Raw genomic sequence first — 140,142 nt, forward strand, 5'->3', positions numbered from 1 at the left:
TTTTAAAAAGATTTTATTTATTCATGAGATACACAGAGAGGCAGAGACAGGCAGAGGGAGAAGCAGGCTCTCAGGGGCGGGGGGCGGCTGATGTGGGACTCTATCCTGGGACTCTGGGATCATGCCCTGAGCTGAAGGCAGACACTCAACTGCTGAGCTACTCAGGCATCCCTGAGACAAATGATTCTTGACAGAGTCCATACTTTTTTTTTGAGAAAGAGAGAGAGCTCACATCGTGGGGGGAGGAGCAGAGGGAGACAGAGAATGCTGATCATGGAGCCGGAAGAGGGGCGTAATCCTACGACACTAAGATAATGACCTGAGCTGAAATCAAGAGTTGGATGCTCAACCGACTGAACCACCCATGTGTGCCCGGAGTTTGGTTTTAAGTAGCATTTTCAAAAGTAACAAATCTTCACAGCTTTTGCTTTTCCCTGCTTTCTTGATGATAATTTGGCAGAAGAAATAAAACCCTCACTTTTATATTTAATTTACATCATTCACGTACTAATGATAGTTTTAGAATTATAGACATTTTTGCTTTATGATTTTTGTGGTTTAATAGGGAAGGTGGCCCTTGCTCACCCCATCAATAATTTTCTGATATTTAAATACTCCCACACCGGCCGCATCCAGGCTGGTGATAATGTAGAGGAGAGAAAGAAGGGAGAGACCAGGAGAAAAGAAATGAAAGGAGAGATTCCAGTGAACTGAACCAGATTTGCCATAAAGCTAACAAAGTTTACCTTCAGTTGGGTTCCCTGGAAATAGAGTATGAGATAACAACTTCCAAGCAGACATTTTCCTGGGGAGGAGTCTAGGGAGATAGACCTATAAGGGAGTGTGCAGAGTAAGATTGGGAAGAGGGAGAAGCTAACTCACAACACACTTGAAAACAAGGTCTCAATTTATCCTGCAGGGAACTCTGGAGATGGGAAGGCCCCTTGGAATTATTCTAAACTGACATAAGGAGTTCGGGTCTTTCTATTTCCATATTAGTTAGTTATTGGTTATAGGTTCACCCCCTGGAACTGGAGCATAAACATACACGAGGCAGTTCCCAGTGGGTGAGGAAATTCCTATGGAAGGACGTGACTGTGCACTCTCAACAGCTTGGCTCTGATCACCACAGTGTCCACTACTGTCCACCCTTTGCATTACTCCGATTTGTTTGCTCCATGTACTCAGTTTGTTGCACGTGGGAATAGCTTTTCCAAGGTTGTGGCTGATCTGGTCTTCTGGAGGAACTTAAAAAAGGAAGGTTTAGTGTGATGATCTACATGTCCACTTCTGCAGCTGGTCACAAGAAAGTTACTGATACTCATTATTCCCTCTTGTGCCACACATCATGCCTTCATCCTCAACTGGTACTTCCACTGCCTTGGGCGGATGACCCAGATCCTTACCCCAGAGTGGTATGGGGCCTTTGCTACCATGACCTGCTCAGTCTGTTGCTCTTGTCTGCCTATTCATTTTTCCCCATTAAAATTGGTCAACAGAGGGACGCCTGGGTGGCTCAGCAGTTAAGCGTCTGCCTTTGGCTTAGGGCATGATCCTGAGGGTTCCGGGATCGAGTTCCACGTCGGGCTCCCTGCATGGAGCCTGCTTCTCCCTCTGCCTGTGTCTCTGCCTCTATGTCTCTCATGAATAAATAAATAAATAATATTTTAAAAAATTGGTCAACAGAGTGACTAAAGATGCCCCAATGGATCACCTGAGTGCTAAACATATACTTCTCATCTCCATTGTGCGGCCAGGTCATTCTCCTCCACCAAGGTGTTGATCCCTTCCCTTGTTCATTGATCTCTTGGCAGAAGAGCAGTAACTGGGTGAGAGTCAGAGCTTAAGGTTCAGTGGGATTTTTGCTGTGTTCCAGGTGGAAAGGACTCCTCACTGGGAACAAGGACCTCTTAACTTACAGAGCCTAAATTTTTCTAGTTAGGAATCACCATTTTCCAAGGTGGGTCAGTGGAAATGATGGTAAGCAGTGCTATCTTGTCATTCACTCCTTGGTTCCCAGACTCATTTTTCCACCCACTGGGGACCCAACACCATTTGGCGATGGTTGATTTAACACATACACTGCAAATTCTGCAATGGCTGTACTTCCTTTGTTATAAAGTCCTTTGATACATGGTGCTGATATGCAGGATCCTGTGCTGGTGCATCTGAGTTCAGAAATTCCTCAGATGGTAGTTCTTGTTGAGGCCTTGAGGTAAAAAAAGGCAAACTCTTGGCTGGGCTTTCCCAGTCCAGATGAATCACTGTGCACTCCAGGGTGGAAGAGATCCAATGTAGTCAGCTTGCCGCCAAGTGGTAGGTTGGTGTTCTTAGCAAGTGGTGCTTCTGGCTAGCAGGCTAGACATTTGGTAGTGGCGTTATCCAGATCAGTTTTGATGAACAGGAGCTCATGCTTTTGAGCCCCGACCATGGCTTTCATCCTGCCACAATGACTGTTCCATTCATATGCTTGTGGTACCAAAGCTGGGGAGGCTGATGACAGAGACTGCTGATGTCAATTGGCCAAGTCATTATTTCTCCTTGGTTGATTAGTGTCACTTCTGTAGTAGATGCTCTCTGGTGGCATTTACATTATACTATGTGTCCACTCCCATATGTCTATCCATATCTTTCTATCCTAAATGTCCTCATCTGGGATCACCTCATCTTTTTCAGGCCAATTTCAAGCTGCTGACCAAGTATCAGGGCCATTTGTTAGTGCTTGCAAGACTGTGTATAATCACCTTGGGCTACTTCTCCACATAGTGGATGAGAAGCTTTGCCCTCCAGAGCTCTTCCTATTGATAAGATTTCCTGTCACCTCCGCCTTTCAGGGTCACTCTTGAATGGGCTGTAGTGGAACAAAAGTATTTTCTTCTTAGCCCCACATACTGAGCCAACCCATTAATGGACCAAGCTTAGCCTCTTTCATCATTATCAGCCAGTCATAAAGGACCCTCTGCCATGCAGCCATATGTGTGAATAGAGGAATAGGCAGCGATGCACCAGTGACAGATGACCTGGAAACTTGGCCTGCTAGTTCGTGAAGCAGACTTATAATCTGGCCCCTGCCTGTCCCTGATCTTAGATGTACTGTTTCTGTCTTATAACAAATGGCTGCTTGGATCACCCGGCCTTATGATTTGGTGGGTCAGACAGCTCATAATTGGTCACTTGATGTCTCGAGGCCCTGCACTTCCTGTCCACTGTGACCCAGCAGCATGCCGGGCACTGCTTCATGAATGGGGTGTACTTTGTTGTAGATGCCCTGACCTTGCTCCAGAACCCTAATGGACTCCCATTGTGATTCTCTGATTGAAGTTTGTGTAAATGCCACAAGAGGTCTTTTCTTACCACAGATACCTTAAGTTCCATAGGGTCTATTGGGTCAAATACTTCAAGTGACAGAGGGGCTCACACCATAGCCTGGACCTGCTACAGAGGGCTTTTCTGTTCTGCACTCCACTCAGAGCTGACACTGTTCCGTGTTTGTGGCTTGGAGCATTATTCCCATATGCTATCTGCTGAGCCCAAACATACCTAACCAGCTTTGTGCCTTTTTCTTAGCAGAAGTGTGAGTTGCAGTGGTTTATTTTGAAGGGGGTGTCCTGACATATCTCAGGCACTGGACCCCTCAACACTAGGAGGTACTTGAAACTTTGAAGGGTTTCTCCTCCATCCTTGGGAGGATATCTTCCAATGTACTTGCCACTTCTTCCTCTTACAATCTGATTAGCATGTTGCTGTCGAAGAGTGAGCCAACATGACGTTCTGTGTCCAGATGGCCCAGGTCCTTGCAGTTAATGTTATGGCAGAGGGTAGGACGGCTAACATCTCCCTAGGGCCAGATTAAATGTGCATCTTGGCCACCCTGAGTAAATGCGACCCGCCTCTGATCCTCCTTCCCGTAAGGGACAGAGGGATTGTGTTTGCCAGGGTAATCACTACATATCACATAGTGAGGCTGTGTTAATTCTCTCTGGCAAAGATATCCTGTCCAGCACAGCAGCTGCAATTTGGGCTACTATTTGATTAAATTTGTACATCCACTGTCATCCACCACGATCCAGGTAGTTTTTGAAGGGGTCAGGCACGTGAATGAAATGAGAGTATGATGGGAACCACCACTCTAGTATTTTTCATGTCTTTGAGGATGGCATAGATCTCTGCCATGCCCTTGGGGATGTGATGATTTTTTTAAAAAACTATGATGACTGTGGTGGGAAGGGGCCAGTTTCAGAGGCTTTTATTTGGCCTTTCCCCATTATAATAGCTCTGGGAAGGACACCTGGATCAGGACTCCATTTATCATCTGCCTCCATATGCCCCCTTAACTCTAATGGAAGGGCTAGAATGGCACTCTGGGTCCCCAGCATCAATATTAATTCAGATACTGTGTTCAACAGTTATCAAAAGGTCTGAGTTTTCACCTTTAACCAGTGACTGTTAACCAAGGTAATTGCCATTAGCAATGGTTTCCAGTAAATGTTTAACAACTGGCTCTCTGAGAAGAAAAGCTCTAATTTGTAGATTTTCCAAATTCTATCATGTAAATACTATTGGCTGATATCAAGCTGCCAACATGGCATCCCCTGCACAGAGTTTGGAAGAGCTGTCCAGCAGGACATCATTATATAGTATTTCTACATAGAAATAAAAGGCAAAGTATTTTACTTTCCTAGGGTTGTCATAACAAAGTCCCACAAACTGTGTGACTTAAAATAGGAGAAATGTGTTGTCTCACAGTTCTAAAGGTTGGAGGTCCAAAATCAAGGTATCAGCAAGGCCATGCAGGTTTCCATCGGAAAACCTGTAGAGGACAATCCTTCCTCATCTTTTCCAGCTGCCGGAGTTTGCCAGCAATCCTTGGCATTCCTCGTGTGCACCACTGTGATCTCCCGTGGCCATATTCCCCCTTTGTGTCTCTTCTTCCTCTTTTTATAAGCTTACTGGTCATATTGGATTCGGGCCAAACTTAATGACCTCATCTTAACTAATAACGTCTGCAATGATCCTAGTTCCAAATAAGGGCACATCCTCAGGACCAGGGGGTTAGGTTTTCCATATGTCTTTTTGAGGGATGCAATTCAACTCATAATATAAATTACCTCAAGAGCATAGATAAAATGTGATAAACAAGAAGTGATCTATGAGTATTTATTACTTTCTTCAGTCAGGTTTATTTATTTATTTATTTATTTATTTATTTATTTATTTATTTATTGTTTTTTTTGAGAGAGTGAAGGAGAGAAAGCATGAGTAGGGGGGAGGGGCAGAGGGAGAAGGAGAAGCAGGCTTCCCGCTGAGCAGGGAGCCTGAAGTGGGGCTTGATCCCAGGACCCCAGGATCACAACCTGAGTCAAAGGCAGACACTGAACCAACTGAGCCACCTAGGTACCCCTATGTTGGTAAGATTTTAAATTGTGAGTTCATATAATTTCATATTTTTAATGGCTTTGCTTAACAACAGACTTAAAAAATTTCTGAAGATTTAAAAATTGGCTCTGGTGAGTTGGTAGAAACCATACCACAGGTTGTGAGTCCCCTTGGGGAAGGACTGGAGAGATCACTAAGGGACACACTTGCCGTGGCATTGCAAGCTCATTATTCATGGCGGGGGGTGGCGGCTAGCCTCCTCTGCAGTTGGGATCTGAAGATGGATTTGGGTCTGGAAACTGGGTCAGGGATCATGATTTTTTATTAGGGCATCTGCCCTCAGCCTCTGGATCAACCTGGATCATCAATCCTAAAATGTTCTGATTGTATAAATTAAGAAGTACTCATACTGGCTGCCATATATCTTGCCTCGTAGAGCTTTGTGTTCTACCAAAACTCTCCGGTGCTCATTGTGGTTTGGGCTCACTGGCTGCCGAACCAACCTGGTGGCTCATTGCAATAATGGTATCCACCATCGTTATCAGGGGGCCCAGGTTCTGAAGGCCTCCCCAGCCATCAGACCTGGACCCTGGTCTGGCTTTCTGGGTGATACCAATACACCTTCTCACTGTGGAAAGCAGTGTCATTTGGGCACCACTCCCACTGATCACATCATCAGGTGGGTTTCCAGTCTCATGTAATATATCCACTCCTGTATGGCCTTGGAGCCTTTTGATACTAGTCTCCTGTCATTTCTATAAACATACTGCATGCCTTCACGTTTTTCAGGCATACTAACCCCACTTCCCAGATTCCTTGCTGCGATGTTAAATCCATTATCATGGGAAAATATTCGGATACTGATAAACAACTACATTGTCTTGTAAGCATTTGTCTCATTAGAAGTCTCTGCTTGATCTTCAAGCTTCTCTGCGCATCTGCTCAGATATCCCCATTCTAGGTCTTCAGGTCCCACAGTGGCACAGGTGACTCCTGGGGCTGGGTAGTCAACTTTCCCTGAATCTCCACAACTCTTAGGAACATCTCCTGAGTCTGCCTTCCATTTCATCTGCTACCAAGGCAGAATCTGGCTTTCAAATCCTGCCTTGAGTTGGTGATTCATCATCTGAGCCTGTCATTATGGCTCAGGATACTTCCTCTTTCACCAGTACCTCATCCTTGTCATCACATGTAAAAATTTTAACTATTGCACTGCTAAGCGTGGTAGGGGTCTGCACACCCCATCTGCAACTAGGAATGGGTCCTCATTGCCAGCCAACCAGCAAGTGTCCCCATTCCAAAAGCCCATTGCTGAGTCTGCTTGGTGAGACCACTTTTGATACAAGTGGCCGTAGATTAGATTTTCTGGAACACTCTTGGATGGAATTGCACTCTGGAGGCTTACTGGAGACGGCTCCTTGGGGGGTGCACCTGAAAGAATATAAGGAAAGTGGGACTGTGGGGGGCAAGGTGCCCTGCAGTGTGGTTCTACAGAGATGTTAGCCTGTCCTACAGAGAGGTCTGCAGCTGAAATGGCCCTTCAGAGTTGTCCCAAATTGCAGCTGGGATCCAGGCTTTGGTATCTCTATGTCGTTGACCATTGGCCATGGCCAGTACCTTAGGAGGGGGACTAATTTTGAGACAAGGCAGTTCCTTGCAGCTGACAGGAGCCAGGAGCCACCAGCAGCTGCATTCCTAGCAGCGAGGGCCTGAATGTGCAAGTTCTGAAGAAGGGATCTGGGTGGAGCATCACTGTATCCACAACACAGCCTAAGATTCAGGGCCTCACCTTTGCATGGCCCTTCCCAGTCTGGGGTGGGGCCTTCTCCACTGGTTCACATGGTCACATGTTTTTGTAAAATAAACGAAATAAAATATTTTCCCAATTGCTTTCCTTTTTTTTTTTTATTGAGATAAAATTGACATTATGTTAATTTCAAGTATACAACTTAATGATTTGTTATCTGTATATATAATGAAACAATCACCTCAATTCCTCATCATTCATACTTATAACTTTCTGGGATGGAGTCCTGCATTGGGCTCCCTGCAGGGAGCCTGCTTCTCCCTCTGCCTTTGTCTCTGCCTCTTTCTCTGTGTGTCTCATGAATAAATAAAATCTTTTTTAAAAATCTACTCTAAAAAAAAAACCCTACTCTCTCAGTAATTTGCAAATATTCAATATTTCAATATCGTATTATTAGCTATAGTTACTGTCTATCACATCCTCAATAGTTATTTATTTTATAACTGGAAATTTGTACCTTTGATCACCTTCACCCACCTTCACCACTCCCATCTCCCTGCCTGCTTCTGGCAACTGTCAATCTGTTTTCTGTGTCTATGAGTTGTTTAGTTTTTGTGGTTTTTTTTTTCTTAAGCTTCTACTTATAAGTGGGATCATACGGTGTTTGTCTTTCTTGGGCTTATTTCACTAACTATAATGCCCTCAAGGTCCATCCATGTTATCACAAATGGCAAGATTCCCTACATTTTTATGGCTGAATAATATTCCATTGTTATATAGATACCATATCTTCTGTATCCATTCATCCATTGATGGATGCTTAGGTTGTTTCCATGTCTTGGCTATTGAATAATGCTGCAATGAACCCAAGGGTGCATGTATCTTTTGAGATAGTGTTTTCTTTTTCTTTGGATAAATACGCAAAAGTGCAATTGCTGCATCATATAGTAGTTCTATTTTTAATTTTTTGAGGAACCCTCAAAAAACCACTGTTTTCCATAGTGGCTACATTCATTCATTTTTTTCAAAAGGAGCCCCTAAACGGTGTGAGCTTGAAGCCCCACTAACCCTGGCTCTGCCTCTGTGAGTAAGAACAACTCCAAGCAGTCAATTCATGCTGAAAAGAGCTTGCATAACAAAAAGACTCTCAACCAGTGGATGAAAAAAAAAGACCCCACAGAAGTATAATGCTCTTTGACCTTACAACCCCAAGGGGAGTGGTCCAGTTGGCAGGATGCCTCTACTCAGTCTTCCAGGGGCCCATTTTTTCCACTCTATCATCCCCAAGGGCAGGCATTCTTACCCATTTTCACGCATTGGACCTCATGACAGACTTGCAAAGCTTCTCAAAATAAAAGAAAATACAGAGGACAAAGAAATCCAATTTTTATTGTAATGCAGTTATCAAAATATTTTTTAAAACTGTGATGTAGTAATTTATGTGTTTCTTCACTAAGGCTTTAAATAAAAAGTCACTTGTGGCAGCTTTAATAGCTACTTTAACTTAAAAGTAGAGATAAGCATAAATAATATTGCAAGATGGCCTTGGAAAATAACGTAATAAGAAAATATCTTGGGATCCCTGGGTGGCTCAGCGGTTGAGCACCTGCCTTTGGCCCAGGGCGTGATCCTGGAGTCCTGGGATCGAGTCTCCCTGCATGGAGACTGCTTCTCCCTCCTCTGCCTGTGTCTCTGCCTCTCTCTCTCTGTCTCTCACGAATAAGTAAAAAAAATCTTTAAGAAAAAAAAGAATATCTTAGTTACAAGTTCTGCCAACACTATTGTGATTTGTTGCCTATTGTAACAGACGTAGCCTCCAAAGATGTTCCCTGGAACCTGGTCCCTGGAACTTGTGACTACTTTCCCTTACATGGTAAAAGAGACTTAGCAGATGTGATAGTTGAGTGTCTTGAGATGGGGAAGTGAGAAGCCTGAGTGGCTCAACAGTTGAGCGGCTGCCTTCGGCTCAGGGGGTAATCCTGGGGTCCTGGGATCAAGTCCCACATTGGGCTCCCTGCATGGAGCCTGCTTCTCGCTCTGCCTGTGTTTCTGCCTCTCTCTGTGTGTGTCTCTCATGAATAAATAAATAAAATCTTAAAAAAAAAAAAAAGACATGAAGAGATTATTCTGGGCTGTCCGGGTAGACCCAATGCAATTACAAGGGTCCTTATAAGAGGAAGGCAAGAGGGTCAGAGTTAGTAGCAGGAGGTGTGATGCCAAAAGCAGCAGATTGTAATGCTGTGAGGAGGGTAATATGAGTCAAGCAACCCAGGTGACCCCTCAAAACTGAAAAAGCAAGGAAATGATTCTCCTTTGAAGTCTCTAGAAGGAATGAGCCCTGCCAAAAACCTTGGTTTTAGACTCCTGACCTCTAAATCTGTAGGAGTAAAAATTCATGGAGTGTTTTTGTTTTGTTCCTTTGGTTGGATAATTTTTAGAAATTTTATTTGTGAAGACTACACAGAAGATTTACCATCTTTGCCATTTGTAAGTGTACAGGTTAGTAACATTAAGTATATTCGCATTGTTGTGCAACCTGTCTCCAGAACTTTATCATCTTGCAAAACTGAGACCTAATACCCATGAAACAATAATTTCTCCTTCCCCCTCTTACAGCCCCTGGCAACCACCACTCTACTTTTTGTCTTTGAGTTTACCAACTCCAGATACCGTATATAACTAGAATTCTACAGTATGTTTATTTTTGTGACTGGTTTATTTCACTTAGCATGACGTCCTCAAAGTTCATCCATGTCGCAGCTCATCATGTATCAGAATTTCCTTCCTTTTTAAAAGCTGAATAATAGGGGCACTTGGGTGGCTCAGTTGTTGAGTATCTGCCTTTTTCTCAGGTCATGATCCCAGGGTTTTGGGATCGAGCCCCGCATTGGGCTCTCTGCTTCTCTCTCTCCCTCTGCCTGCTGTTCCCGCTGCTTATGCTCTCTCTCTGTCAAACAGATCAATAAAATCTAAAAAAAAAAAAAAAAAAGGCTGAATAATAGGGGCGCCAAGATGGTTCAATAGGCAAGTTCCAGACTCTTGGTTTCAGTTCAGCTCACGATCTCAAGGTCATGGAATGGAGCCCTGCATTGAGCCCCACCACAATGGGCTTTTAACTCCACACTCAGCAAAGAGTCTGCTGGAGATTCTCTCTTTCCCTCTCCCTCTGCCCCTCCTGCCCCCTCGAAATAAATAAAATAAAATCTTTTTTAAAAAAAAGCCCGGGGCATCTGAGTGGCTCAATCCATTAAGCATCTGCCTTGGGCTCAGGTTGAGAACCTGGGGTCCTGGGATCCAGCCCCAAATCGGGCTCCCTACTCAGTAGGCAGCCTGTTTCTCCCTCTCCTCCCCGCTAGTGCTCTCTTTTGCTATCTCTGTCACAATCTCTGTCTCTCTCTCTCTCAAATACATAAATAAAATCTTAAAAAGAATGTATAGACTATATTTTGTTTGTCCAGTCATCAGGCAATAGAAAATTTGGTTTAAGTTACTAAGTTTGTGGTGATTTGTTACAGCAAAGAAAGTAATGTAGGAATGGAATGTCAAATTTCAGATAGAGGTCAGTGAAAATAAAGATGATTTTTCCTGCCCTTCCAAGTTCACAGGCCCACCCTGAATTCATATGTCAGGTTAGAACCTGCCTGAATGTTGTCCTCATCTGTGCAGCAGCAGGATCTGGCTCTCAGACATGTCCAGGTTCTAGGATGTGGAAAGGGGAAAGAGAGGAGGACCACCTTCACATGTTTGAAGGCTTAGACCTGGGGAAGATGTAGTCACGTGGCCACATCTGGCACAGAGGTTCACTTTGCATTGGCTGTTCCCACTACCTAGGATGGGCTGCTCCATCCCTCTCTCACTCCTTTAGGTTTTCAATTAGATGTCACCTTCTCCAACTGTCTTGCAGCATACAACCCCTTCTCTGCATCCCTGGCTCCACTTCCAGTTTAATCTTTCTCCAAAGGACTTGTTAGTAGCTGATTTCATATACATTTATTTTTTTAAGATTTTATCTATTTATTCATGAGAGAGACAGAGAGAGAGGCAGAGACATAGGTAGAGGGAGAAACAGGCTCCCTGCTAGGACTCCCATGTGGGACTTGATCCAGGGACTCCAGGATCACACCCTGAGCCAAAGGCAGATGCTCAACCACTGAGCCACCCAGGAATCCCTTCATATAGATTTATGATTTTGTTATTATCTGACCCTCACACTGGAAAGCCAACACCATGAAGGGTAGGGAGGTTTGTGTTTTGTTCCCAACTGGATCCTCCATGCCTAGGACCATGCTGTCCTGTGGTAACTAGTCAATGAATACGTTCTTGAATCAATGATTGGCTGATTGACTGAACCAGGAAATAAAGGAATCAGTTCCTTTATTCGATAATTAGTTGGGTCCTTTGAAGAATTTAACGGCACCTAAAATCCTCATTCCTATCTCATAGTGGTGTCAGGTGGCTCTTCTATCGCAGCCTTACTGACTCTTCCCTCTACAGTGGCTCCCTGAGTCATGCTCACGCTGTAAGCAGCCCCCATCTAGAAGCCTCCGGTCCCTTCATGGAGATACTTTCTGGGTATCCCCTCATTGTCTGGTGTCCACAATTGGGCAGCCTACAGAGATGAGCCCCCTCGTGCCATCCGGGCACCTCTAACCCCTCCCTGTGGGGCTGACACCACCCCAGCCCTGAGGATTGTCTAACTCCGGAAGTCACTTTCCCTTGTCAGTTTCCCTTTCGCAGGCTCACTTGGCTCACCTGGCTCACCTGGCTCACCTGGCCCCGCCCTGCTGCCCGGCTTCCCCAGCCTGGGGCTTTCCCTGACTCCCAGGACAACCTTGGGTTGTGTTCTGCTACGTCAGCCCAGACAGCCTGTCTGTCCAGGCTAAACGTTGCAACAAGGAGCTGAGGCAAGAATTCTCTCCCAGGTGGAGGTGGAAATGAAGAAATACTGTAATCGGGGACAGAGCTGAGAGGAGACTGAGGGTCAATAGGGTAGAGATTTATTTTTTCCCCAATAAATGAACTTATCACTTTAAAATGTAAGGAAATAATTTGAGTGATAAGACAGTCTAATACATCCTGAATTCATATCTCCAGCTCTGGTTTCAAGAACAAGGACAAATTAGCTTTGTTCTTGTGCACAGAAAACAGCTCAAGTTCAGATCCACACTGGACCACCTAATAAGCCAGTAGCAACAAAAACTGATTCTAAAAGTTCTCTTAAAAAAAAAAAAAAAGAGTTCCCTTGCCATCTTCTGAATAATGATCAATAGAAAGAGATCATTTCTCTTGGGGTTTTCCACCAACCCCTTAGAGGTCCTCTAAGAAAACCCCTTTTCTTAGAGGATTTTCCACCTCTAAGAAAAGCTAGTCTCCACCACGGAGAAGGCAGCTCCACTGGCTGCTCTCCATGGTTCTGAACACCACCGTCTGCCAGAGCAGGGTGGTTTCTTTCTCCCCTTGGATCTTAGTGGACGCCAGTTAATTTTTTCAGTATTTATAGATAATGGTTGTTGGTTTAAAAATTTTTTGAAAGATTTCATTTATTTACTTGATAGAGAAAGAGAGAGTGAGAGAGAGTGGGGGTGAGTGGACAGAGGGAGAGGGACAAGCAGACTCCCTGGCAAACAGGGAGTCCAACTCGGAGCCTGATCCCGGGACCCTAAGATCATGACCTGAGCCAAAATCAGACACTTAACTGACTGAGCCACTCAGGTGTCCCTAGTTCTTGTCATTGTTTTTAAATGAAATACTGTCACATTATAGGTGGTTGTAGAATTAAAAAACCCCATCAGATTGTGTATTAAATGCAAATACGTTTATCAGGATTTTTTTTCTTAAATAATAGAAAATCCTAACTCAACTTAAAAGAATTAAAAATGTGTTATTTCATATAACCAGAAGTCTGAGGGTAAAACAGACCAGGAAGAAGTTGGCTAATTCAGGAGCTCACAGTAATGTTATCAATAATTCAGATTCTTCCTATCTCTCAGCCTTGCCATCATTAGCATTTCAGCCTCACCCTTAAGTTCTATCTCCTCATAGTCACAAGGGGGCTACCACAGTTCCAGACATTACATCCCTTTGGCAATGTCCAGAAGAAGAAAAGGGACAGCATCCTACCACTCCATAGATTCAGTTCTTGTCCGGACCACCAGTGTCCTCCATATTGCTAAACCCAATGGTTGATTCTTAGTTCAATCTTTCATCATCATATATGAGCAGTCATTGACATAGGCGATCACTCTCTGCTCTTTGAAACACATTCTTCACTGGTTCCCACTTGTCTGGTTGTCTTCCTACCTCTCTGGTGGCTCCTTCTCAGTCTTTGTTGATGATTATTCTCCTCCTCTCCTACTTATAAACATTGGAATATACCAAGATCACCCTGGCCTTTATCTCTCATCTACCCATGACACATATATCTATCTTCATGTCTTTAGAGCCTAACTCGCCTCTACAGTCATGGCTCCTGGGGCACATTGAATTATTGCTGCAGGGCAGCCCCGGTGGCACAGCGGTTTAGCACCGCCTGCAGCCTGGGGTGTGGTCCTGGAGACCCAGGATCGAGTCCCATATCGGGCTTCCTGCGTGGAGCCTGCTTCTCCCTCTGCCTGTGTCTCTGCCTCTCTCTTCACTCTCTCTGAATTAATAAATAAATAAATAAATCTTAAAAAAAAAAGAATTATTGGTGCAAAGTCTTCCACCTCCCTGCATCCATACCCTTGACACAGCGTCACTGAAGGCAGAATTTACTTCTCTGCCTCCTGACTTTGGACCCAGCCATGTGAATTGTTAAGCTAATAATGTATATCTAGAAGTGGTGATGTGTCAGCTCTCAGGATAAGCCTTAAGAAGCCTCGTGGGTTTCTACTTGCCCTCCCGAGATTTGGCAATGACAATGAGAAGAGGTCCCCTGGCTTGCTGCTATCCCTCAGCCTAGCCTCAGACCTGAGCCAGCCAGACCCACAGCTAGAAACAGAACCACCTAGCTGAACCTGCCCTGAATCTGCCAACCCCAGAGATCAGCAGAGCCACCTCCAGCTGGTCTGCAGATGCTGGGCTAGGTGAGTGGTTTTGTGTTTTTGAGGTTTTTGTGGTTGCTTATTACACAAAACTGACTGATACAACTCCCAAAATTTGATCTTCAGACCTCACCCCTGAACTCCAGGCTTGTACATCAAAGTGGCTACTGAACAACTTTATCTGGATGTTCGTGGACTTCTCAAACTTATCACACCCAAAATGTAACTCCTACTCTTCTCACTGTAAACCTGTTATTTCTATCATCTTTTTCAACCTAGTAAATGGCAACTCGTTTTTCCAGACCCCCAGGTGAAAGGCACTGGACTCATCCTTGGCTCCTTTTTTTTTTTAAGATTTTATATTTTTATTCATGAGAGAGAGAGAAAGGCAGAAACATAGGCAGAGGGAGAAGCAGCCTCCCAGTGGGAAGCCCAACTGCGGGACTCGATCCCAGAACCCCGTGGTCACGACCTAAGCCAAAGGCAGATGTTCAACGCAGGTGCCCCCATGGCTCTTTTCTTTTCTGTCATTTACCACTAGTTAGTAAATTCAGTTGACTCTAATTTTAAGTATATGCTGAATCTTACTATTTCTTACTCCCTCAACTGTTCCTACCCTGGTCTTGTCCACCCTCTCCTACTTGGACCATGGCAGCAGCCTCCTCCCTGGGCTCCCCAATCCTGCTCCCAAACCCCTAGTCTGTTCCCCATACACATCCAGAGGGACCCTGAGAACACCTGAGTCAGGTCAGGACCCTGCCCCGCTCTCTCCTGGCTCCATCTCACTCAGAGTAAAAGACAAAGTCCTTATGTAAGGCCCCACATGACCCGGCCCCATGACATCTCTGACCCCATCTCTTTCCCTCTCTTCCTACCTCTCCCCATTCTGGCCAAACAAACTCCTCACCATTTCTCAAACATTCTTTTGCTCTGGTAGTTCCTTCTACCTGGAACACTCTCTTCCCAGCATCACCATAGTTGCCTTCTTCCCCTCCTCAAGTTTTTGCTCAAATGCTTCTTCCTAAGGTTTTCCTGGCCACTCATTCAAAATTGTTCCTACCCGTTCCATGTTCTCTGCTTGATTCACTTTTCTCCATAGTATGTACACCATGTGGCATTCAGTCATTTATTTTATTTTGCTTATGGCTTGTCTCCCCAAATGGAATGTAATCTTTCTAAGGGCAATGTTTTTTGTCTATTTAGTGAAGACAATTACCCTCCCTCCTTCCCACCAATGTCAGTCATATGGCATATCATTTCTGGGCCAGGGTATGCTTCATCTGCTTTTTCCTATGACCAGAGATTGGCAATGATCCAGGTATTGTTTGAGTAAGGACAATGACAAGTGAGCCCCAAACTGACTTGTGATGGGCACACACGTATGAGAAAGAAATTGTGAGAAAGAAATAAACCTTTGCAGATGTCAGCCCCTTGAGGGCTTGAGAGCTACTTGTTACTGCAGCAAAACACAGCCTATCTTAACTGACAGGTTCATTGTCACCAATCCACTGGGAGGCTAAAAAGAGTAAATGAGCACATGTGTATAAGGCCTTTGACAGAGAATCTAGCACATAGTAAGGGCTCAAAAAGTGGGGGGTATTATTGGTGCCACTTTTATTATTGCTACTGTCATTATTTTTAACTAGTAGAACTTTTGGGTGTAATGACGCTAGTTAATCTAATCCATCCCTTGCCTTCTGGAAGTCCGTTCCCCCTGCTTCCCATAGTCACTTAAAGAAAGACATATAACCGGCATATGACATTATATTAGTTTCAAGTATACAACATAATTATTCAATATTGGTGTGTATTGTGAAATGATCACCAAATAAGTCTAGTTAGCATCCATCACCATACATGACTACAAATTTTTTTCTTGTGATGAGAATTTTTAAGATCTACATTTTAACAATTTTCATTTTTTAAAAAAAGATTTTATTTATTTATTCATGAGAGACACAGAGAGGCAGAGACATAGGCAGAGGGAGAAGCAGGCTCCCTGTGGGGAGCCTGATGTGAGACTCGATCCCCAGACCCTGGGATCATGCCCTGAGCTAAAGGCAGACACTCAACCCCTGAGCTACCCAGGCATCCCTATTTTGGAAATTTTCAAATATGTAATACAGATTATTGCAGTCATTATGCTGTAATTATAATCTCATGACATTTATTCTATAACTAGAAGTTAGTACCTTTTGATCCTTTTCACCCATTTTGCTCACATTCTACTCCTGCCCCTGGCAATCACCATTCTGTTCTCTATTTCTATGAATTTGGTTTTGTTTGTTTGTTGTTTTTATCCTCTACACATAAGCGAGATCATACACTATTTGTCTTGTTCTTAGTTCACTTAGCATGATGCTCTCAAGGCAAACGGCAAGATTTCCCTTTTTTATGGGCAAATAACATTCCATTGTGTATAGATACCACATTTCCTTATTCATTCATCCATTGATGGACACTTAGGGAGCTTCCATGTCTTGGCTATTGTAAATAGTGCTGCCATGAACAAGGGGATGCAGATCTCTTTTTGAATTAGTGTTTTGTTTGCTTCAGATAAATACCCAGAAGTGGAAGTGCTGGATCTATAATCACTTTGATTCCCTGGAAGACCTTAGCCAACGCCCAATTTCTCAGGGGATCTCCTGCTCCAGTTACATTTCCCAGGGAACATGAGAAGTTTAGGGCAAGGTCACTATATTCATTTCCTATGGCTGGTGTAACTAATTACCACAAACTTAGTGGCTTGCCACAACATGATGTACTCTCCTATAGTTCTTAAGGCCAGAAGGTGAAAATGAGATTTCAAAGACTAAAATCAAGTTGTCTATAGGGCTGATTCCTCAGGGAGGATCCAGGGAAGAATTCATTTCCTTGCTTCTTTAAACTTCTGGTGGCTGTCTTCATTCCTGGGCTTATGGCCCCTTCTTCATTTTCAAAGCACATTGCCCCAATCTGTGCTTCGGTCATCACATCTTCTCCATAGTCAAGTCTCCCTTGGCCTCCCTCGTACAAGGACATGTGTTTCCAGTTAGGGTTCACCAAGATAATCCAGGATAATCTTCCCTACCTGAAGATCCTTAAGGCGATCACATCTGCTAGGTCCCTTCTGCCAAAAAAGGTCACATTCACAACTTCCAGGATTAGTACCTGAATATCTTTGGATGCCATTGATCAGTTTACCCCAGCCAGCCTTCTCTCTGCCATATCCAGGTTGTGGATAGTCAGGACTCGATTTTTTCTTCTCTTGGAGATCTGTACCTTATCTGACTCTGCCATCCCTTGAGCTGCCTCTTACCCAAGCTTTGTGACAATGTCTCCATATCTGTTCTTTCTTTGGTAACAGGAAATATGATTTGTCATCAGGCAAATGACTAATCTGAGTTGGGACTCAGCTTCTTATGTCATTATGTGCCCACTTGCAGGTAAGTTCTGACAGCAAGATATAGACAGTAGTATTATGTGGTACTTCTGGGTGAGGCATTCCTTCTTTCTTCCTCCCTACCCACCATTCTCTGCCTGTTGTCTGGGATGTGGATGTGAAGGATGGAGCTCAAGCAATCATCTTGGACCATGAAGAGAAAGCCACGTATTGATAATGGAGCAACGATATAGAAGGTTGGGCCCTGACGATCTGACAATGGAATCTCAGACAACTTGGGTGGGTGCCTTTCTTCATACAGGAGAAAATACTCCTCATTTATAATAAACCTCAAGGCTAATCTGTGCTAGGTAGAATAATTGTCCCCCAAAGATGTCCATGTCCTGATCTTCAGTCCCCATGAATGTTATGTTATTACATGGCAAGAGAGGTTAAGGCTGCAGATGGAACTAAAGCTGCTAATCAAGGCGCCTGGGTGGCTCAGTTGGTTAAGTGTTTAACTCTTGATTTCGGCTCAGGTCATGATCTCAGGGTCATGGATCAAGACCCATGTCGGGCTCTGCTATAGGCATGGAGCCTGCTTAAGATTCTCTCTCTCTCCCTCTGTCCTCTACTCCTGCTCTGCATGTGTTCTCTCTCTCCCTATCTCAAAAAAAAAAAAAAAAAGCTGTTAACCAACTGACCTTAAAATAAGGAAATTATCCTGGGTTATTGGAGTGAGTCTGATGTAATCACGAAGATCCTTCAAAGTGAGAGAGGGGGCAAGAAGAAGGAATCCGAATCAGAGGAAGATTTGAGGATGCTATGTTGCTGGCTTTGAAGAAGGAAGGGGCCAGGAGTCAAAGAATGCAAATAGCCTCTAGAAACTAGAAAAATACAAGGAGAAGGATTGTCCTCTACAGCCTCCAGAAGGAAGGCAGCCACACTGACACCTTTTTTGGATTTTGGATTCCTGACCTCCAGACTTGTCAGATAACACCTGTGTTTATAAACCACTAAGTTTATAATCATTGGGTATGGCAGCAATAGAGAACCAATGCATAATTGATTCAGGCTTCTTCCCCTGAATCTTTCTCTGTCTATAAGGCCTCTGATTAATAATAATAATCAAAACCAACACCAACACTTACAGTTAACATACTGAGCACTTTCCAAGTGCCTGACACAATCTCAGCATGCTACACTCATTATCTTATGTAAGCCAAAAAACACTCCTACAAAGGAAGTGGAAAGCCTTAAGTACAAACGTGGGAAAAGAAAAAAGGCTGAAAATAAGCAAGCTAAAACATCTCCCTCAAATGCTAGGACAAGACTGGCACACACACAAAAAAAAAATTCAAAGAAAGTAGAATGAAAGAAAGAAAAGAATCCAAAATGCACAATAAAAACTAACACTATTTATTATTATTAACAAAGTAAGAGCAAATTAAAAGAAAAAAATCCCAAATATGCAATAGGGAGGAATCTGCACAGGGAAACATTGGTTATTGTTGGTAATTCGAAAAGACTAATAAAACGGTTGCAATTATATCTTAAAGCTGATCAAAGGAAGGGGCAGCTGGGTGGCTCAGTGGTTGAGCATCTGCCTTTGGCTCAGGTGGTGATCCCGTGACCCCAGGATCTGAGATTGGGTCTCGCTTTGGGTTCCCCACAGGGAGCCTGCTTCTCCCTCTGCCTATGTCTCTGCCTCTCTCTGTGTCTCTCATGAATAAACCTTTAAAAATCTATTTTTAAAAAAATTTTTTAAAGCTTTTATTTATTTATTCATGACAGCAGAAAGAGAGAGTGAGAGAGAGGCACAGACACAGGCAGAGGGAGAAGCAGGCTCCATGCAGGGAGCCTGATGCAGGACTCGATCCGGAGTTTCCAGGATCACGCCCCGGGGCCGAAGGTGGCGCCAAACCACTGGGCCACCTGGGATGCCCAACCTTTAAAAATCTTAAAAACAACAACAACAAACAAACCAAAAAAAAAAAAAACAAAAAAACAAAAAAAAAAACCCTGATGTCGGGGGTGTAGAATGTACCAATGACAACAGAAGCAATAAAAAGGGAAGCGTAGCCATAATTAATTTTTGTGTATCATCCCCACTTCACAGGCGGGGACGCTGACGCTTAAAGACGTTGTTCAACGTGCCCAAGCGCCCTGGCACCTCAGCGGCACAGTCGGGGTTTGAACTTGGGCTCCAGGAATCTCCGCGCTCTGGCGCCACCTCGCGAGGGCTCCCGCCTCCCCACCGCCCGGCTGTTCCAGTCCGGGGAGCTTCAGACTTCGCTTCCCCCACAGGCTTCCCTCTGAAATCTCACTGGGGTTTTTTTCTTTCAATCTCAGCGGCTCCCCGGCGTCTCCCTGGCCTTGCCCACCCTCCGAATTCCTGCCACCCCCTCCGGGGAGCTCGCAGGAAATGCAGAACCCAGATCCTTCCCCCAGACCTGTTGCACCTGCATCTGTACCTTAACAAGGCCCTCCCCGCCCCTAAGTGATTTGCGGGCAGTGAGGGGGCAGTAGCTGTGGCCCAGACCCCTAGGGGCCCACGGGACCCGGGGAGGTCCTGGAAACGAGGCACCTCACCTGGGGCAGGTGTATCTGAGATACCGGTCTTCAGCCGCTCCCAAGGTCAGATGATGACTGGTGCTTTGTCTGTGTCAGAGAAGAGTCAAGCTCATTTGGGGCATTTGGGTTCCAGGCACTGACAGACGAGGCTCCACCTGCCCCCCCAAGACATGTCCCTTTTTCTATTGCTAATAGAATTTTTTTTAATCAGGAAAATGGGGGCACCTGGGTGGCTCACCGCCTGCCTTTGGCTCAGGGCCTGATCCCCAGGTCCTGAGATCGAGTCCCTGTCCCGTGTCAGGCTCCCTGCATGGAGCCTGCTTCTCCTTCTGCCCATGTCTCTGTCTCTCTCTGTATGTCTCTCATGAATAAATAAATAAAATCTTTTTAAAAAATAAAAAAAAAATCAGGAAAATGACATGAAACACATTTTACAGGAACCGAGCAAATTGAGGTGCCAATACAGAAAATTCTAGATGCAATAAACAATCAGAGACATAGGAAACCTCAGAAGGCCAAAGCCTTGACCCAGTGGTTCTCAAACTCCAGTAGGCATTGAATCCCCAGGAGGGCATTTAAAACTCAGATAGGAGCAGCCGGGGTGGCTCATTGGTTTAGCGCCGCCTTCAGCCCAGGGCGTGATCCTGGAGACCCAGGATCGAGTCCCACGTCGGGCTCCCTGCATGGAGCCTGCTTCTCCCTCTGCCTGTGTCTCTGGCTCTCTCATGGACAAATAAATACAATCTTAAAAAAAAAAAAAAAACTCAGATAGTTAAGCCCCACTCCTAGAGTCTGATTCACACAACTTGGGTGAGGCTGAGAATTTGCATTTCTTACAAGTCCCTGGGGATGTCGATGCCATTGATCCAGAGACCACACTTCTAGGATCACTATTTGCAAACCACACAGTCGTGGCTGCTTTGGTGGGGGGGCATGTTCTCCCTTCAGGATTATATAGAAAGAATCGCATTCAGGCCGCGTCCATGCGGAAGTGTAGTGAGTTCCCATGATCCAGTGTGAACTTAAGTACTGAGCTGTTTTCCTGTATTTATGTGACAGCATTTTCATTTAAACCATGTGCCACCTAGAGTGTTGTTTATCTGCGAGTACTACCCTGATTGAGACGAATACTTTCTTTTTCTGCTAGTGGCAATTTCATGTGCAGACCGATCTCCTTTTTTATGGTCTTGTGAAAAAAAATGTGGAATTAAGCTTGTGCAATCTGAAAAGAACGCTTTTGCTTTATTATACGAATCAAAATATATCAGGGGATATTAAAGAAACCCTGCTACTCTTCCCACTGTATTCCCAGAGGCCTTGGCAATGCCTGTTTTAACTCTTTTCACATTGTGTTCGAGTTATTGATTTGTCGTCTGACTTTCTCAAGGGCTCATGGGTTCCTCAAGGGCAGGACATTCTTCCATTTTTTGAAGAAAAAAAATGCAAAAAAAAATAAAAGGAGATGTTTATTTTTCTACTATTTGCCCACTTTGTGTTAATCAACAGTAAGGAAATTGCTTCTGGACGAAGATGCCTTGTGGGTGCTCACTCTAGCGTGACAGATTTGTGTTTGGGGTTTCGTGCTTTTGAGATTTCATGGGGTGTAGGTAGGAGGGCTGGGGGCCTGTTGGTGACTGTGAGTGTGTTTCCGTCGGGGGTGGGGGGCGCACTGTCTGGGACCGTGTTTCTTTTGGACTGTGTACCTCAGCATGTGTCTACACTCAGTACATGCTGTTCTCGAGGACTCACGAGTGAGACTCTGTGACCATGAGTGGGTGACCGTGTCACAGGGTGTCCCTACCCCCCTGCCTATGTATGTGTCCCTGGATTGGGGATGCTGTGCACTCACCCTGGGTCCCTGTAGGTTCTCTCTGATGCTGGCTGTGTGCTGTGGCCCCCCGGGGTCCTGTGCTCCTGTCCCCGGGTCTTCTCCCTACCAAGGTCTCCTTGCTGTCCCGTGTTTCCACAGTGTCTGACGCATGGCGCATTTCAGCCGCACTACACTCACCTGTCTCCATCCCTGCATCCAGGGCCACACAGAGCTGGGAAGGTGGGGACTCTGTGTGCCTGAGGTCAAGGAGGCCGGCTGGGAAGTTAGCGGCTGGAGATTAGATTTCATGGGCTCACCAGAGGAAAGGAGGGAGAAGGATCCAGGTCTGGTCTGGGACAGGGCCAGGCCAGGATCCAGGGTCTAAGAATCATAGAACAGTCCTAACAGCTCATGTTCACGAGCATCTTCCATGAGCCAGGCACTGTACTTGGTGATTTTTGTATTTATATTGATACTGTTTATTAAGTATTTAATTTTATAAATAACAATGATGTAGATTATTTCTAATGTTTATGAATAATAGTTTATTATGTCACTTATAGATCTCTTTTTAAAAAAGATTTTATTTATTTGAGAGAGAGAGAGAGAGTGGGGGGGGAGGGGCAGGGGGAGAGGAGAGAGAGATCTTCAAGCAGACTCCCTGCTGAGTAGGGAGCCCGATGCAGGGGCTCGATCCCAGGACCGCCGATATCATGATCTGAGCCGAAGTCACACACTTAACCAACTGAGTCACCCAGGCGCCCCAGTTCTAGATTTCCTTATATAATACTTTTCTATTGTGATTTTCTGTTATTCCCATTAAAGGCAGGAGGAGACTGAAGCTCAGAGAAGTGAGTTCACTTGCCCAAGGTCACTCAACAAGGTGACAGAGTCAGAATTTGAACCTACTTCCAAGTGTTTCCAGCCTTTGGCCCTTCACTACTGCATTACCCTGGCCACGGTGGGAGGCAGCATCTGGGGGAGGCGGAGGGGACAGGGTTCGCTGAGTGGTTGAGGTAACAGCAGATTGTTGCTGATCTTGTGTTGTGCTGCTTTACGTTTATTGAGCTCTTTTATTGTGTGCCAGGCACCATGCTAAGGGCTGTCACAACAACAGTGACGGCAAATGCTCACATGGCCCCGGGCAAGGGCCCTACGATGAGTGCTGTCATGTGGATTAATTCATTTGCCCCTTATACCAGCATCCCAGGGTGGAATCAGGTGTGGACAGTTCAAGGAGGCCATGCCTTCCTTTACCACCCTCTCCCCCTCCCCCATACTTTCTATTATCCCTTGTAATCTTTTTTTTTTTTAGTAATTCTTTTTTTTAAAGATTTTATTTATTTATGATAGACATAGAGAGAGAGAGAGAGAGAGAGAGAGAGAGAGGCAGAGACACAGGAAGTGGGAGACGCAGGCTCCAACCAGGGAGCCCGATGTGGGACTTGATCCCGGGACTCCAGGATCATGCCCTGGGCCAAAGGCAGGTGTTAAACCACTGCGCCACCCAAGGATCTCCCCCTTGTAATCTTCATAACAACCCTATACCACAGGAAGAAATATCACCCATTTTACAGATGGGGAAGCTGAGGCCTGGAATAGGCTTTACCCACAGAGCCACAGACTTTTTTTTTTTTAAGATTTTATTTATTTATTCATGAGAGGCAGAGAGAGAGAGAGAGAGAGAGAGAGAGAGAAGCAGGCTCCATGCAGGGAGCCCGATCCTGGGTCTCCACGATCACGCCCTGGGCCAAAGGTGGGCGCCAAACCGCTGGGCCACCGGGGCTGCCCCGGAGCCACAGACTTGAACCACTGTTGGATCCATTCACCAACTCTTGACCCTGTGCTCAACTGGCAGGAGGCCAGGAACTCCAGAGTCTCCAACGGGCCTTGGCCAGGCTCCCGGATGCCCAGATCCCCGTCCCAGGGTGGCTTCTCTACCCTGCCTGGGCTGCTTCTCGATTTTTCCTTTGGCTTGTGTCATTTCCACTTGCTGACTGATAACTGCTTATTGAATGTTACAAGAATTGTCTATTTTTCCCCAGATTAGGTTTTTGTTTAGTCTGTGTTTGTTGCTGTACAAAAGGTTGACATTTTATACAGTTCTATGGGTCCTCTGTTTATTTTATAAATTCAAGATTTCCAATCTTTGTTAAGAAAATCCCCTGAAGGGACTCCTCAGGGGACACTCAGCAGTTGAGCCTCTGCCTTTGGCTCAGGGCGTGATCCCAGGGTTCCGGGATCGAGTCCCACATCAGGCTCCCTGTGAGGCACCTGCTTCTCCCTCTACCTGTGTCTCTGCCTCTCTCTCTGTGTCTCTCATGAATAAATAAATAAAATCTTTAAAAAAAGAAAGAAAGAAGAAAGAAAGAAAGAAGAAAGAAAGAAAGAAAGAGAAAGAAAGAAAGAAAGAAAGAAAGAAAGAAAGAAAGAAGAAAGAAAGGAAGGAAATCCCCTGGCTCCCGGAAAGTGGGAGTAGGGCACCGCAGCCTCTTCTTTCTTCCTTCACCCCCCACTTACAAGGCTTGTTTTCTTGGGGGCTGTGAGTGTGTGTGTGGGGGGGGTTGTTTGATATCTTCTTGTCAATTTGTAAGCACTCTTTATATATTATAGCTATTAGCTCTATGCTGTCTTAGGTGTTGCAACTCTTCCCCCCAATTTCCCCCCCACTGCCTTGCAGTGGTTTTTAAGTGTTGTGCAATTTCATAGTAAGTATGTCTATTTCACAGATTCTGGGTTTCCAACCCTGGTTGGGAAGTTCTCCTGCTCCCGCAGGGAGTGAGATCTCTATCTCCTCCCCTCCTCTCCCTTCCCTTCCAGGGCCTCTCTCTCCTTATCTCCAGCTTCTCCTTTCCCAAGGTCCAAAGTCCCTCCTGAGAAGGGGACTTGCCCAGCCTGGAGACCCAGCACCCCCCCTCCCCAACACACACACACACACACACACACCTGCATTGGCCTCTCTTTATTTGGAAAGTGGGTTGTTCCAATCCTCAAAGGTTTTTAAGGGCTCTTCCTGCGGGTACCTATTAACCCTATGCTGCCCTCTGGATTACAAGAGACTCGTCCTCCAGTCCTGTTAATTGAGGTGTGTGTGTAGTTTTATTATTTATTTATTTATTTATTTATTTATTTATTTATTCATTTATTTAATAATGTTGTTTGCCACGGGAAATCTTAAGCTGCCGAGTCGTCCCGTCCAGGCTGTGTTCATCGGGTGACCTAGGTCAGGAAGGTCTCCCCGCTCCGAGGTGGGGGTGGGGCCGGGGGTGGGGGAGGGCGTCCTTATCTCGCAGCTTCTCCCTTCCCACGGGTCGGGCGCATAAAAGCGCTTGGGGACGCGGCCCTGCAGTGTCGCCATGTCGCCGCTGTGCCCCGTGCTGCTGGCCCTGGCCCTGGCGGCCGTCCCCGGCGTCCGGGCGGCCTGCCCCGCGCCCGCGGACCTCAAGAGGCCGGACGGGACGCGCACGTGCGCCAAGCTCTACGACAAGAGCGACCCCTACTACGAGAACTGCTGCGGCGGCGCCGAGCTGTCGCTGGAGCCCGACACCGACCTGCCCTTCCTGCCCTCCAACTGGGCCAACGTCGCCTCGTCGCTCGTGGTGGCCCCGCGCTGCGAGATCACCGTGTGGTCCGTGCGCGGCAAGGCGGGCAAGACGCGCAAGTTCTCCACCGGCGCCTACCCGCGCCTCGAGGAGTTCCGCAAGGGCATCTTCGGCGACTGGTCCAACACCATCGCGTCCCTCTACTGCAGGTGCCCCCCCCCCCGGCCCCGCCTCCGCCCGCGGCCCCTCGGCCCCGACCCCCGCTGGGAGTCCCTGGATCCCCCTTCCCCTCCCCGCACCCCCCACCCAAGCTCAGGCCAGTCGGATCTCTCTTGGACGCCACTTGGGGATTCCCAGACTCAGAAGCTGGTCACCCCCCTAGCCTCCATTCTGGGAGCACCTGCCTCGCGCCTTCCTGAATCCTGCACCTGCCCACCCACAGGCCCTGCGTCCTAGGCCTAGCTTACAGATGGGGAGCCATCTAACCCCTCACCCCGGAACCCTCCCACCCCCCCACCAACCAAAGCCAGTGGTCCCACCCCCAGATCATGAGATCCTGGAGTTCTCAGATGCAACTTTAGGACTCCCAGATTCGAACCTGACCCACCCCAACAACCCCAGACCCGGTTCTAGGAACACCCTATCTACTCTCATGCTCCCCACCCACCTAGACCCTCTAGATCAGACTCAGCCCCGAAACCATTCCCAAAGCCCCTGTTAAGGTTCTGGAGCCCCCTCCTCACCACCCCCAATCCAACTCTGGGGGCCCTGAGCCCACTGCGGACTCGCCTCTGGAAGCTCACAGACCCTGGGACTAGATCTGGTCCTAGCGCTCTCCAAGACCATGCTGTCTGTCCCTCTCCCCCACAAGAGCTCCAAGAGCCCCTGGGATGCCCAGCTCCCGAACTCGGAGCCCAGCCCCAGCCCCCTGCCCCATCTCAGGCTTTTAGAAGCACCCCATCCCACCTCTGAGCCCCAGGTGCCCCCCTGGTGATAATTTTTTATTTTGTTGCAGATGTTACTGATGTGTTAGAGACACTTCATCTCCAACCCCCAGAGAGTGCAGAGCCCCTCACCTGACCTTGTCACTAGGGTCTGCTGAAGACCCCAAGTCCCAGGAGGAAAGAACTTCCTGCCTGCTCCCCACCCTGCCTTTCCCACAATATAGCCCTTGTGAATGTATCCCTGTCTGCCATCTACTTGTGCTTGGGACCCAGGTCCACACCGGACAGGGGTGGGATGGGGGAGAGAGCAGGGTGGTCAGGCCTGCATCAGCTCATACCTGGGATAATGCTGTAGGTGGGGACCTTCTCATAGGTCCTGCCATGGATTTAGGTGCACGCGAAGACACGCATCCATAGGACACGTGTGACATGTATAGATACCATCAGCTGGTTGTTAAACATTAAAATGCTTCCTGCATTTTTTGGTAGGTTGCCTTTCCCCAAATGCGCCCCCCCCCCCAGCTGTTCTGGCTTGCCAGGGACCTCCAGACTCCCTCGGGATTCATGCATGCAACAGTGAGAGGCCTTTAAGGACCCTACCCCAAGCTAAGACCAGGGTCTCTTGCTTGATCTGGCTAGAGCCCGGGACTAGGGGTTGTTAAAGACTTTCAATTCCTCTTTCATCAACACATGAAAGAAAATTTTTAGCTCAAATCTACAATCTGATGGCCATTGATGGATACCTTCATGGCTCTGGGGACTCCGGAGGAATGAGGGAGGAGAAATGAAGGTCTTATGGAGGGGAGAGGTTGGGGGTCAGCTCTAGGGAGGGTGAAACTTTGGGGTTGGAGAGGGAAGGGGCACGTGAGGAGCATCTGAGAGGACAAGATACCAAGATATGAGAGGAGAGGTAAGTGGAGATGCCAAGAAGCTGTAAACTGGGATAGGTGAAAAGATCAGAGGTCGAGGGAGGTGCAAAAGGCACAGGGGTTGTGAGGTCCTGGAGGATAAAAATTCCAGGAGGTACGAGTGGGCTATGAACTTGGTGTCATTCTGAGAAGCAAAGACCAGGGAAATACTCAGCATCCTTGTGGACGTGAATTTATTCATCCATCAACAAAGACTTCTGGAGCACCCACTCTCTGTGAGGCACTAACTCCGCTGCCCTCAGCCCGCATGGAGCTCAGACAGTGCAGAAGAAATGCCAAAGAGTCCGAGACATTCCAGGGTCCGTGAAGATGCCAAGTGGGAAGTCAAGGGCTAGGCAGGAGTCAGGGGCCTAGGAGGTGGTCAGCGACCAAAGAGGAGCTGGGAAGTCACGGAGGTGTTCAGGGAACAGGTGGTGCGGTGCATGGTGGGGGGAGGGGGGAAGCAAGCGCTACGACAACAGGACAGAGCTCAAGGGTCAAGGACGTGCTAAGGGCTAGGGACTTCTAAAGGTCAGGGAGGTGAAAGAGATGCTGAGAGGTCAGAAGGGATGAGGGAACAAGGAGATACTAAGGGGTCGGGGAGGTGCAAGGGGGCAGGGAGGTGCTAAGGGATCAGGGAGGTGCTAAGGGATCAGGAAAGTGTCAAGGCAGTGGATAAGTGAGACAAGGGGACAGAACAGGCGGGGAGTCAGCCGGTCACTCCCTGAACTGCACGGACACGGAGGAGTCGGTCACCCTTGTCCGCCGCAGCCCACCGGGCTCCCTCCGGTTCTTGGTCTTGTGCAGGAAGTGGACGAAGCGCACCCCGGGACCATACTGGCGGAAGACGTGGGACACCTGCACGGGGCGGCGCCAGGGTTAGGGAGAAGTCCTATCAGGGACCTGTGAAGCCTCTCTCCTACCTCCAACCTCTCTGAGGTCTTGGGACATGAACACATGGCCCGGGTCAGCAGTCAGGACAGAGCCTCACCTGGAGCCAGCGGCCGGGGGGGCCTCTCCCAGAGGTCCGGGGGGCCACGTGGTGCTGCGCGATGACCGTGCGGCGGTCCGCTGCCAGCAGCCAGACGTGCAGCTCATAGACACATGTGTCCAGCCGGCTGTCCTCGTACCTGGCGGTGGGGCCCGGGCCTTCAGCTGCCACTGCGGCTCCAGTGTCCCAACCTCAACCCCTGGCCCTGGACGCCACACAACACACTCTTGCTGGCTCCCACTGTGAGTCCTCCCGGCTGGGTCGTACTGGCAACACAGCACTGACCGGGGACAGCCCCGCACAGTGTCTTCGTGGGAGACAGAGTCTGGTGCGGGAGGCAGACCGGTCACCAGACAGTGACCATCCAGGAATGCTAAGGGCTGGGATGGGGGGAGTGCAGGGCACTGGAGCATAATGCATCTGACTCAGCTTGGGGGTGGTCAGGGAAGGCTTCCTGGTGGAGCCATGGGTAGCAGAATCCTAAAGCCTAAGGAGGAATTTGCGTCGAGGACAGAGGGTGAGAAGCATCTAAGGAAGAAGGAACGGTGTGCCGCCTGGCCCATCTCTGGAAGTCTCAGAGGGAAGGGGCTAGGACAGTAGGCAGGGTTGGATCCTGGGATGGCATGAGGGTCCTGGTGACAGGCTCACCCAGAGGAGGACAGGTGAGGCTGGGGCTCTGGGGAGCCCTGGGTGTCACCCGGCGGGGCGCGCCTACCAGTCCATGACCGTGATGTCTGGCTGTTCGTCATCAAGGAGCTCCTCCCACAGGCCCTCGGCCAGAAGGTCCACACACTGCTGCTTCACGGTCCAGCTGGAGAGAGGGCACGGGGAGCTGAGGTCTGGGACCTGCTGGGATCCTTGCGAGCCGGAAACCTTGATCACCGTGCCCCTGTGGAGACCTCATGGGGCGCCCGTGTACGGGCTCTGAGCACTGTCTCCCCACCCATCCTGCATGGGCTGGTGGGTGGGCAGGTGCAGGATAGCCTCAGCTTCTTCCGTTTCCCTCTGAGGGCCAGACTTGCTGAACCCCACGACGCAGAAGAGAAACAGATGCTCAGGAAGGGACGTCACTTGCCCAAGGTCAAGCAGCAAGGAAGTAGCAGAGCTGGGCTCCCAGGCCAGGCTGTGTGACCCCGAGCCCCCGAGTTACCCCGTCCCATGCAACGGGCTCGGTTTAGTGGAGGTAGGTGGTGGCCTGGGCGACTCCCCTTCCCAGGAAAAGAGGTAGAGTGACGGTCATAGCTGTAATTTATTGAGCACCTACCATACGCAAGCTGGACCCAGCCAGACCCTGTGCTGTGTTTTACGAGCATTCTCTTTTATGACAAACCCTGTGTGCAGAGCAGGAAACTGAGGCCCAGAGGGGCACACAAGCAGTTTCTCTAGGCCCTGCAGTGAGAGGCTGGAGCTAGGGAAACAAACGCAGGCCCCCCGGGGGCCCTGGCCACTCACCTGAGGTTCTGCTGGAGCTTCTCAGTCCCAATGTACCACCCGCGGAAGTTGCCTGGCAGGTGGAGGAGCGAAGGGTTAGAACATGCCCATTCCGCAGGACCACTCCCGCCCCTCGGGCCCAGCCGCCAAGCTCTTACCCAGAGTCCTCCAGGGGCTGCTGGGTGGGACCAGTAGGGGGTGCTGGCTCATAAATGTTGATGCCTGGAAAGCACAGGTGAGTGGAGCCTCCGCAGGGCCTCCAGCCCTCCAGCCTGACACCCCCCCCCCCCAGGGCTGTGCTGGGAAGGGCAGGAATCAGTGCCAGGCCAGACCTGCCTGGCAGGGATGTGTGAGTCAGGGTCCTGGGAGAGCCCTGAGAATGTCCTGGAGGGGAAGGCGATGATGTGGTGAAGAAGGAGGGAAGGAGGAGGAGGGCATCCTGGTGAGACAGAAACAGAGGGAAAGAAGAGGCACCTAGAGAAAGAGCCAGAAGGGAGGCAAAGATGAGGACACCTAAGACAAACAACCAGAGCAGGGACATGTCATAGAGAGAGTTCGGGCAAGTGACGCAGATACAGAGAGACCCACCCCAACAACCCCAGACCCGGTTCTAGGAACACCCTATCTACTCTCATGCTCCCCACCCACCTAGACCCTCTAGATCAGACTCAGCCCCGAAACCATTCCCAAAGCCCCTGTTAAGGTTCTGGAGCCCCCTCCTCGCCACCCCCAATCCAACTCTGGGGGCCCTGAGCCCACTGCGGACTCGCCTCTGGAAGCTCACAGACCCTGGGACTAGATCTGGTCCTAGCGCTCTCCAAGACCATGCTGTCTGTCCCTCTCCCCCACAAGAGCTCCAAGAGCCCCTGGGATGCCCAGCTCCCGAACTCGGAGCCCAGCCCCAGCCCCCTGCCCCATCTCAGGCTTTTAGAAGCACCCCATCCCACCTCTGAGCCCCAGGTGCCCCCCTGGTGATAATTTTTTATTTTGTTGCAGATGTTACTGATGTGTTAGAGACACTTCATCTCCAGCCCCCAGAGAGTGCAGAGCCCCTCACCTGACCTTGTCACTAGGGTCTGCTGAAGACCCCAAGTCCCAGGAGGAAAGAACTTCCTGCCTGCTCCCCACCCTGCCTTTCCCACAATATAGCCCTTGTGAATGTATCCCTGTCTGCCATCTACTTGTGCTTGGGACCCAGGTCCACACCGGACAGGGGTGGGATGGGGGAGAGAGCAGGGTGGTCAGGCCTGCATCAGCTCATACCTGGGATAATGCTGTAGGTGGGGACCTTCTCATAGGTCCTGCCATGGATTTAGGTGCACGCGAAGACACGCATCCATAGGACACGTGTGACATGTATAGATACCATCGGCTGGTTGTTAAACATTAAAATGCTTCCTGCATTTTTTGGTAGGTTGCCTTTCCCCAAATGCGCCCCCCACCCCAGCTGTTCTGGCTTGCCAGGGACCTCCAGACTCCCTCGGGATTCATGCATGCAACAGTGAGAGGCCTTTAAGGACCCTACCCCAAGCTAAGACCAGGGTCTCTTGCTTGATCTGGCTAGAGCCCGGGACTAGGGGTTGTTAAAGACTTTCAATTCCTCTCTCATCAACACATGAAAGAAAATTTTTAGCTCAAATCTACAATCTGATGGCCATTGATGGATACCTTCATGGCTCTGGGGACTCCGGAGGAATGAGGGAGGAGAAATGAAGGTCTTATGGAGGGGAGAGGTTGGGGGTCAGCTCTAGGGAGGGTGAAACTTTGGGGTTGGAGAGGGAAGGGGCACGTGAGGAGCATCTGAGAGGACAAGATACCAAGATATGAGAGGAGAGGTAAGTGGAGATGCCAAGAAGCTGTAAACTGGGATAGGTGAAAAGATCAGAGGTCGAGGGAGGTGCAAAAGGCACAGGGGTTGTGAGGTCCTGGAGGATAAAAATTCCAGGAGGTACGAGTGGGCTATGAACTTGGTGTCATTCTGAGAAGCAAAGACCAGGGAAATACTCAGCATCCTTGTGGATGTGAATTTATTCATCCATCAACAAAGACTTCTGGAGCACCCACTCTCTGTGAGGCACTAACTCCGCTGCCCTCAGCCCGCATGGAGCTCAGACAGTGCAGAAGAAATGCCAAAGAGTCCGAGACATTCCAGAGTCCATGAAGATGCCAAGTGGGAAGTCAAGGGCCAGGCAGGAGTCAGGGGCCTAGGAGGTGGTCAGCGACCAAAGAGGAGCTGGGAAGTCACGGAGGTGTTCAGGGAACAGGTGGTGCGGTGCATGGTGGGGGGAGGGGGGAAGCAAGCGCTACGACAGGACAGAGCTCAAGGGTCAAGGACGTGCTAAGGGCTAGGGACTTCTAAAGGTCAGGGAGGTGAAAGAGATGATGAGAGGTCAGAAGGGATGAGGGAACTAGGAGATACTAAGGGGTCGGGGAGGTGCAAAGGGGCAGGGAGGTGCTAAGGGATCAGGGAGGTGCTAAGGGATCAGGAAAGTGTCAAGGCAGTGGATAAGTGAGACAAGGGGACAGAACAGGCGGGGAGTCAGCCGGTCACTCCCTGAACTGCACGGACACGGAGGAGTCGGTCACCCTTGTCCGCCGCAGCCCACCGGGCTCCCTCCGGTTCTTGGTCTTGTGCAGGAAGTGGACGAAGCGCACCCCGGGGCCATACTGGCGGAAGACGTGGGACACCTGCACGGGGCGGCGCCAGGGTTAGGGAGAAGTCCTATCAGGGACCTGTGAAGCCTCTCTCCTACCTCCAACCTCTCTGAGGTCTTGGGACATGAACACATGGCCCGGGTCAGCAGCCAGGACAGAGCCTCACCTGGAGCCAGCGGCCGGGGGGGCCTCTCCCAGAGGTCCGGGGGGCCACGTGGTGCTGCGCGATGATGGTGCGGCGGTCCGCTGCCAGCAGCCAGACGTGCAGCTCATAGACACATGTGTCCAGCCGGCTGTCCTCGTACCTGGCGGTGGGGCCCGGGCCTTCAGCTGCCACTGCGGCTCCAGTGTCCCAACCTCAACCCCTGGCCCTGGACGCCACACAACACACACTTGCTGGCTCCCACTGTGAGTCCTCCCGGCTGGGTCCTACTGGCAACACAGCACCAACCGGGGACAGCCCCGCACAGTGTCCTCGTGGGAGACAGAGTCTGGTGCGGGAGGCAGACCGGTCACCAGACAGTGACCATCCAGGAATGCTAAGGGCTGGGATGGGGGAGTGCAGGGCACTGGAGCATAATGCATCTGACTCAGCTTGGGGGTGGTCAGGGAAGGCTTCCTGGTGGAGCCATGGGTAGCAGAATCCTAAAGCCTAAGGAGGAATTTGCGTCGAGGACAGAGGGTGACAAGCATCTAAGGAAGAAGGAACGGTGTGCCGCCTGGCCCATCTCTGGAAGTCTCAGAGGGAAGGGGCTAGGACAGTAGGCAGGGTTGGATCCTGGGATGGCATGAGGGTCCTGGTGACAGGCTCACCCAGGGGAGGACAGGTGAGGCTGGGGCTCTGGGGAGCCCTGGGTGTCACCCGGCGGGGCGCGCCTACCAGTCCATGACCGTGATGTCTGGCTGTTCGTCATCAAGGAGCTCCTCCCACAGGCCCTCGGCCAGAAGGTCCACACACTGCTGCTTCACGGTCCAGCTGGAGAGAGGGCACGGGGAGCTGAGGTCTGGGACCTGCTGGGATCCTTGCGAGCCGGAAACCTTGATCACCGTGCCCCTGTGGAGACCTCATGGGGCGCCCGTGTACGGGCTCTGAGCACTGTCTCCCCACCCATCCTGCATGGGCTGGTGGGTGGGCAGGTGCAGGATAGCCTCAGCTTCTTCCGTTTCCCTCTGAGGGCCAGACTTGCTGAACCCCACGACGCAGAAGAGAAACAGACGCTCAGGAAGGGACGTCACTTGCCCAAGGTCAAGCAGCAAGGAAGTAGCAGAGCTGGGCTCCCAGGCCAGGCTGTGTGACCCCGAGCCCCCGAGTTACCCCGTCCCATGCAACGGGCTCGGTTTAGTGGAGGTAGGTGGTGGCCTGGGCGACTCCCCTTCCCAGGAAAAGAGGTAGAGTGACGGTCACAGCTGTAATTTATTGAGCACCTACCATACGCAAGCTGGACCCAGCCAGACCCTGTGCTGTGTTTTACGAGCATTCTCTTTTATGACAAACCCTGTGTGCAGAGCAGGAAACTGAGGCCCAGAGGGGCACACAAGCAGTTTCTCTAGGCCCTGCAGTGAGAGGCTGGAGCTAGGGAAACAAACGCAGGCCCCCCGGGGGCCCTGGCCACTCACCTGAGGTTCTGCTGGAGCTTCTCAGTCCCAATGTACCACCCGCGGAAGTTGCCTGGCAGGTGGAGGAGCGAAGGGTTAGAACATGCCCATTCCGCAGGACCACTCCCGCCCCTCGGGCCCAGCCGCCAAGCTCTTACCCAGAGTCTCCAGGGGCTGCTGGGTGGGACCAGTAGGGGGTGCTGGCTCATAAATGTTGATGCCTGGAATGCACAGGTGAGTGGAGCCTCCGCAGGCCTCCAGCCCTCCAGCCTGACACCCCCCCCCCCCAGGGCTGTGCTGGAAGGGCAGGAATCAGTGCCAGGCCAGACCTGCCTGGCAGGGATGTGTGAGTCAGGGTCCTGGGAGAGCCCTGAGAATGTCCTGGGGGGAAGGCGATGATGTGGTGAAGAAGGAGGGAAGGAGGAGGAGGGCATCCTGGTGAGACAGAAACAGAGGGAAAGAAGAGGCACCTAGAGAAAGAGCCAGAAGTTCAGGCAGAGGGAGGCAGGGAGAGAGAGGGAGAGACACAGGGTAAGACAGAGACACCGGGAGAGACAGGGACATGTGACATAGAGAGAGGGCGATGCGGGGTGGCAAGAGAGACGCAGGATGACAGAAGAGACAGGGAAGGATGTAGAGACACAGAGAAAGAGACCAGGGCACAGACGGGAGGGAACAGAGGGAAAGATGAGGAGACTGATGGTCCAAGTGAACCGCAGGCGGCAGAGGTCGGAGACTCAGGATGACGTGCCCCCCCCCGTGCCCCCCCCCCGCGCCCTCCCGCACCTTCGCGTGCCCTCCGGCACCTTCCTGCACCTTCCCGCACCCCTGCGCCCTCCCTCACCTTCCCACACCTTCCCGCACCACCCCCGCGCCCTCTCGCACCCCCCCCCCCCCCGCACCCTCCCGCACCTTCGGGGTTGGGCGAGCGCAGCAGGTTGCGGTAGAGCGGCCGCCGCAGGAAGAGCAGCTGCCAGGTGAGGCGCGGGGGCAGCTCCAGGCTCCCGCCCGGCGGCCGCCACTCCTCCAGCAGCACCTGCCGGGCGTAGGCCTCCGACGGCCGCTCGGGCTCGGGGGTCCCGGGGGTCCCGGGGGGCTCGGGGGCCGCGGGGGACGGCGGCGACGGCGGCGGCGGCGGCGACGGCGGCTCCCCGGGGGCCGGGGGCTCGTCGGCCTCCATCCCGCCGCCGGACGCGAGTGGGTCGCGCTCCTCCTCCATCCGCGGGCTCCCGCGACTGTCGCGGCTCCTCCGCGGGCTCGGGGTTAACTGGAGGCGGGGGGCGGGGCGCGGGGCGCGGGCGTGGTCGGGGAGGGCTCTGGCCCGGTGCGCACCCGGGGCTCCAGCTCCCAGCTGCCTGCGCCCTCAGACCAGGAGGCTGGTGGGGGGGTGTCTCCTCCAGGACCCAGGAGTCCGGGCCCCGCCCCTCTTCGGTTTCCCAAGCCTCCTGCCTCAGTTTCTCCGGGGCGAGCTGAGGGCCCAGGCATGGGGGGGAGTAGGTGACTAAGGAGCTAATGCCAGCGCTCCGGGCCCTCGCATGAGCCCCCCCCTGCATTAAGACCCAGCGTGGGGCAGCCCGGGGGCTCAGCAGTTTAGTGTCGCTTCAGTCCAGGGCCTGATCCTGGAGACCCGGATGAGTCCCACCTCAGCTCCCTGCATGGAGCCTGCTTCTCCCTCCGCCCGTGTCTCTGACTCTCTCTCTCTCTCTCTCTCTGGGTCTCTCATGAATAAATAAAATAAAATTAAAAAAAAAAAGACCCACTGTGGCAGGATTAAGAGGTTAATTAAGGAAGACCCCCTCTTGCCCTCAACTCCACTCTCATCCAGGGGGTGGGAGGTGGGGGGAGGCCCTGCCTCTGCCTGCCCTCCCCTGGGACACATGCTGGGGACCCCAACATTTCCTGCTCTGGAAACCCAGTGGAGGCAGAGAAACACTCAGAGGCCCAGGAGTGAAGGCACAGAGATGGGGGGCCCCAAGGAGGCCCTGGGACAGCAGCAGAGAGGGGAGCAGTAAACCCTCCCCACCCCACCCCCACCTTGGGTTTTGGGGGGTGTCTGCACCCCTTCCCCAGGGCAGGAGCAGGGGGCGTGGCTGCCAACACCCCCTCACACACACACAGAAGTCCTGGGGATTTGGGAGTGAGGGATGGGGCGACGGTGGGGGCAAGAGGTCGGGGTGCGGAGGAAGTGGGGTGATGAGGAACCTGTAGGGCCAGATGCCCATGGCCACATCCTGCCCGGGGCCACAGCCCACACCCGGCCCAGGCAGGCGCAGGCGCGGAGCTCCGGTGAGTGTGCAGCCTCCAAGTGAGTGTGCTCTGGGCACTGGGGGCTGTTCCAGGTGCTTCCCAGTTCAGACCCTCCTCCAGCAACAGAGAAGGGCCGGGGGGCCCCACTCTTACCTACGCTTTGTGGACAAAGGAAAGGTAGTAGCAAACCTGCGTGGAGCTGCGGCCTGCCCGCTGCGCCCCGTGCCCCACCTGCCCGCACCAAGCCCTGCAGAGTGCTGGGGTGCGGTTGCTCTTCCCATTTCACAGATGAGGAAAGAGAGGCCCTCCTGGCCGGCCTGCTTCCGGGCTGCCCTACATAACCTCCTATGCTTCTGGGGCGCTTCCTGGCCCAGATTCCTGCGGGACGCCACAGGCACATGCGCGGCCACTCAGGGCTGAGCTCACGCCCGCCTGATGCTGCTCGGTAATTGAGGCCTGCGTGTGTGCCAGGCCGGGCTCTGCGTTCCTGAGGTGGAGTAATCAGCCCAACCTCCATATCCTCCCTAGGAAATTGATACTATTGCTTTAGCCGTTTTGCAGATGAGGAAACAGGCCCAGAGAGGTCTGGTGACTCACCCAAGGTTGCACAGCTCGGACGCTGATGGTGGGGTACACCAGAGTCTCAGGCGAGACACCCAGGCACAGAGATTCAAATGTCCCCACACCCCAGGGGGAAACACTGGCCCCCACAGAAGCACACAAGAGACAATGGTCACATTTATTGAGTGTCTTTATTTATTTATTTTTTTTTTAAAGATTTTATTTATTTATTCCTGGGAGACACAGAGAGAGAGGCAGAGACGCAGGCAGAGGGAGAAGCAGGCTCCACGCAGGGAGCCCGATGCCGGACTCGAACCCAGGAATCTGGGATCACGCCCTGAGCCAAAGGCAGGTGCTCAATCACTGAGCCACCCAGGGATCCTGAGTGTCTGTCCAGAACCTCACAACAACCCCGGGAGGGGGAACTAGGAATAGTTCCTTCATTCACAGATCAGGAAACTGAGGCAAGAGGTACAGTGACTTCTCTTGGGAAAGGTGAGAATTAGCCAGGGCCCTGGAGGTGAGGGGTCAGGGGGTCAGGGAGGACCCATGGGTGGGGGTGCCCCTGATGCACCAGGAAGGCCCCAGGAGATTTCCAGACACTCCTCAGAGCTCACTCAGCATGACTGGAGACACTCCCCCCTCCGCCACCGCAAGCACACAGACACACCCCCACCCCTGGCCACCAGCCCACCTGTCTTCACTGTAGCAGGAGCAGCATGAGGAGGGGCGAGGGAGGAGGAGGAAGGGGCAGAGCCAGAGCAGGAGTGTCTGGCGAGGGGAGTCGGTTGTCCCCAGGTCAGAATCCAGGGCAGGGAGTGGCCTGGAGCCAGAAACCTCAAAGGAAGAGAGGCAAGGAGTGTGTAGAATGGGGTCCGCACCCCTCCTCTGTCTGCCCTGCTCCAGTTTCCACATTTCATTTGCATTATCCCTCTCCTGGGGTCCTCGCCCTTTTCTTTTCTTTTTTTTTTTTAAAGATTTTATTTATTTATTCATGAGAGACAGAGAGACAGGCAGAGACACAGGCAGAGGGAGACGCAGGCTCCATGCAGGGAGCCCGATGCAGGACTCGATCCCGGGACTCCAGGATCACGCCCTGAGCCGAAGGCAGGCGCTAAACTGCCGAGCCACCCAGGGATCCCCTCCTCACCCTTTTCTTAAAATCTTTTTTTTTTTTTTTAATTTTTATTTATTTATGATAGTCACACAGAGAGAGAGAGAGAGGCAGAGACACAGGCAGAGGGAGAAGCAGGCTCCATGCACCGGGAGCCTGACGTGGGATTCGATCCTGGGTCTCCAGGATCGCGCCCTGGGCCAAAGACAAGCGCCAAACCGCTGCGCCACCCAGGGATCCCTCCTCACCCTTTTCTAATCACACACACATACACACACACCCCCTCATGGATGCAGTCACAAGGGTCTTATAAGAGCCCAAACCCAAGCAGTCACTGTCCCAGTTAAACCCACCATGGCTCCCCAGTGTCCTCAGGAGAATAATCTCAGCTCTTTGGCTGCCATTTGAGGCCTGGATCTCTGGCCCCTGCCTCCATGACCTGTTCTCTCCCATCTCAGGGATTTTCCTCCCAAGGTTCTCTCTACCTGGAATAACTACCCTCTCACCCAGCCCACCCCCTACCGCAGACTCAGTGGTCTCAAGCTTTACAGCCTGTCACACTCACCCGGGGAGCTCACTCAAATGTGTCTTCCCAGGTCCCACTGCTAGGAGTCGGCCTCAGTCCCTCTGGCCCCAGAATCGAAAACTGAAGAAAATTGAAGAAGCATCTCTCCTCTCCAGGCTGTGCTATGAGAAACTTAGATCTGAGGAATCCAGAGCACCCCCACCCCCACCCCCACCCCGGGGCCCTGCAAAGCCAAGCAGATCTCACACATCCCCTCTGTCCACCTTCTGGTGGTAAAGATCCTAGTGTGGGGACCTGTTTTCTAAACAGGCTGAGGCCAGGGTGACCAACCTAGCCCCCCTCCCCAAAACTACCTCTCATGTGTCACCAAACATTCAAGAGCATGAGCGATCGTGGGACCACTTTAGAAACAATTTGAAGTTTTTTAAAAAGATTTTATTTATTTATAGATTTTATTTTATTTTTTATTTTTTTTTATTTTTTAATTTTTAAAAAAATTTATGATACAGAGAGAGAGGCAGAGACATAGGCAGAGGGAGAAGCAGGCTCCATGCACCGGGAGCCTGACGTGGGACTCTATCCGAGTCTCCAGGATCACGCCCCGGGCCAAAGGCAGGCGCCAAACCGCTGCGCCACCCAGGGATCCCAGATTTTATTTTATTTATTCATGAGAGACACACAGAGAGAGGCAGAGACACAGGCAGAGGGAGAAGCAGGCTCCCTGTGGGGAGCCCGATACAGGACTCGATCCCGGGACCCCAGGATCACGCTCTGGGCCAAAGGCAGATGCTCAACCGCTGAGCCACCCAGGTGCTCCCAATTTGACAATTTGTTATAAAACCAGGTACCCGGGGCACCTGGCTGGCTCAGTCGGAGGAACACGTGACTCTTGATTTCTGGGGTGGAGAGATCAAGCCCCACGTTGCATGTAGAGAGCGCTACAAAAAAACCCCAAACCAAACAAAAACCACCCTGCAACGCAGCCATCCCACCCCTCCCAGGATTTAACCATGAGAAACGAGAGCACGTGTGCACACAGGGGCCGCACTACTTCCTCATGGCAGCGCCAACCCGAGACCACCGAGGGCCCGTGGGCAGGGTGATGAAGCCGTGTGCGGCTGAGCCGTGGACTCCTCTCGGTAAGAAAAGGGAATGAAGTGGGGCGCCTGGGTGCTCAGCGGTTGAGCGTCTGTCTTTGGCCCAGGTTGTGATCCTGGGGTTCCGGGATCGAGTCCTGCATGGAGCTCCCTGCATGGAGCCTGCTTCTCCCTCTGCCTGTGTCTCTGCCTCTCTCTGTGTGTCTCTCATGAATAAATAAATAAAATCTTTTAGAAAAAAGAATGAAGTATGCAAGCCTGCAAGCGCGTGCATGAAGCCAAACACTGCCATGCGGTGACAAAAGCCAAGCAAAAAAGTGCACACGCTGTGTGCTTCCCTGTAGGGAAAATGCTGGAAAAGACAGCGATTGTCTGGAATCCAAGAAAGGAGGTCAGGGGTTCCCTGGCCTGGAGTTGGGGGCGGGGGTAGTGACAACTGCAAAGAGGCCTGGGGTGGGCTTTCTGGGGAGATGAGGAAGTTCTTTCTTTCTTTCTTTCTTTCTTTCTTTCTTTCAGATTTTATTTATTTGAGAGAGAGAGCGAGAGAGCATGAACCGGGGGAGCAGCAGAGGCAGAGGGAGAAGCAGACTCTCTGCCGAGCAGGGAACCCGACGCCGGGCTCGAAGCCAGGACCCTGGGATCATGACCTGAGCCCAAGGCAAACGCTCAACCCCTGTGCCACCCAGGCGTTCCTAAAGTGGGTGTGTTTTCTCGTATGTAAGTTATACCTCGATAAGCAAAACAAAAAGAACACAGCAACTCTGTGTCCACACTAATAAGAAAATACCTACAAGCCTATTAAGTGAAAAGAGCAAGATGTCCCACAGCCGGCCTCACAGGCTGCTACTCACGTGCAGAAAAAAGAGCGAGAAAGGAAGCGGGGATCCTAGCTTCCCTCGGCCCTTCTACCTCTTATCCATTAAACAAATACTTAAGTAATAAGTGATAATATTTCTTTTTTTTTTTTTTTTTAATTTTTTTTTAAATTTATGATAGTCACAGAGAGAGAGAGAGAGAGGCAGAGACACAGGCAGAGGGAGAAGCAGGCTCCATGCACCGGGAGCCCGATGTGGGATTCGATCCCGGGTCTCCAGGATCGCGCCCTGGGCCAAAGGCAGGCGCCAAACCGCTGCGCCACCCAGGGATCCCTAATATTTCTTTTTTTAAAAAAGATGTTATTTATTCATGAGAGACACAGAGAGAGAGGCAGAGACGGGCAGAGGGAGAAGCAGGCTCCATGCAGGGAGCCCGATGCGGGACTCGATCCCAGGGCCCCAGGATCAGGCCCCAGGCTGAAAGCAGGTGCTAAACCTCTGAGCCACCACCGGAGCGACCAAGAAACAATATTTCTTAAGTAATACTATTACTTATATCCCCAAGCCCTGTGCCCTGGGGGTGTGATGCTGAAAGAACAGATTCGCATCCCCACGGGGCTTCTGGCCTTGTGGCGGGGAGGGATGGACTCCGACAAGTCAAGGGATGACCTGCTAATTGACAAACAGCATCTGGTGGTTTGGAGGTGAAACGCAGGCCGTGAAGACAGGGTAAGGGAGCCCGGGGCCTGTTTTAACTAGGGTAGTCAGGGAAGGCTTCTCGGGGGAGGTGATGTTTGAGTGGCGACCTGAAGCAGGGGAAAGACTTGAGCAGATCCAGGCAGCAGGAACAGCAAGTGCAAAGGCCCTGGGGTGGGACTGAGCTTAGCGTGTTTGGGGAACAGCGGGGAGGCCAGAGCAAGCAGAGAGATTGTAGGGGAGATGAGATCAGTGAGACAACGGGGCAGCCTGTGGGTTTATCTTGCAGGGATGTGGGTGCGGTACATCCTAAGTGGAGCCTCAGGGAAGCTGGGGAGGAAGGAGGAAACTGATCTCTGGCTGGGGTGGGGTGGGGGGGTGCCGGGACCGGAGAGGAGGGCACACAGGGCCAGGGTCAGGGAGTGGGTGGCAGAGGACACATTCAGGATCTCCTCTTGACTGGCCCCGGACAGTGTGGACAGTGGCCCCATAGTGCGAGAGGCTAGGCACGTTCCACGGGGCCGGGGGTGGGGGGGGAGGGTGTCAGGCGCAGGATGACCAAAGGGACGGAGGGTGCCACGCGGTGACTGGATGTACATGGCGAGAGTTCAGAGAGGAGTCAAGGCCCAGACACAGACCTGGGAGGCATCGCCGTGTCGCCCAGTGAAGAATTGAATGCGCTGTGACAGTAACAATAATAATAGCGGCTGTGGCGCTCTTGTTCTGGGCCAAGCTCTGCTCTATGCATTCCAGGTACTTTTTTTTTTTTTTTTAGGATTTTGTTTTTATTTTTATTTTTAGATTTTATTTATTTATTCATGAGAGACAGAGACAGAGAAAGGCAGAGACTCAGGCAGAGGGAGGGATGTGGGACTCGATCTCGGGTCTCCAGGATCACGGCCTGGGCTGAAGGCAGGCGCTAAACCGCCGAGTCACCTGGGGATCCCCTAGGATTTGTTTTTACGTAACCTCTACCGCCAACGTGGGGGCTCGAATCGAACTCACAACCCCGAGATCAAGAGTGGGCCGCTGTCCTGACTGAGCCAGCTGGGCGCCTGCGCCCCGTGTGCACTAATCAAATGCACCCACTACCGTAGGTGTTGTTTCCATTGAACCCTCTTTACGGGACGCCTGGGTGGCTCAGTGGTTGAGCATCTGCCTTGGGCTCAGGGTGTGATCCTGGGGTCCTGGGATGGAGCCCAGCATTGGGCTCCCCGCAGGGAGCCTCTCTGTCATGAATAAATAAATAAAATCTATAGGGCAGCCCCGGTGGCTCAGCAGTTTAGCCCCTGCCTTTAGCCCAGGGCGTGATCCTGGAGACCCGGGTTCGAGTCCCACATCGGGCTCCCTGCATGGAGCCTGCTTCTCCCTCTGCCTCTCTCTGTCTCTCTCATGAATAAATAAATAAATAAAATGTTTTTTAAAAAATAAAAAAATCTATTTAAAGAGAATGAAAACTAAACCTGCTTTACTGTGAGGAGACTGGGGCACAGAGAGGCAAAGTGACTTGCCCAAGGTCACACAGCCTGGAAGTGGGAGAACTGAGATTTGAACCCTGACCGCGTGGCCACCAGAGTCTGCATCCCAGGGAGGGTGGCTCAGGTTGGGGTCCAGGCTCCCCAGGCGAGTGTCTGACTCCCGGGGTGATCCCTCTCACCAGCCACCTGGCCACGGCTCTGCTCTCCTCACCCCCTTCCGCAGCCCCCCAGGCGTTAGGCGGGATTCTAGTTAGCGGGCCTGCCTCCAGGTCACCGGTTGCTCCCGATCCTTCTGGACACACCCTGCTCCCTCCCTGTACACGGGGCAGCTCCAGGTTCCCCAGGGAGACTCGGAGCCCTCAGGGCGCGGGCAGGATGAAGGGGGCGCTGGGCTCCTCTTGGCCCGGACAGGAGGTCACGCGGGGGTCTGTTGGTCTGTCCGGCCCGCTGGACCGCGTGGTAGCTTCCCGGGGATGTCACAGCCCGTCAGCGCGGACCTGGCGCCTTTACAATCACAGAAATGTATCCTCTTGTGGTTCCGGGGCCGGAAGTCCGAAATCAAGGGGTTCGCGGGGCGTCCCTCGCTCCAGAGGCTCCAGGGGGAGCCTTCCTCACCTCTCCCGGCCCCTGGGCGCTGCCCGTGTGGCTGTGGCCACATCCCTCCCATCTCTGCCCCTGTGGTCACGCTGCCTCCTCCTCCTCCCAAATGTTCCCCTGTAAAGACGTTTGTCATTGAACTTAGGGCCCACCTGATGATCTTTTCACCCCAAGGTCCCTAACCTAATTATATCTATAAAAATCCTTGGGCAGCCCGGGTGGCTCAGCAGTTTAACGCCGCCTTCAGCTCAGGGCATGATCCTGGAGTCCCAGGATCGAGTCCCACATCGGGCTCCCTCCATGGAGCCTGCTTTTCCCTCTGCCTGTGTGTGTGTGTCTCTCTCTCTGTCTCTAATAAATAAATTTTTAAAATCTTAAAAAAAAAATCCTCTTTTCCAGGTAAGGTAACGTCCACAGGTTCTGGGGACCTGGAGGTGGACATGTCTTTTTGGGGGACTGCGATTCAACCCACGGCGGACAGGGATCCCTCAGAGGACAGGAACAACATTGGGGGAGGCAGGAGAGCCTGGCTCAGTGGTTCTCAAATTTGACCATGTGTTAGAATCTTCTAGAAGGCTTGTTCATCACAGACTGCTGGGCTCCAGACCCCACTCCCACCCTTCTGATTCAGTAGTTCTGGGGTGGGCCGAGACATGACGCTGGTCTGGGATCCCGCGCTAAGAACCACTGTCCTGGTGGTTAAGAGGGTAAGGCTGCCTGAGCTCAGCAGTCCCCACCCTTACCGTGTGTGTCCTTGGGTGACAAGCTTTCCTTCTTCAAGCCTTAGTTCCCATCTATAATCTGGGGCTAACTCCTCCCCACAGTGCTACCCGCGGTGGCCCACACTCTCCCCACACTCATGGTGTCCCGTGTTTTTGCTGGCCCTTGATCCTCCAACTTCCTTTCTACCTCAGGGCCTTTGCATATGTGGTGCTTTCTGCCTACCAGGCCTTCCACTCCACGCTTCCTTGGCTGCCTTCATCTCCATTCAGATGTCACCTCTTCACAACACACAGCCCTTCTGGCTTTATTCCTTGTGATCATTGCTCCATAAACAGCAACCTGGGCCCTCCCCAGCCAAGGTCAATTCCCCTCCCCCCGCTATTCTCTATTGTCACACCCACCCCGTTCTTTCTTTCTTGAACTTAGTATGATTTATAAATACCTATGAGTACGTGGATCTGTTCACTTGGTCATGAACTGTGTCACCCCATGACTATGTCAGCCTCACCAGGGCAGGGCCTTGGGCAGGTTTGGGGTTTGGTCTTTTTTTGTTGTCGTTTGTCCTCAGCTCAGGGCTGACACAGACTGACTGTTTTGTTTGCTGAGCAGGGAAGACAAGAAGTCCAGCCTCAGGCAGGAGGACGAGGCTCTGTCCGGTGAAAGAACCACGTTCAACCTGCCTGAGTCTAGCTCCCACCACTTCTGCTGCAAAACTAGTATCACCCCCAGGACCCAATCCTACTGGTAGAGAGAGAATGGTGGGGATCCCAGAGGGGAGGCACTGGGGTCTTTGAGAAATAGATGGTAGGTTTTCCACCAGGGCTGTGGGGGTGGGGAAGCTCAGCCACATCAGGAGGGAAGGCAGCTGCCACCCAGCTTATCTGGGTGGCAGCTGCCTTCCCCAAATATAAACCACAAATGTCCCCCCGGGAAGGATGTGGTGAGCCAGCTTTATCCTACAGGGGGTGACAGAGAGGCGGGGACGAGCTAGGGTAGAAGGAGAGATATGGGAGGAGGCAGAGGGAAAGAGGAAGAGAAGGAGAGGAGTGTGCTGGGAAGGAAAGCAAAGACATAGCGACAGAGATGAAGAGAAAGAAAGAGACAAAGAAAGAGAAAGAGCCGGGGATAAGGTTGACCAGAGGCAAGGAAGGATCTAGAAGGTTAGAGATAACAGAGGGCAGATGGGAGTCCAGTGGCAGGTGGTGGGGGGAAGCAAGGTACCAAGGAGGAACCACCAAGACAGTGTGAAGAGGGAGAAGGCAGATGTCGAAGGATGTGGATGTTATGCTAACATTTGTGCAAAGTGGGACATGACCTGCATATGCAGGTGGGTCTTTCCTGGTCCGTATATACATTTCTGGAAGGACATCCAAGGAACTTGTACAGTGGCCGCCTCTGGGGAGAGGGACCCAGAGGCTGGGAATGGGGGAGGAGGGGAGGGAGGTTGATCTTGCAATTTACTCATCTTTGGAATCTTTTGCATTTTGCACCATGGGTTTGGGTTACCTGCTCAAACACTGAGTGTGATTAGCGATAGAATAAGGGGGGGGGGGAGAGAGAGAGAGAGAAAGTCAGAGATAAAGGAACAGGGAAGAGAAGGGGAAGAAAGGGAGAAAGTTTCCTTTTGTTTCACCCAGTGGCCCCAACCTTCTGCAGATGCCTCTGGTCTTCTGGAAAGGCCGTGTGAGCTATCCCCAGCTCCCCGAGCCACGGGCCCACACGGCCCCTCGGGTGCAGTGAGGATGGGCAGAGGCTCTCAGGCCCATTGTGCTTGGGTTCAAATCCCACCTCTTCCACCTTTTGGCTATGTGACCCCTGGTTGGTAACTTCACGTCTTTGTTCCTTAGTCTCCCCAGCTGTAAAATGGGACGGGGAAGGTCCGTGCTCAGAGGAGGGGCCCCAGGAGGGTTGCATTTGTTTCCTAGAACTGCCCTAATGAATTGCCATGAACCTGGGGGCTTACAGGACCAAAGGTGTTGTCTCCAGGTCCTGGAAGCCAAGGTCCAAAATCAAGGGGTGAGCCCATCTCAAGCTTCAAGAGGAGGATTTTCTTGGCGTCTGGGAGCTGCCAGCGCTGTTCATTTCCTACCACAGCCCTCCCGTGTCTGACTCCTCTGGGCATTGCAAACCTCCTGCTTTTCTCTTCTAAGGACGCTGTCCCTGGCTGTAGGGTCCAGCCAGATAATCCACGGTGATCTCATCTCCAAGAGCTTCATCGCGTCCATGAGGCAGGGGGGCCTTTCCCCTCATAAGGTTGAATATACAGGTTCCATGTGGACCTAACTTTTGGAGGTGGCGGGGGCACCGTTCAATGCACTAGAGGGTTAAATGAGGTAAATTAGGTGCTCAGTGAGGCCCTGGACACTGTCTTGCTTTTTTTTTTTTTTTTTTTTTTAAGATTTATTTATTTGAGAGAGAGAGAGAGAGAGTGAAAGAGGGGCAGAGGGAGAGACTCTCCAGTAGACTCCCTGCTGAGTGCAGAGCCCCACACAGGGCTTGATCTCACCACCCTGGGATCAGGACCTGAGCCGAAATCAAGAATCAGATGCTCAACTGACTGAGCCACCCAGGTGTCCCCACTGTCTTACTGTTTTGACGAATGTGAACTATTACCTTGATTTTGCTGGGTGCACATGCTGTTGTTTAGTGCGCTGAGTTGGTTGCCTATCTTTAAGATTCAAGAGCTTTTGAGTGAAGATGGGGATCTCTTTTTTTTTTTCTCCAAAGATCTCATTCATTTATTTATTCATGAGAGACACAGAATGAGAGGCAGAGACAGGCAGAGACAGAAGCAGGGTCCCCACAGGGAGCCCGATGCGGGACTTGATCCCAGGACCCCGGCATCAGGACCTGAGCCAAAGGCAGACACTCAACCAGTGAGCCACCCAAGTTCCCCAAAATGGGAATTTCTTAAGAAAAATCAGAACATTTGGCACCATGAGGCCAAACTCTACAAGGCTACAGTGACCCGAGCAGTGACTGCTCTTCAGAGGGGCATGTGTGCCACCGCTTTCCTGCTTCCCAGTGTTACCCAGCTGGCCCCGGGGCATCAGGGTCTGAGCCTCCTTGGACCGTGTCTGTCTTGCTCAATGCTGCAGCCTTGCTGCCCAGCTCAAGGTCTTCCACGGAAACCAACGAGGGATCCAAGACTTCAGGCCTGGCCCTCCCAGGTCCTGGGTGGGTCCTTCCTCTCTGTGGACCTGTCTCCACATCTGCAAGAAGGGGGAAGGCATGAGATGCTCCCCGGGCCCCTCATAAACTCTGGGGAGATGGCAGGAGGCGGGTGTGAGGCTTGAGTCCAGCAGCGATGCTGCGGCAGACAGTGCTGGGAGGCCCCACAGCCGCGCTTCTGCTCTCAATCCCGGCTGCACATTAGGATCACCTGGATGATTTTCGTTTCAATACCTGTGACCAGGCCCCAATCCACAGCAAAGAGGGTTGCCCTCTGTTTGTAGGACAGACTTTCAATGTCTTTATTCCTCCTGAGACCCCTCTCGTGTTTATTGATTCTTTCTCTTTATTCTCTCTCTCTCCCTTCCTCCCCATTGGGAGCCATTCTATTATGTAAGTGAGTCTGTCTCTTTTTTTATCTTGTAAAATGAGTGTTTTTGTTTTATGTCCATAATTTGTAATCGACACACGTGGGCTGGTAGCATAGGTCTTGATTTTGCTTTTACCATCACAGGTTTGGCTCCCCTGCCCCATGGGCACACTCGGTCCCTGGCTCCTGATGACCGCACCAAAGTCCTTGGTGTGCGCGATCCCTGTGTTTCCCATCTGCTGCCCTAGAAAGGACACCCAGGCCACCTCCAGCTCCTATCCCATAAACACTGTTGCAGTGAACATCCTTGTGCACGCTCCCACACAGTCCCATGATTTCTTTGGGAAGTCACCCAGGAGCGGAATTATTGCCAGATACCTACGTGCAATGCTTTATTTGACTAAGCCAGACTCAAATTTTCACCAGACTCATGTTAGAATGACAGCTTGTTGAAATTTGCCTTCCTCTGATTTCCAATGAGTTTGAGCCCTTGGGCACACACCCTGGTTGGTCTTTTGGGTTTTTTCCTTCTATAAGTTGCCTGTTTATACCTGTTGCCCATTTTTCTATTTGGGTTGCTCTTTTTCTCATAAAAAAAAAAAAATCTGATCCTTGTTAGACTCTGCAGATATTTTTTCCCTTTCTGAAGCCTATTACATTTGCCCATGATGTCTTTCCTTGAACAAAAGTTTTAAATTTTAACAAAGTCCAATTTTTTTTTTTTAATGATTTGTTCTATTGGAGTTTTAAGAAGTCCTTCTCTGCTGCTGGTCATCAAACATTTTCCTCTCTCACCTTTATAGTTTGTCTTTCAGAGGATGTGTAATCCATCAGAGAAACCTTTTCCGGGAGGACTCAGGTAATGGAAAGGTCTCATATCTGTACCATCTAGGTAGCAGTCGCTGGTTAAAAGTGACAGTGGAGGACGTGAAATGTGACTAGAGCAACTAAGGGGCTGAAATGTTTCATTTTATTTCATTAATTTAAAATTCAAAAGCCACACATGGTTAGTGGGGTTCTTTTGTTGTGGTGTTAAGTAGGGATTCTGTTTTCTTTTTTTCCCCCAGATTAACCAATTTCCCCACTATTATGAAACTATCTATTTTCCCCTCATTGTCTTGCGGGGCCATCCTTATCATGTTCAAGCTCATGCTGGATACACCTGGGGCTGCCTCTCGGTTCTCTGGAGAAGCCCGGTGGGTCTAGTGAAGGTTAGAAAATCGCATTCTACAGTAACAGAATTTTTAGCCAGATGCCCAGCCGCCCAGAAGAAAGACTACGTTTCCCAACCTCCCTTGCTGCCAGGTGCAGCCACGTGAGCGGGCTGTGACCAATGAGGCAATGGCGCGCGGCCTCTGGGTCGTGTCCTTAAAGGGGAGTCGCCGCCTTTCCCGCTCCTTTGGGACCACTGATTCAGCCCGGGGCGTGGCCTGGCAATTTGCATTTCCAGCAAGTTCCCCGGGCTGCTGCTGGTCCGGGAGCCGCACTTGGAGCCCCGCTGGTCTGACTGGTTTCCCTCCCTCCTCGTGGGTCAGGCGAATACCTCCCCGGCTTCCCCTCCTGGGCCGTCGCGGGCCCGAGCACAGCGCCCCCTGCTGCAGCCCAGGCAGCACTACCGGCGTGGCGCCGCGTCAGGTGGGCACGTGGGGACGAAGCCAGGCCCGACGGATGTCGCCTCCTGCCCTCGCGGAGCCCGTCGCCAGCGGGGATCAGCGGGGGCCTGCCCGGAGGGGACGCAGGAGCGGGAGGGGGCCGGCAGCCCGGAGGCTTCGGGGGCCTTGGTGGCGGTGCCCCCTTTTGAGCCTCTAGCCCCCGGGCCCGGGTGCGGGCCCCGTGGCTGCCCAGCCTTGCCGACACTGTAACCAAGCCCTGTATTAACCCCCCCGTTTGGAACACCTGGAGGGGGTTCGCTGCAGCCGTGGGAACCCCTTGCAGATGCGGCCTCCGCTAGCGCTCTCAAGGCCACCCGAGACCATCCTTTAACTGCACTGATGGGGACGGAAGGTGACAATCACAGCAGTGGCCACGGGGCCCAACGGAGGCGCATCCGCCGCAGGCCGCCCTCCCGTCGCAGCGGGGCCCCTCGCCCGCGGCGGCGCGTCCCGGAGCGCCCCGGGGCCCCAGGCAGAGAGCGGGGTGCCCCGAGCGCTGTCCCTGGCGCACCAGCCTCCTGGAGGGAGTCCGCCTGCTCTCCCTTCTCTGTTTTCTGGAACAATTTGTACAAGGTGGGATTTACTTGATCCTTCAAAGTCTGGTAGGACTCATTTGTAAAAACATTCAAGCCCGAAGCTTTTCTTTGGTGTGTCTGTGTGGGGGGGTGTGACTTTGGTCTTTTCTTGTTTTCTGTTTCTCCTTATACCCATCTTGGCATCGTTCTTCCCAGAGATGTAACAACTCCTCCCAGGCATCCAACACATTCATCCACGGCAGCAGCTGCTTCCCTGGGTATGTTTAAGCCTCTGAGTCCCCAACCAGACTGTGCCCGGTCTTGGCCAGCCCTGGTCGCACACCCGGCTCCCCATCTGGGGTGGGTCATGTGACAGTGGGGAGCGGGAGGTGTGGCCCAAGCCTGAGTCTCTACAGGTTTCGGACTCCGAACCAGGCTGAGGTCCCAGGCGCCCGAGGCAGTGGGGATCGCTGCTCACTCTGCCGCTGTCCCCAGGAGGCCGCTGCTGCCCCCACACCCGCCACCGTTCAGGTTCTGGGGGAGACCCACACAGTCCAAGCTCAGCACCAGCCTGGGGCGGTCAGTGCCCAGAACACAAGGGCGGCGTGGTCCCCTGGGTGTCAGCCAATTCCCTTCTCCCCTCAGGGAGACCCAGGCTCAGGATCTGGAGGGAAGGCCAGTGGGTGTCCCTAAAGCTCGCTGTTCCAGATCCATCCACCTTAGCCGATTCCTCAAAAGCCCACCTGCCCACTGACCAATTTCCTACCATCAGCTCATCAAGTATCATTCCTGAACATGCTCAAGACAACCTCTAAAAGAAGCTTCCAGCAAATCTCGGATGTGGCAAACTGGGCATCGTGGCACACGGACTCTGGTAAACCGGCTCTCTGCAGGCCAGGGGGCGGGCGAATTGGGGTCCCATGTCGCGGGCATTACTGGCTGCTTTCACCTGGGGCTTCCCCCCCCGCCCCCCGACCAGACACGGCTCTTGCCCTACATGGGCTGGGATCTTGGCGCTCGCCAGGCCTCCCTCCCTCAATCCTCGGGCCCTAATCCCCAATTCCACACCGAGATGGCCTGGACAGGGAGGGGCCCCTATGCACCACACACACACACACACACACACACACACACACACACACCCGAAACAAGAAAACGATTTAATTGTAAAACTAACTTGAGGGGGTGGGGTGGGGGTGGGGCTGCGCCAAAGGGACAGGAACCTGATTCTTCAAGCGGTGGTTCTGTCCCTGGGGCTGCCCCGTCTGTCCCCAGGTCGGGACAGGGGCCAGAGTGTTATAAAATGACAATATAAATAGACTTCTAGAAAAGAGGAGGCTGTCCAGGTGCAGTAGTCATCTGCAGAGGCTGGGGATGGGCGGGAGGCCCTGGTCCCCGTCTCCCCAGCCAGCCACAGAAAGGGGGTGCAGGACATGGGGAAAGGCCACTCTTCAGACATTCATGATCGACCCCCGCAATGGCTCAGGGGGGCCGGGGGCTGCGCCGTATGTCAGGCAAGGCCTCAGACACCCACTCGCAGGCTGGAGGACAGAGCAGCTGGACCTTCTGCATGGGCGTACGTGCACACACTCACACACGCACGCACACACGCACCCCCCTTTCGTAGTGTTCTCTCCACCCACAGCAGCCCCCACTGCAGATGATTTCCAGTGATGGGGGGGCCGCCTGTCCTTCCTGGAAGACAGGAAGACGCAGGGAGGGACTGTCCCGGAGGGTGGGGAGTCCGGGGACCCTCGCTTGCTCCCACGAGTCCCTGTGTTTTGTTTTGTTTTAAAGTCACAAAATCAAAGCTGGAGTTCAGTAGTAGGGTCCTGCACACTCCCCCACCCCTGGCCAGGAGGGTGGTGCCACGTGGAGCGTCTCCCAGGCTGGGAGGAGTGGGGGCCGGCCCCCTACTGGCCTGTGGCAGGGCAGGGGTCACCCGAGGGGCTCTTTGGTTCAGGGACAGGGCACTGGGCCTCATCTGGTGCGGTTCTGGCGCATGAGGGGCACGATGCTGGCGGGTGGGCCCGCTTTGGCCAGGAACGGGTGCTTCAGCAGTTCAGCCGCTGTGGCCCGCTGGGCCGGGTCACGCACCAGCAGGCGGTCCAGGAAGCCCTTCAGGGATGGTGACACCTGCCGGGAGGTGGGGGAGAGAGTTGGTGGGGGGGTCTGAGTGCTGGCTCCACTGCTCACTTGCCATTGGGCCTCAGTTTCCTCTTCTGTCAAATGGGCTGACAACATCCACCACCTGGGCAGGGGGCCAGGAAGGCCCAGGGTCTAGAGCTTGGCCCCAAGTCCAAAGACCCCAGGGGCTCATTTCTTCTCCTCTTTCAAGGTTTGGAGGAGGTGACAGCAGCGGGGCTCTGGAGGTGCCCCGCCTCCCCAGGTGATTCATCTGTCAGGAGGGCTCCTCTCAGGGCTCTGGCCGTGCTGGGTGTGCTCAACCAGCCAACCGAAGTACAACCACGGTGGGGCAGCGGTGAGGGCTCAGGGGACCCGTGGGGACGGGGAGTGGGGAGCCCAACACAGATGAAGTGTCACCTCCCCCACACCACCTGCCTGCCAGGTGGGGCGCACCTTGTGCAGGTTTTTCAGTCGGGGTGGCAGGTTGTCCCGAATCATCTTCATGGCTTTGAGGGGGGGCTCGTTGAAGTAGGGGGGCTCCCCGTCCACCATCTCGATCACCATCACCCCCAGAGACCAGATGTCCACCTGTGGTGGGGAAGGGACGTAGGGCCGAGCTGCGCGGGGCCGGGCCAGGGCTGGGGGAAGCCACGCAGGGCTGGCCCCTGGCTCTGCCTCTGCCTCCCTGCTCCTGGAGCCCTCGGGCCCCAAACACCCTCTCTGACACCCAGCTTGCCAGACCCGCACACCCCTCCCCCAGGGAGCCCTCTGAAGGGTTCTGCCCACACAGCGCCCCTCCCTCCCTCGGTCTGTGGATCATCCGGGGCTCTGTGACCAGCCGCCTCCCCAGCATTGCTGGGACAGAGCAACTGGTTCACGAACAGGCACGTGACCTGAGCTGAGCCCACCAGAGTCCACTCTGACTTTAACCAAAGTATCCGGGAAAACTGTGGCAGTCCTAGGCAGGGGGACGCGTCCCAGAGCTGCCCGGCCATCTCTGCCCCGACAAGGGGAGCGTCTGCCCGAGTGAAGACTACACGGGGTAAGTCAGGGCTGGGGAGGGACAAGGCACAGGATGGCTGGGCCTGAAGCCTGTCACTTGCCCCTGACTTTACAGCTCTTGGGACCTGGAGCTTCCACATTTTGAGCTGGTTTTGTCAGGGCACTGGGCCTGGCTCATCGGTGATGATGCATGCATGCCCTACCTCTTGCACAAAACCATCCCCAGCGACCCATTCCCCACCCTGAGCCCCACTCCACCCCCAGGCTCCCGCTGTTCTAGACTGTCACAGGGTAAACCAAGCCCGGCCTGCTCCAGCCTACCTCTGGCCCATAGGGAAGGCGAGAGATGAGCTCTGGGGCCATCCAGTAGGGCGTGCCGACCAGTGACTTCCTCCGTGGTACCTCCTTGCTCACCTGGGCACAGAACCCAAAGTCCGACAGCTTCACCTGCAACAGGGCACAGGCAGTGGGGGTCAGGGGTGCTGGAGGTGGGAGGGGGAGTAAAGGTGCTCACCTAGTGAACTCCCTGGCCTTGGACGTGCTGGGGCTGCACTCTGCGGCCTAGAGGCTAGAGCCAGACCACTGGGTAGGTCCACAGCCCCCCAGCAGGGGGCCCCCAGGTGTGTCACTTCCCCAAGGTCACAGGGCTGCCTTCCTGGCAGGGTCTGCCCTGGGGCTTCTGGTGGAAATGCCCGAGTCCTACAGTACCAAACACGGTGTGGGGACTGAGACCCCAGCTGGCTCCCACAGCCTGTGCCCTGGGCCCCTGCGTCCCTGAGCGCAGCCCTGCCCCCGAGGGTATGAGGGGTGTGGCCTACTCTGCAACCACCACATGGTCAGACCCACGCATTTCCACCTGTTTCAGGGCCATGGGCCCCTTTCCGATTCCTGAGGATTCGTATGGATCTTCTCGCCCCCAGGAAACACACACACACAGCCTGCACACAATTTCAGGCTCACGGATGTCCCCCAAACACACCTGTAGCCAGTTCAAGGTGTTCACGGACGCCAACTGCGACTCCCAGGGAAAGAGAGCCCAGCCCTACCCGGCCCTCTGCTGAATGGCTTAAGTTTCCTGGGGGAGGGCAGGCAAATCACCACAAGGACCCCCTCCCACAGGAAAGCACGCCCACCCTTAGAATGTAAATGTAGGTTCTGGGCCCTGGGAGGCTCATCCAGGGAGCTCAGAGACAGAGTCTCAGGCTGGAAGTCAGGAGACAGGAGTGGGGGCCACGGCCACTCAGATGCCTTCCACCCTCTCTGGGCCCGGGTTGGACTCCAGTTCCTGTGCAGAAAGCAGAGCCTCCACCACCACCACCCCCCCCCCCCCCCCCCCCCCCCCCCCCCCCCCCGCAGCCCATGAGCAGGTGCAGGATGCTGCCCCCCACTGACTGGGGAGGAGCAAACCGACTCCTCAAGCCACTGAACTGGGGGGTCAGAGGTAGAGGGGAGCCGGGGAGAGGCAGGGGAAGCCCGAGCCACCCCACTACTCACCCTGCCATCATGGGTCAGCAGGATGGAGTCACTCTTGATGTCGCGGTGGATGACTCCCTGCGCGTGGAGCACAGACAAGGCCTGCAGCACGGCCAGGCACACGGCGGCAATCTGCTCCTCATTCATCCTGCGCAGGGTGGGGGTCACAGGGTGGGGGTCAGCAACCGGGGCCCGCCGGGGAGGGGAGGGGGGAGAGGCCCCGAGGGGGATGCAGCCCTCCTGCCTCCCGAGACACAGCCCCACCCCCAGGGGTCTGAGGGGACTCCATCCTGTCCTGGGAGAGGTCTGAGGGGACATGGGGGACGCTGCAGCCCCGGAGACCTGGGGAGGCAGCAGGCCGGGTGCCTGCCTGCCCAGGGGTACCTGGTGTGAGTGACGATGTCGGTGAGGGCACCGCCCTCCAGGAACTCCATCACCACCCAGAGCTCGTCCCCGACCAGGTAGCTGTTGTACATCTCCACCACGTTCTCGTGCTGGTAGTCCCGCATGATCACCACCTGGGCACCGGGCCGCGTCAGCGCCGCCAGCCCCTGCCTCGAACCCAGCCACCAGCCGGCCACCAGGCCTCCTGTCTCCCCTCCTTCCCCGGGCTTGGGCTCAGCCTCTGCGCAGGCCCAGTCCCGCTTGTCCCTGCCACTCACTGGGGGTTTTCCTGGACTGCCCTCCCCTGTGCCCTAGCCAGGAGACCCTGATGCCCGCATTGAAGGGTGCGCTCCCCCACACCCCGTTTTCTGATCCTGCTCCCTGACCAGTCCTGAGCTCGCCTCTGAGTGGCCCTGCTGACCAGGCTGGTGTGGGGAGAGGGTGGCAGGCAGGGAACGTGTAAGCACGGGGTTGAGACGGCAGGACAAGCAGGTACCAGTTATGGGCAGAATCAAAGGCTGGGGGCATGGACTTCAGGGGTGAGGAGGCCTGGCAGGGCAGCCTGGGGGCGGTGGGAACATGACACTCGCAGGGGTTCCCTTGGAGCGCTGACAGCACAGCTGGAGCCCTGTAGTATTGGGGGGGGGGGCAGGGGATGGGTTATGGGGACAGCTGAGGGACCAGGAGGCAAGAGGCAGAGTGTAGACCACCTCCAGGCCTGACAAGCGGAGACTCCCGTGTCAGAGTCCAGGGGCTGCTTCCAACAGATTCCTCCGGGGCAGGAGCCAGGAGTCTGCCCCTGTAACAAGCTCCCCGGCAGACGCTCCCAAGGACCAAAGCCAGAGACTGGACAGAACCAAGGACCCTGATGGAAGCTCGACCTCAGAGGCCAGGCCTTTATCCTGAAGACACGGAGGGGCGGGGCAGGGGAACTGCCAGGGTCAGTAAAAGGGGGAGCGGCATGGCAGGCCTGCATGTCCAAGAAAGCCCTTTAGCTGCTGTGTGGGGTTACCCTGGGGGTGCCCATGAGCAACCCAGGGCAGAGCCGAGCAGGAGAGGATGGGGCTGCAGGGAGGCTAATGTGCTCTGAGACAGGGAGCCAGGGGAGGGGCAGGGCCGAGGGAGAGATTCTGGGGGTCAGTTTGGGACTCAGTAGTCACAGAGGGGCTCTGGGGAGGCCAAGAGTGTGACAGAGATGCAGCGGTGGGTACTGGGGGTGATGGCCCGGGCAGGTGTGAACAGTAAGGAGAGAAGGAAGCTCAAACCCAAGCCCTGGGAACCCCCAGTGCTGAACGGTCTTCTCACACCCTCCCCCTGATAGGGCCTGGACCAGAGAGGGCCTGGACCAGCACGGGCCTCAAAACCAGCTGGGGGAGGACACGAGGAGGGTGAGACGGGGGCGGGAGGGGGCCCGGGGCCCACCTCGTTGAAGAGCAGCTCACGCCTCTGCTGCTTGCGCAGGTCCATCTTCTTGACCGCCACCAGCCGGCCCGAGCTGCGCACCGTGGCAATGCACACGATGCCCGTGGAGCCCTCGCCGATCTTGATGAAGTTGTCCAGGTAGGAGCGAGGGTCGCCGGGGTCCACCACCAGCTGCAAGGCGGCCCGGAACTGCTCGTGCGACACTCGCTGGGGTTCCCGCTGTGGTGAGCGGGGCCCGGGGGGCCCAGGGGCCGGGGGGCCGGCAGGGGCAGCGATGGGGCGGGCCTGAGGGGCCAGCTGGGGCTCAGAGGCATGGGGGCCCAGCACTCCCGGGCTGGGGGGACCGCGGGCTCGGGTGGGAGGCCGGGAGGAGGAAGACTGGGGGACCACCAGGCCCCCTGCCGAAGGCCCGTTGGGGGCCAGGTTGTGAGGCTCCCCCTGCAACAGAAGAGAGAGGTGGCTGTCAGTGAGGGGTGGGAGGGCCAGCTCTGCTCCCTGCGTGGGACAGACACACGGTGGTCAGGATGGAGATGGACGGTGGGCTGGGCACAGGCTGGAGTTGGTGGGGAGGGAACAGGGGGAGTCTTGGAAAAAGGGGCAGTGGAAGGTCCTGGGGCAGGGGGGTTGGTTACCTGGGCACCCCGGGCCGGGTGGTCCGTATCGGCCCTCGGGTACGTGTTAAAGGGCCGACCAGCTGCCACTCTGGCCCCACCGGCCAGACCGGCAGGTTGAGGGGTGCCGACATCAGGCCCAGAGAGGGGGCGTTTGTCCCGGGAGGACTCCTGGGGTCCCCCTGAGCCCTCCCTGGAAGACTTGGGCCTCTTCTCTGGCCCCACCCGCCGCCTGTCGCCACTGCTGCCACCCGCCTCGCTGCGACCGGCGGCCCGGCCTTGGCTGCCCGCCTTCTCTGGGGCCCCTCTGGCCGTGCTGGCCGGCTCTGCGGGCATCCCGTTCTCCTGGCGGGCACGGGCAGGTGGCGGTGGGCTGTCTCTCCGCAGGGAGTTGGAGCGCGTCACCGACATGTTCTCAAACTCGTCGAGCAGCAGCGTGAGGGCCCCATCCTTGGCGCCTTTGCTGCCACGCACGATGGTCTGGGGTCCGGGGCAATGGCGGGATGGGGGCCGGGCAAGGAAGAGGAGGACACAGGACGTGTATCCGACACACAAGGACAGGACAACACAACACACACAGAGACAAGACAGAGACGGAATGAAGAAATGCCATGGGGTGATGATGGGGCTGGGCAGGTGGGGGCAGCACCAGGGAGGCCCCTGCAGCCCCTCCCACACCACCAGGATGTCCATCTCGCAGGAAGGAAGCCAAAGGATTAACCTCCCACGGGTCAGGCTGTCGCCCCTGGGCTGGCCACCCCCCCACCCCCGCCCCAGGAAGCATCCCATTTTTTCTTCTATTCTCCAGGCTGGGGGCCGGTCTCTGCCCGGTGGGCAGGAGAGGAAGGAGTGCAGAGCCCACGCCACCCCATAATCAGCCCTGGAGAGCTGCAAATTACACGATGCTAGGGCCAGGGCATGGCTTGGACTTCCTCCTCTGCAGCCTGCCGGGCTGTTAACCCCAAACCCATGCTCTGTTTCCCTGGAAGCCGAGGTGGAGTCCGGGAGAGTCGGAAAGGACCGCAGTGCAGGAGTGCCCTGGGAGCAGTGGTGGCGAATGCGAATTCCCACGGGGCCCGGTGGATGTACCGTGTGTCCCTAATTGACCCCAGCTCCAGCTGCTGAGTCTACCACCCTGATCCAGGTCATGGCCACCTCTTCCCTTGAGTACTGAGTCAAAGCTCCAGGGTCCCCCCGCCCCCCTGGACTCAACTCCAGGCACACAGGGCTCCTCACTGCTCCTCAAACATACCAGGCACTCCTCGCCCACCTCAGGACCTTTGCACTGGCTGTTCGCTCTTCCTAGGACACCTTCCCCCAAGTATGCCCATAGCTCCTTCCCCGTCCTCCTCTTTCAGGCCTTTGCCCAAACTCAGTTTCTCAGGGGGAAGCTTTGGTTGACCACCTGGACTCTAAAAGGGCAGCCCCTAACACTCCCTATCCCCCTCCCTTTCTTCTCTTTCTCTGGAGCACCTGAAACCAGCTGCCGTGAAGCGCGCGTACACTGACCATCGCCTGCACACAACCCCCCCCACCATGTGATGTTCGTGAGGGCAGCTGTTGTATTTGCCTGTTTTTCTGCTCTTGCTACATCTTAGCACCTAGAACAGTGGTATGTATGCAGAGAGTGCTCAAGAAACACTGGCTGAACCAGTGAGGGAGGGAGGAGGGCTGGGAGGGGGCTGCGGGGAGCAGAATATGCACCCCTATCCCTCTGCTGTCCCTCACTGGCCTGCAGGGACGTGGGCCCAGGGCTGCCAGACATCCTCAAGCCAGAACTGCCCCCTGTACTGTCCACAAAACACTGATGCCACAAAACGCACCTCCAACCCCGCCAACCTTCCTGGGCCTGGCCGCGGGCGTGGAGGCCCAGCCTTGCCCGGGCACCAGGTAACGCAAGGTAGACACCTGGTCAGACCCTAGTGCTGGAATAAGAGGCCGAGAAGTCCCTGGGGGCCGGGGGCGGGTCTGGGAGGACCCAGCCAAGGGGAGATTCCCAGTCTAGGGCAGCGAACAAATACCCAGAGGGGTCCCCATACAGCGCTAGCCCACGCGCACCCTCGTGTGAATCAAGACAAGGTGCCTCCTCCTCCTGGCGGACACAGGCCCAAGCAGGGCTCACCGCCGGTGGTATGGGCAGGGGTCAGATTTTAGGGTCCCCTAGGGAGGCCAGAACCAGCACGGAGCAGCCAGGAGGCCAGCCGGGGGATGGAACGGAGTAGGGCTGGGGGGGGGGGCCTGCAGGCCCAGAAGAGCCAGTGCCCCGTCCGTGGTGGCCGCCACCCCCTCAGCCCCTGCGATTAGTCAGCAGAAGCCAGAAATACAGATTTGGATGTGAAGTCTCTGCTGTTTTAAGCCGCGGCAAAGAGTTCAAAGTACTCAGAAGGCCGGCATGAGCTACCCGCCCCCGCAGCCCCGGCCCTGGCACCACCAGGGCGTCCTCTGGCTGGGCACCGGGAGAGGGGGGCTCAGCCGCAGGCCGGTCCCCAGGCGCGGGGCCTGCACGCCGGCACACCCGTCTCCACCCCAGACCAACCCTGGCCGCGTGCCCTCAGCCCTTCCTGGTTCCCACTGCCCTCGGGGTGAAGTCCGCTCGGGGCTGGCTTCCACGCCCTGCCGTGGGCACGCAGATGGGAACGGGCTCAAGGCCCGTGGGCTGTGGAAACAGACCCTGGTTCAAATTGCCACTCCACCCTTTTGCTCAAGATGGCAGGAGCCCCCCACCCCCCCAAAAAAAACACCTCCAGGGCTTTGCACAGACTGCTTCCTCCACTTTAAGCCCCGCCTCCTCTCCATCTGCCCAGGGACAGACGCCTCCTCAGCCCTCAGGGCTCAGCTCAGGTGTCCCCTCCCCCCAAAGCTCACCCAGACTCCCTGGCAGCAGCTCCCCTGGGCCGCCCAGCCAGACCCCCCCCTCCCCGACCCTGGGGGCCTGGCCCTTGCCCGAGGACAAGTTCCTGGTACTGGGGACGGGCACAGAGCCCAGGGAGAGGAGGCTCAAGACAAGGAGGCTGGTGGGGGGGTCTGCCATAGGGGTCAAGGTGGGGGTTGTGAGGCAAGGGGAGGGGTCAGAGGGTGGAGGGATCGAGGTTAGCACTGGGGGGTGAAGATCAGGGTAGAGGGTTGGGGTATGTGTGTCTGGCAGGCAGCAAGGAGGGGTCGGTCCCAGGGTCAAGCATGGGGTTGAGGGCGCAGGGGCACCCTGTGGGCTCGGTGTGGGGCAGGAGAGGCAGCGGTGGGTCATACCTTGGGGGCCCCGGGCTGGATGGAGGTGATGCAGGCGGGGTCCACCAGGGGCTTGGGCCGCCGAGCCGACTCCTCGATCAGGCTCTGCCACTGGCGGGGCAGCCCCGTGAACTTCTGCTCGTGCTGGTCGAAGCCCGTGTGCACGCGGTGCTCGAAGTTGGATGGCGCTGAGATCTCTACTCGCTTCTTCTTCTTCCCAAACATGGTGCCGAGGCTCTCAGCACCACAAGGGCGCAGACTAGGGCTCCTATCAGCAGGCCTGCGGGAGGGGGCCGCTCACCAGAACCCAGCAGTTTCTCTCTGCTCCTCTGACCCTGCCCTAGCCCTGCCCCTCCTCGTCTCCTCCTTGGTCTCCCATCCCCCACCTGCAGCCCAAGGGACCCTGTGAACCATCTAAGTGGGGCCGAGTCCTCCCTGCAGCCCACCCCACACGACCTTCCCCTGTCACCTCTTTGCTTTCACGTCCCCTTCACTCACACTGGTTTTCAAACCTCAGGGCCTTTGCACTGGCTGTTCCCGTCTCGTGGAACACTCTTCCCCAGTATCCACACATGGCCCCCTCCTCCTTCCCCTCCTGTAGGTCTTAAGAGTTGTTGGGGACTCTTTTCCTGACCACCCTCAGTGAAAGAGGTGCCCCGCTAGCCTTCCATCACAAAGCTTCACAGCATGTTTAACTTCTGGAAGTTCTGTTGTTCGTTTCTTGTGTTTACCAGTTTGATGTCTACAGCCCCCAGCCCTAGAATATCAGCACCGCATGCCAGGTCTCATCTGCCCCATGTGCCCGTGTCGTACCCCATACCATGCTCAGTGACTAAGTCTTTTGGTGACTTGTTCGACAACTGCTTACACAGTCCCCTGTCCTATGCCCGGCCTCTGGGAGCCTCATGGCAACACTCCCAGTTGTTTTTTTTTTTTAATGTATATTTTTTTATTGGAGTTTGATTTGCCACCATATAGTATAACACCCAGTGCTCATCCCGTCAAGTGCCCCCCTGAACACTCCCACTTTATAGATGAAGAGACTGAGGCTCAGAGAAGGGAGCTCCTCACCGGGAGCACACAGTGGGAAAGTCCCACCGCGCAGCTACTAGCAGACAAGACGATCCCCGTCTTTAGGGGTCTGTGGTCTCTAGGTGGATACTTCGGAAAGTACCAGGCACCGTATAAATGCTCAATGGGAGCCAGTTGTAAAAGCGAAGGGGCCGCAGGGGCAATGGTGTCCCACAGGGAGCGCAGGGTGGTGACGGGAAGGGGTGTCAAACGGCCAGGGCCCAAATCTCGCTCTGCCGCTTACTCTGTGTGACCGTGGGCAAGTGACTTAACCTCTCTGTGCTGCTGCCGTGAGGATTAACAGGGTTGGCAGGAGCAGAGCAGGGCACAGAGTGGGGGCCCTGTCCATGTTTGTGGCTCTGATCATCAGGAGCACTCCTAGCAGTGTCCGAGGGAGGAGGGGCCCCAGGTCCCGCTCCCCTGTCCCACACAGGAACCCTGGGGTCCCACAGACCTGGTGTGATGCTGGCTGGGCTAGAAGTGCCCTCGGGCAGGTGATGTCTCCTCTCGGGGCCTCGGGTTACTCATCTGTAAAATGGGAAGAACATATTCACACATGCATTCATTGGTCACTGCTCTGTGCCCAGCCCTGTAAGCTTGCTGCTAGGGACACAGTGGTGACCAAGATCGCCTCCAACAGCCCAGGGTGGTCAGGGCTGGGGTCAGGAGAGGCTTCCCCGAAGAGAGGCTGTGCGAGCTAAGACCCAGAGGATGAGGGGAAATGCACTGGGCTGGGATCTTTGAGGGTTCAGGCTGGTTCCCCGGAGCCTGGCACGGTGCCCAACACAGGGTCGGCCCCAAGCTCAGTGAGTCCCGTGACCTACTGAGAGCTCTCTCAAGCGTGTCGGGGATGCTGCCTTCCTCCCTCCCTATTCCTTTCCTGTGGGAGCAGCTCAGTGAGGTTACAACAGCCAGCCACCCCTCGCCCAGAGGTAGGACCATCAGTGGGGAGCCATCTAGGAGAACCGGTTTGGCAGCAGGAGCTCAGTGGGAGGGGGTGGGGATCCAGCAGACAACCTGTCTCAACTGGTTGGGGCTTCATGGGCAGCAGGTGGCCAGAGCCAGGTCCAGCCAGGGCTGCCCTCGCAGGTCTGGTCCCCCCTGTTGCTCTGGGGCCCCTGGCTGCTGGTATGTGGGGTGTGACAGCCCTGGCCAGGATGCAGGCTCCTTTGCCTCTGCCCCCAACCAAGCCAGGAGCCCCTTCAGCGTCTTCCCCGGGGCCAGCTCCCTGCATGCAGCCCATCCCTCCTGCCTAGACTCCACTCCCTGGCCCCCACCCACCCTGTCTGGCTCCCTGGCCTCTCTGCCCTCAGCTGTCCACCTCTCCAGGACTGGTCCTCGCCTTGTCTCCACAGCCAGGCTTTCCCCATCCTCCTCACTGTCGCCCCAGACAGAGCTTTGCCTCCACCTCCTCGCTGTGTTCCCAGATGCGCCCCCACCTGGCCCCAGGCCCAGCTCACCCCTCATCTGGGCCTCTCACTCAGCCTACCCTTCCTCCCCCAGCAGCCCACAGCCCCAGGCACCACTCACTCCGGGGAGTCGGATTAGCCACGTGACCCCTCACTAAGCTCCAGGGAGGGAGGGGCGGACCCCAAGGTGGGAGGAGCTCGGCACCAAACGGTGTGGGCAGGCGCAGCCTGGACCCTCACCCACACACCCCAAGGCGCCTCTGCACGCAGCAGCCAGCCCCCTGTTTATCCTGTCCTCCAGGCCTGTGACCCTGCAGGGGAAGGGGGCCAGGGACACACCTCCGGATATCTGCCCGGGGCCACCCCTTCCCTCTGGGCACCGCATGGAGAGAGGCACAAACAGAGGAACTGACCATGTTTATAATGATCCGGCTCCAGCTCCAACCTGGGGCAGCTCCCAGCTCTCCTGGCTCCCTCACCAAGCCACCCCCCCTCGGGCCAAGGCCCCCAGCTCCTGATCTGATGGGGGCCACAGAGGGGAAGGCGGGGGAGCTGCAACACAAAGCTCGGTGCCTGTGCCAGGAGCCAGAGGCGGGCGAAGAGGGGCTGCTGGGGTTCCCCTGCAGGCTCGGAACCTGGGAGTCTGGCTGCTGGGCCTGTGCCACCTCACCTTCTGCCCTTGGGAGCCAACCCACCCACCCTGGGAGCTCACTGTGCAGCCGGGGCCTGCAGCTCGGCCACCCTGTGCCTCAGTTTCCCCTGTTAAAGAGGGTAACGCCAGTACCTGCTTCCTGGAGTCCTTAGAGGAGTCCCAGTTAGAACGCCAGGCACCCACGCAGTAAGGCAGCGCCCAGGAAACGAGGTGACCATTCTTACGGCGGGAGCCGACACTCGCTGAGCCCCCACTGTGTGCCGGCCCCTCTTCTAAGCGCCCCACGCATGTGACCCACGAGGAAGCAGCCACGACGAGCCCCGCGTTACAGCCAAGGGAAAACGAGGCACAGCTTGGCACAGAGTGGACCTGAGGCGCCGGCCTGGGAACCCAGAGCCTATGCCAGGCCGGTTCTCAGAAATAAAGGCAGCGGTGCCCTCAGAGGGCCGGGCGTGCCAGGCTCTGCTGGCCACCCTCTGCCCCTGATCCCTCTTCCCCTGCACAACTGACCAGCCCCAATTCACAGATGGGGAGCCTGATGCCCGGAGACAGGAAGCCCCTCGTCCAGGGCATCCAGCATTCAAACCGGGCAGGTGGGCACCAGAGCCCAGGCTCTTACCTGCCTGGCCTGCCCCGAGGGCCACGGGGACGCCACTGCTTCTGTCACAGTCACCATCATCTTCACCTCTGGGTGCCTTCCTTCCTCCCTCCCAAGCCCCCCTGTCCATGCCCATATCCTGCCCTTCCTTGTTTTTTAAATTTATTTATTTATTTAATTTAAGAGAGAGCAAGACCAGCCCCCCAAGGGCAGTGGGAGGCAGCACGTGCCCCCAACCCCATGGCCCTCTATCTCCCTTTACCCTGGGCCTTCAAGAGGACAATCTGCAGGGGTACAGGTGGCCACACACCAGTCCCCGCCACCAAAATGTGCCTTTCCGAGGCTCAGCCAGGGCACTGACATCGCTACTGCCACCGAGAGGGACCCTGCAACTCTGCGCAGATGCACTCAGCTCATGGACTCCCTATGACCTGGGGAGGGGGTGGGGTGGAGGTGGGGGTGGGGGCAGCTATTCTCATTTCCTTCTCGCAGATGTGAAAACACCTTTTCACAAAGGTGAAATCTCTTGCACAGGTTACCAAGCAGAGCTGGGCCTAGAAGACAGTTGGATCCGCTACAGAGCTGACCTCCCGAAGCCTGCTGGGCCCCGAGACGCGTCCCTGTGATCTGCCTGTCACCTCTGCCCCCTTGCTCGTTCTGCCCCAGCCACATGGGCCTCCTTGCTGCTCTTCAAACCCCAGACATGTCCCCACCTCAGGGCCTTTGCACTGGAGGCCATCCCAGCTGCCAGAAGCTCATTCTCACTGATGTGCACATGGCTCCCTCCCACATTCCCTCTACCTGCCTCGGTGTTCAGAGAGCTGTGCTCCTGTCCTGTCCCCTCTACGCCTTTTCCTTTGCACCTGGCTGGCATCCGTCTTGCTCCCCACTATACCTCAGTGTCCGCAACACGGCCCAGCCCACCCGAGGCACTCAAGGAACCTCTGGTGAATGCACGGACTCATCTGTACCTGCTACGCTACATCCCTGCTCAGACACCGACTCTGCCCAGGTGGTCCTTAGGAAACCCTGGGAGAGGGTGAAGCAGCCCCTCAGACAGAGGGAACAGGGGGGAGACCGGCCAGGCCACAGATGCCTCTGAAGTCCAGCATCTGATCCCAAGAGCACAGGCACATTTTGCCTCTAACTCTGAAACATTCACTGCAATTTAAAAAACTCTTTAAACTTATTTGACATGCGGGACAGGCAGTTTCCAACATGTCCTAGTCAAAGCTTCAGGTTTTCTAGTCACCCCTGCATTCGCTTGTTCTACCCTCTGAGCTTTCCTGGGAAGTAAATGATACCCACCCACCCACCCACCCACCAAGGAAATCAGCTCTGGTAGAAAAGCAAGATCCACTTGTGTGAGTATGACAAAGCCACCGGGGCGGGGGGAGGGGGGGGGGTGGTGTGCATGCGTGTGTAAAACTCCTTGCTTCCCCCCAGGCTCTGAATCAAGCTGCTCCCCTGCAGTCTGGGGAGCCGCCGACCTAGTGGGAACCCAGGGGCCCAGGGAAACAGCAGGGGATGTTCCAGGATCACAGTCTCCAAAATGAAACCCTAAATCAGGAAGGGGACCATGAAGGAAGGCTCACTGACCCCAGCCTGCACTCAGGGCTGCCACCACTGGTTCCCACTCACCCTCCTGCCAAGACTCACCCTACTAGCTCTGGGAAACCCCTTCCCACCTCAGTTTACCCTGTTGTCCCTGGCTGTGTTCTGACAATGGAGGGGGAGTCTGGCCTACTTTCCCGGCCCCCACAGAATCCTCCCTTAACCCCCCACACCTGCCCACCTCCACACCTTTGCTCAGCTCTTGCGTGCCCATCTGTATAACCCTCCGCCTCCCCAGTCCAATCTCTATCTCACCCCCCACCCTCCCACTGCCGAGCCTAGTCTCTCCAAGGAATCATCAGAGACCTTGACCCCAGATGCCACCACAAGCTTTGGGTCTGATATGTGCCCGAGCCCCGTCCTTGGCCAACAGCTACTCTACCCCCAAAGAACCCCATCACACTCACACTCCCGGCCACCGTCAATGGCTACTGAGGTCTGATCTCTGCCAGGCAGGGGCTGGGGCTCACAGCGGCAGTCAGAAGCGCCAAAGCATCCCTGCCCTTGCAGACAGAGCTCGCTTCTAGGGGAAAGGAGACAGTCGATAAATGAGCTAAGTCAGAAAAGTCTATAGTAAGTCAGATGGTAAATGCTGAGGACATACACAAAGCAAGGAGGGAGAGGGCTGAGGGACAGGGGAGGTTGGAATTCTCAATGAGGTGGTAGGGGAGGGCCTGGCTGGGAAGGTGACCCTTGAGCAGGGACCCCGGGGGGCGTGGGGGGAGGGAGCCACGTGGATGCAGGGAGGAAGAGTCCGGGCAAATGTCCCCAGCTGAGAACGTGCTTGATGGTCAGAGATGGAGCTGGTGCGGGGCAGGAGGTGGTCGGGGCAGATCGTGCTGGGACCTGCGGGCCACGTGGACAACTCTGTCCTTTCCCCGGGTGAGGTGGAGCCACACCTGAGCAAGGGAAGGGACGTGGCCTGACTCAGGCGTCCACAGGCTCCCTGTGGCCATGTGGAACCCAGGGAGGTGGAGGACGTGACAAGCCAGCGGAAGACGGGGGTGGGCAGGGCCACGTGGGGGCTCTGGAGGGAGAAGTGGGCGGGCTCTGGGCATGATGCAATGGTCCAGATGACAGGACGTGCTGCGGACTGACCCCACCTCTCGCACTGGCTGCAGCAAGAGCACCGCGGGGGCGGGGGCTGGGTCCGGTCTTGCCCATCATCCTCAGCCGCTGGCCTGTTCCTCTGCCCTCTCCTGGCCCTGTGCATCCCCTAACACGTTACAGTGATGAGTGTGCCCATTGTTTCCCACTAAGCAGGGGCTCGGCGCAGCCAGGAGCCCAGCACCTAGAGCAGGCCGCTCCTTCTCCACACCTGAGCAGATGGGGGGACAGGCACAGGCTTTGGTGCTGACTCGGGCCCTGGTCCGTGCCAGGCATGCAGATCAGGCCAGGCTGAGCCCTCCCCACGGTACTTGGGTGAGTGGGCAAGGGGGGGTAGTTCTCTTCCTTCCTGTTTCCCAAACCAGAAAACTGCGGCCCAGACAGGGGAAGTCACTGCCCAGGGCTGCCCAGCAACCACAAGGTGCCTGCCCTGACCCACAGAGAAGGCCTCGCTCCAGACGCAGGACCCTGGACGCTTGTGGGACAAGAACAAGGGCAGAGACAACTCTACTGCTTACGACCAGAACCAAGATCAGAAAGGCTGCCTTGGTTAGGAAGGACCCAGGAGCAATGTTAATAAACAGCTCTCCCAGGGCTTCCCACTTGGATGAAGTTTCCCACTGTGACCTACCAAGGCCCTGCCCAGATGGACTCCGCCAACCTCAGGACCTCATCCCTTCTTCACTGCAACTACGCTGGCCTCCTATTTATTTAGTCTTGGATGCCTCAACCTTGTTCCAGCCTCAGGGCCTTTGCACCTACTATTCCCTCTGCACAGAGCTGCATGGTTCGCCCTTTCCTGATATTTGAGTCTCTGTGCAAATAAAACCTTACTAGAGAGGTCCTTCTTGATCCCTGACAACATCTGCACTCCTGCTTTTACTTCCCCGTGGCATTTACTACCATCTGACATGATGCACATGCAGACCTTTGGTCCCCTCCTCCCTCCCGGGCCCCCAACAGGGGCTCCCTGAGAGCAAAGGCCTTCGTCTCATCCTTGCTGTGTCCTTGGCATCTAGAGCAGCAGGCACTCAGCAAATATTCATGGAACAAATGAATGATGCCATTGCCAAGTGATGGGTCTAGACCCCGAGGAGGAACAGGCAGAGGGTGGCCAGGAGTCCCCAGTGCCTGTCCCGCACAGCCTGCAAATCTGACCTTCGTGCCCGAGCAGGAACTGGTCTGAGTCTTTAGAGACCAAACCTGGCTATTTGTTAATAAGCTGGCATATGTTCCAAATGCCACAAAAGGTGCCCCACTGTGATCCTATCCCTGGGCCCACCCCACCACGGGGAGGCCCACCCTGGCCACACGACCTCGGCTGGAGATGTGAGGAAGCGGCAGCCCATTTTGGCTACAGGCAAGAAGCAAGTCACACAGTGAGAGATGCCACCAGAAATTCACTGGTCCCCATAACGGGTAGTATCCCATAGTGTGACACAGATCCAGGGGCCACCCTGGCCTTGGGAAGCAGCTGGCATTGGCAGTCTGGGGCACGAGCAGCAGCCCTGCTCTCTCCATGTCCCAGCCAGATGCAGTGCCATCTCCCCACCACTGGGCCTTTGCACAGACCGTGCCAGAGCAAGGACTCGGCAGGCAGGTGGTGGTTAGGAGCAGGCTCCCCAGGCTAAGTTACCAGCCCCACCACTCCTAAGCTGTGTGGCCCTGAGCAAGTGAGTCAACAACTGAGGGTGACGATAGTCCCTATCTCCCAGGACTGTCTGGATGATCGAATGAGATGGCAGATGAAAAGCATTTAGGACCCCGCCTGCCACCAAGTGGGTCCTCGCTACAGGTTACCCCGCTGGCATTACCACTGCCAATGCTGCTGCTGCTGAATGCACAGGGGAAGGAAAGAGTAAACGAAAGGGATGCGGGGCATAGTCCTCTCCTGGCCAGAGCAGGGGTGCCAGCCTTACTGTCTCACCGCCTTACTTTCTCCAGGGCCCGGATCTGGGAGCAGAACGGGCTGCACTGTCTGAGGACAGGTCTGCTTCTCCCGCTGCACTGGGAGCCTCCCGAGAGGGCGGTACCGGGGGCCCTCTCAGCCACCCTATGTCTCCAGCCCTGCCCAACCCGGAAGGGGCATAGTTCAGAGAGTGGGGCTGAATGAAGAGAAGGTATTTCCTGGGCCCAGCCAAGGGCTTCGAGCCTCCAGGGAGGCCAGGCGGCTCCTGGGGCAGGCCCACACTCAGGTGCCCCCTCCCACCAGGCCAGGCCCCACAAGGCCCAGACAAAAGGATACTGTTGGCTTCCTTCGCGCCCCTAGAGGTACCAGGGTGGGGATGGATGCCACAACAAACCTGAGAGTGTGGGCGAGCCCCCAGGGACCAGGAAAATCAGATTAGACTTCATTCATTCTTCCCCCGAGGCAGGACAGGAAGGAGGGAGGGGGGAACAGGCAGGAAAGAGGCTCCAGAGCCCTCCCAGGACACCCCACCCCTCCCTCCAGCCCTGCCCCACCATGCAACTCCCTGCTACACACACACACACAGCACATGCACACATGAGCCCTAGACACTGAAACATATGAAGCTGCCCCACGGCACCCGGTAACAGCAGCCACACAGGAGCCTTGGCAAGGAAAGGACATCCACCCTGAGCCTTAGTTCCTGCCTTTGGGATACAGGCCCCAGCAGAGCATGCCTGAGCTTTGTGGCATCGTGGGAGAATGTGGGGGAAGCAGTCATCAGGAGGGGCCTGGCTCGGAGGAACTCAGGATGGAAAGGCCAGAACAATGGCACAGTCCACAGCTGGGTCCCCGAAGAAGCCGTGTGGACGCCTCCCCCGCCCCTAGAGGTACAGGGACTCCCGAAAGAGACCCATAACACACACTGACAATATACATAGTACAGACCACCCATCGCCTCGAAACACAGGCACAATCCCAGATGCTCCCTAGCTGCCAGACTTACCTAGAAGGGACGCCCCACACACCCAGGTACACTCCCCAAGACACAGAGTTAGACCACAAGGGCCACACAACCCTAGATCCACACACAGTTAGGAAATGAGACCCCGCCACAGACACAGGCACACACCACAGTCAGCTCCAGGCTCATCCAGGGTGGCTGGTGAGGCACAGCCCTCAGAACCACCCCCTGGCAAACCAGATCCCAGGAATGAGCTCCCATGGAGGCGGAGGCGCTCAGGGACCTGTGCAGAGACACGTGGCTAGCCCCAGCAGGGAGACACCTGCCTCTAAGCACACGGAAACACGGCGACCTCACTTCTGGCCCCAAGAAAGGTGTGGTCCCTCGAGCACGTGCTTCCACTGGCTTGGGCGGCTTGCTGTCCAGGCGGGAGGGCTGCCCTCCCACGCCCCGTGCAGTCCTCCTCCTTTCTCCCCACCTGCCTGAGGCCAGGCTCGGCTCACCTGCACCATCCTCCTTCCTTGTCCTGGGCCACCCTCCGTGGGATAGGGCAGCAGACTGACAGGCTTCCAGCTGGCAGAGCAGAGGATGGGGATCGAGGGGCTCCCCGGGGCCCTCGATGCAGGCGCCACCGAGGAGAGCTGGCTGGCTCTGCACCCCGGCCTCCCTGGCAGTGGGTGGTGCTGAGGCCCTGCCCTGGCAGGAGTTGTGTTCGGCTGTGGCTCCAGTCCATGGAGGGCGGAGGGCGGAGGTTGGGAGGGAGGAAAAGAGGGAAGGAGGGGCCGAGCCTGGAAAGCCTGGGCCACAGGGCCACAACTGCCCTGGCAGAGGGAAGGGCCGGGCAGGGACCCAGGAGCAGGGGGACCCAAGCCCCAGCCCCTGCTTCAGCAGGGTCATCCCCTCACTAGCACACCCCCGTGCCAGGCTTGGCACCAGGAGCCAGCGAAGCAGTGGCTCCTCAGCATGGGGCTGAGGACCTGAAAGTGGCTGGCAGGTTTGAAATGACAGCCTGGGCTGGGGGGCTGGAAAGAGGGACAGGGATGGGTGGTGGGGCTCTCTGATGTGGAAGGGTGGCTGGACATTCCGGGTTTGCTATATCTACCCCCCACCCCGTGATTCCAGCAAGAATTCTGGCTCTCAGGCTTATTTCACAATGGAGGAAACTGAGGCCCAGAGAGGTTGAGAGGCTTGCCCAAGGCACCCAGTGAGGGGGGAGGGGCAGGCGGGCACCAGGCTTCCCAGGAAGGCATCTGTGCTCTTGACCAGCTGCTCAGAGCATGAAGGTAGCTTGCTCAGAACCTCCATTCCAGACAGAGGAAAAAGATGCTCAGACAGGGGGAAACCAGAAGGGGTGTGTGCACCCCGCCCCACCTCTGCCTCATACCTCTCTCCCCCTCCAGATCTTACTTCCCCAGCAAAGCCTTCACTAGCCCAGGTCAGAGCTCCCAGTGTGACATGTCAGGGGACTTGGGGGGCCGGGGGTGGGGTGGGGCTGCCTGGGTTAACACTATGCACCCTTCGGGCCCTGCCCCAGGCACCCTCTCCTCCAGGAAGCCCTCCCTGACACCAGGCTGGGTCTGGTTACCTCCTGTAGACTCCATCCCAGGGCTGACCCCTCCAGGCCACCCCATCTCTGACATGTCTGTCTCCCCAATTCGTTCACACATTTCCTGAGCTCCCAGCACCTACCAGGCAGGCCTGTTGGAAGTCCTGACAATTCAGCAGTTAACCAACTTGACAAAACTCCCAGCTCCGAGGGGCTGATATTTGAGTAGGACTGCTCCCCAACGGGCTGGGGGCGGGGGTGTCCTGTGAGTGGCAGGGACTAGGTTCTTGCAGGTGACCTAGGACAGGTGCCCAGTCGACAGTGAGCCCGTGAGAACAGTGAGCTAGTGGCCCAGGCAGGCAGGTGGACAGAGACGCCTGTGTCCTTCCCACTCCCCCGCTCTGGCACCTCTACCGAGACTACTCCCACTGTAGCCAGCTCCCTGAGGACTTTATCACTGGGACCTGGAGGACCGCACCAGCTCCAAGGTCCAGGTCCTGGAAATCCCATCTCCCCTCCTCCTGTCTACCACCTGCCCACCAAGCCGGGGGCTCCCAGTCCGGCCTAGACTGGGCCTGGGGGACCCCAGAAGTCCTAGATCCCAGGCCACTCCCTCCTCTCTGGGGTGGAGCACCTGTCAGGCAGCCACCCAGAGAGAAGCCAAGTGGGTGGGCCCCCAGACCTTCCCAAACCGGACAGGCAGGTTTGGGCTCCCACTGGGGAGGCAGTCAGGATTGGGCAGTTTTGGTCAGCCCGGGGGAAACCAGGTCCCAAGGGGAGGGGTTGGGGAGGAAAGGGAATGGAGGGAGGGAGCACCCTTCCCCCAGAAGTCGCAGTGGAAACAAGGGGTGCTCCTGGGGACAGGTCTCAGGAGCAGAGAGAGGATCCTCCAGGATCATCTCACACCGGGAACAGACTGTTATAAAACTTTGTAAACTACCCCCAAATGGAAACTAAACCAATAAACCCATGCAAAGTTCATCACTCGGATTCTCAACTATTGACACTCGGCCACATCTGGGCTTCAATTCTCCCCTTCCTTTTCTGTCTGTCTCTTGATGATCTGAACACATGGTTCCAAAGCCAATGGCACCACAGGGTAAACAGTGACAGGCCAGCACCCTCCTGGCAGCCCCAGCTCAGCCCTGGAGGCAACCTCTGCTAGAGTTTCCTTTTTTCCTTTCTGAGAGAGCTGACACAGGCATGTGCGTGGGCGCGTATGCACACACATGCTTGCACACCTTTTGTAAAAAAACATAAATGGCAGCACAGCACACACACTATTCTGACCCTGCTTTTCCCCAAAACATTCCTTGGCTCCCCCGCACTCTTGGCGCCAGAGGAGCCTGGCAGCAAACGGTCCAGGGGAAGACACACTCCGGGGACCTAGCAAATGCTCTTCCTAGAAAGTGCTCTCCTGGGTATGTACCCGAGCAGAGTAGCAAAACCCAGCCTGCTGGCCTCAGGGACACGCGTGGGGAAGTGTGCGCAGCACAGTCTGAGCCAGCTAGGGAGACTGCAAACAACCCAAGTGCTGGTCCGTGGGAGACGGATGATGACCTGGGATCTCCTGGCTCCACGGGACAGTACTCGACAGTGAGAATAAATGACCCACAGCTACATGTGAGTGACCGCCAAAAATGACGAAGCACTATCTTATGACTTTGTTTAGGAAAAGCTCAAAGCTAGACAAGATGAAACGTGCTGTTTAGGGCTGCGCCCGGGGGGCAGAAGCCAAAGAGAAGGCACAAGGCAGTGAGGGCCTGAGAGGGGCTCCTGTGGGGGCCGGCACCACCTGCTTCTTCATCTGGGGGGGCGGCTATGTGGGTTTTCTCTTTCTAGTAACTGGTTATGCTACACATTCACGCCTTATGCACTTTTCGGGGTGTGTGCTAACAATGTAAAATTGTGATGTTAAAGGCAAAGAAAAAAATATCTGCGTCTTAGTGATTTTCCAAGCCTAGATCTCTGCAAAGCGCTGCCGTGCTGCTTCAGCAGAGGCGTGGAAGGGTGGCTATGCCTGGAGCCAGTCCCCACGGGGCCAGATAGGTGCTTGCCAGCCTCTTGCTCTTACAAATGGTGCGCCAGTGATACCCGTGTGCAGATGTCACTTCACAGGTGTGCCAGCACGGCTGTGGGCCACATGCCCAGAAGTGGGCTTGCGGGGCCAGGATCATGACTGCCAAGCTGCCCACTCCCCCCGCCCCATCTCCCCATCCCCCCAGTCCCCACAGCCTCCGGGCCCAGGCTGTTGTCAAGCTCCTGGCCAGTCAGACAGGTGGAGCCTGGCTCCTCTGAGCCTTCTTTTCATTTGCATTTTCTTAGGATGCACATCCTTTCATCGTTATAAAAGCCATCAGAATTCCTTGCCTGCTAAGTGTGGCCAGAAAGCCTTTGCTTATTTTCCCACGGGGGCCAGGGAGACCTTTGTAAAATCCAATTTACGCCCCTCTCCTGCTGCAACCCTATCAGGGCCCACAGAGCTAAAGCTACCTCCTCCCCAGGGACCCCCAGGCTCTTCCCGCCTCTCTGGGCTCATTTCCTCACCTTCCCTGCCACCGGTCATGGGTATCAAGGGCACACAACCTCTTCCTCCTCCCTCAGAGATCCTGTCAACAGAAATCCAATGCACGTCCACCATGTGCCACCAGAGCTGAGGCTGGGGTGTAGCACGGTCCCTGCCTCGTGGGGCCTCTAGTCACGATCGCACAAATGAAATGTGAAATTCCGGCAGAGAAGGGCTGGCTTCAGGGATGAGAGTGTGGTGGAGCCGGGCCAGGGAGGGGCAGGAGCCAGGCCGGGGCGAGCCAGGGGAGCCGAGGTGTTAGGGACAGGCCTGCACTTGGGAGCTAGAACGCTGGCTGCCCTGTCTGCAGAAGACAAGATCGAGGTGGCTTGAGTGGGTGTGGGGACAAGTGACAAGATGCAGCACTGCTCCCGGCAGCTGATGAAGGCAGCCAGGAGGGCGGGCCACTGAGAGAGGGGGACAGACTGCAGCTATGTCTGCCAAGAAAAAGTAACACTTGTTGGTGAGTCAGATATGGGGGCTGAGGACAAGGCAGGTGCCGGGGTGACCCTGAAACTGGGTAAACCACAGTGCCACCTTCCACAAGGGGGAGCCTGAGAGGATCTCCCAAAATGACAGGCCCCAGACCCTAGAATAGCTCTGTTCGGGAACAGAAGAAAGTGGAGGCGTCACTCCCCCCTGCCATGTGAAGTCCCACCTACACAGCTACAGCAATCAGACAGTGTGGATAAACACGCGGGTCAGTGAGCAGAAGAGAGAGCCCACGGACAGACCCCCACAAATATACACACTGGGTTTTAAAACACCGATTTTTCTTCTTTGCGGTGAAATATACACAATATTTATCATTTCGACCATTTGTAAAGCACATAATTCAGTGGCACTAAATATAGTTTTGCAGTGTCGTGAACATCGCTGTCTACACCCAGGACTTCTTCATCATCCCCAACAAAAACCCTGCAGCTACTGAATGACGGCTCCCCATTCCCTCCTGCCTCCCAGCCCCCAGTAACCCCTATTCTCCTGTCTCTGAGTTTATATACCTATTCCAGGTATCTCACATAAGTGGGAGCTTACAATGTTTCTCCTCTGTCTGGCTTATTTGACTAAGTGTAACGTTTTCAAGGTCCATCCACTTGTAGCGTTTTTCAAAAGCTCATTCATTTTTATAGCTGAATAATGCCCTGCTGTCTGTATCTAACACATCTTGTATATCCACTCACCTGTTGATAGACAGTTGGGCTCCTTCCACCTTTTAGCTAGCGTGAATGATGCCATCACCACCGCGGAGGTACAAGTATCTCCCCAAGTCTCTGCCTTCAATTCTTTTGGATATTTACCTAGGAGGAGGACTGCTAGGTGATTCGGCAGTTCTATATATAACCATTTGAACAACACCACACTGCTTTCCACAGCGGCTGCACCATGCTACGTTTCCACCCCTGATGCATGAGGACTCCATCGATACCTGTGATTTTCCCTTGTTTTGGAAACAGCCATCTTCATAGGTGCAAAGTGGTATCTCATGGTGGTACCTTATTTTCTGGTGAAAAAGTATAAGCAACTGGATGGAAAAAAGAGCATTTTCCACAAACAGGTGCTGGAACTGCTGGATAGCCACATGCCCCAAAACTGGACTTTGATCTTAAACCGCATGCTTTGCACCAACGTGAACTTAATATTGGATCACAGACTCATATGTAAAACTAAAAAACCTTCAGATGCCAATTAGTCAAACCAACCCTCAGGATCTAAGGCCTCGCACAGAGTTGTTAGACTTGATACCAAAAGAGCCATAAAAGGAAAAATTAATAAAGTACATCTCATCAAAATTAAAAACTTTTGCTCTGCAAAAGCCCACGAGAGGAGGAAGAAAAACAAAACAGCTATTGATTAGGAGACAATATTTGCAAACCTATCTGACAAAGGACTAGTATCGAGGAGAGAGAAGGAATCTTCAAAATTCAACAATAACCCCCCCCAAAAAAAACAGGTAGAAAATGAGCAGAAGGCATGAGGAGACATTTCACCAGAGATGATGCACAGATGTCTGAGAGACAGGCAAATTAAAGCCACAATGAGTTATCATTACCTGCCTAGTCGAACAGCTTAAAATTAAAAAAAAAAAAAAAAAGCAACACTAAATGCTGGTGAAGATGCAGAGAAACTGGTTCATTCGCACGCTGCTTGGGGGAATGTAAAATGGTACAGCTGAAACGGTTTGGCAATTTCTTTACACATGCAGCTGCCCATACTGCCCAGCAATGCACTTCTGGGTATTCATCTCAGAGAAATAAGTTATGTTCACACAAAAACCTGTACCTGTTTATGGCAACTTTATTCGTCATAGCCCCCCACGTGGAAACAGCCCAGGTGTCCCTCAACTGGTGAACGGTTAAACTGTGGTACGTCCAAACCATGGAATACTACTCAGCAAGAAAAAGGAATGAGCTATTGATATGGGGAACAGCCTGGATGACTCTCTAGAGAAGGCAGCTGAGTGAAAAAGAGCCAACCACAACATTACCTACGGTATGATTCCATTTACATAAGATTCTTTCTGAAGTGTTCAACTTTTTTGCTTTTATATTTTATTTTTAAAAAGATTTTATTTATTTATTCATGAGATACACAGAGAGAGGGAGAGAAAGGCAGAGACACAGGCAGAGGGAGAAGCAGGCTCCATGTAGGGAGCCCAATGTGGGACTCGATCCTGGGACTCCAGGATCACGCCCTGGGCCAAAGGCAGGCACCAAACCACTGAGCCACCCAGGGATCCCCTGCTTTTATATTTTAAATTCTCCTTGTTGTTACAGTTCTTTACATTATGGTTGTGAAAACTGTTCCATAATACATTACATTCTTCAAATGCAGGGTTATAAAAATGGGGAATGGATAGACGAGTGGTTGCTGGGGGTTGGGGACGTGCCAGGGAGGGGATATGGCTATAAAAAGGCATCAGGAAGGATCCTTGTGATGGAATGTTCTGTATCTTGACTGTATCAATGTCGCTATCCTAGTTGTGGTCTCCTACCAACCAGAGTTTTGCAAGATGTTACCGCTGGGGGAGCAGGGGCTTTCTCTGTTATTTCTTACAACTGCCAGTGAATCTACAATTTTCTTGAAATACAAAGTTTAATTTAAAATATTAATAAATGATGAAAAATGCCAGACCCTTTCCCACCTTTGAGCCTCTGAACATGCTATTTGTTTTCCCTGAACACCCTTCCGCACGCTAACTCTTGCTCTCTTTCAGCCCTCAGCTCAGCTGTCTCCTTTTCCAGGAAAGCTTCCCTGATTTCCTAGGCTTCCTCCACCACAGCCGTGTCTGTGCTCCCCCTCGAAGTCGCTCTGGACTGTCACCGATTGGTACTGTGTCTATCTCCATCACTAGACCACAAGTTCCATGAGGGAACACCATGGGCTGACCATTCACCAGTCCTTCCTGGGCCTCGGCCAGCACAGAGAAGAGGAACACAGTGAGCACCTAAAAAATGAATGAGTGAATGGCAACAGTGACAGTAATACCGACAGCTAGCGCTCATTACTTGGTTTCTATGGGCCACTCTCTTTTTGAGCGCTTTACGTGGATGAAATAACCAATACAATCCCATTTTACACACAAGCAAACTGAGGCTGACAGAGGCCCAAGGTCCCCCAGCTAGTAGGTGACAGAGCCTGGGGAGCAGACTCGGGCCTCCGCATCCACAGCCTTTGCTAGTACCGTTCACCCCAGAGGACTCTCTGGAAAAGGCTGGATGAGCCTGGCTAACAGGGGAAGCAAAGGGGTACAGGGGGCAACCAGAGAAGACATCATCCGGCCCCTGGCCCCCAATCCATTCCCATGTGCAGGGACAGGCAGACCCAGGATGATCTCAGAGGCCCCCTTATCCCTTAGGTGCTCAGGAAAGACCCCGTACACGTCAAGGGCCCATAACTGAACCCCAGTTGGTGCCCGGGGAAGCCAGTAGTACCCTCCATGGACAGAAGATGCCCACTGTCACTGGAGGCAGTGGTCTCAAGCTCCCAGAGTGCCCTCCTGATGCTTTCATCTGGCTACTGGCTGGGGGTGTCTCTGACCCCCGCCGGGGAGCCTTCCTATGGGCACAGGACTGAGTTTATCCACCTGGAGAAACCCCAGGAGCAAAATGTGGAGAGCAATGAGCAGCCAAGCGCTGGCGGTCTGGTACCATTGTACCCGGTTTCAAAAGCTGCAGAGCAACGTGGGAGACGTGGAAGGGACCACAGGGAGGCGTGCACACCTGCAGATGGGCACCGAGAGTGTCTTCTCTCTCTGCTGGGCAGAGTGCCTTGGGGGGGCTGGGCATCAGGTGACTAGGTGACTCTGTCCCCTTGGGGGCAGCTGGTATCTCCACCGATTCACAAAAATAGAGGCAACAATGAAAAGGAAGACAAGGGAGGTTGAATTTCTTTGACAAAGCTGGAAGAGCACGTAGAGCAGGGGGCCTTTGGGGTGCTGGTGATGCCAGTCTTCTTGATCTGGGAGGTGACTGGAGGGCGTATGCTTTTGATTACAATTATTCATTACACTGTACGGGAGTTACGCACTGCTCCACTTGGTCCTATTCCACACTCCCATGCGGTGAACAGCAGGGGCAGCAGCTCTGGCAGCTGGGAGCTTCGTCTCTACGCACACGGACCTTTTCTCTCTCTCAATCTCTCTCAAGCCCTATTTCTACACAGACACAAACATGCGCACATGCACACCCCAAAGTTGTAAACTGCTACCGTAATCAGAACAGCGGTCCTCCTTGGCCCCGTGCAGCTCTTGGCCTGTTTCCTGCAAGGGAAACAGAGGCCTGCGAGCAGCCAGCCCTGGAGCCCCCAGAGGCGGCCACAACACCGGGTCTCTCCACATCCCGGGCACTCTCGTGTCCTGCGGGGATCCCACTCTTCAGTGAGCCTTTCTGGCCTTGGGAACACACCCATCCGCAGTGTCCCTGCCCTGACCTGCCCTGGGGCACCAGCAGCCAGTCCTACAGAGTGAAAGGAGTACTTAAGATTGAAGGTTTAAAGTGTCCCCATGGCAGGGGCAGCTCCTGGCTGGCTCATCTGTGCCGGCTGCTGGACACACAAGACGGCGGCAAGGCCAGCACGAAGTGGCACGTTCAGGCACCCTGCTAGTGCAAAACAAGGCAGTGAGCAGGGTGCTGTCAACACGCCCACGTCTCAGAGGAGGAAAGTAAGGTTCAGAGAAGGGAGGTGCTGGTCCCAGGTCACACAGTGTGCGTCAGAGCCAGGAGTCCAAGGTAGATCTGACCCAGGCCCAAGTCTACGCACTTAACCATGTTCAGCCTCTCATTCGTTCATGCGCCCAATACCTGCATTATGCACGCAGTGTGTGCCCAGCACAGTTTTAGGTACTGGGGACACAGCAGTAAATAAATGTCCCCTCCTTCCCAGAGCTGACATTCCAGGGGGGCAGAGAAGACAATGAGAGGGAGAGGGCAAGGAGAGCAGTCGGGAAGGTCTGCGGGGAGGTGTGTGAGTGTGTGTGTGAGTGTGTGTGTGTGTGTGTGTGTGGCATCCGAGCTAGAACACAGGGCAGTGAGGTGGCCACGTAGCAACCCAGGGAAGAGCATTCAGAGCAGAGGGAATGGCCACCACAGACACCCAAGGACCGAAGCTGGCCTGACACATGCCACAGTGTGCAAGGAGGCCAGCGTGGCCGGGAGGGCGGGAGGGCAGGAGGGAAAAGTGGTGGAGCTGAGGGCCAAGAGGCCCACGCTAAATGCAGAGGGACAGCGGCTCGCAGAGCATGCGCCAGGCGTCACGCCCTTTTCTGAACGGTCTCCGTCTGCCTGAGTCCTGACCACAGCCCCCGAGGGAGGTGTATCCCCATCGTGTTCCAGAGGAGGAGCGGGTGGAGGACGGGAAAGCTCCCCGGGATGGGCCCGCTGGCCAAGGGCCGAGCCAGGGCAGGAGGGCAGCTCTGTGCCTAAAGATAACCACGGGGCCAGCCAAGGGTGACAGAGTCAAGGGTGGGGCTGGAGGCCAGGGATGGCCCTCGGCTGGGGGCCTAGGATCCGAGCAAAGCAGGAGCCCAAAGCCGAACATTCTGATGACAGGCAGTTGGTGGGAGCCGGAAGCTAATGCACGGCTCCTAAAAAAAGAGAAATTTTTTATTTCATCTACTCATTTTTTAAAATTTAATGGAATTTATTTTATTTTATCTTGATTTACATTTTATTTATCTTTTTTCAGTAATCTCCACACCCGACATGGGGCTTGAACTCACAACCCCAAGATCCAGAGTCAGCACGCTCCGCCGACTGAGCCAGCCAGGAACCCCCTAAATTTATTTTAAAAGTGACCCAGAAAAAAAAAAAGTGACCCAGACACTAATGTTGACCTGATGTTTATATGTATAGCACCAGCTGCGAAAGAAACAGAACCTGAATATAATCAAGCCCCCAGACCTAAGTCCCAATTGACAGGAAACAAAGGGGACAGAGGAACATGTCAAATGACACCAGGATTCGGCTGGATCCAGACTGGAAAAATTCTCGGGGACAAAGGACTAAGGTCTTTGGCAGATACACAACGCAAATAGCAAGCACACAAAAGCGCCGATGTGAGAAATCCTACAAACTACAGAAGGCTCAAGGGACCTGTCAATCACAAGCAAAGCACAGACCTTGTCTAGATTCCAAATCAAACAAACAAATTGAAAAAGGATGATAAGACAATTGGGGAAATGTGAAGATCTTAAGGAATCACTAGCTCTTTTTTTTCTGTGACAACAGTATTGTGGGGTTTGTTTTTTAAGGCTCTTTAATCTCTTACAGGAGAAAAATCTGAAAAATGTATGGTTAAAGCATATGATATATGGGAATTGCTTTGAAAAAATCAGGGAGGTGGGGCCTGGGTTATAGATGAAAAAGCCTGGTCTTCACTGGTAATTGTGGGACACCGGGGACAGTGACGGGAATAGGGACAGGGACGTGGGGAAGGCACGAGGCCATTCTTCCAAGCATGAGTGAACACTTCCATTATATGAAGGTTTTAAACATTTTGCAAAAGGAAATGTGACCTAATGATAACAGCGAAGAATTATGGATAGCTCACCAGGTGAATCTTTGTTACTAAATCCAAACACATGGCCTGCCTCTAATAACGGTTAACAGTGACCACAGCCAAAGGGGCCATAATGACATAACGATGGCAGCGCTGTGCTGGGCGTCACACACGCCACTGACTCACTCGCTTCTCCCAGCTCCCCAGGGAGGCAGCAGGAATCTGTCTCCTCCTGCTCCAGATGTGGGAACCAACGCAGAGAGATCTGGGGCTCCGGGCCTGGCCCGAGGTGACAAAGGAAGAAAGCCAGAGCCGGAGGGCCCAATGGGGAGCCCTTGCCCCGAGTGGGTGCGGGAGAGGTGGCTGGTGAGCCCCGGTGAGTGGGGACACACAAGAGCCCTGGACTCATTCCCCCTCATTCCCATTGAAAAGTAAACGCTCCTGCGCTGTAATATGCACATCTTCGCATGAGCCTTTGCTGAAATCAAACCTTTGGTCACCCCACAGGAGCCTGAAAATGGTAACTGGCCACAGATGACGTCAGCAGACTTCTGGGCCCACAGAAGGATCCTGGGCCACAGGATCTGTCACGTCAGGGTCCGCCTGCCTGGACAGTCCCTCCTCGAGGTTGCAAAGCTGGCCCCAGTACCCGTGAGTGTCAGGGGAACACGTGCCCCCCCACCCCCACTCCAGGTGCCCACAGAAGTGAGGGAGGCTGGCAAGGTGACATCGGCCTCCTTCCCATCCTGCCCTGGGCCTGTGGGAAACCACCTCCCTCTATGGCTTTGGCAGGGTCCTGGTTAACGGGGGAAGCCAGGGAAGCTTCAACCCAGGAGAAGGGAAGCAGAAATTGCGGGCAGGAAAAGGGAGAGACACAAAAGGCAGAGACATGGAGAGAAAGAGGATTGGAGGGAGACAGAGAAGGCCGCCCACCAGGAACCTGGAGGACCCAGGCCCAGAAGACAGGACGGCGCAGAGGCTGCACCTCCCGCAAGGAAGCCCCTGGGCCTCAGCTGCCTCGGCCAAAATGCGGGAAAACAGTCCTATTTTCTGACAACATACTTGTGGGGGTGACGTGGCTCAATCATGCCATGTCAGAGGCCTAGAAAAGTGCCCCAAATGTTGCAAAAGTGAACACATTTGCTATCACTTCTGGAGGCCAGTGGCTCTCATCCTAGCAAGTCACACAGGCAGCTTAAAAACAACACCCCCTCCCCCAATTGATGCTCAGGCCCCACAGCCAGAGACTGGGATTCAAATGGTCTAGGCTTGGGCCCCTGTGTGGTTGCCCCCTCCACCATACAGGGGAGCGGCTGAGGCCCCCTGCCCCCTGCCTGCCCGCCCTCCCCCACCTTGGGCCACAGGGAGTCTGGGGCCTGCTGAGGAATGCAAGGAATGAAGTCAGGCCTGGCACAGCCATCTCCATGTCCCCTCCCCTTCCACAAACTCCCAGGAGCCCATATCGTGTGTCTGGTCCAGGCAAAAGCCTCCCTTGGGGAGGCAGCAGCTAGCTCTAGGTCCTCCGCCCTGCATCCCTACTCCCAGCCTTCTCCTCCTGGGTCCCCTCCAGCTCACATGCTGGACCACAAGGCCCGGGCCAGGGGTCCCCTTCACGAAGCACTTATCAGTGGTGGGGTGAGTGGCCCTGACAGCCAACAAGGAGCCCACAGAGCTTATCACCTGCTCTGGTGTGTGTGTGTGTGTGTGTGTGTGTGTGTGTGTGTGTGTGTGTGAGACCTGAGACCGCTTCCCAGAGGAGGTGACCTTTAGGTCAAGGCACAAAGAATACATGACAGAAGAGCACTTACCAGAGGTCAGCAAGGCTAAAGTGCAAGCAGAAGGGGGCAGGGCCTGGTCCACCAGGGGAGGGCCCTCTCCCCAGCCAGTGGGGGACATGGAAGGAATTTAAGCAGAGAAGGGCCCCCCTGCACTGACCTCAGCCACACCTGCTGCCCCACTGCAGAGTGCCGGGGGGATCCCTAGGTCCTGCCACCCCCGCGGGGTAGGGTTGGGCCCTAGCTCCTTCCTGCCATGCTGTGAGGAGACCCCACCAGAGTTGCTTCCCGCAGCCCTGAGCCTGTTCCCCGATAATTAAACCGTAAGCTGATTAGTCAAGGAAAACCTTTAATTAGCCCTTGAAATCATTCAGGGAAATTACAACCTCCTCTCCGGGCACCCTGCCCACCCTCTGCCAGGGACCAGGAGTGATGCCAGGAAGGAAGCAGGGTTAGGGGTGGTGTGTGTGAGGTGGGCTCCTGCCCCTAAAGTGAGCCTCACCCAGCAAAGACCAAACCTAGGGTGCAAGATGCCTCTCAGGGGAAGAAGCCCAGACTCCCCAGGCCACACCACAAAGTGCCTCAGCATAGATCTAACAAGGAGTGGGCAAGGACTATGCTGGAAAAGTGTGGCGCTCTCCTGAGAGACCTTAGAGAAAACAAATAAATGGAGAGACAGACCACGTTCATGCACTGGGAGACCCAATGTCAGGTCTGTGTGTGTGACGAGATGCTTGTCTAATATTTAAGTAGAATTCAGAAAGCCTAGGATGGCCGAGACACTCTTGAGAAGAACAAGTAGGAGTGCTTGCTCTCCCTGTGATCAAAACTTCTGATCAACTAGAGAGATACGGCCAGGGTGGCAGTGATGCAGGAATAGGCCAAAAGGTCATGAGAAAAGGACAGGGCATCCAGCAACACACCCACTTATACAGACACATGACTTAGGGTAACGGTGGCCGTGGGGAAAAGTCAGTCTGTTCCTAATAAACGATACTTGGGTGATTGGGGATCCAGGTGAAAAATAGGAAACTGGATGCCTACCTCACACCACACACACACACACACACACACACACACACACACACACACAATATTCCAGAGCAAAGAAAGGTGAGAAGCAGAACTATAAAGTGATGCATTTGACTAGATTAAAATTAAGCGCTTCCGTTCACCAAAAGACACCACAATGGAAGTGCAAAGATGAGCAGCAGGCGGGAAGCGTTATAGCACCTTAGAAACAAAGGCTCTCATCCAGAACCTAGGATTTAACTCAAAGAAGTAACAAATAAGACTGCAGACAGCCCAACGGGAAGTAGGCAAGTGACTTAAATGAGCTCTTCCCAAGGGAGGAGCCCCGGCTGTTCCAGGAACAGGTGAAAAGCCGCTCTGGGGAGATGCAAATCCGCACCCAGAGGAGATACCACCAGTCCTGGTATCTCAGCACCAGCTTGCAGGATGGGCTGGCATCACCCCCGGTGCCACCCTTACCCTCCCCACCTGTGACATGGGATCCCAGGAAGGCCTGGGCACACGCAGGGAGTGCTACCCTTGGGGCACCGGGCAAACCTTCAATTAGTTTTCCCTACAAGTCAGCCTAAGGAATAAGCACTCCCCGCACCCAAGGTCATTTCAGGCCTTCCCGTGCCTCCGAGCGGGGATGCCCCAGAAGGCTGAGTCCAAGAGACAGACGCCAAATGGGTAGCAACTGGATCTGTTTATCCACCAACCACTGTGTCCCTGGGGAATCACAAAGGGCCAGGCGCTCGAGAGCATATGTAGGAGGAAAAGGCCAACGACCACATTCATATTTATACACCAGGCACTGGCCTAAGTATGTTAGGAGCCGAACTTCAGAGATGCCCTAGAACACGCGAGTGGCCTCGATTCTAGGGAAGAATGGAGAGGTGGAGAGGCCCGAGTGGCTGTCTGCACTCAAATCCAGACCGGAGGCAGAGCCGACAGTGATGTTAGCTGCCCTTCAGCTCCTCAGAGACCCCTGTCCTCTGCCCTGCCGTCCCCTCCCTCAGTCGATTCCTGCTCACCCTTCCAGAGGCATTCGCTCCGCACTCAGGGTAGATTCCCCCACCACGCTCTGCTCTCGGGCAGCACCACTTACAGCTTATCACGGCTCTTTCACTCCCTCCCCCTCCACCAGCAATTATTGAGCAACCATGGCACACACATCACGTATCAAGCTGAGGTTACAGCAAGGGACACAGGAAGGGTCCCCTGCCACAACCCCCCTCCCAACCCAGGAAGCCAAGTTATGAGGGGCAAGGAGGACAAAAAGCAAAAGATGCACAAATCGTAATGTAATGTAAGCAGCGATGATGAGTGCTACAAAGAGAATCAAGCCCGGGAAGGTAGGAGGAGAGAGTGACAGGTTGCAGACAGGCAGCATGAACCAAAGGCCCTGAGGCAGGACCCAGCCTGGAATGTTCCAGGAGCAGCGTGGTAGGAGAGGAGGAGAAGCTGGCAGGAAAACTGGGCCAGGATCTCATGACTGCCCTCTCCCCTCCCCCCACAGGGAGATGAAGCCACAGGAGGGTCCTCAGCAAGGCAGGGACATGATCCGACCCTGACCCTGACCCCCTCTGGCTTCATGTGAGGACAGACGGTGGGAGCAATGGGGAAAGTGGGGGGACGGGGGTGGCTCAAGCGGCGGCTGCCACAGAGGAAGAGTGAAAGGTGCCAGGTTCTGCTCTGCAGGTAGACCAAGTGGCGTTCCTGCCACCGTGGATGTGAAGGAAAAGGATGAGCGGAGTCAGGATGCCACCGGACTCCTGGCCCAGTCGAGAAGATGGATGGGGTGCCCACTAATGAGGCAGGGTCACAGTGTGTGTGTGTGTGTGTGTGTGTGTGTGGCAGGGAGAGATGGGGGCCTGGGAGTCCAGCTTATTTCACCTGCCTGCATGTGGATCTGGGACCAAGGTCTGTCTCCTGCAAGGCGGAGCTCACTGAGGGCCCCTGCTGTGCTCACCTCTGGTTCCCGTGGCCCCAGCAGAGCACTTATTAGGGAATAAGCACTGGCTCCTACTGGTAGGACAGGAAAGAGCGGGCATGGACAGGAACACGGGAATGAAGAAATAACACGACGGACAAGCGCAGGTTACTTCTGCGGCGGGACAGTATATAAAACGTTCCAAGGTCAATGAAGAAGTCTGACACACCCGATGTGTGGTGCGCACTGGTGCGCAACCCTACCCTCCGACCCAAGCCAGGCGCCCTGACTAGCCTCCCCGGAGAGCTGCGTGCACGCATGGCCCAGGCGGCGTGTTCAAGGACATTCACCCCTGCAGGCCCGGAGGCAGAGAGCTCGGCTCTGGTGTGTCCTCACAATAGAATAGCGCACAGCAGCCAGGGTGGACGCTACTGACACGCTCGACCGCGTGGCCGGACCCCACAGACTCGGGATAAAGAAGGCAGCTGCAAACAAGACGGGCCGGGAGGATTCCATTTCTGTGACGTTCAAAAGCGGGCAAGGTGGCATTCTGTAAATTCAGGGATGCACGCCTGGCAGGGACTCTGCAAAAGCAGGGACACGGGGACCCCCAAGGTCAGGGGAGTGATCACTCCTGGGGTCGTGACCAAGAGGGCGACAGCGGGTTCCTAGCGTGCAGCGCTGGGTCTCCCCCTGGGTGTGGCGAGGTGTTTGTTCATCTCGTAATTACATTACGCTGACATCTGCACTTGTTAGGCACATTTCCGGAGGCACATTATGCTTCGCGATTATTAAAGCTTTAAAAGTAGTGGAATCATAAACGTACCTAACTAGGTATACACAACACGGATCTCAGAGCCCAGTAATCGGGGCCAGGCTGCCGTGGAGGAAGGGAGGACCGGGCTGCCGAGGCCCCTGTGGGCAGCAGAGGAGGGGTCCCCTGGGAGAGAGGAGGCGCACTGCCTGGGGGGTCCTCACCTGAGGGAGGTACCCTGAAGAGCCCTGCCTTCCGGCCATGTCCTACTTTCTCCCCATTGCTCACCCTGACCGTGGAGGGGAGGAGGTGGGAGAGCAGGAGAGGAGCGGGAGGAGGGCGGGAAGAGGCCCACGATAGCAGGCGCTTGGCTTCCCTTCCCTTCCCTTCCCTTCCCTTCCCCTGGTGTGGGAGTGGCTGAAACCAGCCCGGGGAAGCCAGCCCGCACCCACCAAGCAGCACAATGCCGCTTTATCAGGAGTTTCCAGGGCTGGGCCTGGCACCTAGGGGTGGAAGCGGGGAGGGTCTGGGAGGGAACGAGCTATCTGGGGACCCTGCCCGGGGCCCCCACCTGTCTGGGTGCTCCCCTCCAAAGCTCTGCTGCAGCCAGCCAGGAAGGAAGACCCAATGAGGGGGGGCAGGGAGGGAAAGCCCTCTAATCCCTCAGGCTTAGCTCCGGGGGTGGCAGAGGGAGTGCAGAGGGAGTGCGGCACAGTGGTTAGGAGCCCACTGGGCAGTGACCCCAGGCAAGCCTCCCAGGTTCTCAATCTCCTCCCCTGTGAAAGGGGAATAATAGCAACGCCTACATGTTGGGGTGCTGGGAGGGTCCAATGAGTTAGCTCACCGGAAGCGCTCAGGATGAGGCCTGTTAACAGTAATGATACAGAGGAAGGCTAGGACTGTTACCACTAGCAGCTAACAGCCTTTGAGCACTCACTATGCATTTTGCCTGATGATTATGCATTTACAGGCTCTAAACCCCCCTTTGAAGACGTACCATTATCCTCTCCATTTTGTAGACTGGGACACCAGAGCACAGAGCAGTTAAGTGACTCGTCGGGGATCACACAGCTAGTAGCAGGACAGCCGGCTCCAAAGCCCGTGCCCTTCACCTCCACTGTTACCACACAAGTTAAGAACTCCAGGTCGGAGCCATGTAGGCCTGGGTTCCAGTCCTGGATCTGCCACTGCTCTGCTGAGGGGTTGCCAGCCTGTGCCTCAGTTTCCCCTTCTCAGGGAAAGTAAAAATACCACATAGAGACAACAGCTCCCGGGAAAGGAAGCCCAAATGGCTTTCAACAAACACAAAGAGGCTCCGCTTTGCTCACATTAAGATCCGAACCACCACGAGGGCCATCTGGCACCTTACCTGACCGGCAAAGGTCAAAGCATCCGCTAAGGCCCCAAGCAGGTGGCCAGCCGGTGCCGGCAGACGCTGGGGCTGGGCTGTAGGCGGGCGCACGCTCTCGGGCGGGCCTGCACATCCCAGGCCCCCGAGCCCTCCCCCAGAGACGCACCCTGGGCTGTGCCCGCACGGGTGTGCAGCCCTGCTCGGGGAGAGCCAGGCCGGCCACCGGAGCCGTTGGCAGGAACACGCGCGCGTCGGGGAGGCTACGCAGTCACGGACAGCACCAGGAGACGCTCCAGGCCCTCGCGCACGCCTGCGGAGCGAAAAGGGCCGGGGTGAGGGCAGAACGCAAACCTGGGAAGTGGGCTCCATCTGGGTAGAGACAAAGGGGGCAGAGCACGTGCAGGGACAAGTATCTTGAGACAGAGGAGCCGCTGCCAACAATGGCTCTCTGGGAAGGGGACTGGCCGCCAGGCTGGGACCGGGATTTCCCTGCCACCGGATACCCGTCTGTGCCGGGTGCGCTTTCTCCACTATTATTTAGGGGACAGGGCAATGCGTGTGCACGGCACAACAACGCGCCTTCTCCAAATGCGAGCGCTGGGGAAGAGAACTGCGGCTAATAACGTGTCCCGGCCAGGCTGCTGGGCAGAGCCAGGGCCGGCGGGCCGCGCCGGGAGCGCCGATCACCAGGAGCGCCGATCACCAGGGGCTGGGAGCAGCCGGCGGGACGGGGCGCGGGGAAACGGAAATTGTTAAAATTGTTGAATTATTAAATTGTTACCACAAGCTTACTGTGTGCCAGGAGACTTGGGAAGCTCTTTACGGTATGATCCACAATCCTCCCAACGGCCCACTTAACAGGTGAGGGATGGGAGGCCCACGGAGGCTCTGGCTCTGTCCCAGAGGCCCCAGCTAGGGGGTCAGGGACATGTGCGAACCGGACCGTGTGGCCTCGGCAGGGAAGTGGCCACTGGCCCCCGGGGGTTGGCGGCAGCACCTGGGGAAAGGCAGGGCAGGGCCCGAGGGCCCCAGGAGACAGGCTGCAGTGAGTGGTGGCTTCGGTTGCATCTGCCATAGCCGGCTCCCCTGGGACCTGGGAAAGCTCCTGGCCCTCCTTGCTCCCCCACCCCCGACACCTTCCTGTGGGCCCAGGCACCTGGCAGAAAACAAGCCCCAGCCCCGGAAGGGTGGCGGGGGCGGGAAGGGTCCCATTTCCCTGGCCGTGACTTGGAAGGAGGCTGCTTCCTGCTGGCAGCATCTGTGGCCGCCTGGCTCGGGTGATGGGATAAACAGCTGCTGGGGACACCCCGACCGGCGTCTGGCCAGGAAGTCTGGTTTACTGTGAGCCAGCAGGACAAGGAGGGGTGAGGCAGTGGATAAGAGTTGAGGGGGCCCCTGAGGGAGGTAGGGACCCAGGGCCCAGAAACAACCCGGGTTTGACAGACCTCCAAGGAGCTTCCATCCAAAGAGGAGCCTGGGTAAGAACCAAATGGACAGGAAGTGGCCTTGTCTCACCCAAACCACTTCCAAATCACTGGAGGGCAGCCACCACAAGCAGTGACTCTAGAGTCTGCAGGCCTGGAGTTCAAGTCTGCCACCTGCCTGCTGGGCAGCCTTCGGCATGCCACGTACCTCTGTGGGTCTCAGTTTTCTCATCTCTGAAGTGGGGATAGTAACATACCTACCTTGTAGGCTGTTGTGGAGATCAAATGGGTGAATCTGGGTAAAGTAGAGGCGCCTGCGTGGTGCAGTCGGCTAGGTGTCCCACTCTCGATTTCGGCTCAGGTCAGGATATCAGGGTTGTGAGACTTGAGCCCTGCATTGGGCTCTGCACTGGGCATGGAGCTTGCTCAAGATTCTCTCTTCCTCTGCCCCTCACCCCTGTGCATGCCTGTGTGCGTGCTCTTGCTCTCTCTTTCTCTCTCTCAAATAAAAATAAGAAAATCTTTAAAAATATATATGGGTAAAGTCCTCACAATCTTGGCAGCATACAGATCCCTCCTCCATCGCTGCCCCCCTCATCCTATCCACCCTCATCTGCTGCTTGGACCATTACAGCAGCCTCCCCGTGGGTCTCCCTGCTGTTGCACCCCACGATCCGCTCCCCGCATGGCAACATGAGTAATCTTTATAAAATGGAAACTAGATGTTGTTTAAAGCCTCCCAGTGACTCCCCATTACACACAAAACGAAATCCACACTCCTTACCTCAGCCTGCCAGCCGCTGGTCTATCTGCCACATCTTCCCCACCTTCCTGACCTCACTGCCTACTCTGCCACATGGGCCTCCTTGATGGTACTTGACCATCCCGAGCTCATTTGCACCTCAGGACCTTTGCACTTCCTGTATCCACTACCCACTCTATTCTTTCCACCTCCTTTCTTAGGCCTGGCTCACTCTTTCTCATTGGTCAGATGTCTCCATCCCCCGGGCTGGGTCAGGAGGCTCTTTTAGAGTCCTGCAGTCCCTGTGCCTCCTGTATCCTAGCCTTGATGCTTCTGCTTGTGCTTCCCTATCCCAGGCCTGACACTCTGGGCTGTCATTGTCTGGGGATGGGTCTGTCTTCCTTTGTATACTAAAATCCATGCATGTAGGGCTAGGGCTGTGTTGGCTGCCAGGGGGACCAGTGCTCACACCCAGAAAGAGTGTAACAAGGCTCTGCCCATCCCTTTCCACACTTTGCCTCCTTCCTCCCTCAAGTCAGTACAGCTTCCTTTCCCACTAGCAGCCCTGAGAGATGCCTCCCAAGGAGAGGCAGTGAAGGGTCAAAGTTGTGGTCACTGTCCTGGAGGTCCTAAAGGGCAAAAGCCTGGATGTGGAGGCTTGGTGGGTGTCAGGCCCCAGCTAAGCCCACCACGTGAACCATCTCCCCAGCTATTCTCAGTCAGCCCGGGGTGCCATAAACCCACCATCTCAGGGCCACAAACTTGCCACAAAGCAGGATGTGGAGTGAAGGGAACCCTTGAGCCCTGTTGGAAAGTGGACTGGTACAATTGGTTAGGAGAACGATTTAGAAGGTCCAGGATTTCCACTGTGAGCCACATGCCCAAGAGAGACTCTGGCCACAAGTATACAAGGAAATGCATTCTAGACTGTTCAATGCAGCATTGTCACTCTCCTAATGGGAAACCACCCAAGTGTCCCCCAAAAGGTGAAAAAGTAACTCCTATGTGGCACAATCATGAAAAGAAACACTTGCAGCAGGAACAAGGAATCCTACAACTATACACATCCTCACGGAGAGAAATGCAAACTCTGATGTGGAGCAGAAAGGGCAGGCTGTTTACCGGGATGCCACTTACATCATCCGTAAAACTGGAGAACAGTGGCGGTCAACCCTGGCTGGCCATGAGGACCACATAACTGACACCCGCCCCACCCCAGACCAAGTGAATCCAAGTCGGAGTCTCCATGGCTGGCCTGGGCCACGACAGTTTTGAAAGCTCTCCAGGTGACTGCAGCGTGCAGCCAGGGTTGAGAGCTGTTGCTCTATCATCTGCGAACACATTCAAGGGTAGGAACGGTAGGAAGACCTGCAGAGAGACGCTAGACACCAAATCCAGTGCAGGGATAATGCAGGCGGGGAGGCCGGGGAGGGAGGGGGACATCCAGGCTGTGAGTTTGGTCCCAGGCCCGACGCTGGAGGCGTGGATGGTCTGTTATGTTGAAAGCTTTACTTTTCCCCTCCCCGATTTAAAATGTATCATGAGGAACAAAACCGGCAAATAAGAAATCACCTGCCTCAGGTCCCATGGCTGGTGACAGGGCAGGGACCTGAATTCGGGTCTCCGATGCCAAAACCCTAGCTGCCCTTATCTGTGCAGCCAAGCCTGGGATGCTGAGCAAGCTGGAACCACGAGGGCATGAGGTTGGGCCAGCCTCGCAGGACTGCCTGGCAGTGTGCCCACCCGGTGACCCTGCTAGAGCTGGAGGGGGTGCAGGGCAGCTGCTTGAGAGAGCCCAGGAGGCAGGTGGGGTGGGGCCCTCCCTCATTTCTGAGGTCCTCCCCAGGTGGTGGCAGCAGCAGGACTAATGTCAACACAGTGCGTAGCAGGTGCCAGGCCCGGGGCCACGCGCTTCACACTCTGTGCCCTCGTGGCCATCCTGTGACGTGGCCGTTATCATTTCCATTTTGCAGAGGAAGAAACTGAGGCCCAGAAAGTTAAGCAGGTTGCCCACGGCCACAAAGCCTGAGTGATGGAGCTGTGTGTGCAGCAGGCATCCTGCTCTAGCAGCTGCTCCCTGAACCAGTCCTCGGTACTTACACTCCAGATACAGGGCAGCTGCTCAGCAGCCCCTGCTCCACTGCCCCCCGACTCCTGGGGACCGGGCACCCTGGGGGTCCAAATTGGCCCCGTATCACTGGCTGGGGGTCTGGTTCCAGTCTGCTCCCACCAAGGGACACCGAGAGCCCTCGGAGGCCCAGGGTTCTGTGTCTTGCCCGCTGCTGCCGTCTCAGCACCCAGCACAGTGTCCGACATCCAACCACCAGCCACCAAGCATCCTCCGCTGGCCAGGCTGCTTCAGGCGGGGATTCAGGGAAGGAACAGCAAGGAGAAATTCCTGCTGCGTGGGCCCCACGTTCTTTGCGGAGGGAGGGGGGAAGGCGGACAACACATGGTGCCCTGACAAACAAGGTAAGAACAGAGCAAAGCCCTGGGGAGAAAACAAGAGAGTGAGATAAAGGGTGTGTGAGGGACAGTGAGGGCCCGGTGGTGCTGGTAGGGCTGCATGTGGGTGACTGCGAGTAGGGGGCGGGCGGGGAAAGGATTCTGGGCAGAGGGAAGAGGAACATCAAAGACCTGGAGGGTGGCATATGCCTATAGAGTTGAAGAAAGCAAAGAGGCCAGTGGGGTTGGACCTTGACAAGGGACCCGGAGAGCAGAAGGAAATGTCGTGGGAGCCATCCGGGACCACCATGAGAGCTTGGGGTTTTAAGTACAGAGAACACTCGCCTTGTACTGGCTTCCCTTCAGGGACATCCTCCCCAGCCAGAAGCCCATCAGACTCACTTGGACTCAGGGCCACCCACAAACACCCCCACCCCCGTAGGTCCATGAGAACTTTTCTTCCCAGATCACACCCTCCCAAGGAGCCCAGAGACAATCCATTCCAGTCCGGGGAGTGGCTCAGCCCTGCCCAGCCCCCTGCTTCCAGGACAGGAACGTCCTTTAACAATCTACAGTGTAACAACCCAGGGGCAGGAGCTCTGAAATCCGTCAGACCCAGCTTGGAACCCGCCTCCTGTTACTCAGCAGAAGGTACCCGAGCCTCAGTTTTCCTGTCTGTAAAGTGGGTCTATCCAGGACCCACCTCACAAGCTCGTGGTATAACGAATCAAGAGCGGCGAGCACGGCGTTAGGCCTCATTAAATATTAGCCAAAGTTACGATTGCCCGAGAAGCAGTAGAGCCTGGTACCACCGGGCCCAGAACTCCGGTCTGAATCCCAGCACCGAACTTCTTCATTGGATGATCCTGGGCAGATCGCTTGGGCTCTTAATGACAGCGCCAACCCTATAAGGCTGCGGAGAGGGTAAATACGTGTAAAGCGTCCAAGTGACCGGGCACATAGTAATTCACGAGTGTTGCTCTTCTTTTCGTTATTTGTGGGGGCGGGCTCCCCTTTACCCGGCCGGGAAGCACCTTTGATGGCTCTGGGACATCCCTCCCGTCCTCCCCAGCAATGGATCCCACTGGGGTCTTAACTGTTGACCCTCAGGTCCATCATCTGTCACACTCTGACCTTTGCCCCCTCTGGCCACGCCCCACACTTGAGCCCTTAAAAAGGTGGCCCCCAACCTCAGTCTCGGGCATCTGCTCCGCCGGTTGCTGCCGCAAACCCGCAGCCCGCCGCCCCGGGGGCTGTGATCTCCGACTCCGGTAAGCGCGCCCTCCCTTCAAATGACTCGCTTTGACCCCCATTTTATGACCCTCGCCCCGACCCCCTCCAAAGGGCCCCACTTCAAATTTCGAACTTCGAGGTCCCCTTCGCCACGCCCCCTTCGCCACTCTGACCTCCGACCTCTTCTACACCACCCTCCCCGGCGGCACTGACCCCCGACCTCTCCGACGCGACCCTTCCCTCTTCGAGTGAACTTTGACCCCCGCGGCCCCGCCCCCTACTTGCGTAAACGCTCCCCCACCGCCATGGCCCGGCCCACCCCAATCTCCAGGCCAGACCGCTGATCCTACCGGCTCGGCGCTGCAGTTGCTCGCGGCCTAGCAGCTCGACTCGGAATCCCGAACCCTCACACCGCCCTCAGCTCTCTTGCGCCGCCGCCACCGCGGCCACTGCCGCCGCCATGTTAAATCCCCAACGAACATCCGGGGCTTTCCCCCCTCGCCGCCCACCAGTCCCCATAGCAACGGGGCTGACCGGGCAGGGGGCAGGGCCCGTCCAGGGGCGGGGCTGGGCCGCCGGCAGAGCTCGCTCCAGCCTCTGATTGGTGCAGATTGTCCAATCGGAGCCCTTCGGGCAGAAAATGCCGAGCGGAGATTGGAAAATTTGGAAAGGGTGCGGGGAAGCTGGCTCCCCGCCCAATCAGGTTCTTAAAGGGGAAATGACCCTCCGCGTGCAGCAGTCGCACCTTACACCAAAAAACCGAGTAAGCGGGTGGAAGGCAGTAATGGGTAACAATGGCCAGAAACAGTTACCAAGCACTTATGTTCCAGACACCCGGCCAAAAGCCCCTTGCATTGTCTCACTAAATGCTCACTAAATGCTCACCAAACCCCTGTTGTATTATTTTTTTAAAAGACTTTATTTCTTCATAAGAGACACACACAGAGAGGGGGACACATAGGCAGAGGGAGCAGGCTCCCTGCAGGGAGCCGGAGGGGGGTCTCGAGCCCAGGACCCAGGGATCACGACCTGAGCCAAGGCAGATGCTCAACCCCTGGGCCACCCAGGCGTCCCAACCCTGTCCTAGTATTAATACCCATCTTACAGGGACAGAAACAGGCTCACAAGGGTGAACTAGCTGCCTCAGGATTACAGGAAGTAGATAATGAGTTTTGAACCACAATCCGAGTCCAGGAACTTGAACTGGAACCAAGACACTGTTTGATCTTAATCTTTTCTGTAAGCTTTTAAAAAAAATAATTCGGGATCCCTGGGTGGCGCAGCGATTTGGCGCCGGCCTTTGGCCCAGGGCGCGATCCTGGAGACCCGGGATCGAATCCCACGTCGGGCTCCCGGTGCATGGAGCCTGCTTCTCCCTCTGCCTGTGGCCCTCTCTCTCTCCCCCTCTCTCTGTGTGTGACTATCATAAATAAATTAATTTAAAAAAAAAAAATAAATAAAATAAAAAAATAAAAAAAATAAAAAAAATAATTCATCCAAAAAAAAAAAAAAAAAAGGAAAATACGAGAAAACAAACAACAACAACAAAATCCATAAGCTAAACCCAGACATCCTATCCTATGCTTTCACTCACTGGGCCCCAGTTACGTTGCTCTTTCAGAAAAGATACCGGGCATTCCCCTTCCTCGAGGTCTTTGCATGGGCTGCTCCTTGTGTCCGGAAGAGACTCTTTCCCCAGGTATCCTCAGGGCTCCCTCCCTTACCTCTCTCAGGGTTTTACTCAAATATCACCTTTTCAGGGTGATTCCTTCCTACCCTAACTAAAGCAGCAAACATCCCTCTCGCATGCTGCTAAGCCCTTCCCCTCATCTGCTTTTTCTTATTTTCCTGCTCCAATCGCCTTCTAACAAACTAGATAATTAGCTAATTGTAGTTATTTGGGTTGTTTCCTCTACTGAAATGTCAGCTCCACGAGAGCATGGATTTTTGTCTGTTTTGTTTACTGTGCATGCCCAGTGCCCAGTGCACGATGGGCCTGTAGATGCTCAGTAAACATTTGTTGAATGGATGCTTGGGTGAGGCCTAATTCCACGGCCTCCGAGATTCTCTTAAATGCTAAGTGCATCCCCCCCACTGCCCCGCCCCAGCGCAGTGTCTAGGCCATAGTAGCCATTTAATTAATGTCTGGGGGAGGCAATGAATGAATGATGGCAGGATGAGTCATTTCTTTCTGTACATGTACCTACCCTTTTTGTTTTTAACAGAATCAGAGACACACATTTATAAGGGATTTTGTGTTTCCAAAAACAAGATTAAAAATATCACCAGTATCTTTCCACATCATTTTCTTCAAGAACATTAGTTTTAATGGCTGCATGGATGCCATCCTATCAATGAACTCTAATGTGTTTAACCACCCTTTGTTGTTGAACATCTAAGCTGTGATAAATATTTTGCTATCATAAATGATACTCCCCCCGCCTGAGTTCTAGCAGTTAAATATTTATGCACATCTCTAATTATTTCCTTTGAATAGATTACCACAAATGGAACCACTGGGTCAAAGGAAATGTACAACTTTACGATTTAATAATAGTAACAGTTCCCATGCATGGAGCTAAGCCGTGTGATCTTAACAACAGGGGCTATGGTTATTCCGGCTCGGCAGAGGAAGCTGAAGCTTAGAAAAGTAACTTTATTTGCTCAAAGTCGCACAAGCTAGTGGGGCAGAGCCAGGGCTCATCCCCAGTTTTGACTCCGGGGCGAGGCTCTTGCTAACCTCCCTCTGCTGCCTCCCCGCGGCCTGAACACGCATTGCCAAATTGTGCTGCAAGGATCCAACTCCCGCTCCCACCAGCGTTCAGAGGGAACATGCGCTTTGAAGTAGCCTCGCCAGCATTAAATGTTCTTGTTTTTGTGCTCTTTTGAAATCTGTATGCTGCACAGTGTCCGTTTTTTAAAAATCAAGTCTTGTAGCTGAGATGGCAGCACTTTATCCCGGCCCGGTGATGGGGGAGGAGGGCCAGGTGCAGCCTTTGCCTCAAATTGCATGGCATTAGGCTCTAGAACCCACGTTTGGGGAAGCCCCCTTGGAACTTAATTGGGGAATCTCTGGCGGAGATCAGACCTGAACAAGCCCAGCAAGATCTGCTCCAGGGGTTTCCTAAGGATGGGTAATTAGGCCCTCCTACTCCATGGCTCTGAGAGAGAAAATCAGCTCCAAAAGAGCCTCCTGGAAGAGGTGGTGAGGTGGCGACTCCCAATAGATGGAAACAGATGAGGAGGATTTGGTCTCATAAAAATAATGAATTTCAGTACATCAAGGGAAAAGATAAGCAGCAGTATAGAAGTGGCAGGCAATGCTTTGTGTCCTTCATATGTAAAAAGCATTTATAAATCAATAAGAAAAGTGAACATACAACAGAAAAACAGGCAAAGGACATGAACAAAAATTTCAAGTACAGACAGTGGATAAGAAAAAATGAAACTGGCAAATAAGAAATTAATGAAAGAGACACTAAACAGATGCTTTTTATTTTTCTGGTCTCTCTGGAAAAAAAAATATTTTTAAAGATTTACTTACTTATTTGGGAAAGAAAGAGAGAGAGCATGAGTGGGAGGGGCAGAGGGAGAGAGAGAATGTCTCCCTGAGCCCAGTGCAGGGCTTGATCTCATGACCCTGAGATCACAACCTGAACCAAAACCAAGAATTGGAGGCTTAACTGACTGCCCCACGTAGGTGCCCCAGAAAAATATTTTTTATATTATAATCAGTGCTGATGAGAATATAGGATAACAGCCACTCTCATACCCCATATATAGGACTACGATCTACAATCTGGGGCAGATTTTTGGTAATATCCATCAATTCCACTTCTAGGAATTTTTTTTTAAGATTTTTATTTATTTATTTGAGAGAGAGAGAAAGCAGGAGCAGGGGTGGTGCAGAGAAAGGACAAGCAGACTCCCCACTGAGCTCAGAGCCTGATGCAGGGCTTGATCCCAGGACCCTGAGATCATGACCTGAACTAAAGTTTGACGCTTAACCACTTAACTGACTGAGCCACCCAGGCGTCCCTAAGAATTGTTCCTGAAGGAAAAAAAAAAGAGACAAAGGTGTGCATGTGAATGTATAGGTGACCCTTGAACAACACAGGTTTGACCTGCATCAGTCTCCTAATAAGGAGATTTTTTCAGTAAATTCAGTACAGCACCATAAATGTATTTTCTCTTCTCCATGATTTTCTTAATAACATTTTCTTTTCTCCAGCTTACTTTATTGTAAGAATATAACATATGATACATATAACATACACAATATGCATTAATTGACTATGTTATTGGTTAGACTTCTGGTCACACAAGGCTATTAGTAGTTAAGTTTAGGGGGAGTCAAAAGTTATTACTTGGGTTTTTGACTGTGCGGGCATGGGCACCCTGAACCCCCACGCTGTTCAAGGATCAACTGTATTCATCGTTAGTGGTATTCTAGTAAGATTTTTAAAAAATCATTGTTTTTTAATTATTGATGTATCATACCATACTTCACGATTTCCCTATTGTTGCATATTTAGATTGCTTCCGATTTTTTTTCACTGCTTGCTATACCAGAGTCTCTCTAAACACTTTGGCTACGTGAACTTACCTAATCCTTTCCACTTCTTTGTAAGATGGGATCCCTATTTCACAGAAGAGGAAAGTGAGGCATGGGAGGAAGGTGGAACAAAGTCCCCCGACGTGTAAGCAGCTTTACCGGAATTTTAACCGGGAGGTCTGACCTCAAATCTGATGCTCTTGAAGACTGCTCAAATTCAGGGCACCTGGGTGGCTCGGCCAGTTGAGCACTTGACTCTTGGTTGCAGCTCAAGTCATGATCTCAAGATCTTGAGATCAAGCCCTGCATCGGGCTCATCGCTCAGCGGGGAGTCTGCTTGAGATTCTCTCTCCTTTGCCTCTGCCCCTCCCCCTGCTCTCTCTCAAATTAAAAAAAAAAAATCTTTTTTAAGAAAAGAAAAAAAAGACTGCTCAGATTCATTCAATAAATATATTCGTTGAATGCCATCTGTGTGCCAAGCATGTTGATAATGACAACTGCAAACATTTACTGAAGATTTTCTCTGTAGCAGGTCCTGTGCTAAGCACTTTACAACTACTACCTCATTCTAAAAAAGATTTATTTATTTATTTGAGAGAAAGACTGAGCTTGAGCAGAGGGAAGGGCAGGAGAGGGAGAGAGAATCTTAAGCAGGCTCCACGCTCAGCGCAGAGCCCGTGTTTGGCTCCATCTCACGACTCTGAGATCATGACCTGAGGTGAAACCAAGACCCAGACACTTAAGTGACTGAGCCCCCACAGGCACCCCGAATTTCTTTTTTTTTTTTAAAGAGAATTTTTTTTAAGTAATCTCTACACCCAGCGTGGGGCTCAAACCCACGACCCTGAGATCAAGGGTTGCATGCTCCACCAACTGAGTCAGCCAGGCGCCCCTGATTTTTTTTTTAATAACGAATGTGTTACTTTCTCCCCTAAAATAAAATAACGATGTTATCTTTTTTTTTTTTTTTTTTTTTTTTGCTGGAAAGCAGCAGCAAAGATCTGGATGGAGGATGGGGTAGAGGGCTGAGAGGAAGGACCTTCACCCAGGGAGTAGGGACACCAAATAACAGAGGTCCCCAAAGAATGCAAAGAATGTCCTGTCTCCTCAGGCATGTGTGCGGGGATGCCGAGAGGAACTTTTTGTCCTTTCTATGGCCTCTTCTCCTCCACATCCTTTCTTACTTATTCCTATGGTTACAATGAAAATTTAGCCAATAAAAATACAGGATGCCCAGCTAGTTTTGGATTTCAGATAAACCTCCAGTCATTTTTTTTAGTATAAGGGTGTCCCCACGCAATATTTGGGACTAAATATTTAGACTAAACATTTATGTACTATTTCTGAAATTCAAATTTAGGGCATCCTGTATTTTATCTGGCAACTCTACTCACTCCACACCAGTCACCCTGGCCTCATGGCTGTTTCTCAAACACACACACCCTTGGTCCTGCCTCAGGGCCTTTGCACCTGCTGGTCTCTCTACCTGGATCCCTCATATAGGTCTTTGCTTTGACCAGCTCCCTGTCCTTTGGCTTCAACGTCACCTCCTCAGAGAGGCCTTTCCTGGTCACCATACTGACATCACCCTTTGCCTTCCCATGCTCTAATCCCCGCTGTATTTTCTCCACAGTGCGGATCACCATCAAGAATTCTCAGGCAATAGTATTTTTGTCTTCACAGTTTCTTCTCTACTTCCCCCAGTAGAATGTAAGCCTCACAAGGGCCAAAATATCATCTCAGCCACCACAGTATCTACAACTGGATCACGGTGGGTGCATTGTTCTTCCCTGGTTCTTAACTGTAATCGACAACAAAAAACCCATTTCTGGCCAATGTGAGCAATGAAAGACTTCAGTAAATAAATATTTGTTAATGAATAAATCCTGAGACCCACAGCTCCTCCCCTCTTGTCTCTCCCATAGACCCCAAGCCACCTCACAGACTGTCCCTGGGACCCTGTTGCCCCTCCCGGGAGCAGTCACTCCCAGCCTGCTAGGCAGGCATCTTGTGTAGCCTCCAAAACCCTTGATGGGGGGTGGGGGGGAAAATCCCTGGGTGGCTCAGCGGTTTGACTCCTGCCTTCAGCCCAGGGTGTGATCCTGGAGTCCTGAGATTGAGTCCCACGTCTGGCTCCCTGCATGGGGCTTGCTTCTCCCTCTGCCTGTGTCTCTGTGTCTCTGTGTCTGTCTGTCTCTATTTTTCTCTCTGTGTCTCTCATGAATAAATAAATAAATAAAATCTTAAAAACAAAACAAAACAAAACACCTTGCTCGGCTTTGCCTCCCAGATGCTGCTGGGTCTTCACTCCTGCAACTTGTCACTTCCTGTGCTTGTCACACATCATGGGTGTTGCAATCACCGAGACATGCCTGTCTCCTGCATGCCCAGCAGTGGGAGCCCCAAGGGCTGGGCCTTTATCTGATTCACCTAAATTACCGTCATTCCTGCTATTGATCACCTGCTCCTTCGATGCCAGTGCTGCTTTAAACATTTTATCTGGGTTTCTCCTGCCTCTCCTCATTCACTCAACCAGTGTTTATTGAACAACTACTATGTTTTGGGTACTAGAATCGCAGGGATAAACAGAACTGGGAGAAATCTCAGAATCCCCCGCGCCCCAAGAGCTCACTTTCTGGTGGAGGAGCTAAAGAATAAATCATTAAAGATATTATCTCCAGGGGCACATGGGTGGCTCAGTTGGTTAAGTGTCTGCCTTCAGCTGGGGTCGTAATCCCAGGGTCCTGAGACTGAGCCCCTTGTGGGGCTCCCTGCTGGGCGGGGAGCCTGCTTCTCCCTCCCCCTGCTTGTGCTCTCTCTCAAATACATAAATAAAATCTTTAAAAAAATAAAGATATATCTCTATAGTAGGCCACAATGTGGAAGTGATTGGAATGGAAAGGTGATGGGAGGTAGGCAGTGGGATGCTATTTTAATTTAAGCAGGGTGGTCAGGGGAGAGGCCTCACCACAGACTTGAAGGAGGGGAGGGAGAGAGCCATGGGGGTACCCGGGGGCAGTGTCCCAGGCAGAGGGAACAGCCAGTGCAGACAGAGGAGGGTCATCTGATACAGTTGAGGCCAGCATGGCTGGAGCAGAGTGGGCAGGGACAAGTAGTGGGAGGTGAGGACAGAGAGGTGATGGGGGCAGATCGTGTGGCTTGGGCCACAGGGAGGACTCTGGCTTCTATCCCAAGTGAGATGCAGCCACAGGAGGGCTCAGGCAGAGGAAAGACATGACCTGATACAGGTACCTACGGGTCCCTTCGGCTGCAAGTGGAGAGCAGACTATGGGGGCTGGGGATGGGAGCAGAGGGGAGACCAGGTAGGAGGCAAGGGACAGGTGGATAGGACCAGGGTGGGAGAAGGGGACAGATTCTAGATGGACTTTACTTATTTTTTTTAAGATTTTATTTATTTATTTATTCATGAGAGACAGAGAGAGAGAGGCAGAGACATAGGCAGAGGGAGAAGCAGACCCCCTTCGGGGACCCTGATGCGGAACTCGATCCCAGGACCCCTGGGATCACGCCCTGAGCCAAAGGCAGACATTCAACTGCTGAGCCACCCAGGTGTCCCTCTAGATGCACTTTAAAGACCAAGTCAACAGAATTGGCTGGCTAATTAAATGCGGGACATGAGAAAAAGAAGAGTCATGGACAACATCAAGGCTTTCGGGCTCATTTAATGCCAAGGTGATCCCATAAAGTACGATCATTCTTTTGTGACAGATGATGAAACTGACATTCAGAGCGGGCTGGTGACTCCACATCCCACGGGAAGTCGCAGAGCCGAGATCCAAACCCAGTTTCTGTCCAGCCCCAGTGTCAGGCCTTTGCTCTCGTGGTCACAGCCTCCACCCCCCCAACCCCTCTGGCCTGGGACGGACGCGGCCAGGCCCACACGGGCGCCAGCTCAGGCTTTGGCTGCAGCGTGCAATGCGTGACTCTGCAGCTGGCGACCTCGCAGGCTGGGCGCATCCCTCCGTGGCGTTCCCTCATTGCGTGTCACCCGAGTTGGGTAACCGCGTTTCTCTGCTCGCCCATGAACTCCTACAGGGCCTGGCTGGGGCCGATTCATCACTGTCCCCGGCGTGTCCCTGGCAGTGTCCGGCCAGAGCCTGGCATGTGGCACCATTAATATTTATGAAGCACCTCTCTTGCGCTGGGCTGTGCTGGGGTGAGCTCTGGGCCCCACCCTCTGGGGACTGATAGTCCAGTGGGGGAGACAGACACCCCCTGCTCCCCAGACACTGCTGGCCCAGGGTGGGCACCACCCAGCCTGAGAAGAGGATCTGGGAGGGGTGGGTGGGGGAGGTGATAGACCCACAAATGAACGAGATGGCCCTGGTCTCCAACCCCACAGACTCTAGGCCCCAGGGGGCCGGACTGACCCAGAACAAGCCTAAATCAGTAAGAGGCTTCCAGGCGGCTGAGAGCCAGAAATGAAGTAAAGCAGGTGATCGCAGCTCCCTTCGCTGGGACTGTCAGGGGAGGCTGAGACCTCGGGCTGAGAAGATGCCAGCCCAGGATGAGCCAGGGAGAGGGCATGCCCAGGGTGAGAAAGAGCTCCGTGCAATTCAAGAAACCGCAGGAAGCTGGCGTGCCTTGGGCACAGTGAGGGGTGGCGGGGGTGTCCGTGTGAGGAAGCCGAGCCTGTGCAGCTCATGCAGCAATAATGTGAGGTCGGCTTGCAGAACTGGGAGCCCACCCGCTGCCCCGGCGAAGCCCTCAGCCCTGGGGCCCGCGCCCAGCTCGGCCTAGGACTCCTGCACTCAGATGTGCCTGTCACCAGCTCGGAGCCCTCCTGTGGATAAAGGACAAAGTCCCCCTGGGCCCTGTAAGGCCCCACATGATCTTTCCCCCTCACCTCCCTGTCCCCATCTCCCGCACTCACTTGGCCCGGGCTTCACGGGCCTCCACACTGTCACCCTGGCAGGGCGGGCGTGTTTCTGTCTCAGGGTCTTTGCACCAGCTGCTCCCCTGCTTGGAACACACTCTGCCCCTATTGCTTCTCCCTCAGACTCCTTCAGATCAAACATCACCCTCCCAGTGAGTCCTCCCTGGTTATCCTTGCAAAAACTGCAACTGTCCCCCCTCATGCCCCTTCCTTCCTTGCTTTTTCAGAGTGCTCACCAATATTTACCCTGCTTTATATATTTTTCTTTTTTATTGTGCTTGCGGTCTGACCCCCTGGTTAGAATATCAGCTCTGCAAAGGCAGAGATCTCTGGCTTGTTCATAGCTGTCTCCCAGGACTGAGACCAGGGCCTGGCACGTGGTAGATGCCCAATAAATAGTGGTTGAACCCATGCAAGGGAAGGGGTAGAGAGAGGGGGGAGAAAAGGAAGGGAAAGGGAGAGGGAAACAGCAGGTCTGTGAGATCCTAAGCCTGGTAAGCACCCCCAGCTTGGAGGCAGGAGTGTTAACATTTCTCCCCTCCAGGATAAATTGGTGCTGGGCTGGGAAACTGAGGCACAGGGCGACACTGTGGGCACTCCTTGGGCGGCAGGAGCACGGACTGCGGGTCTAGGAGGAGAAAGGCCCCCGACGCCACCTGCCGGAGACTGGGGTCATGACAGCCGTGCCCACTTGCTGATTTAGGGTAGGAGATGCCCTTCGCCCCTGCAGGCAGGAGAGGAGACGGCCCGGGGGCACCCCCAGAAGTGCAGAGTCCACGGAGCCACAGCTCTAAGCCTCTTTATTTCCGAGGCCCTGTGGGCGCCCCGCCCTGCCAGTGCTATGCAGGAGAGCAGGGCTGTGCCGCCCCACACCTGCCCTGCTTTGCTCTGTGTCTGCATACCTGCCCTCCCATCACAGCCAGGGGGTACCCCCACCTCTCCAGGAGGGGAGAGCCGCCCCGGCTGCCTCCGGGCTGCAGCCACCCCACATGGGCCCTCAGGAGGGCTGGGAGTCAAGGCCCGCCCTGACTCTCCACCTGGGCCTGGGCAGTGTCCGGTCATACTAGCCAAGGCAGCGAGGCCCGGGGTTCCTGATGAGAGCTGCCCCTGTACCTAGAGGTACATCATCCGGCCAAGCAGGGGTCTCACCACCCAGACGTCATCCACAATCTTCCCATCCTGCAAGGGACAAAAACAAAGGAGGTAGTGAGAGCTCAAAGTCCAGACTCCGGGGCCAAGGACCTGGATTCACACCCCAGCCCTGCCTTTAATGGGCTGTGTGACCTTGGAAGAATTGCTAGGCCTCTCTGAGCCTCAGTTTCCCTCATCTGAAAAGTGGAGATGACAGCAACAGTACCTACCTCATAGATGTTGTGGGAATTAAATGAGGTTATTTGTAGAGGGCTTTTTAAAAGGGGATCCTGGGCAAGGACTGGGTAAGGTGTAGTGTATTATGAGCACAAACCCTAGAGTCAGACAAGCCTCTCTTACATCCCAGTGCAACAGCTCTCTACATGGCCCTAAGAATGTTACCCAACTCTGAGCCTCACTTCCTTATTCTATACACAGGGGAGAACTGAATGTGATCGACGTGTAAGCCTAAAGCCTACCCCCGGTACGTGCACTGTTCAATAAAGGGTAGTTATTTATAATAAAGAGAACGTGGTCTTTGGAGATAGAGCCCAGCTCTGCCACCCTCCAGCTGTGTGACCCTTGGAAAATTACTTCCCCTCTCTGAGCCTCAGTTCTCTCACCTGCAAAATGGAAAGAAAAACTATCCCAAGGGATTGCTGTGGTGATTAAAATGCTACTAGATGTAAAGCATCTAGGCCAGCATCTGATATACAACAGGTGCTCAAGAAATCATAATTATTATTATTTTAAAATTACAATGGCTGGGGTGCCGGTGGCACAGACGGTTAAGCGTCCGACTCTTGGTTTCTGCTCAGGGCGTGATCTCAGGGGTGTAAGATCGAGCCCTGCATCGGGCTCTGTGCTCAGCTCAGAGTCTGCTTGAGATTCTCTGTCTCCCTCTGTCCTTCCACCCACTCTTCTCAAATAAATAAATAAATAAATCTTTATTTTAATTTAATTTTTAAAAACTTTTTTGTTAAAGATTTTACTTATTTTACTCATGAGAGACACAGAGAGGCTGAGACACAGGCAGAAGGAGAAGCAGGCTCCCTGTGGGGAGCCCGATGCGGGACTCGATCCCGGGATCCCAGGATCATGCCCTGAGCCAAAGGCAGATGCTCAACCGCTGAGCCACTCAGGCATCCCAATAAATAAATCTTTCAAAAATAAAATAAAATCACGATGGCAAAAATAAAGAAAGGTAAACCATGAAGATCTGGGTCCATCGAAAGCTGCTTCTGCTACACACACAACATATTGGTTTCCCTCTCACCTGCTCCCACCACCCACTGCTTCAGGTTCATAGACACCTATGGAATTTACCATGCTTTGGAGATTGTTCTAAGCACTTCATATAAATATTGTCATCCCCTTTAACAGATGGGAGAGCCGTGGCTCAGATAGTTGAAATAAGTGGCTCGAGGTCAGCCAGCTGGCAAGAAGTGGAGGCAGGATTTGAACCCAAGATTGCGAGCTCTGGAATCCATGTTTTTAGCCACCCGACTCCAGAACACGCTGGGCCTGGTTACTCAGGCAGGTGACTGGGCCACCGCTCACTGACCTGGTCATCCGACACCTGCTGGATGTGGACGTGGGTCCCGTTGAGGATGTGTAGCCGCGTGTACCCGTACTCTTTCACCCGCACAGCGCTCCAGGGCCGCGGGAAGAGGGAGAAGGGGGTGAGCCGCTCCTCACAGCCCTGCCAGACAGAAGCCTTTAGACCCAGGGCTGGGGTGGGTGAAGGCCCCGCAAGAAGCAGAAACAACCTCCCAGGCCGGGACCCTGATGCCCCCAAGGAAGACAAAGTCTGCTAAGACTTGACCTCACTAATGCTCAGGATTGAGTTTTCACCCAGCCAGGCTTCTTGCACCCCCGGGTCTTTGACTTCTAGAAAAGTGCACGACTGTAAAAGACTGCCCACTGCAGCATTTTCTGTAAAAGCCCTGAGCTGGCAGGTGCCCAAATGCCCATCAGTGGCGGTCAGTTAAATTCTAGCATAGCCATCACAAAGCAGGGTGTTACGGAAAGGTGGCCGAGATGCATAATAAAAGAGAAAACACAATTTGAAGCAGAGACGAAACCTGGAGGTCTCAACAGTGGGGGCACAGTAGACCCTCCAAGAAAGCTTTTTATAAGTCACCGGTGCCTGGGGGAGCACGGGTGTTCATCCTTGTAGCAGAATGCCAGGCGACATGAGCAGAGAGCATGAGGGACCTTAGGAAATCACCATTCTGCAGCCATCATTATAATAATGAATGGAAGCAAGAATCATCAATCGATGGTAAAACTAGTGGTGAAAGTTTGAGGAATAGCCAGGTATTGGCATAGTCCCAAATGATCTCTCCAGGACAAAGAGTATATTAATAATCATTAATTATATATAATATTATAAAATATTAATAATATAATAATCGCTACGACAAATAAAATAAGACCAAATAGAGGTTAAAACAGATGTGGGTGGGGTGCCTGGTGGCTCAGTTGGTTGAGCATATGACTTTTCTTTTAAATCGTATTTATTTCCCCCCAAAAAAATAAATAAATAAATAAATAAATTGTATTTATTTATTTGATAGAGAGGGAGCACAAGCAGGGGGAGCGGCAGAGGGAGACGGAGAAGCAGGCTCCCCACTGAGCGGGGAGCTGGATGTGGGGACTTGATCCCCTGGCCCCAGGATCATGACCCGAGCCGATGGTAGATGCTTAACTGACTGAGCCACTCAGGTGCCCTAAGACTCTTGATTTCAGCGCATGACTCTTGATGCCTAAGACTCTTGCCCTAAGACTCTTGATTTCAGGGTCATGGGATTGAGCCCTGTGTCCGAGTCCGTGCTGGACGTGGAGCCTGCTTGGGATTCTCTCTCCCGCTGACCCTCCCCTCCCTGCTCACAAGCACCTGCTCATGCCCTCTCTCTCTCAAAAGAAAACAAAAACAAAAACAAAAAACAGATGTTCCCGTTTGGGAAATATTGGTAAAGGGGATATTGAGAGTATTTGTATTTTTGCAACTTTTCTGTAAGTCTGAAATAATTTCAAAATTTAAAATGGAAGAAAAAACTAATCTATGCTGATTAACGTTCAGAATAGCGATCACCTAGGGGTATGAGGAGCCATCTGGTGCTGATAACATTCTATTTCCTGCTCCAGGTGGTGGCTTTGCACTGGGCCAATGCCAGGGCCCCGTTCTCAGAGATTCTGGTGTTTGTTCTGGAATGCGGCCCAGATGCTGCAGTTTTAAAACTTCCCCATATAATGTGCACCAAAGTTGAGAACCCCTAGGGCATGAAGCATGATCCAAGTTGTTTTTAAAAAGTGGGTAATATAGTAACGCATCTCTATCAAGACAATTACTCAATTGTGCATGCAGAGAACATTCTAAAATGCCATCCAAGAGACAGAGCACCAGAGTAGGGATGAAGACGGGGGTGTGAATGCCTGGGGTTCACCTCCTGCCCCTCTGTACTGTTTGGATTTTTATCACAAGTGGTTCTTACTTTGATCCTACTAGTCTTTAAGAACCATATTAAAAAATAAGCTCTCTCTCCTTGCAGAAACAAGTGCCTCCAAGGTGGAGAGGGGAAGGGTGGGAAAACACAAGATGATCTTGGAGCACCCTCTTGGGCCAAAAAATAAGGAAGTGCTCACGAAATGACAGGGCCACACAAAGAAACACAGGATCTGACCTCAGGAGGTTCCAGTGGCCCAAACGGGGGCAAGGTGAGCAGTGGCATAAATAGTATCAGATAATCACCCGCAGGATAAAATAATCACCCATGAGTCCACACTGGAATAAATCACTAACAAACTACAGAAATGGGATGGAAGGGACTCTTCCTCATGAGAGGATTCTAATGAATAAATCTAGGAGGAATGAGGGAAATAGCAACTCCCCATTAGAACACCACAGTAATCATTGTTGCTGGCAAGACCCATAGGGGGATTCCAAAATCAGTAGGTGAAAGTTTGAGGAGAGACAGGAGATTTGCATGGCCGGAAAGTATCTCCCTGAAGATACTTACTAATTAATTAGAAAGGGAAATACAACTTTACAGCGGAGGAACCCAGCAGACACCTCCTTAACCAGGCGATTCAGGGAAACATCTCCAGGAATGAGACACATGGATGGGAGGAACCCCCCACCCAACGCACCGAGGAGAACACAACATCACTTCTGTGACTGTCTTGTGCAAAATGCGTAACCCGAATCTCAGCAAAAGGACAGACAAGCCCAGACCAAGGGGCATTCTGCAAAACAACTGGCCAGGAGTCTTCCAAATGTGAAGGATGAAAGACAAGGAAAGACTCGGAAGACACAAGAACTAAACTGAGCGTGGGATCCGGGAACAGAAAGCGGTCGTCAGTGAGAGGTTTGGTGGAAGGTGAATCGAGTCTGGAGTTCAGGTTGCAGTGATAATAAGAATCTCTCTGTCTTTGGATCCATCCTGTACACCTGGGCACACCCCCAACCCCTGCCACTTGGCGAACCTGGGACTGAACAAGTATTTGACTGCCTGAGCCTCTGTTTCCACATCTGTACAATGGCCCTGCTCCTAGGGCTACCTAAGCTCTAAGGTTGAGAGGTGGTGACAGTAACTATAGGAACACATGGCACGCAGGCTGGTATTAGAGGCAGTAAAAATGAAGAGGCAAGAAGCCAAAGGCACCCTTCCCCATGCTGCTCACAGCAGACCCGGTGATGATGTGGACAGGGCCTCGAGGGTTGGTGTACGGCGTCTCTCGGCTGCCGTTAAATACCTGGAGAAGGGAAGAAGGGGGAGGCGCATGTCACACCAGGCCACACTTTGGGGATCCAGGGATCCACCTACACCAGCTGAGGGGCCCTCGGACCTCCTGAACCTCACCTGGTAGTTGTAAATGGGCCACAGCCGTTCGTATGAGTGCTCGTGAGCCCACAGCTGCAGGTCGACCCCTGAGACAGAACAAGTTGGGGTCAAGGCGTTTGGTCCTGGAGAGATGGAAGGGGCTGGGGCCTGGGGCCAGGAGTCCTCCGGGTCACTCACCGTATTTGTAGAAAAGATCCTCCAAGCCGTAGAACTTGCCACGGAGGCCTTTGCGAACCTGGACAGGGTGAGCAAGGAGGTGAATGGGGTGAATGGTGGTGCAGGCCGGCCCCCCGCCTGGCTCTCAGCACCCCGACCCAGGGAGGGGTCCTCACCTTGCTTTCATGCCACGTACAGTCATCCAGGTCAGCATTGGAACAGTACATGGGCCGGTGGCCCATGGTAATGATCCACGGCCGCGCTGCCCGGTTCTTATTGGCTTTCTAGAGAGAAGGGCCCAGAGTGAGGGGCATGGGTGGGGAGAGGGAGGAGAGGGTGGAGGCTGGTCAAGGGATGATGGGGGACCTCCCCCCAGGTTACCTGGAGGTCGCTCTCCAGCCAGTGGAACTGTCTCTCTACCAGGTGGTGGCCGTAGTGGAGGAAGAAGTATACCTCGGTGGAGAAGGAGATGATGTGCGCAGGGCCCAGATCCCAGCTGGAGGGGTCAAAGGGCATGGTTCAGAGGTGGGGTCTCCTCAGCATCTCCCACCCTCCAGTCCCCCCAACCCCCGTCCCCCAGATTACCTGTACCACAGCCCTTCTGTGTTTCCTGGCATGGTGAAGCGGGCCTTGTAGTTAGAGAAGTTGCTGGATAAAAGGAAGTAAAAGGGTGGGGAGAGGGTCTGGGGTCCCAGAGCCCGCCCCTATCTCCCCACTGTCAGTCAGGTCTGGCTCCCAGCCCAGCCCTCATCTCCTCTCCTCTCCTCTTGTTACCACTAAGGCACTGCTGCAGCATGAGACACTAAGGTAAGATGCTAAGTAAGGGAGGCATGTCTGTTTGCATCCATCAGACCCTCACCCACCCCGAAGCCCCGGGCCCTCACTAGCGTTCTTCATGATTCCCAGGGCACGTCATGTATGGCAGGCTGGCGGCCACAGGTTCGATGAGCCGCATGAACTTGTCCCCGACACGAGCGTTGTCCTGATCCATGTTATAGGCAAAGTCTCCTGGGGGGCAGGGGGACCGAGGAGAGAGTGAGGACCCAGACCTGGCCCTCCCTTCGCCAGAACGGAGAGCCCTGGTTGCTCAGCTGTGCAACCCCCTGGCCCCGAGCCATCCTGGTTCTCTGATCCCTACCTCACACCCACCCACATGTGCACTTGGAGCTGTTTCCTGAACCTCTGGCCCCTGAGACCCTCCTTCCCCCGCACCCTGCAAGACCTCGCTGGTCTCCTGTGCTCCTATCTGGAGCACTGGCTCCCATCTCTGCCCGCCCTCTTGTCCCCTCCCAGGACAGCGCTGACACGATCTGGTACTGGTTTTGTACCAGGCACAGTTCCAAATGCTTTACATACTTGATCACCTGAACCTTCAAAACACCCTCTGAGGTGGATGGTATTATCGCTCCACTTCAGATGGAGAAACTTAGGCCCAGAGGGGTTAAGTGCTCATGCAAGATCACATGGCTGGTTAGTAAAGATCCAGGAATCAGGCCCTGGGAGTCGATTCCAGTCTGTGGCTGTGAACCCAATCAGCCCCAATCTCCATCTCCCATGTGTGTCCTTGTCCCCTGAAGCCGCAGCAGCAATGATAATGACAAGGAGCACGTGGCACTTACAGCATGCCAGGCAATGTCACCTATGTAGTCATCACGACAGTCCCGTGATTTCTGGACCAGCCTTAGCTCTCATCATAATAACACAGAGGACAAAACCAAGGCACACGGCTCTACGTGCTGGAGCTGGGATTTGAACCTGGGCAGTCTGGTTAACCACAGACACCACGTCCGGGGTGGCCTCGTCACCTGTCCCCTTTAGAACCACACTCACCCCAGCACAGTGCCCTAGAGAGCCCCGGGATCGCCTCCTCCCCCCCAAGCCCCATCCCCCACCTCTGGGCGCACCCATGCCGATGCCTCACCCACATGGAGAACAGCATCGTACATGCCCTGCTGGGTGTCCCTGCGCAGCCGGGGTAAGGCCTTCGGGTTGTCGGCCCCCAGGTCCCCAAACACAGCCAGACGGGGGCTCCAGTGGGGACCGTTCTTCAGGGCTCTGAAGCGGAACCGACGGCTCCAGCCCCGAGAACTGCCACAGCGGTAAACTGAGGGCAAGGGGGAGGTCACAGTCAGCTAGGCGCCCCCCAGGCTGCCTCCTCTGCACAGCCCCCACAATCCATCTTCACTTGGTGGGGAGAGGAAGTGAGGATTGAGGGGTTCTGACCCATGCCCTTCGGTCCACTGTACCCCAGACCCCAGCACCTCCCATTTCCATCCCGGAGTCTCATGCAAGAGGCTCCAGATGAGCAGAGCCGTTCTCAGCCCGGCCTGAGCCCCCTGCCCACGGTGGCTTCCCGTTGACACCACACTCCTCTTCCTGCACCCCCTCAACACCTGGGCCTGGGGTCCCTCTCACCGTACTGGACCCCGGGCAGCAGCCCCCGCAGCGTGACTCGATGGATGTAGAACTTCCTCCGCAGGACGCCCCCATCCACGAAGGGGCTGAAGGTGCCCTGGGCCCGGAGCGGCAGGGGCCCTGTCAACTGCAGTCCGAACTGCACTTCAGAGCGCGTGGGGACCCACGTGGTCCAGGTGACAGTCATGGAGCCAGGCTCACCTGCAAGAAAGGAACAGAGCCAGGGCGGGCAGTGAGGCCTGAGCCGGAGCAGGGAAGGACATACAGACACAGACTCTCTCCAACAGCTCAGGGACAAGTTAGTGGTTAGGGACACGGGTTCCGGAGCTCCCCGCATCAGACCTCAGCTTTGCCATCTGCAAGCTGAGCTTCCCTGTACAAGTCACTTCGCCTCTCTGAGCCTCAGTTTCCAAATCTGTAAAGTGGAATAATGATAGTATCTAAGGGTTTTGTTGAGGCTTAGGGGAATAAATACAAGAGAAGCACTTGGAACGGTGTGGTTAGGATTCCATGGGTGAGTGGATAGGATTCTTAATATCTTGATTTACTCGTGCAGCCCGTGTGCCAAACATTTTACAGACATGATACCACTTAGGGGTTATAAACCCAGATGTTGAGACCCCTGCTAGGTAATATAAACAGGAACAAAGGCCAGCTGGAAAGAGTAAGGCAGCAGAGAGCTCTGGGGTGTGCAGCAAACTGTCCACCCCTCCCTACCTTAAAGGAGCCACCAACACCACTCCCGTGATAGCGGCCTTGCAGGAAGCAGGCTCAGTGCCCCTAAATCTGTCTACTTCTAGAGGAAGTCTCTATTACATGGGTTTTTATATTCTAGGAACATGGACACATAGATAGAGATAGATAGATAGATCCAAACTTTTCAGTGATAGCTCAAAATTCTTAAATGCCAGCAACCAAATCAAGGTTTGTTTTTATAAGACTTTATTTATTTGAGAGAGAGAGAGCAGGAGAGCATAAGTGGGAGGAAGGGGCAGGTTCCCCACTGGAGCAGGGAGCCCCGATGTGGGCTCCATCCCAGGACCCTGAGATCATGACACGAGCTGAAGGCAGATGCTCAACCAACCAAGGCACCCAGGCGCCCCCAACTCAAGGTTTTAAACCTGCCACACAGTATGGTCTGATGTCAAGAGCACGTGTTCTTATTCCGGCAACAGGAGAATGCGTGGGCAGAGGATTGTTCATTGCTGTTTGTAATCACAGCATATCAGAAACAACCAAAATGCCCATTCACAAGAGAGTGACCCCATTAGACTACGTAACATCCAGACAGTGGAGCACAGGGGAGCTATCCAAAGAAAGAGGACACGTTCTAGGAAGTGCTGTGGAATGACATCTGGGACGTCCAGTGAAATTAAAAAAGCAAAACACACAAGACTTGTCTATGGTCATCTGTTCTTCATGGAAGAGCACCCAGGTACCTACTCATCTGCATGAAAGAAATACAGGAAGGAGTCAGGAGAAAGGAAAGATGTGGGTTACTTACATGGGGTGGATGAGAACGGGGTAGAAAAGGGAGACAGGAATGGAGCAGAAAAAGACCAGAAGGGAAAACATGACCTTTTTTGTGTGTAATTCTGATTCTTAGAATTATAGTCACATTTCATATTTCCTTCATGCACCCCTAAAATCACACTAACGATTACAACCACCTGGGATGAAGGGAGAAGCCAGTGTGGAATGTAAACTCTAACCAATGGCTGTCACTATATTTATTTACTTTTAAGATTTTATTTATTTATTCATGAGAGACACAGAGAGAGAGGCAGAGACACAGGCAGAGGGAGAAGCAGACTCCCCATGGGGAGCCTCATGCGAGAATCGATCGCAGGACCCCGGGATCATTACCTGAGCCAAAGGCAGACTCTCAACCACTGAGCCACCCACGTGTCCCAATGTCACTATATTTAAAAAGGAAATAGAGCAACCACACCGAAGAGGGGTTAACCACGGACTAGGTCTCGACTGGACACTATAAAACTATAGCAAAAAGGTACAAATTTCCAGTCATATAATTAATAAGTCATAGAGATGGAAAAAAGGACAGCCTAGGGAATATAGTCAAGCATACCATGCTAACGTTGCATGGTGACAGATCCAGTAGTGAATAGAATTGTCGAGTCACTCTGTTGTACACCTGAAACTAACGTAACATTGGATGTTAACTTATACCTCGGTAATAAAAAAAATAAAAATACAATTTTTTTAAAAAAACTTTAAAAAAACTACAGAGGAAAAGGACTGCACATACTTGTCACCTAGTAAGTGTTCTCACAGGGATCCAAACAATTCTGAGACTGCTTTATGCCCCTACTCACGTCGAACAAGTACCGAAGTATACTGTAAAAGTGGGAGATAAGTTTCACAATGCTGGAGAAAGAAGGCTAATAAGAGATAAATAAATAAATAAGGACAGAAGAGGGCTAGAATAAGCCCGTGATGTCGGACTAGAATCACAGGTGTCAGTATGATCTCACGGTAAGTGCGATTATACATGTACAGATAGATATGGAAATGGAGATGTGTGTGTGTGTGTGTGTGTGTGTGTGTAATACACACACACGTTGCCTAGCTTTGTTTGTGAAGGGCCTGGAAGCTGTGATACCTCAGTAGCCACGAGCACACCTAGTGCTCAGATCTTAGTTTCTAGATACCCGTTCTGTGGCTCCTCGGAGAAGCAGTTGATTCCAACGATGGGGAAGGAAATATGCGAAATAAGCCTGGAGTGACATGTGGTGCCAGAAAGTGGGGGAGTCCTCAAGAAATGATGGGGGTTTGTGGAAAGAACACGGAAGCCGATCCGAAGGAATTCCAAAAGACCAAATCTGGGACAACTTGAACCACAAAATAAATAATGATAATGATTTAACCTAAGGAATCAAAATAGAAAAAAAAAAGGAATCAAAATAGATATTTGTAAACCTATGCTGAAATACATAAATAAATGGATGGATGGATGGATGGAGGCGGGAAGGGATAGCTTTCTTTAGAGTAAAATTTCCATTAGATGGAGAGAAGGAATTAGGAAGTCACAAAATCATAATTAGGCAAACACCATGCTAATAATTATTTCAGGCAAGATCCACCTCGGATGGATCTTTAGACGGATGCTAAAATCAGTGGGTTAAAGTTTTAAGAGAAACATAATTTGCATGGTCTTAAGGAGCCTCCCCCAATTTATTTATTTATTTATTTATTTATTTATTTATTTATTTATTTTGATTTATTTATTTATTTGAGAGAGAGAGAGGGCATGAGTGGGAGGGGCAGAGGGAGAGGGAGAGAGAATCTTAAGCAGGCTCCACACTAAACTTGGAGCCTCACGCAGGGCTCAATCTCATGACCCCGAGATCGTGGCCTGAGCTGAAACCAAGAGTTGGATGCTTAACTGACTGAGCCACCCCAGCGGCCCTCCCCCCAAGGTATTTATTAACCACAAAAGGAAGAAGAAAAATCCTATGGTGGAGAAACCCAGCAGGCCCCACTGTAACCACGCAGTGAAGGTCAACACCACCAGTAACAGCAATAAGCTGCGTCAGCATCGTGCGCTCGGATACCAGGCACCAGGCAGGACACAACATCCGCAGCTCTGATAGTCTTGCCAGCAAAGCACGTAACTTCATTCCAATCAGGAGAAAATACCCGACAGACCCCAAATGAGGGCTACCCTACAAAATAACTGCTCGGTACTAAAAAAATGTCAGATCATGAAAGGTAAGGAAAGACAGCAACTGGCAGGTTGGAGGTGACTAAGAAGGGCAGCCAAATGCTAAATAATGAAATAAGCAAGCGGAAAAACTGCTGACATTCCAGCGGATTCTAGAGTTTAGTTAATAGTATATTATACCAATGTTAATGACTTCCTGTGTTTTTTTTAAGATTTTATTTATTTATTTGAGAGAGAGAGAGAGAGAGAAAATGAGTTGGGTGGAGGGGCAGGGTGAGATGCAGACTCCCCACTAAGCAGGGAGCCTGACTCAAGGCTCAATCCAAAGACACTGAGATCCTGACCTGAGCCAAAGTCATAAACTTAACTGACTGACCCAATCAGGCACCCAACTTCCTGGTTTTAATAAACATATTGTGGCACCTGGGTGGCTCAGCCAGTTAAGCATCCAACTCTTTTTTTTTTTTTTTAATTTATTCATGAGAGACACAGAGAGAGAGAGGCAGAGACACAGGGCAGAGGGAGAAGCAGGCTCCATGCAAGGAGCCTGACCCGGGACTCAATCCTGGGTCTCCAGGATCACACCCTGGGCCGAAGGCGGCGCTAAACCGCTGAGCCACTCGGGCTGCCGAGCATCCAACTCTTGATTTTGGCTCAGATCATCATCTCAGGGTTGTGAGATCAAGCCCTGCATCAGCTCTAAGCTGGGCATGGAGCCTGCTTAAGATTCTCTCTCTCTCTCTCTCTCTCTCTCATTCTCTCTCTCTCCCTCTGCTCCTCCCCTCCCCTGCACGCACATGCACATTATGTCTCTCTAAAAATAATAATAATAATTTAAAATAAATAAACAAACACATACCATAATTATGTAAGAGTAGCAGAAACTGGGTGAGGGAGATATGGGAACTCTGTAATATTTTTGTAAATTTTCTGTGAAATCTAAAATTAGTAAAAGTTGAAGTTTTAAGACAAATATCCTGGGTTGCTGAGCTGGCCAGCAGGGGTTCAAATCCCAGACTGTGTGACCCAGGTGTCAGACTCTTCTATCTCTATCAGCCTCAGTTTACTCTTCTGAAAAATGGGAGTAACTCTAGGACCGGCAGCTTAAGATCCAGTGTGAGGCTAAGTGAGTTATCCCTCTGAGGCATTTAGTAAGAGCTTATTTGCTATTGTTACTGTGACGGCCGGACAGGGGACAGCTGTCATCTCACTGGATTTTCACAGCAGCACCACGAGATGGGTTTACTGTCCTTCCATTTTACAGAGGCCTCCAGGCAAAGTGCCTTGTCCAAGGTCAGTTGGTCAATGAGCGTCAAAGCCAGTTCATTTGAGTGGTTTCAGATTCTACAGGGCAGCTAAGCTTTACGAAACGATCTTCCTGGGGCACCTGGGTGGCTCGGTCGGTTGAGCGTCCGACTCTTGATTTCAGCTCAGGTCATGATCCCAGGGTCCTGGGATCGAGTCTTAAGTGAGGCTCCCTGCGCTGTAGGGAGCTTGCTTCTCCCTCTGCTCCTCCCCTATTTTTTCTTTCTCTCTCTCTCTCTCTCAAATAAATTAAATCTTTAAAAGAAACGATCTTCCTCACGAGTGTCAAGGACACACACACACGCACAAAAAAACCCCAAAACCCAAAACCCAAAAAACAAGGAAAGACTGAGGAGCGAAAGAGACTAGAGACACAGCAGCGAGATGCAGTGTGGGATGGTGGATCGGATCCTGGATTAGACAAAGACATTAGTGGAAAAATTGGTGAAACCCGAACAAAGGCCAGAGTTCAGTTAGTGATATAATGCCAAGGTTCATTTGTTAGCTTTGACCATGGGCACATAAGACGTTGGCATTAGGGGAAGCTGAGTGAGGAGCATACGGAAACCCTGCACTAACTTTGCACCTCTTCCATAAATCTAACATTATTTGAAAATAGCAAGCTGAAATTATTCAAAAGCCAGACAGAAAGAAAGGGCTGTGCATAGGCACAATTATTTGCAACTCCTTTTAAAATTCTCCTCCGTGTTTCAACCCCAAGTCTTGTGAGACCACATTTCCTTCATATGTATCATCCAAAGCAACATATCACAACAGCAGCAGAAGCAGATGTGGGGGGGGGACCCGGGTGTCTCCTATTAAGCCAGACATTAAAGAGACTTAAAAAGATGTAAACCAATGCCACGCTTCTCATTAAACTTGTTCCCTTTGGTACAGTCGTTATTTTTCATGAAAAAATGCCATTTACCTTAACACAGAACGGCTTTATTACTGTTCATTTTAAACGACTTAAAAATGTTTAAGTGCCTCAGTTTCGGGTTCTAACACGGCAAATATTATAGGTATAACTCATATAAACTAACGCTCTTGAAGGTTCGCAATCGTTTTTAGCTGCACGAAGGGGCCCTGCGACAAAAACGTGTGAGAACCATGGCTACACCCCATTTTGCCACTTCACAGGTTATCTCTCATTTACTCCCCACTATGAGGTCACACTAATATTTTCCCACTGTCCTGATGAGGAAGCTGAGGCCAGAGAGGTTAAGTCACTCGCCTACGGTCACACAGCAGGTGAGTTGCAAAGCGGGGATTGAAACCCAAAATGTTTGGGTCCAGAGGGTCCAGAGTCCAAGGCCTGACCACCACAGGGCCCTGTGATTCCCTAGATCAAGGACCAGGAGGCAGCTTTGGGGGGACACAAGGAGCAGTGACACAACGACCACACCAGTGGTCCCTTTGGAGGACGCTTACGAGAGGCTGGACGCCGGAATCATTTCCCACACAGCCAGCTGCACCGCTGCTGGGGACCCACGCTCAACAGAGGTACACAACCGAAGTCCAGGAAGACCAGGCCACCAGCCCAGGCTCCCACAGCAATCCACAAGGGGATACTTGAGCCCCCAAACCCCCTGGGCCTCCCTGGGAAACTCCCAGAAGTGGCCACAGAACTTACCTGGGTAGGACAGGTGGACTTGCTCAGGGGCTGCCTCTGGGGCCCCCTGGACTCCCAGGGAGAGAAACAGGAGCAGACAGCAGCAGGACCGGCAGGGACAGAGGGGGCGCATGGTAAGGGGACAGTGGGGGAGGGCAGACCGAGAAGGGAGGGGTCCGCAGTAGATCGGATTCCGTCAGGAACAGCACCAAGGGGCTGGGAAGACGCAGGGTGGGAGATCAGGCAATGTCGGGGAGGCAGGCAGGATGGTGAGGAGGTCTTCAAGGGGATGGTTATCCGGATGCTAGAGAGAGAAAAAATCCGATCACTACCAAGCCCCAAGTGTTCTGAGACTCGCTGTGTGCTAAGCACTTTGCATACATTAACTCCTGGGAGCCTCCCAGCATTCCTCAGTGGTGGCCACCGTGATCACCACCGCCGGATCACCGGATCACGGATCACCCAGGAGACAAATGAGCAACAGTGATTCAGGGCACGGCTAGGGTGTGATGGAGCCGGACTGGAACCCAGGGGTCCTAACCGCAGCTCACCCCTGATCAGTGAGAGGTTTGGGGGAGGGGTGGGGGCTCAGCGTAGAAAGTTGCCCTTGGCAACCCCCTCCCCAGCATTCCAGCCTCCTCTCAGCAACCCCAGCTCCCCGGACCTGTCGCTCCATCCCTAGCAGCGCCCCGGGCTCTCAGACCTCAACACCCTGCATTTTGGCCTCCAGGCTTGGTGTTTGGTCTTAGTGACCTCAATCCTCCACTCCATCCCCAGGTGCCTCCGGAATTCCATCCTACCTGGAGCGGACGCTTGCCCTCTGCCGCCTGCCTGGCATCCCATCCTGCCTTGGTGACCCCAACCTTCCCCCCAGCCCCCCCAGCCCCCCAGCCCTGCACCTGCTACCCAGTCCCTTCTCCCCAGCCCTTCTGGCCGGCTCAAGTTTGCTCCCCAGCTCCCGCAGGACCTGCTGGGGGCCCAGCCCGGGTCAGGCCCGTCAGCGGCGGGGGACTCCCTCCCGGGCCCGGCTCACCCTCGGGGCGCCCGCCAGCCGCCCGCACGCGCGCCTCCCGCCACCAGGGCGGCGGCGGTATTTATGAGTTCGCGGCACCGAGGCATCCAGCCGCCCACAGCTGTCCCAGCCCCGGAAGAGCCGGCCTTCCCCAAGTGACAGGCTCCCCAGACAACCGGGGCCCCGGGTCGCACAGGTCCGGCCGGTCCTGGGCGCCCCACGCCCACCCGCCCACCCCCGCCCCCGGGGTGGGGCGTGGGAAGGGGGACCCAGTAGGGCTTGGTACGCCGCAGCCGCCACCTCCAGGCTGACCACCGGAGGAGCGCCGGGACAGGTAAGGCTGCGCTCGTCCCCCAGCCGCCCCACCTCGCGGCTGCGGGAGTCCCCAGGGCACGGACACTGGTCCCCACCCCCTGCCCTGCCAGATCCCGAGGTCCCCAGGTGTGGGGCCTGCGACCCAGGGGATTCCCCTATCCCTTCCCGCCCGCTCACCGTCCTCGAAATTCCTTCCTCCTGCCTCCTTCCCCAAGCTTGGCCCTCGGCTTCTCCCCAGGGAACCCCCAGTCCCCTCGGGGGCACACTGAACACGCGACATCAAAATCCACGAAAAGGCTGGTTTCTGCTGCTTCTGAGCTGGGCGCCCTAGGCGGGTTACTTAACCTCGCTGAGCCTGGCCTTCCTCACCTGTAAAACGAAGGTAGCAAGAGTACATACCCTATGGGCTGTTGCGAGGATTAAACCAGATGAGGCATGAAATTTCATGCTGAGAACGCGGCCTGGCCCAGAGTAAGGGCTGGATGAGAATCAGCTTTTTTTTTTTTTCTTGTTTAAAATTATTATTAATGCATGAACTCCAGAAATTGCCCTGGGGTCTAGGTGGGAGCCAGTGAGAATTTTCCTGTACACCTTGGTGAGCTGTTTGAAGGCTGAGAGTGGCTTGCCACAAAATACGTTCAGGGGTTCCCCAGCAGCAGGAAAAGTTGGGGGGGGGGGAGGTGTCCAGGCTTTTCATTATTCTCCCTTCCTGTCAGCAGATAAAATGACCCGACCACTTGGCTTTTAGTAATTCAAAGTATAGCAGTTGGGCTGGTTGGGTACACAGATTTCCGAGCCTGACTCTGAGCCTGGGAAGGGTTCAAGATGCGCCTGATGTTTGGATTTTTCCCCACCCTCTAGAGTCTCTGTGACAGCTTAAAATGTAATAATAAGCAGCTCCTTCAGCCGTACTCAAATACCCTCAAGAACCCACTCCCACTCCTACCCATTGTAGCTCGCCCTCAGTTTTGTTTTTCTTCCAGAGCTGAGGCTCTTAACCTTTTTCTGTGCCAGAGACACTTAGGGAGCGCTGCTGAAGCCCTTCTCAGAATCATGTTTTTACAGGCATGAAATAAACTCACAGCGGCATGAAAGAAACCAATGCCACTGAATTATGGATATAGAAATTTTTAAGTTTATTTTTTTAAGTACTCTCTACACCCGGGGCTCCTGGGTGGCTCAGTGGTTGAGCGTCTGCCTTTGGCTCAGAGTGTGATCTCGGGGTCCTGGGATTGAGTCCCGCATCCGGCTCCCCGCCTGCTTCTCCCTCTACTTATGTCTCTGTGCCTCTCTCTGTCTCTCATGAATAAATAAATAAAATCTTTTTTTTTTTCAAACGTACTCTCTACACCCAACATGGGGCTCGAACTCATGACTCTGAGATCAAGGATCACATGCTCCTCTGACAGGCGCCCCCCAAAAATATTTTTAAAACTAGTATGTGATGCGGTAAAATATGTGCTTCTTTCTCAATGCATGAAACTTTGAGATCTAGCTCAGGTTGAAAAAAAATGATGGTAACTCAGAAGCTTCAGTGGGTGTAAAGAAGATGCTTGAGAGGGCTGAAGTGACTGCAGTGGGATGTGAAAACATCTTGGATTTCTTTCTTTTTGTGAGAGAGAGGGAGGCTGCGCTCCTGTGGGAGGTATGGGGAGGGGAGGGCAGGGGAAGGGCAGAGAGGGGGAAAGAAAATCTTAAGCAGGCTCCACCGGTGGAATCTGAAGCAACACTCGATCTCATGAACCTGAGATCATGACCTGAGCTGAAATCAAGAGTCAGACGCCTAACCGACTGAGCCCCCCGGGGGCCCCTGATTTCTTCCTGTGGCAGAGCTGCAAGTCTGCAAATAGGACAGAAGGACATGGTACATTTCCGTCCCAGCAGCCCGTTCTTATTATTTTTTTTTTAGCAGCCCGTTCTTAAATGGTACCCTCTTAAAAATATTGGAGGACTCCAAAGAGGTTTTGTGTAATGGGTTCTATCTATTGATATTTATCATGTGAGAAAATTAAAATGAGGGATGCCTGGGGGGCTCAGTGGTTGAGCATCTGCCTTTGGTTCAGAGTGGGATCCTGGGGTCCCGGGATCGAATCCCACATCGGACTCCCTGCAGGGAGCCTGCGTCTCCCTCTGCCTATGTCTCTGTCTCTGTTTTTCATGAATGAATAAACAAAATCTTAAAAGGAAAGAAAATTAAAGTGAGAAGTTTTTAAAACACACGAGTCTACATGCGTTCATTCCATTAGCCAGCCTATCAATGACATCACCACGGGTCAAGCCACCTTTGGAGAATGAAAAAGACAAACACGTCTTAGTATGATAAAGAAAATAGTTTGACCTCATTAACGCCCTAAAAAAGATCTTGGGGATTCTCAGACTGACCACATTCTGAGGACTGCCAAGGGCAAAGAAAAGGGCAAGAAAAGCAAGGAGGTCGTTGGTTTTCTCATCCAGATGCATGTGCCCCTAAATCCCATCACTCAGCTCCCATGAAAAGTCTCACTGCATTTGCACCTGTTGGTCCTTGATGTGGTGGACGAGGACTCGCAGCCCTTGTGCGGCCCCTCCCCGACTCCTGCTCAGACCTCAGCCCTCTCCTACTCTCAGGACCTCCGGTGAACTATTTCCAGTTCCTCTTTCCAGACAGCTTTGTGTTTTGAGAAATATCCTTCCACTTCTCTTATTTCTTCTTCTCAGGGTGGAGAACCTTGTGGTAGTGAACAGAGCATCTGCTCTGGGGCCCGATGGCCTGAGATTGGATCTAGCTCGAGCGTTGACTAACTTAAGCAGTTACTGAACACCACAGTTCCTCAGTTTCCCCTTCTGTTAAATGTCAGTAATAACAGTAACAATCTCATAGTGTCGTTGTGAAGATGGAATAAAGTAGAGGGCCTGGGTGGCTCAGTCGGTTAAGTGTCTGCCTTCAGCTCAGGTCATGATCCCAGGGTCCTGGGATCAAGTCCTGAGTCAGGCTCTGTGCTCAGTGGGGAGTCTGCTTCTCCCTCTCCCTCTACCCCTCCTGCCTCCTCATGCTCTCTCTCACACACACTTTCTCTAATAAATAAATAAAAATCTTAAAAAAAAAAAAAGATTAAATAGGGGGATCCCTGGGTAGCTCAGTGGTTTAGCACCTGCCTTTGGCCCAGGGCATGATCCTGGAGTCCCGGGATCGAGTCCCGCATCGGTCTCCCTGCATGGAGCCTGCTTCTCCCTCTGCCTGTGTCTCTGCCTCTCTGTGTGTGCGTATGTGTGTGTGTCTATCATGAATAAATAAATAAAATCTTTGAAATAAAGATTAAATAAGGTAACAGATATCAACAACTTAAAACAGTGCCTAATGCAAAACAAGTGCCGTGAGCATCCCTTCCAATTATTATTATGCCTTAGACACCTGAGCCGCTCGGTTGTAAGATAAGGGTGTGATGAAGTCACTTTTCCAAATCATTTTTAAATTATTTGAACCTTCTTTATTGTGAAATATGACATACGTACAGAAAGTATCTGAAACATAAATAGTCCACTTAACGAATTATGACAAAGGGAGCATACCTATGTAACCACCACCCAGATGAAGAAACAAATCCTACCAGCTTTCCATGAGCTCCTTCCCCCCCCCCCCCCCCCCGCCCAGGGACTACTTTCTCTCTCCACGTGAAGGTACCCACCATAGTGACTTTTACCTAATTTATACTGCCTAAGTATGCCTTCTTGTAGACACTTTCATTGTGCCTATTTTCCCCATGATGTGAATAATCTTATACAGTAAGAACTCTTGTGTTGGAAAAAAAAAAAAAAAAAGAACTCTTGTGTTGGCTTCTTTCACTCAACATCATGATTGTGAAACTCACCCAGGTTGGGTGTATGAGCTCAATCCACGCCTTCTCATTGTAGAGTCGTATTCCATTGTGTGAAGACACCACAATACCTTTATATGTTTATATACCGACTATGGATGGAAATTAAGTTGTTTCCATGTTTTGCTCTGGCAAACAGTATTGCTATATACATATGTGCTACATATAGTGCACATTTTGTTCTAGTATGTTCACAACATATATATGTTCAAGGGACATATACAGTTGACCCTTGAACAACACAGGTTTGAACTGCGCGGGTCCACTTATATGTAGACTTTTTACAGTACAGCATTGTAACTATATTTTCTCTTCCTGGTGATTTGCTTAATCACATTTTGTTTCTCTCGCTTGCTTTATCGTAAAAATACAGAATCTAGTTCATCTTACATACAAAATATATGTGAATTGACTATTTGTTATTCGTAGGACTTTTAGTCAAGAGTAGACTATTCATAGTTACCTTTCGGGAGAGTCAAAAGTTATACTCAGAGTTTTGACTGCATGGGGGGTGGGGGTCAGTGCCCTAAACCCTGAATTGTTCAAGGGTCAACTTATTACACATTTCCCTTGGATAAGAACCCAGGAATAGAATGGCTGGATCATAGGACATATATGTTTATTTTTAGTAGCTACAACCAAAGAGTTTTCCAAAGTGGTTGTAATGTCTTCTTCTCCCTCTATGTTGGAGAATTTCCATTATTCTGCATCCTCATTAGCACTTGGCTTTGTCAGGCATTTTGTTTTGAGCTATTCTGGTGGACGTTTAGTTGTAGCTCATTGTAGTTTTGATTTGCATTTGCATTTTAATTTGCATTTGCATTGAACATCTTCTTGTTTGCATATTGGCCTTTTGAATATCCTTTATGATGATGTGCTTGTTCAAGTGTCTTGCCCAATTTTCTTTTTTTTTTTTTAAGATTTATTTTAGAGAGAGAGAGTGCACGTGGGTGCGTGTGTGTGAACAGGAGGAGGGGCAGAAAGAAAGAGAATCTCAAGCAGACTCCCCACTGAGCACAGAACCCTATGTGGGGCTCGATCTCACAACCCTGAGATCATGACTTGAGCAGAGATCAGAAATCTGACACTCAACTGACTGAGCCACCCAGGCACCCCACCTTGCCCAATTTTCTATTGCATTGTCCATTTTTTTTCAAATGGTCTTTTTTTTTTTTTTTTTGAGAGGAAGGGAGCTCACAGGTGCATGCAAATAGGGAGAGGGGCAGAGGGAGAGAGAGAATCTCAAGCAGTCTCCCCACTGAGCATGGAGCCCAATACAGGGCTCGATCTTACAACCCTGAGATCATGATCTGAGCCAAAATCAAGAGTTGGTCAATTAACCAACTGAGCCGCTCTGGTGCCCTGGTTGTCCATTTTTAAATGGATTTGTTCTTTATATACTCAGGACACAAGCCATTGGTTAGTTGGTTGTATTATGAATATCTCCTACTATATAGCTTGCCTTTTCATTCCCTTAATGGCATATTTTAATAAACAGAAGGTCTTCACTTTGGTGCAGTTCAATTCCTTGATCTTTTCCTACGAATAGCTATTTCTATGTCTTATTTAAGAAACTAGCTATTTCCATAGATCCAAGACATGTAATATTCTCTTATGCTGTTTTCCAAAAATGTTATCATCTTGCATTCCATTCAGGTTGGTGGCCTATCAGGAACTGATTTTTGTGTGTGGGGTAAGGTAGGGCTTTTAATTTTATTAAAACAGGGGACACCTGGGTGGCTCAGCAGTTGGGCGCCTGCCTTTGGCTCAGGTCGTGATCCCGGGATCCGGGATCGAGTCCCACATCAGGCTCCCATTGAGGAGCCTGCTTCTCCCTCTGCTTATGTCTCTGCCTCTCTCTCAGTCTGTGTCTCTCATGAATAAATAAATAAATCTTAAAAAATTTTTATTAAAATGGTACAGGTGGCTAATAAAATAAGGATAAATGAGTTAACTTTTTTAAGGAGACTTCTTTTTAGAAGAGTACTTTTCCATTATGGAAGTAAATCATATTATTACTGAAAACTAAGAAATTAGAGAGAGCCAGAAAGGTTTCCCAGCTCCAGGAACTGGTAAACCTGGATTTGAACCCTGGTTCTGCCGCTTATTGACCAAATAACCTTGGCAAGTCCTGCCCTTCAGAGTCTCAGCTCCTAATCTCTAAAATGGGTATAGCAGTGCCTGCCTCACAAGTGCTCGGAAAGATACAGCATGTAAAGCCTTTAATACAGGGTGGGGTGCAAAGAAAGAGCTCAATTAATAGTAGTAACAATGAGTAACAAACGATTTTATTTAATCACTCAGTGTCCATTTACCCCTAAGCTACCACTGGTGACAGTGGATGCCCCTCCTTGGAGCATTTTTTTCTTCGCCGCTGGATCTGGGTTGAGTCATGGCTATGCCATAGTCCTATATGATTTTTACTGGACTCTTCTAAATATTCTTTTATACTGGCTGCATGATATTCCAGTGGGTAGCATATTTCACGCATACTGAGGAGAAGCAAGACGTCACGAATGAATAAAAGTCAGAGCTCTGGAGCCAGAGAGTCTGGGTTCAAACCCAGTCCCAGCATTTAGTAGCATTTGCCTCTCCATGCCTCAAATGCGTCATCTGTAAAATGGGGATAACACACTCTACCGCATACCTGACATGTTTTAAGAGGGTTTGCTGTGAGAACTGAGTGAGTGCAAATAATGAACTAAGAACGATGATGAAAACGGTGCTTGGTGCCAGCTGAGTCCTCAAAGATCTTAACAGAAATATTTTGGGATTTAGAAATTCATCCTAAGAAAATAAGATGGGCTGATAGCTGGACAGAAGAAGCCATAGATGTGTGATGAAGCAAGAACAGTAAAGTGTTAATGGTAGAGTCTGGGCGGTGGAAACTGGTGTAAGCTTCTTGCCATTGTCCTGTGTGTTTGAAATTTTTCATAATAAAGTGTTGGGGGAAATATTTGAAGAGATCCCTGTAGCTGTTGTGGGTGATGGTGGTTGGAGAAACAGAGCAGCGATTGTTTCCTGAGCACTTGGCGTGGGCCAGGCACCGTGTATATGGATTGCTTTGTTTCATGGCCCTCACCATCTGTAATGCAGACTTTAGGAGGCCCGTTTTACTGCTAAGGAAACGGAGGCTCAGCAGGGCTTAGCGTCTCACTGTGTGGCCTTTGGGTCACTGACTTGGCGAGGTGAGAGCAGGGGAGGAGAATCGGATCCAGCAGAGGTCAGCAGTAACTGGGCAGTTTCCTCCTGAGAAGGTAGGATAGAGCTCAGGGACAGTGACCTGGGCAGACAGATCCAGAGGTCCCCCCTGGGGAATGCTCCTCATTATCTTAGCTGCCGTGCACGGAGCCCTCCTCATGGGCCAGGCACCGTTATGAATGCTTTATTATTTTTTAAAGATTTTATTTATTTATTCATGAGAGACACACAGAGAGAGGCAGAGACACAGGCAGAGGGAGAAGCAGGCTCCCCGCGGGGAGCCCGATGTGGGACTCGATCCCAGGACCCTGGGATCACGACCTGAGCTGTAGGCAGATGCTCAACCGCTGAGCCACCCAGGCGTCCCATTATTACGAATGCTTTAGGTGAATGATCTCATTGATACTGCACCCTGATTATTAACCCCATTAACAGATGGAGAAACTGAGGCTTAGTGAGATCGAGCCACTTACCTAAGACCACACAAGTGGGTACGTCAAGTTAGAAGTAAAACCCTGCTGTGTCTGATTGGAAGGCCTAGGATGTGGACACTGTTAGGAGAGACTTTCCCCAATTAGGGTATTATCTATTGAGAAATACTGTCACCTCCACCCTCCAATTTATCTACCCACTTCTCTCCCTTCCCCAGCATCTGCCCATTGTTCCCTTCCCGGACTGTCTCAGCAGCCCCCTCCCTGGTCTCCCTGCGCCCAACCTGACCCCACAGTCTTCCCCACGTGCAACCAGGGGGAGCTTGTTAACATCCCTCCCCTGCCCGGAACCCTCCTGTGGGCCGCCCCACACAACCTGCCCCGTCACCATTCTGTCCTCCTCTCTCACCATCACGCCCTTGCTCACTCTATTCCAGACACAGGGGCTTCCGCGTTGTTCCTTGAACACACCAGACACACTCTTACCTCAGGGTCTTTGCACTGGCTGTTCCCTCTCCCTGAAACACTCTTCCTTGATGCCGGCATACCTCCCTCCCTCTTTCCTTCAGGCTTTGACCAAATGTCCCTCTGTCAGTGAGGCTCTCCTTGACTTTCTTTCCTTTTTTTTTTTTTTTTTTTGATTTTATTTATTTATTCATGAGAGACACACAGAGAGAGGCTGAGACACGGGCAGAGGGAGAAGCAGTCTCCATGCAGGGAGCCCGATGTGGGACTCGATCCTGGGACACCAGGATCATGCCCTGAGCCAAATGCAGACCTTCAACCACTGAGCCACCCAGGCGTCCCTCCCCTTGACTTTCTAACATAAAATAGCAATCCACCTTCACATACCATTCCCAAGCCCCGAAGCCGGGGATCCGCGAACTGTTTCTGTAAAGAGCAAGGTAGTAAATAGTTTAGGCTTTGCAGACCATATGGTCCCTGGCACAGCGACTCGGCTCTGTGGCTATAACACAAAAACAGCCATCAACAATATGCAACCCGATGAGCGTGCCAGTGTTCTAATAAAACTTTATTTATGGACACTGACATGTGAATCTCATGCAAATTTTATGGGCCACAAAAAATCTGTCGATTTCCTTTTTGCAACCATTAAAAGAAGTAAAAAGCATTCTTAGCTTGGGAACTGTGCAAAAAGTGACGGGCTAGATCTGATCTGCAGGTGGCAGTTTGCCGACCCTGCCCAGGGTACACCCTGCCCAGTGTTTTCACACAGCACTCATCACCTTGCATCAGACTAGAATATTTACCTCTGTGTTACGTCTATTGTCTAACTTTCCCACGAGACCATCAGCTTCAAGAAGGCAAGGACTTGGTCTGTCTGTCTGGCACATGGTGTACAATAAAGATTTGGTAAACGATTGCATACATGAATCCCAATCACTATTGGGAGCACAAGCCCACTCTTTACTTCCTCACTGGGGGTAACCATGACCGTTGTCCATCCCCTGGGGCCTGGCTGCTTCAAGAGGAACCCAAAAGGGACACCTGGGTGCTCAGTGGTTGAGCATCTGCCTTTGGTTCAGGGCGTGATCCCAAGGTCCTGAGATCAAGTCCCACATTGGGATCCTTGTGAGGAGGCTGCTTCTCCCTCTGCCTATGTCTCTGCATCTCTGCATCTCTCATGAATAAATAAATAAAATCTTAAAAAAAAAAAAAAGAGGAATCCAAAAGCGCTAGGTCCAAGAATTTGAAATTGGGAGGAAGAGATAAGCAGAGACAATTTCCTTTCATCCCAACCTCTGTGCTCCATTATTTCATTCTGCCTATGATGTCATGTGTCAGGGGACCTGTGAGCCACCGGAGGTGAGGGGTGTGATCAGGGCACAGCTCACCTCCTGGGAGATGCCACTCTGCCTCAAATTATGGTAGGAAGGAAGGGTGACTCGCCCTCTTGGAGATGGAAGCTTCCTGTGACAGGCCCAGGGCAACCCCCCTGAACACTCAGTCTCCCGCCTACCTGAGGCTTCATCCTTATAATCATGGCCTGAGCCAGTTCGGCGCTCACTAGTCAGGTGTCATGAGCGTGATCGTGTCGAGTCCACACCCCTCCTCATTATCCTCACATTCTAGAATGGAAACTGAGGCCCAGAGAAGTGAACTCACTTACCTGAGATCACCCCATTAGTAAGCAGAAGAGCTGAGATTCATTTCCAGGGCCTCCTGTCCCTGGGGCCTTCACCATCGGGCTCCATCATCTTCATTTCATCCCTGTGCCCAGAGACATCAGCCATCACACACTGGATTTCAGGCCTCGAGTCCATCGGTATCTCTCAACACTGTCCAGTCACGGGGTAGGAGGGATGGTTCCATTAGATCCAGAGTTGGGGCCTGGGACAGAGTAAACCCTCAACAAATGTGAACTCTCATCACATTTATCTGCCCAACTATTTACTGTACCATTATTTGGCTACATTTTCCATTGGAGTCATGTTGGGAGGGGTAGGAGAGGATTGACTTTAAAATCAATATGTAAGAGTTTTAAAAAGATGTCATATAAAATTACCTTTTTGTAAACATTTTTTATTTATTTATTTATTTATTTATTTATTTATTTATTTATTTATTTATGAGAGAGAGAGAGAGAAAGAGAACGTGCACCAGAGGGTACAAGAGGTGGAGAGGGAGAAGCAGGGAGCTCAATGCGGGGCTCTATCCCAGGACCCTGGGATCATGACCTGAGCTGAGGCTGACACCTAACCCTGAGCCACCCAGGTGCCCCTAAAATTGCCTTTTAAAAAATTCTTTATATGTCTTTTTAAAAAAAAAAAAAAAAAAGAACATTTCCATACTTAGTGAGTGCTAGGCCGTCATTCGACGTGCTTTACACATCCTAACAAGGCTGAGAGATAGGGATTTTATTATACCCACTTCACAGATGAGGAAAGCCAAGCATAAAGTTCCTGCCTCTGGACAAGCCAGCACGCAGACATCCTGTTTTTCCTCAAACATCAGAGTCAATTGCTGAACAGTGATTTAGAAGTTGAGGTTGAAATCCGAGAACAATGACAAAACACCGCTGAACATGGTTAGCTTGCATTTGGGATCCACGACATCTTAAAAATAGATAGTATGACATGTCGGAGCACGGTTACCACGAGAAAGGTGGTTGTGCAGTGAGAGGGAACTAATAAAATGGTGAAACACATGGTTATTGAGTAGAATAGCCTGTAGGGGGTTGGTCTTGTTTTGGGAGGGGGGGATTTTCCCTGAGAACGCAGAACTGAACACCTATGATGTGTGTTCACTCTGGCTGGGAGAGTCATTGGTGGTAGTAGATTACTCCTCAGCACTGTGTGGGACGCTCCTTAAATGTTGTATTTTGTTTCATACATCATAGCACAGAGTATAAAACCCTTATGCACAGCTTAAAGAATAACAGTTTATTTTTTTTTAAGATTTATTTATTTATTTATTTATTCATTCATTCATTCATTCATGATAGACATAGAGAGAGAGAGAGGCAGAGACACAGGAGGAGGGCAAAGCAGGCTCCGTGCCGGGAGCCCGACGCAGGACTCGATCCCGGGACTCCAGGATCGTGCCCTGGGCCAAAGGCAGGCACTAAACTGCTGAGCCACCCAGGGATCCCCAAGAATAACAGTTTAAAAGCCTGTAAACTCAGGGTTCCTGGAAAGCTCAGCTGGCTGATGTCTGCCTTTAGCTCAGATTGTGATCCTGGGGTCCTCGGATTGAGCCCCAGTCACAGGGAGTCTGCTTTTCCCTCTCCTGCTGCCCCTACACCCCTACTTGTGCTCTCATTCTCTCTCTCAATCTCTCAAATAAATAAAATCTTGGAGTGCCTGGGTGGCTCAGTCGGTTGAGCGTCTGCCTTGGGCTTGGGTCGTGACCCCTGGGGACCTGGGATCAAGCTCTGCATCAGGCTCCTTGCTCAGCAGGGAGCCTGCTTCTCCCTCTCCCTCCACCTGCCACTCCTCCTGCTTGTGCTCTCTCTCTCTGTCAAATAAATAAATAAAATCTTTAAAAAAAAGAAAGAAAGAAAAAAGCCTGCAAACCCATTACCTGAGTAAGGAACCAGATAATTTTCATTGCCTTAGCACCCAAGTCCCCTGTAAACATTACCATGTCCTCTGTGTTAATTTTTCCTTTTCTTTTCTTTATTATAGTTTATCACCTATGCAAGATTCCTCCAACATCATGATGGTTGACATTTCTTTTTATTTTTTAAATTTATTTATCCATTTATTTTTCTTAAAGTAAGCTCTAACACCAACGTGGGGCTTGAACTCACAACCCCAAGATCAAGAGTCTCATGCTCTGTGGGCCTGAGCCAACCAGGTATCTTGTGACATTTCTTTTTAGACTTTTTATTTTAGAATCATTTTAGATTGACAGAAAAGTTGCAAAAGTAGTACAAAGTGCTCCAGTATGCCTCTTGCCCAGTTTCCTCTAATGTTAGCATCTTATAAAACCTTGGTACGAAAAAAAAAAAAACTAAGAAATTTACGTCAGTACAGTATTATCAGCTAGACTACAAACTCTGCGTTTTTCTTGTCATAGCACAAACACCTTTCTCATGGTAACTGGGATCCTAATATATAATAATATCTATTTATCCACTATTATGGTTGAGTTTTTAAAAAGTGATAAGAGAAGGCAACTTGACTAGGAAACTCAGGAGCCCAGGGGCCTTTGAGGGGCCCGTCTGGCATCCATCTCCCTGGTGCCAGGGCTCATGCCTGAGCTTCCTCCTGCAGCCAGTGTGTAGCTCTGGCCCAAGTAGATACAAGAAAACTTTTTGCAGGGGTGAAAAAAGTGTGAAGAGAAAGAGCCATCCACCTGTGGAAAGAAAGAGCAGACCAGCCACTCTTGAGTGGAAGTCCTTGGAAGAGGATGAGCTGGACCATATCCAGGTCACAATCTGGTGTCAGCTTCCTTGAGATTCTACACAAACCCCTTCTGGAGAGTTCCGTGGAGGAGGGCCTGAATGAATGCTAGAAAGCACAAGGCTAACCATAAATGAACTCAACTGTCAGGGCTGGCATGTGGGATGCGTCCCACACAGCCAGCAGGAATGTGGTCAGCCCTGCATTTTCCACTTTTGAGAAAACCCCCAGCCTTCCACAGCTCTCATGAGTGAGAACCAAGCAGCACATTTACTAGGGGAGAAATGAGCCCCTTGGGGGAATCAGCAGCCACTGGAGGGAGAGCAGAGCCTGGGTCATGGCCAAGACAAGTCAAATACAGACAAGAATGTGGCTCACGTCTACCAGCCATTTTTCTCCTCAGGTTAAAAATCAAAACAAAACAAAACAGTACAGTGGCAGCTGGCATGTTGGGGATGACAGTCCTCAACATGAGTGTCCCTTGAGTCACATGGTCCTGCTTGGACCTGCTAGTTGACCTCTAACCTTGATACCCAGCTACCATGCTGGGGCTTCTATCATCCTTAGGGTTCCCCTCACTTCTCTCCTGTGAGGGGCCCTTGTGTCTTGGATCCCCATTCTTCCTTTATTTTACTTTATTTTATTATTTTATTTTATTTTATTAAGATTGTATGTATTTATTTATTCATGACAGACACAGAGAGAGGCAGAGACATAGGCAGAGGGAGAAGCAGGCTTCCTGCAGGGAGCCTGATGGGGAACTCGATCCCAGGATCCCAGGTCATGCCCTAAGCTGAAGGCAGATGCTCAACCACTGAGCAAAGGGTGCCCCTTTTCCTCTTTTTTAGTGATGCTTTCATTTTTGGTGGAGCACATCCTCTAGCTTTTTGAGGAAGGTTCCTCAGGAGGTGAATTTTTAAAAGCTTGTCATTCAGAAAATGTCTTCAACTTCCCCTCTTGCTTAATTGATAGTTTGGCTGGCTATAGAATTCAGGAACAGAAAGTAGTTTCCTTCGGGCATTTGAAAGCATCGCTCCTTTGTCCTCTGGTTGGCAGTACAGACAATCCAACTTACAATGATTCAACTCACAATTTTTTGACTTTACAAAAGTGCAAAAGCAATGCCCGTTCAGTAGAAACTACATTTCAAATTTTTAACTTTTTGATCTGTTCCCAGGCTAGTGATATGCAGTATGTTACCCTCTCAGGATGCTGGGAATTGGCAGCAAACTGCAGTTGTGATCAGCCCTGTGATCATGAGGGTAAACAACAGGTACACTTACAACCATTCTGCTTTTTTTTTTTTTTAAGATTTTATTTATTTATTCATGAGAGAGAGAGAGAGAGGCAGAGACACAGGCAGAGGGAGAAGCAGGCTCCACGCAGAGAGCCTGACGTGGGACTCGATCCAGGGTCTCCAGGATTATGCCCTGGGCTGCAGGCGGCGCTAAACCGCTGCACCACCGGGGCTGTCCAACTATTCTGCTTCTCACTTTTAGCACAGCATGCAATAAATTACATGAGGGGCGCCTGCCTGTCTCAGTAAAGCAAGTGGCTCTTGATCTTGGAGTGATGAGTTCAAACCCCATGTTGGGAGTAGAGTTTATTTTAAAACATAAATTAAATTATAAATAAGTTGGGCAGCCCAGGTGGATCGAGTCCTGCGTTGGGCTCCCTGCATGGAGCCTGCTTCTCCCTCTGTGTCTCTGCCTCTCTCTCTGTGTGTGTGTGTGTGTGTGTCTCTCATGAATAAATAAAATCTTTAAAAAATTATAAATAAGTAAATAACAGGAAATGTTCAACACTTGATTGTAAAATAGGCTTTGTGTTAGTTGATTTTACCCAACTGTAGGCTAACATAAGTGTACTGAGCATGTTTAACGTTGGCTCGGCCAAGCAATGATGTTCAGCAGATTGGGTGTATTAAATGCACGTTTGACTTAACAGTACTTTCAACTTACAATAAGTTCATCAGGACGTGACCCCATCAGAAGGCAAGGAAAAGTCGGTATTGTGCTTGAGATGTTTAAAACCATTCTGTCTCTTGATCCTTTGTTTTTGCTATTGGTGACGGCGGTTGATGACCTTCCCTTTCCTAAGCTTAGTAAAACATTGTGTGTCCCCAGAGCTCTGAAATTTCACAGTGAGAGATCCTAGGGTCTATTTTAATCAATTCTGGTGGACACCAGGAGGGGGAATAGAAGCAGCGGGACCAATGAGATGGTCCAGGCTGGAGATGAGGGTGGACCAGACCAAATATGGGGGTAGCATGGGACTGGTGAGAGGTGAACATGTTTTGGATAGATTTTTGAAGGTAGAACTAACAGAAATTGACATCACGTGGGAAAGAGGATGAGAGAGACAGAAGAATCAAGGACAACTCCAAGACTTTGCCTTGAGCAACTGCAAGGATGAGTTGCCTTTTGATGAGATAGGGAAGACAGAGAAGATACAGACTAGGAAATCAGGAATTTGGTTTTCTGTGTGTTCATATGGAGATAACCCTTAGTCATCAAAATGGAGGTGTCAAACAGGCAGTTGGATAAGGGGTCTAGAGTTCAAGACGAGATTGGGCCAGAGAGAGACATTTGGGAACCAACAGCATATTAATGGCATTTAAAACTGGCTGGGAACCCCAATGGGAAGAGATAAAGACTAAGGACCCAGCCTTGAAAGACTGAGAAGGAATAGTCAACAGACATGGTGTTCTGGAAGCCAGAGGACAAAGGAAGGATGCAACCCTTAGCCAAGTTAAATACTCCCGGTAGACCAAGGATATTGAAGTAATTAAACTTTGAATGTAGCAATGTGGAGGTCACTGGTGACTATGATTGAAGGATCCTTGTGTCACGGCCGCACATTATGCTATGTTGGGAGGACCATGACTTAGTTCAACAATCCCCTCTGAGGGATATTTAGGTTGTCCCCTATCTTTGGCTATTTCAAGCAGTACTGCCATGAAGAACCTTGTACACACATCTTTTTGTACTCTGTGCCTGTGCTGTTCCCCCACACACAAATTTCTGGGTTAGAGAGTAGGTGCATTTCTAAATCTGACAGATGTCACAAACTGTCCGCCATAGAGGTTGTATCAGTTGACACTCCCAGCAGCGATGTGTGCCCTTTCCCTGGGGGTCTTGCCCAATACAAGGCATTGCCAGTCTTTTTGTGCTTTACCAACTTGCTTTATTAAAAAATGGTGGGGCTCCTGTGTGGCTCAGTCAGTTAGGCAATACAGTTTTGATCTGAGTTCAGGTCTTGATCTCAAGGTCATGAGTTCAAGTCTTGTGCCGGCAGGGAGCCTGCTTTAAAAAAATGGTATCTCACTGTTACTTTTTTTTTTTAAGATTTTATTTATTTATTCATGAGAGAGGGGGGGAGAGACATAGGCAGAGGGGGAAGCAGGTTCTCTGCGGAGAACCGGATGCAGGACTCGATCCCGGGACCTGGGGATCACACCCTGAGCGGAAGGCAGGCGCTCAACCACTGAGCCATCCAGGTGCCCCTGTTACTATTTTTAAGTTTGTTTATTTAAGCAATCTCTACACTCAGTGTGGGGCTCGAACTCACAACCTCAAGATCAAGAGCCACACGCCCTTCTGACTGAGCCAGCCAGGCACCCCTCAGGGTTATTTTACCGTGCATTTATTTTACTTCAAATCACATTTTACACCTTCTTATATATTTAAGAGCTATTTCAGTTTCTTTTTCTAGGAACTATCTGTTCATAGGCTCTGTGTACCTTTTTTCCCTACGGGATTGTTCCATTTCTTACTGATTTGTGGGAAATCTATATACATAGCAGAAAAATCAGTTCTTTGTGGGTGATACAATTTACACCTTTCTCATTTTGTGAGCGTTAATTCTAGATCGATCAAATTTAGACATTAATTTGGATTTTGGATTTCTTAATGTGGATTTTGAGATTTCCAAATCTCAAAGATTTGGATTTCTTACCCCACCCCCTTCTCTCTCCCTTGCCTGTGATTTCCATTTCTAGAAGAAATGCTACTACATCCAATCTTCTTGCAAACACAAGCTCCTGACTGGCAAGCTTCTCAGGTAAAGCCAGGGTGATCTAATCACATCTGATGAGGTTGCTGTAGAAGAATCAAAAATTATCAAGGAAACGATGAGAGGAGACTTCCACCACTGTCAGCGAAAACTTTACCTTGAGTCCGGATTGTGGCGAAACTTGAATGATCACTTTGAAAGTCTCGCAATTCCTTTTTTTTTTTTTTTTTTTAATTTATTTGATGACAGAGAGAGAGAGACAGTGAGTAAGAGGAGCTGTGGGCAAAGGAAGAGGGAGGGAACTGAGCAGGGAGCAGCTCAGGGCTCGATCCCAGGACCCTGAGATCATGACCTGATCTGTAGGCAGATGCCTAACCGACTGAGCCACCCAGGCACCCCGAACATCTGGCAATTCCTATTTTAGGGTGTGGTTTTCGAAGTTTTTCGACTACAGTACAGAATCAGAAATGTATCCACATCATAACCCAGCATGCACACACATTTGCATATTTATTATTTAATTTAATTTAATTTAATTTAATTTTATTTTATTTTATTTTATTTTGTTCATGAGAGACACAGAGAGAAAGAGAGGCAGAGGGAGAAGCAGGCTCCCTGCAGGGAGCCCGATGCAGGGCTCGATCCAGGACCAGGGATCATGCCCTGAGCTGAAGGCAGACGCCCAACCACTGAGCCACCGCGTCCCATGCGTATTTATTATTTAGTTGAAAGTTTTGCATAACTTGTGCAAGATTTGCAAAGTAGCATCGGCTCCAATGGTCTGTTTGCTACGGTTTTGTTTCTGTTTTCAGATTCCCATGCAAATCCACTTAATCTTTCATTTCAAGGCCTTAGCAGATCCAATGCCTCCTTTCTGTAACAAATATATATTTAAAAATTTTTCTGCACAGATATTTAAAAGTGTATGTTTTATTCAACTTCAGGGAGGTATAATTTACATTACAATTACACTGCAACAAGCCCACTTTGCGTGTGCAGTTTGATGATTTTGGGCAATTGTTTACCACCGCAATCAAGGTAAAGAACATTTTCATCGTTCCAGAAAGTTCCTTTGTGCCTCTTCACAGTCAAACCTCTCACCACCCACCACCCACTCCCCAGGGTAACTGCTGTTCTGATTTTTATCACCATAAACTAATGTTATAATATTTTTAAATGCTCCTTTTACTACCCTGAAATAAAATTTATGGATAATATAACCTACCCACATACAAACACATTTTTTCAAATCAAGATAATGCCCTCATTGTAATATAAAGAAAGAATAAGAGGAAAGTAATTTGTAATACAATAATGAAAGACTCGGGCCTGATTAAGCTGCAAGACATAATGATGGGGTTGGGGGTGTGTGCTAGGGGCGGAATCTTCCCGAATGCTCTCTGGACTACCACAAACAAGACAGACACAGCACACTGTATTGGCGATACAAAGAACCCAATGGTGAACAATGAACAAACTTCCCTTGTTACAACCGGTATTTGCAGTCTCGGAAAATTTATAACTTTGTTTATGAGTAAGTGGAGCTCAGTGCTGGACTTGGGTAATTATAAACAGGTTGTTTACCTCCACCAGCATCTCACGGGATGTGGTGTTGGACTTTCCATCTGGGGCACTGTGGGAAGCCTCATGGGACATCTGGCATCCTGGTGCCCTGGCCCCCTGTCCAGGAAGTACTGGTGGCTCCCCTAACCCTTGCGACCAAAACCTCCCCCCCCCCGTTTCCCAAACACCCCCTTGGGGAGAGGTAGCCACTCCAGAAATGATTCTCAACCACAATCCCAGGGGCCACCTGGTTGGCTCAGTCGAAAGAGCATGTGACTCTTGATCTCAGGTTCGTGAGTTCAAGCCCCATGTTGAGTGTGGAGCACCGAAGAAAGAAAGAAAGAAAGAAAGAAAGAAAGAAAGAAAGAAAGAAAGAAAGAAAGAAAATAACTACAATTCCAAAAGTATTGCTTGACAAAATAGCTCCTCCCAATTAAGCAGATTCTGGCTCCCCTTCCGCTTATCCCCAGGCCCCCCTGGGCCCTCCTGTGTCGGTGCCTCCTGCAGTTTCTGGGCCCCTCTTCCTGTCCCAGAATCAACTGCTCCTGAGACAAGTTGAGTTCCAACTTCTTTGGGAAATGCATTGACATTTCTACCCCTTTGTGTAGGGGTCTTCCTCTAATTCCTCTAACTTCCTTGCCTTTACCTTTGAGGATTCACCCCCTTTTACTCCTTTATAAGTATTTCAGTGGCATCTCCAGGCATCCCAAGGATGCAGGCTTTGGGCCAAATCCAGCCCACGTTCATGTTTCCTTTGGTCTGGAGAGTGGGCCCCAGAAGCACAGCCAACTTGAAAGGGGACCCTTGAAGCCATCATGCCAAAGACTTAAGAGCTCCGGTATTTGTTAGGGTGGCTTTGAGCACATTTCTTAACCCCCCTGGACCTCCATTTACTCAAAAGAATGAGGATGATGATTATACTTATGCAGAAAACAGTTAATGCCGCTGGCCGAGGTGCACTCCCAAGAAGCTCCTATTTTTGTGATTGGCCCTTGGCGGACACCTGACAATCGAGCTCTTTGAATGTTGTAATAAGAATGTTTTGCACACTTGAGGTGTTAAACCACACTGTACCTGTTTGTCTGGATAGTTTGTGTGGACAGTGTAATTTGCAGTTGAACACGTCCTTCCCTCTGGAGCTTCAGGACTCGGTCAGTCTTCAAAGACCGTGTGCCCCCATAGCTGACCTCCAATAAAAACTGTGGACTCAAAAAAAAAAAAATGACAAAAAAACCCTGGACTCCTCAGCACAAGTAAGCATCCTTAGTGGACAACACTTTGCACATGTTGTCACCCGTCATTGCTGGAGGACAATGCTAAGTGCGTCCTGTGTAGCTCCCCTGGGAGGGGACTTTTGTAAGCTCGCGCCTGGTTTCCTCTGTGTTTTCTCCCCATAAACACTTTCCCTTTCACTGTAATAAAACCATAACTGGGAGCATTACACCTTCTGGGTCTAGTGAGTGCTTCTAGTGAATTACTAAATCCAAGGGTGGTCTTGGAGACTCCAACACAATACCCAAGATGCTTTGGGATATAGTCAAAGGAAACCCAATCCCAAGAGGCTTTGGAGATAAGGACATTCATTCCTCCTGGTAACCAGGAGACATATAACACCTGGGTTAGTGTAGTGGCTCAGTGATGGCAGCAAGGGACGTCTCTGACCACTTTTTTCCTCCATCATCTTCAACGTGTTGGCAGCCATCTTGGGCCTTGTCACTGCATTGTCCTAAGACGGCCTCCAGTGCTTCTTGCATGATTATATCTTCATTCAACTTCTGCCACAAAGAAGAAAGAAAACATTTATACACACGCACACAGAGTTATATACACCCAAAAAATTATATAAACATACAGCATAAATTAATTATCATAGTGCAAACACTCACATAACCAGCAACCAGGGCAAGAAATAGACCAGTGCATTGTGCTGAATCCCCCTCATCACGCCCTCTCTCAATCACAGACCTCCCAACTCTAGGAGTGTAGGTAGTCTCACAGGTTCTTTTGAGCAGGATAAACTCCCCCAAAGTGCTCCCATCATTCTTCTCACAGATCTTGTACCTGAATAAAACTGGGGCCCTCTAAGCCAGGAAGAAGGGCTTGGTTGTGGAGTGAGCGACACGTCCACTGGCTCAGGGACACTCTATCTCCATCTTCAGTAACTTTGAGCATGGAGTAGAACCTCTATCTCTCCCGAACCCCCCTGGGGGGCTCCAGCCCTGCCTTTGGTCAGTGGAATCCTCTGTCATTGTGAGTGTTGTGTTTGCCAAAACCTCTTTTTTACTAAAAAGTTTCAAACCTACAGAAAAGTGGTTAGAGTAGTATAATAAACCCCACCCATTACCTCTGTCCAGATTTAATAACTGTTAATGATTTGCTATGTTTGCCTTGTCCTTATTTTTTTCTGAATCATTTGGGAGTAAGCTGTAGACATGATGACGATTCATCCTAAATACTCAGGCACATATCAGATAAGAATCAGGTCATTCTTGGGGCGCCTGGGTGGCTCAGTGGTTGAGCATCTGCCTTTGGCTCGGGTTGTGATCCCGGGGTCCTGGGATTGAGTCCCACATCAGGCTTCCTGCAAGGAGCCTGCTTCTCCCTCTGCCTGTGTCTCTTCCTCTCTCTGTGTGTTTCTCATGAATAAAAAATAAATAAAATTTTGAAAAAAAATTCTTGGGAGGCATTTGATTGTCACATGCCTTTAGTCCCTTTTAGTTTGGAATAGTCTCCCATATGCCCATACTTTTATTTCTATGATACTGGCTTTTTCAAGTCCAGAATAGCTGTTCTTTATAAGGTCCCACATTCTAATTTGTCTGATTCTTTCCTCAGGGGGTCATTAAATTTGTCGTTCCATCTGTAGCTAATTAGCTTCAAGCACTCAAAGCATCTTCTTTTTTTTTTAAAAAGATTTTATTTATTATTTAAGGAAGAGAGCATGTGCGTGAGCAGGGGGAGGGGCAGAGGGAGAGGGAGGGAATCTCAGGCAGACTCATGGAGCCCATGACCCTGAGATCATGACCTGAACCGAAACCAGAGATCCGCTGCTCAACCGACAGAGCCACCCAGGTGCCTCCTAGTTCCCACAGAATATAAAGTAGTTTTCACTATTAGTCATTTCTATTTTACAGATGAGGAAACTGAGGTCAGGGAGATTGGGTAGTTTGTCGCTATCACATATTTAGGAAGTGGTAAGGCCTGGAAATGAGCCCACATCTTTCCCATTCTGCAGCTTAATCCAATACTCCTTAGCTCCCACCCGCACCCCTCCATGGGCATCAAGAAACATGGATGTGGGCATTACCTACAGGTGCTATTTCAGCAGAAGTCTCCTAGAAGTTTCAGCTTTAAATTATGAGATAGAATCTCTCTGGTCTTCTAACAAAGGTACAGCCGCTTGGTGACAACCACC

At 52.4% G+C, this 140,142-nt stretch overlaps 5 protein-coding genes across 10 annotated transcripts; 1 reads left to right on the forward strand and 4 right to left on the reverse strand.

Moving 5' to 3' along the window:
- Positions 1–24,885: 24,885 nt before the first annotated feature.
- On the forward strand, positions 24,886–30,869 carry SYCN (syncollin). 2 transcript variants are annotated; one of them, XM_041744764.1, is made up of 2 exons: positions 24,886–25,641; positions 30,703–30,869. In XM_041744764.1, exons 1-2 carry the CDS (start codon positions 25,247–25,249, stop codon positions 30,710–30,712), a joined length of 405 nt encoding a protein of 134 aa, XP_041600698.1. In that variant the 5' UTR covers positions 24,886–25,246; the 3' UTR covers positions 30,713–30,869. The 2 variants fall into 2 exon arrangements, with proteins under 2 accessions (XP_041600698.1, XP_041600697.1); XM_041744763.1 differs by lacking the exon at positions 30,703–30,869 and adding an exon at positions 26,448–26,614 and having other exon boundaries at positions 25,123–25,641.
- On the reverse strand, positions 27,496–30,247 carry LOC121484716 (F-box only protein 50-like). Its single transcript, XM_041744291.1, has 5 exons — positions 30,181–30,247; positions 29,728–29,779; positions 28,991–29,086; positions 28,276–28,414; positions 27,496–28,142 (listed from the first exon to the last, which is right to left on the reverse strand). The coding sequence occupies exons 1-5, from the start codon at positions 30,245–30,247 to the stop codon at positions 28,002–28,004; spliced, it is 495 nt and encodes a 164-aa protein (XP_041600225.1). The 3' UTR covers positions 27,496–28,001.
- A 1,219-nt stretch (positions 30,870–32,088) lies between the features above and the next one.
- LOC121485495 (F-box only protein 50-like) lies at positions 32,089–35,176 on the reverse strand. The gene is made up of 6 exons (XM_041745973.1): positions 34,870–35,176; positions 34,116–34,178; positions 33,979–34,030; positions 33,242–33,337; positions 32,528–32,666; positions 32,089–32,394 (listed from the first exon to the last, which is right to left on the reverse strand). The coding sequence occupies exons 1-6, from the start codon at positions 35,174–35,176 to the stop codon at positions 32,254–32,256; spliced, it is 798 nt and encodes a 265-aa protein (XP_041601907.1). The 3' UTR covers positions 32,089–32,253.
- A 15,490-nt stretch (positions 35,177–50,666) lies between these two features.
- On the reverse strand, positions 50,667–93,357 carry PAK4 (p21 (RAC1) activated kinase 4). Of its 3 annotated transcripts, none has more exons than XM_041742709.1 (10): positions 93,217–93,357; positions 61,289–61,362; positions 59,785–60,043; positions 56,560–57,018; positions 55,928–56,365; positions 54,506–54,639; positions 54,143–54,269; positions 52,970–53,095; positions 52,100–52,234; positions 50,667–51,655 (listed from the first exon to the last, which is right to left on the reverse strand). In XM_041742709.1, the coding sequence occupies exons 3-10, from the start codon at positions 59,986–59,988 to the stop codon at positions 51,500–51,502; spliced, it is 1,779 nt and encodes a 592-aa protein (XP_041598643.1). In that variant the 5' UTR covers positions 59,989–60,043; positions 61,289–61,362; positions 93,217–93,357; the 3' UTR covers positions 50,667–51,499. The 3 variants fall into 3 exon arrangements, with proteins under 3 accessions (XP_041598643.1, XP_041598644.1, XP_041598645.1); XM_041742710.1 differs by lacking the exon at positions 93,217–93,357 and adding an exon at positions 69,591–69,769; XM_041742711.1 differs by lacking the exon at positions 93,217–93,357 and adding an exon at positions 63,028–63,454.
- A 7,730-nt stretch (positions 93,358–101,087) lies between these two features.
- On the reverse strand, positions 101,088–119,136 carry ACP7 (acid phosphatase 7, tartrate resistant (putative)). Of its 3 annotated transcripts, none has more exons than XM_041742713.1 (13): positions 118,974–119,136; positions 117,491–117,773; positions 110,868–111,068; positions 110,374–110,556; positions 109,337–109,460; positions 109,038–109,100; positions 108,834–108,948; positions 108,629–108,736; positions 108,474–108,531; positions 108,315–108,382; positions 108,136–108,207; positions 105,014–105,151; positions 101,088–103,497 (listed from the first exon to the last, which is right to left on the reverse strand). In XM_041742713.1, the coding sequence occupies exons 2-13, from the start codon at positions 117,600–117,602 to the stop codon at positions 103,432–103,434; spliced, it is 1,308 nt and encodes a 435-aa protein (XP_041598647.1). In that variant the 5' UTR covers positions 117,603–117,773; positions 118,974–119,136; the 3' UTR covers positions 101,088–103,431. The 3 variants fall into 3 exon arrangements, with proteins under 3 accessions (XP_041598647.1, XP_041598648.1, XP_041598649.1); XM_041742714.1 differs by lacking the exon at positions 118,974–119,136 and adding an exon at positions 118,503–118,625; XM_041742715.1 differs by lacking the exon at positions 118,974–119,136 and adding an exon at positions 118,437–118,549.
- Positions 119,137–140,142: the final 21,006 nt, after the last annotated feature.

This window comes from Vulpes lagopus, chromosome 2, assembly GCF_018345385.1.
Source record: "Vulpes lagopus strain Blue_001 chromosome 2, ASM1834538v1, whole genome shotgun sequence".
NCBI classification, from domain to species: domain Eukaryota; kingdom Metazoa; phylum Chordata; class Mammalia; order Carnivora; family Canidae; genus Vulpes; species Vulpes lagopus.

What these genes read in the sequence shown, in the direction of transcription:
- LOC121485495 (XM_041745973.1), bottom strand. Translation starts at nt 35,176, where the DNA reads ATGGAGGAGGAGCGCGACCCACTCGCGTCCGGCGGCGGGATGGAGGCC. An exon ending in GCAGCCCCTGGAGACTCTGG is followed by an intron (nt 34,031 to 34,115) that starts GTAAGAGCTTGG and finishes TCCACCTGCCAG; the next exon opens with GCAACTTCCGCGGGTGGTAC. An exon ending in AAGCTCCAGCAGAACCTCAG is followed by an intron (nt 33,338 to 33,978) that starts GTGAGTGGCCAG and finishes CCCTCTCTCCAG; the next exon opens with CTGGACCGTGAAGCAGCAGT.
- PAK4 (XM_041742709.1), bottom strand. Translation starts at nt 59,988, where the DNA reads ATGTTTGGGAAGAAGAAGAAGCGAGTAGAGATCTCAGCGCCATCCAAC. An exon ending in TCCAGCCCGGGGCCCCCAAG is followed by an intron (nt 57,019 to 59,784) that starts GTATGACCCACC and finishes CCCGGACCCCAG; the next exon opens with ACCATCGTGCGTGGCAGCAA. An exon ending in GACTGAAAAACCTGCACAAG is followed by an intron (nt 51,656 to 52,099) that starts GTGCGCCCCACC and finishes ACCTCCCGGCAG; the next exon opens with GTGTCACCATCCCTGAAGGG.
- ACP7 (XM_041742713.1), bottom strand. Translation starts at nt 117,602, where the DNA reads ATGCGCCCCCTCTGTCCCTGCCGGTCCTGCTGCTGTCTGCTCCTGTTT. An exon ending in GTACGTGGCATGAAAGCAAG is followed by an intron (nt 108,532 to 108,628) that starts GTGAGGACCCCT and finishes CACCCTGTCCAG; the next exon opens with GTTCGCAAAGGCCTCCGTGG. An exon ending in GGATCTTTTCTACAAATACG is followed by an intron (nt 108,383 to 108,473) that starts GTGAGTGACCCG and finishes GTTCTGTCTCAG; the next exon opens with GGGTCGACCTGCAGCTGTGG.
- SYCN (XM_041744764.1), top strand. Translation starts at nt 25,247, where the DNA reads ATGTCGCCGCTGTGCCCCGTGCTGCTGGCCCTGGCCCTGGCGGCCGTC.
- LOC121484716 (XM_041744291.1), bottom strand. Translation starts at nt 30,247, where the DNA reads ATGTCCCTGCTCTGGTTGTTTGTCTTAGGTGTCCTCATCTTTGCCTCC. An exon ending in CCTTCTGGCTCTTTCTCTAG is followed by an intron (nt 29,780 to 30,180) that starts GTGCCTCTTCTT and finishes TCCACCTGCCAG; the next exon opens with GCAACTTCCGCGGGTGGTAC. An exon ending in CCCCCGGCCGCTGGCTCCAG is followed by an intron (nt 28,143 to 28,275) that starts GTGAGGCTCTGT and finishes CGCCCCGTGCAG; the next exon opens with GTGTCCCACGTCTTCCGCCA.